The following is a 110,003-nucleotide window of genomic DNA, read 5'->3' as shown; positions in this document are numbered from 1 at the left end:
CTTGACACACTTGGTCACAACTATTTTAAGCACTCCAGGCTTGGGGCAGAGAAGCTGGAAAGCTGCCTGGCAGGAAAGGACCTAGGGAAGCTGGTTGACAGTGGCTGAATAGGAGTCAACATGTGCCCAGGTGAGCAGGAGCATCCTAGTCTGGATCAGCAATAGTGCAGCCAGTTAAACACAGGCAGGATTTCCTCCTAGCCTCAGTCCTTGTTCCAGCCTAGTTGCAAATGATACTTAGGAGTCTGACACCGATTTTTTAACACTCATCTCTAGTTGACGAAACTGAGATCCCCCTGATTTTCACACAGAAAGGGAAGGAATGTTGAATTCATTCTATCTGCCCAGTGCAGACAGTCCATGAGGGAACTGCATACATTTCCCAGAAAGCCACCAGGATCACAACTGATCTGATTTGAGGATAATGGGGAACACCAGCAACTTTTATAGTGGCCAGCATAAATTGCAGCTGCTTGGTGTTCCTGGAAGTGCCATTTAGAGATTATTTTTATTTCAAAACATCACAAGCATGGCACTTAATTCCAGCACCTCTAAAACTCTGCATTAGTGAGGTCAAGGACTGTTAGCAAACTAAGATCAGATACAAAGGAAGTGGTTTGAGTTTTTAAACTATTTTGCTGTTATTTGTAATTATCTGCTACAGTCAGCCCACAGAAAAGCTCCTATTGACTCTGTGCAGGTACCACCAAGGTCTCTTACAGATGACTCACTTGCCCTAGCAGACTCAGAGACAGTACAAGGACCCCTCACTTTCCTTCTTAAGGAGCCCAACCAGGCTCCCCACTGTGCTCCTGCTGACTGCTCCACACGCTGAACATGCAGGCGAGAACAGAACTACAGGCCACTACCAGGTTAAGTGCTTGCATCTAATCCCACAAAATGACCTTTCCTGCTTCTGGTGCATCACACGTTTATGCAATTCATTTAGTGGAATCTCCTCTTTCACATTAAGCTTCGATTAGTCCATGCAATATTAAACACTATGTGCTGGAAAGCATGTTCAGTAGAGGTCAGCAGTCAGTACCAGCAGCCAGTTTCTCACAGCAGTGAGGTTTAAAGCACCTCAGTATCATCCAGCTCACAACATGTAAAACAGCATTATAGTCAGTCCTCCTGTGCTGTCAATTACTTAGTGAGCTAAAAATGAATGTAGGGCCAACAATGCTATTTCAGCTACATTTTTGACTTATGGCCTAAGTAATTTCTTGTGGCAGAGTTGGGTGCTAGCCTGCTACTTTAAATGCAGTTATTGCTTTATTTCCCAGCAGCAATGTATCAGTGTTTATTGACATCTGTTGTGCTTTCACAGAATAGGAGCACATCTCTGATCCAAGATGAGTGACCAGGTCACTGAAGTCTTGTGAGTCCTGAAAACTTCCTTGGTGCTGAAGTGGCCATACAAAAAGTAACAGCAGAAAACCCCTTATACCCTGCATTACCTGCACTGTTTCAAAGGGAATTTAAATCACAAAGATCTGAATGGGGAAGAATGAACTAGATTTTATCAGAAGAACATGAAGCATCTAAACAAAAAGGAAAATAGAGCCAGATATCAGTAGAGCAATGATGAGTCAAGAAGTAAGGCTAGCTTACACAATCAGAGACTGGTTTGACAGGCACCAGCCCATTCTTGTTTCACACTAAACCATATCTTGTAAACATTTCCTAATTTAGTTATCTGGAGTACTACTAAATCTGTTGTTTTCAATGGAAGACTTCCTCTGGTATAAACTGGATTTCCTATTCCAAGAACTTCTTTTAACAGTAAGATGTTGTTAAATATTTCTGTAATACATTATCTGCCCATGTTCCTAAAGCTGAGATTGTTGGCAAGTCATCCAACCCAGACCAAGGCAGATAAAGGGCTAGATTACAAGAGCACCCGCCTACACTCAGCTAATAGTTGCCAGGTCCATTTCCACTTTTGACTTTTCATGATGCTACAGAAAATGCTATAATTTCAACAAGTGCAGGAGATGCAGCCTTCAACAAGAGGTACTGAGCAGGAAACAGTGGCATACTGTAACAAAGCAGTTATTCTATAACCTGCCCATTTTCACTTGGCTTTTGCTCTTGTCTGCTATGTCATCACTGAAAAGGCCATTACCAGCAGCTATATAAGACACACCACCAAACAGAGTTACTTGATTCTCTTTCACAGGACAAGCTGTTGGTTCAACAGCTTCACTGAGTTTTAACGCAGGGGCCAAACAATAAAGCAATTTTAGATTCCCATGAGAGAAGGCAGATGTCATCTTATGGTTTATGTATTTTCACAGGAATTCCCATGCTGAAATACTACAATATTCCACCCTCAATTTAACCTTCATTCCAGGATCAGGCCTCATTTTAGGAGACAAAAAGATTAAGATGGAATATATCAGAGACAGTTACAGGCAAAATGTTAGGAGATTTCTTCCATGCCTGAAGGCTTCGTGCAGAGATTTTGCTCTTGGATCTGGTGCCTTCAGGTTACCCACAGATTGTACACAGGTTTGAGATCAGGATCACTGTGTGTGTGCTATGCAGAGAGGCTACTCTGTGTGACTATTTTCCAGGCAGAAACAGATGACTCAGCTCTTATTTATATCTGTACAAACACACCAACTTCCCCATTTGGACAAAATAGGAAGAGTAACTCCAAACGTGTGAAAACTTAAGTTTCCCTGCACAGCCTGATATTTGCTGAAGGAGCCAGAGATACTTGGGGATAACACACCTAAAGCTTAAACCAAATCATGCATCTCCTCTTAGGTCTTTGCTTCAGAATAGAGGCTGGGACTTAAATACACATGTAACAGAGGATGCTGATACCTGAACTGGTAAAACTCTCACATAAGCATAACTATTATAGATACAGTTTCTGTCTCAGATAATGCAATTTTCCATCTCTTTCCGTTTGTAAAAACAATAGTTTTGGTGGAGCAGTGGTGGGAATATTTGAGACAGCCTATTCAATGTATTATGGTACATTAGTGGTATCTCTGGGACCATATGTGGAAGTCCTCCAATTTCATATGTACAGGGTTGTCATTCTGGGCACCTCTCTCTACTTCCCAGGCTTCAGGGTCCAAAATACTGTCTCTTTCAGTAAGAACTGAACTAGGCTATGACATTTTCAATATTTTGTTCAATCTCACAGTTTGAAATTTAACTTTACTGGGTAAGTAATTAATATTTCCTTGAAGCAGATTTACAGAGGCACATCTATGGAATGGCTGACTGTGAGACAGCATGATATAGTTCAGATTTATTCTGGTAATTTATCAGTGGGATTGATTAACAGTGGGATTAAGGGCACCCTCAGTAAATTTTCACTGATGATACTACTGATATAGCTTTGTAGTGCTGTCACACTCCAGCGGGAAAGGATGCCATCCACAGGGACTTGGACAGGCTGGAGACGTGGGACTATGCAAACATCATGGAGTTCAACAAAGCAAAGAGTGAGGCCCTACTTCTGGATTGTGGCACATCCACAGAGAAGTGGGTAATTGAAAACAGCCTGGTTGAGAAGGCCAAGGCCTGGGGGTGATGGTTGATAAGTAACTCAGTGTGAGCCAGCAGTGAGCAGCCACAGCCAAGAAAGCCAAATGTATCCTGATAAATCCAAAGAAGTGTGGCCAACAGGCTGAGGGCGCTCATTCTCCTCTCTACTCCTGTGACATCCCACTTGGATTACTGCATACAGTTCTGGTGACCCCAGCACAGAAAAGGACATGAAAGTGTTGGAACAAGTCCAGAGGTAGTTACAAAGTTGCTGAGAGAACTGGAGCACCTCCCCTATGAAGACAGACTAGAAAGTTGAGGCTGTTTGGCAAAGAGAAGGCCCGCATATGAACCCTAGATGCAAGAAAGAGTAATGGGCACAAAATGAAAGGGGGGAAAATGAAGTTGGATATTAGGAGCAGATTCTTTACTGTGAGGGTGGTGAGGCACTGGCACTGGTTGCCCAGAGAAGCTGTAGATGTGTTCAAGTGTTCAAGGCCAGGCTGGATAAGGTTTTGAGCAACCTGGTCTACTGGGAGGTGTCCCTGCCCACAGCAGGGGGATTGGGACTGGATGATCTTTAAGGGTGCTTCCCAAACTCTTAAGGTTCTGTGATTTATTTGGGCCAAAACACATCCCAGTTTTCAAAAATGCTGGACAGAGTGTCTGTGAACCCACTTATTCATTCCAACACTTGCATCTTTACCAAAACACAGCAGATTGTTTTGTTGCTCTGTGAAACAAGCCATACCATTTGCACCTGCTGAGTGATGTCCAAGCTAGCTCAGTGTGAGAACATCCTTCCCTTCAGCCTGTTTTTACTATTTTTAGCCAATTCTTTAAAGAAGTACCATTCATGACTCAGTGAATGACTAATTGCCTTGATTCTATTCCTATGCAAGCCAGGCTGGATGCAAGAGGAAAGCTCTCCTCAAGGGACAACCTATCACAGGTTCTGCTAAAGACATGGGGCAGGTCTTGATGCAGTCACCTCTTTCATAAGCAGCAAGGGGAAAGGCATATTTATAGTATTTTAAGTGTAAACCCTAGCACTGTGCTGCAGTGTTACACAACTTTGCCTTTCCCAGCATGGCAGGCAGCAGCTCTCTGACAAGACTTTTTGAGCTGGCATACCAGCAGCCTTTCTTTAAATAAGGGACACAGGCTTCTGGAAGGTGAATGGCAGCACTCAGGAACTCTGAGATTCTAGATAGAATCTTACTTATGCTGGCTGCCATGCAGAAGCCAACAAAGCACTCCTGCAGCCTTATCACTTGTTTTTCAGCCACTGCTTTGGAGCTGGACACAGGCAGCAAATCTAGGCAGACTGAGCAGTAGCAAGCAAGTCTGTTGGACTGTACCACTTCCAAGCAAACAGCTAAATCAGCAGCACCACCTCCTAGTGGTACCCAATAGCAATGAATCACTATAGGGTTATACATCTAGACTAGCACAACTGTATTATGCATGGCCCCCATCCAGTGTACAACCATCTGAAAAGTGCCTCCAATCCCACACACTCCCTGATAAATGTCCACCAGCTGGCCCCTGCCCAGCATCCTCCAGTTCACCGCAGGAGCCAGCATTGTGTCAAAAGGTATTTGTTAGTGAGAAGATTATATCTAAAGACACAGAGGCAAATTTTCACATTATTGCATGGTGCACCTGTCAGCTTCACTATCAAGGGCTGCTCTGACCAGAACAAGTATAGTTTTCACTTGGATAAATGAATTAGCTGACACACAGACATCCTTGCTCCCCAGGCTATTCTTTCTACAGTAAGAGGTTTTGGGTGGGCTTATTTTGCTATTGAGGAGTCAAATTAAAATAGGTATTCAGCATTCTGTCATTCTTCACCTGTTTTCACCCTGCCTCGTGCTTCAGAGGATCTGGAGGTCACGGCATTACAACTAGTATAACTTTAATATGGATATACAAGAGAAAAGTACAACACTGAAGTGAAGACTAGCATTAATATTTCTACCTATGTCCTAACTAGCTGCCATGTCAATTACTAATGCAACATCCAAATAAACCAAGAAACCTCAATTTGCTGAAAAATCTCCTGAAAGAGCCAGCAAAAGGGAGCAAAGCATGTTGAGTCATCTGCAGTGCAGCATAATTTAAGGTATCATTTATACTTCTTATAAAAGCAGAACTACTGCAGTCAAACAAGCTTGGTACAAGTATACACAGCCTTGAAATTAAAGCTTGTATTTAATTAATTGGAGCCATTAAGTTTGAAGGTATAGCAGGTGAGAGTAGCAGTGAGGAAGAACCACTTAAGCCTACCATAAGGTTAAGAGGATTAAGGTCAAGGCAAAAAATGAATAAGACAGGCGTAAGGTGAGAATACCAGAAAATGGATCTTATAATTTGGATGAACAAAGATGGAACTTGTAGGAAAGTCAAAGGAAAGTTGTACAATTGTGTGACTAAAAGCAACCCTTAAAGTAGCTTTCATATTATGCACTATTTCCTGCCCGTACAAAGAAACTGTCTGAAGGGGAATTAGAACTCATTTAATTTTTTTTTCATATATTTAAGCATGTCACAGATAAAGCCCTTGATTCAAAGTGTAATATCTGACTTAACTTTGGAAGAAATTTGTGTGACAGATCATATGTGAGTGGCATAATAGTGATGATGAGATGAGATCTATGGTAGATCTACAGTCTACTCCTAGTAAGAACTGGAGTGCTGCTGAAAAAAAAAGCCCCCAAATCCAACAATGCGAAAAAAGTGGGCCAGTCTAAGGTAAGCAACAAGATGAACTGCAATATCAGGCTGACAGCAAGAGCTCTTGCCTGAGGTGCTGCATTTATAAAGATTTGTAGGGACAGGTGATATCTCAAGGGAAAAAACCCCAGACATAACAAATTTTCTATGGTGAGATATAATTTTCTACTTTGACTCTTCTGGTATCTACTTTCTTATGATTCTTGGATAACTTACTTTTCAGCTCTTCTTGTCAAGGTCTCAACTGTGTAGCTGTATGATAGAGAAACAGATAAAGTATGACCTTCCATAGCATTCGCATGTATATGCCAGTAGCCACATAGCGACTTTGTGTATTGAAGCCTCCTCAGAAACAAGGCATGTTGCCTTCCTGCAAAGACTCATTTAAATGCTCTTCCACATTCTCAACAATAGTATTATCAAATGTGACTACAGAGACCATTTATAAGAATGCACACTGCGTCTGATAGCTCAAGTACAGTGCTCCAACATGCTTCCACACTCAGAAAATGCAGCATCCATATAGTCAGTTTGGAAACTGGGTTCTCTTACTCCATCCAGAGAAAAATGATACCTACACATCTGCAAAAAAACTGAACACTAGACTTGATCATGTATAGAATAAGCCAAGGCAACCAAACCCTAAGACTATCAAGAACAGAAAATTCATCCATATTTGTATGCTGGACAATCCCATAATGATATTCTTTCCTATCTGATCAGATCACTACTTGAAAACTTCAGTCTCCATGTTGCTAGGCCATTAGATAAGACACGGTGGATCTGATACACTCTTATCAAATCACAATGCAGTAATAAGCATTTTGCAGCAAAAGTCAACCGTGTAAGTACAGCCCTGTCATGGGAAATCTACCCCAGTTACACAATGAAGCCTGTGAACCATAAAATAATCTGTGCTGGTAATTAAAGCCTTATCTATGCTAGGATAAAATATGTTCACGTTAAAAGAAAATTATTTATCTTCACTCACTGTTAAATATATCTGTGACTGTTTTTTCCACCTATGAGCAAGTAATCCAAGCTTCTAGGTGCTGATGCTTTAAGGTTCATCAGTAGTTAATAACCAGTAACTATTCCAAACAGATGATTTGGATTCAGCCATGGTACCAAGAGAACAGCTGTATTTTGATGTAAAAAAAAAAATTAATTCACTGCTTGTAAAGGGGCGTTACAGTGACAGATTCAGACATCTGCATGCTACTTAGAGTATAAACTGCTTCCTGCCACAGAAATTAATCCAAAGCATGACTTGGAGGAGCCTCTAGTGGTGATGTGATGTGATTATGAATTAGCAGATGCTTAAGGATAAGCTAAGAGCCTTGCTGGCCTTCACATAGCCTACAGACACACAACTCCTAGTCAAGTTATCAGCAATGCAGCCTGCGAGACACACACACACACACAGACACACAGTTGGGACCAAGTAGGATGTTTTCAATAGTGCTCTACCTACAAATTTTACCTTGCCTTGATTCAATAACCAAACCACTTGCTTCTTAACTTCTTCAGCTTGTAGGCAGCATTTAGTGCAAAAACTGAACAGAGGTATATCCTGACAATATGTTTAATCTCTTTCAGACTAATATTTTTTGCAGGGAGGTACAACGTCCTGTAGCAATGAGTTCTACAATTTTAACTGCACACTGTGTCAAAAATCCACTTTCATTTTGACTCACTTCATAGTTCCATTTAATGCATATTCATTCTTGAATTAGGAAAGACAGCAAATCATCATCCTCTCTTGACTTTTTTTGGTTTAATGCATGGCTTAATAATCCCTAATTGTGCTTCTCCTCAATCATTAACTCAAGAATTCTGAAAGTTTCCTAGAATGGGGGGCAGTGCTGGTAGCAGTTTTCTCCAATAAATTATACTGACACAGGCAGACCACTATTTTTAAATAAACTGTCTATGTACACAGAAGGCAAGGATGTGTAAGCCTTGCACTGCAGAAACACACCCTTTCAGTAATTTTACAGTGATGTTAAAGCAATATCTTCCATAGATAACACTGGAGAATGCTTTGTTGCTGCAAAAGGATTTTTCCAGAGTGTGAACTTTGATAATATCAACTGGAAGAAGTTCTGTTGGAACTCCATTTAGCAAGACCAGAAGGTGACAAACTGTAGTTTCTCCAATCTCGTGACCTGTTGCAGCCACACTGATGTGGCACGTAACTGGAAAGCTACTTTCACTCTTTCAGGAGGCCATGTAACATTACCCTTTTTGGTAAGCACTAATACTGAGGCAACGCTTCCTTTAGCCTAGCACAAAAGAAAATCAAAAAAGCGCATTTGTCAATTTGGCTGCATTGACTCACATACCATTTAGGTTCCAGTACAGACCCTTAAAGAACTGGAGCATCTGGCATCAAGCACTGAATGAAACAGCTAGCTTTTGTTTGTAGTTACAAGGTTCAGATGCTGAAAATGTTAATGCTGTTTCAGCACTTTGCAACAACAATTGCAGGCTAGACACTGTCAAAGTACTTCAGAGGTTTGCTTTTTAGCAGCCGAAAGATTTGTCTGACAACTACAGGTCTCCATCTTTCCTACACGGCTCCTGATATGCACACTAGACTTTCTCCCAAATCAAATAATTAATAGAACTGGTGCTGATTTTTATTTTCCCAAACATTATCGAAAGTTATACAGCTATTTGCAGAGTGACTTAAAAGCCTTCTATACATGATCAGTATGTTTACAGCAATTGCCAATTGTCAGTGTTTTAAAAGGCCTGGATATAATGAAATAAAAAGAGGTATCCTGTGCCTAGAAAATAATGTAATAAAACTATGTAAAATAGCAAGCATTATTTAAATTATAAATATAGGAAACTATGCTGCTATGCTAAACATCTGGATGAAAATTATACCACACAATGACTGGAAGACAAAAATAATTTCTTTACCCTTATGTTGCTTATAAAGCTATACCATACCTTTATGTGGTTAGAATCTTATTCTTGCATAGAATTCATTTCCTGGGAAAAAAACCCCAAGTTCTGCAGATGCTACTGTGGAGCAAGCATACAATGATGAGCATTTAAGAGCTCTGTATGTCTTGGCAGATATGGGGGGAGATCACAGAGTAGGCTGGGATGGGGAATGCCACAAGGTGACCAACAGGAGTCAACTGTTTTCCAGTAGCTACTTTATTCTGTGCTGTTCTCGGCTGCTTTTCTCTATAGGAACAGCTACAGGATGGAGATTTTAGCCTAAGAAAAGCTTTATGCTATGAGTTTTCCATTTTAAAAGTATCTAGCCATACAACAGGCAATACTGACACACAGCAGCTCACAAAAGATCTTGGGTAATGCACCTATGTCATACTACAAAGAGTTCTGAGAAACACATGGGGGGAGTACCTGCACTATAAGGGTGGTGGAGTGGGGGATAACTGCAAGAACTCATTCCAAGCAGCCTGCCAGAAAAATCACCCACAAAGATGCTTTTGTTCCTATTCTTGAACATCTAGTATTATTTACTAGAGCTGCCGTTCAGTCCTTATTACCCCACCTTGGCCCAGTTTTTACTGCCTCTAAGGAAAAGCATTTCCAGATGAGACTGTCTCCCATCAGACACTGCAAGAACAGTGACCTTCAGTGGCACTGACAATAGTCTGAGGAGTAAAGTATCAGATCCAAGGGTCTTCTTTGCTGTGCTAAAAGGGCTATGCATTTCCACACAGTTTGCTTCCACATCCCTCCTGTCCTGAACTGGCCCTATGAAAAAGATTATGCACCTTAGAAACAGCCCAACTGATTCCTATAAAGTACACTGAAGTAGGGTTTTGGGTGATCTGTGTAACATACACTCACAAAATCACTCCCAAGATAGACCTCAGCCATACCATCACGAATTTATGCGTCAGGCACACAAACAGCTCAACCAAGCAAGCACAACTGTCTCTAAAGATCTCTGCACATCTGACCTTTAATGTTATACTTGCCTGCTCAGTTTTGTACTGTTCTATAGCCAATATTGATGGATTTGGTGCAACACATATATCTGCAGAATACATGTAGAATATCCTGCAGACGTCCAGAACTACTTGGATTTTAACTGTTCCACTGGAACCAGAGATTACACTATGCTACAGAAGTTAAGTCCAATGAACCTGATTTGTATAATGGCAAACCCATGAAACACAGTAACTGTCAGACTTCAAAGTACAAAGTGGTTCCATGACATAACAGCATTTCTTCCTGTGTGCCAAACTCACAGACAAGGAACATCACGAGTGCCCATTTTAATGCTCACACAAGTACTATCATAGTGAACTTGTTAATTTTAATTAATCACGCTGCTCTTATGAACATACATATGTCTTGGTGTACAATAACAGAACCAAACCCCCGGGGATTTTTCTTACTAAACATTTCAGTGCAGCTGAACACACCCAGAAGCAATGCTTACATATCAATACAAACATTTTACTACAAAGATGCTTTGCAGTAGCAACAGAGCTCTCTTCTCCTACACAGCAATACTAAGCAATCATACAACGATGAGAGAATCCCTTTTAAATCCCACTTTGCACCCACTTAACAGAACAGTCATGAATACCTACTCTAATAGGACTATCTTCAGAGTTTCTTAGAAACTTAATGATCACCTCTGGCATCAATTAGGTCAGCAGAAGTTGGTGCTTTCTGAAACCTGCTGGAGAAGGAGACTGCACATTTATTATCGTCATATGAATTTAGGAGAGGAAAGCCATTACTATCCCAGGAAGCAGAAGGACTCACATATAGTATTTATGACATCAATTATTTATGCTTCCGTTTCAACTCCAATTTAGAAACAGACAAAGCGAAAAAAATTCTCACTGAAGATCCTAAGCAGGGTACCATTTGCTACATATTTCTTTATGCTGTGTCTCCTACCTCCTCAGCCACAATGCTGCTGAAGGACTTTAAAGTGTATTAACTTCAATCCATTATCAACATCACCAACATTAAATATAGGTGTTCAAACCAAACCACGCTTATCAGTAGGGAAAGGATCTGCCTCTCAAACAGGCTGCAATTCAAGACACCCTACAGGGTTTCAAACGAGCATGCTATGCTTTGAAGTTCAGAGAAGTTATCCTCTCCACCCCAAGGAATTACAACCACAAATGGGAAGAAATTTCCTAAAAATTACTGTTACAGAAACTATGTAAGTTTTTTTCTGAAGGTTACTGTTCAGTATTCACTATGTCAAAAGAAATGCTCTAAAAAAGACTGCGTTTCAAGGAACTTCTTGATATCTGAAGTGCTCAGGTCACAGCTTGCCAACTTTCAGCATCAGTATAAAAAGTAAGAAATCATGTAACTCATATAGGCATTAAAAAGATATATCAGACGGCTTGACAAGTTATCCCTTATCGTATTTTAAGACAGGTATTGACATTAATATGCAGCATGCCCAAGAATCCTTAACCTTCCTAACAAGGTACTTGAGAGCTACACAAGTAGATGCCCTGTACCCACCACAGAAAGCAGAGGGCACAATAAAGAACCTTGCCTCTTTGACTGTATCACCAGCCTTCAGCTTCATGTGCTACAAAATAAATTACTCCATATTGATTTTGCTAATCCATTCCAAATATGGTACCCTTCAAACAAGCCTGCAATGTAAGTTGGTTAGGCAACAATGACAAGCCAGTCAATGAGTCCAAGAGCAAAAAGGGAACAACATTTTATCTGTTCATGGCTTCTGCTCTGGTATCCCAGGAAACCAGCTGCAGCTGCTTGGTACAAGTTGTGCACTAGGGCAAAAATGCCTGCAATCCCACTCTAATAACCAGCATTTTCACAACTGCTAAGCAATGTCTGCATGGCAAAGCAGCAGTTCCTCTCTCTAGAATCTGGAGCATGAACTGCACATGCAGAAGCACGCTATGTCTGGGGACCCAAAGCACTCCCATCTCAGTAATGTTTTTATTAGGTCATCAGACCTTACTTACCACACGAGATTTGCACAGACATCAGTATAAAACCCACCCCAGTTACACACAAAGTACCATAATGAAGTACAGGAGCAAGCAAGATCACAAGCTAAATGATCATTCATTTCACTTCCTTGGAACCACATTGCCACCCCTTGGTGATCTAAAGAAAACTTTCTCAATTTCATTAATACATTTACCCTGTCCCCAAAATGTAAACAAAAAGCATGAGATTAAATGTCTTCTACATGCTAACTTAATTATTTTATACTCAGTAGTATTTTGGGTTTTTTATGTCTTAACAGCTATTAGTCTTCAGCAACTGACCTATTTCATCATTAACTTAGTCTAAATCACTTAGAATAATCTAAAATCCTAAATTATTTTAGGTACTATGTGTGCCATATCAGTCTGTCACTTTACAGCCTTGAAGTACTTAGCTGTCTGTACAGGAGAGATTCAGAGAAGACACCGAACTGACTACCCACATTCCAGAAGTCAGTGTTTAAGACTCCTGGATTCCTCTCAGAGGATGCTTTCAGAGAGACATATTTATCCCAGTATTATTTCTTTATGTGCTACACAGTTCAACTGGTACTTCTCAAACTGTCATAATGCTAAATAAAAAAAGGCTGTGGGGAAATTAACATATATAAGGTTAACTGAGAACTATTTTCCTGCTAACATGAAAAAATCAGGATTACTAAGCTATATGCTGATATTCTTAGTCAAAACACTCTGCAGAGACCCCCAGATGAGCCTCTGGTGTCTCAGGCAGACAAGCTGCCACTTTGCATTCAGCATCCCATCTGCATTTGCTACTAACTCCTTGCACAAATGCCTGTATTAATTTACAGTGGTTGACCAAGTCATATTTAAAGCCTTTCTTCTGTTGTTCTTTTCCTCCCCATCAAAATACATACAGCAAGTTCAGCTGCCTTAAATATTTTATTAAAGCTTACCAGGCAGCACCAAGGACAAAACAGTGGACTGAACAGACAGAAGCAACTGTGATCTAGTACATAAATCAGTATTGGAAAGGACAATAAGTTAAAATATGACAGTTTGATTCAGATATCAACTATTGGAAGTAAACTCAGTGCCAAAGTGAAATCTGGAGATTTTTTTCAAGCTTATTTTCCATGCAGTCAGCTTCACTGTACTGTAGTGTTGTTGTCCCAAAATGGTTTCTTTCACTCACTGTACAAGAGGCTGATCCCCACACAGACATGAGGTATTTGATTTATTTACAGTTCTGCAGAGAAACGGGGGCTGGTTAATCCACAGCACAACTATCAAAATGTATCATTTTTTATACATTTTAACAAACAAAGGCATTAATGTTCACTGGCTACAAGTTAGAGTTCCCTCATTATTTAGTATTTTATCTTCTATTAGTCAAATTATTGCCTCACTTTGTAGAGCACACAGACTAATAAGCTTTTTTTTTTTTTTTTTTTTTTGAGTCAGTGGGTTTTTTGGCCAGTGGTCTGTGAGTTGGTGGTGCTAATCCTCCCTCGCCAGAATTACTTTTTATCCAGCTGGAGCTGATTTCTCAGTTGCTGACTTTATTAGTTTCTTCCTTACCTTGAGAGTTCTGCCAAACATCTTTTTGGCTGGTAAACTCTGTATTCTGTGTGCCCGCTATGAGTGGTACACCCTGTTTCCCAAGCTTTATTAATCTCTCCCTGGGTCTGAGAAAATTGAAGCTTGTCAATCCCTAAATATTAATAAGGCCGTTCTACTGACAAATAATGTACCTTTCTAACTAACACCTGGAGATCAGTGTGAAGAACCTGTTAACAGTGAGAAGGCACTTTGGAACAACAGAAAATGTTACAGTGAGCTCATTAAAGCACTGAGAAAGCTCAAGGAGTACTAGATGTTGAGCACAGGTGAAAATTAGTGGTAAAAAGACATTAATGATGTAGCTTGGACTTCTCAATTGAGCAGGGAGACTCAAACGCCAAGAAAGTATTGCAAAGAGGAAGTGGCATCCTTGTAAACTTTATTGATACAGCTGTCCAACATGGTAGAAAGTATCCACTCTACAAACCTTAAACTTCAATGGAACTAACTTCAAATTATCACTAAAAATCTGAGCTTGTGTTTGGTTTTTTTCTCACTAGTAAAGATGCCCTCCCTCCCCACCTGTGTTTGAACATCATCAGGTATCTTATCAGTATCAAGCTTGCTCATTTACTTCCATGCTTTCCCTGCTCCACTACAGACATTTGGAGCAGCAGTTATGAGGATGCTCATGAGCACAGTTGTGCCTGTGCACAAGCAGCTGCAGCACAGCAGCTGCTGAGGGAAACAGCAATGCACTGCGAGCTCAATGCCAAAACACTCCCACAGGTTGTTTTGATTTACAGCATTTTAAACAACTGAAGTCTAACAGGTACTGTAAGAGCAGGTCACCAGTTCCAGACCCATCAGGACAGCCCAGGGTCTCGAACACGCACCACAGTCAATGCACTGATAAATCGAGACAAAAGCAACAATTGGAATTACTATGTCAAATGGACTATTAATAACCAGACAAATGATGATATTGTGGGTAGCATTGTCACTAGCATTTGATTGCCACAAAATCTGAAGTGTATAAATTGTATACTCAACTATGGGTCTGGTAAATCCTCAGTACTACTGCTTAAAAACAACTTAGTACCCAAACTAGCTTTAAGCAAGAAAACAAACTGGTGCAAGTCACAACAGAAGTTCCTCCTCCTAACCCTCCTGGCACTACTGTGCAGCCAGATAACAAACTAGACAGAACGTCCCTAATTTTTAATCAAAATGGTTTATTTTGGAAGAAGTCATCCTTTAGGCCTTTATTTATAGAATTAAGTATCAACAGTTCAGTCAGTACAATGCTAGAAAAAAAGTTGAATCTTTCAGCAAGTGTGTGATTGCATGGTCAGAAAAAAAATCTCAACCAGGAGCCTTCAGCTACTGCTGAAACCCTCCACAAATGCCTGTGTTGCCTACCCTAGTAGAAGGCTCATGAGGCAGTTCTGTATACTGCCAGCTGTGGCCTTAGGTGTTAATACTCTGCTGACAATCTGAGTACTGCATACGTGCATGCATACATATACTCTATCAATACTTTTCTACTTTGACTATGTTTTGTCTTCCCAGAGTTTTCCTTCCCATTCAAACACTCAATAATATCCTGGCAGGTGTAGGGCAGGGGAATGGCAGCAGTTAAATTAGTGACTTGCTTGCTTGTTTAGTGATAAAGACAGCTAAGCCAGTAATTTTTGGCTGGACTTCAGGATTGCCTGATTTATAACGCACATTTTAGAATTACAGCCTCAGCAGTACACGTACCTCCATGGAGCATGTCATTAACATACCATGTTTGACTTTTTTGCCAGAGTGGAAGAAGCAAGCACTCACCAGAAGCCAACTCTTACAGAGCCAAATTTCAGGGAAATCATATGTCAGCACCCTTTAGAGTATGTTGGGCTTTCAAGAGGGCTCTAATTTACTTATATTTGCATACAAAAAACTACAGTAACCATCATTTCTGCAGCTCATTAGTACTCACAAACTCCCTATTGTATTTGTGGGCTGGATTAACTTTGGAGGTTCAAGGGCCCCCAGCAAGTCACAGTCTCATCATAGTGGATGTGAAACAAGCAGTAACACATCTTACCCTTAAAATATGCCAACAGCTCTAACTGCCTCCTGTAAAAAGAGATGAGTTTCAAAACGTCCTCCTTCACTCTCATTATACAGAAGTTAGCCTCATTTGAGTAGCACACTCTTTGCTGCTCAAGTTACTCTGCAATATTTTCAGTTAGCCCCTTCCCAACCAGGCATCATTCAAACCACACATCAATGTATGAAAGCAGAAAAAGAAGGCTCAGATGCTGAAACTAACACCAGACCACTACTTACAAAGATGATATCATAAAAAACCAAGCCAACAAAAAACCCCACATCACACCAAAGATCAGCAATCAAAAACCTTTGAGTCAATTTAGACTTTGCAGGACAAAGTACTTTCTCCTGCTGGCAAAATGACCCTTGTGCTAAGTGCAGACATACTGCCAGCTTTGCAGATCCAGTATATTTTATGGCTTCACAGTGTTTTAAATTAAGTATCTGGAAGGCATCTACATAATTAACTGTTGTTCAGCGTTGCTCAGTGAAGTCACGTCATCTTTTCAAGATGCAAAGCCTGCAGAGACACAAAAGTTGAACACCGTGGCTGTCTACATAGCCTGTATTAACAGCAAGTGGGAGAGCAGTTCAGGTTCAAGAGCCCTAATCTTTCTCAGAGGAAAAACTGAGGAGTTGAATACTGGGGAAGGGACCTCAGGAATATCCTAGCAATGACATATGCACAAGGTCCTTCATGTTTGCTGCAGTGCTGTCCATCTTTCCAGCGTACTAAGTCTATGGACATCAGATCTCATACTTCTCATACAGACATAGCTACTGCAGGCACCAGGATAAAAATGCTGTGGTTCTCCTGTCAGCATGAAAAAAACCATTCCCAGCAAATCCAGCACAGAGTAACCCACACTGTGCACTAAGCTGTGTGCGCTGCAGAGCCTCCCTGTACCACCACTTCTGCACTAGGCATTGCAGCCTGTATTGTAGGGGGGCTTATGCTTCTGCTCCAATCTCCAAAATAAACATAACAGGCAGGGTATCTAATTATATCTAAGGTAACACATAGCTCTCATTTGCTTTTTACTGTGAGCAGTTAGCTTTAAACACAGCTATTACAATATCAGATTAATGACCATGGAAGTCTGAATCACTAGCTCATTATCCTTACAGTCCAGTAGCTTCACACAAAAAACCACAACAGCAAGATTTTTAATTTGCAAGTTAAACACTGACTGATCTGACATTCTTGTACATGTTATCATAGGACATTGAAGTTGCTTCCAGTGATTGATGTCTTTAAAATCACAGCTTCATCCACGAGACAACTGACTACAGCAAACTAATGAGAAAATTTCAACAGAAAAAGAATTGTAAAAAAGTTAGCCAATGACAAAGTGTTTATAATGATGGACTTTTAAGTCATTTCCCTGGTGCACTGAAAGATTTTTTTGCCACAAATACATTACTAGGCACTGAGCACTGGACAGGAACTGTTTGAGGCTACCTTCTTAACCTCTATTACAGATGTGTCCTCCAAAAATACAAGAACAGAAGTCTAAAGAGGAAAAGAAAATTCTGCACTCTCCAGAACAAACTAACTAATAGATACCTAAAAGTAGCTTATCCTTTGATTTTCTGAACCCTGCTGGAAAAAGGAGTAACACTATAAACATTCCATGGCTAAGCATGACAAGCCTGGTGCTTGTGAAGTGCATCATAGAAGTCAGTGCAGACTAGGGATGCACCCTTGAAAACTCCAGGTTCTAGACCCAGGATTCTCCTTATGTTCCTTCTGAGTAGTTCCTGCTGGCTTGCCCAACAAAAGTGACAAGAAACAAAATGCTCTGAACATGCCCTAAACACTGAGCTCTGGGAATTTAATACTGAACTCAAGGTTACAAGTAAATGTGTACAAGGCTGACTCAGAGCCTGAAGTTCTGTATGTGACCACTTGTACCACACATTTCATTGAGATGATTGTCCTATTTTCCTTAGAAAAAAAAAAAAAAAAAGCTGAACTGGGACACCTCATTCAATCAGCTGGCACTGGGGCATTCGGCCCAAAGGCACTTTGCATCCTCTACCTTCTGGGTGGATGCCCTATCCTAAAGAGCATTAAGCACAGCTCTCATCAGCCTTCCCCTTGGCATCAGGCCACTGCTCAGAAAAGAATGCAAAAGCCCAAGCCAGAAAACAAAAGGAGACTGACAGCTCATAGCAGAGAGCTTGGAAAAAATCTGTCAGGATCAGTAACATTTCACACTGGCATGTGAGCTGATAAACAGGAGCAATCCCTCCTTCCACCTGAGCACCTTAAGCTACAGAGGCAAGTTCCCTCCCTCACTGCTGGCTGGGTTTTGGCTCTACTCCAGCATATAGCCAAGAGCCCAGAACTCAAAAGTTTCAACAAGGGAAAGGAAGGATTCCTCAATATAAACACACAGCCTGATAAATATGTTACCTCAAAAAAACCCAAGAGGACATGTGTTTAGTCCCTTTAAGTTGAAGTGCGAACTAAATACATCTCCAGTACCTCTGGCTGAGAGCCACATATTAAATTTCTTGCAGGAGCCAAAACCTGAGGAGGACACAGTTATCCTCAGACAAGAGATGGCTGAACCTCTCCAAGTTTCACTCCAAAGCTGGGCATGTAAAATAAGTGGGCTGGCCCTTAATGCCACATTTCAGTACTGAAGCTGTTGACACTTCAGGCACCTCTGCACAAGTTTAGTACCTTACCCTACAGATTGCTCTAAAATGGTGATGGTTGCAAGGCAAGAATGTATGGGATAAAAATATTGCTACAAGTGCATAGCAGGGATTACTTCAGAATCCTGTATTATTCCTTAACCGGAACTTCAACCTTGAACAACCAAACTTGCCTAGAACATCTGAAAAAGGAAGAATACAGAGTCAAAATCACAAAATAAAGGGTTTTCCAATATCCTAGCAAAGCTACACAACCTCCAGACATCCATCTAAAACATCTGAATACCAGCTACCACTACTCCTTTATCCCTTATTATAACCTGTGTGCTCCTCGAAGAGTACCATGGTTAAAATGCAAAGAATTTCCATAAAAAGGGAAACAGATGCTTATTTTATTTGGTGAAGGCAAAACTTCCTATAATATACTCCACAGTTTGGGAAGGAGGCTATCCAACATTCTTAAAAGCCTGTCATGTCAAGTGGAAACACAACTCAAGAGCTTTAAAGACAAAATTAAGAAAAGAACCAAGCCAAGGGCTGGCAGTGAGGCTGATTCAAGCACCCATCTGAATGAGCTACCATTCACCATTCAGCAGTGGAAATCTTACCAACATAAAAGCATAACAGGTCAGCACAAACAAATATTTAAAGGTTTGATCTAGAGTTAATACATAAACCACCTGTGTTTTGCTAATTATTGCTAAGCAACATTAAGGCCAACAGTTTAGCAGAGTTCAAAAGGAGTTGAGAGTTGTATGGATAATAAGAACATCCACAAGTACATTAGCTAGGATGAAACAGTTTATAAAAGGATTAAAGGAATACCACACCTCGTGGTGTAAGTCAGCCACTGTATCATGGATATATGTATTCCTTCTAATTGTTTTGCTTAGCACAGAGCAGCAGAAACCATGCCCACTGTTCTAGCAACTGACAAGTAAATTGCACTAAGGATCAGCTCACAAAAATCAAAATCAAACTAGATTTCACTAGCTCAGGTTCAGGGTCGTCTAGATAGCTTATACAACTGTATATTACATTTATCTTGGAATAAAAGCAACTCAAGCCAAACCTTGGCTGATTCATATTCACAAGTGCTTACAACACATTAAACTAGAATTGAGATGTTTAAGGCACAAAGTTGATGTGACACCCTCAGCGTCAGATCATCACAGCAAAACACCCAGACTATCACCATGATCACCTAAGTAAACAATTCTCTGCTGATTTCAGTAAACAGCTACCACCTAAAGCTAAAAAAAAAAAAAAAAAAAAAAAAAAAAAAACAAAGTGTTTTAAGTCTGCCTTGTCCTGCTGTAAAAGGGTTCAGAAAATCAAGATCTCTGCTCACAAGAAGCTTTGCTCCAGTGACAGGACTATTCATTTCAGAAGAGTTTAACCACTTTGACCTCATACCTTGGACTCTAAGATACTGTTCTAGTTCAAGCCCAATAAAATAATTAAGGACATATAAACCCCAAATATTTTTAGCAGCCTGCTTTCCTTGCATTTACAAAAAGCTCAATTTGCCATTTGCCCCATGAAATGGAAGAGGGATTCAGACAAAGGAGCTATAATTACCAAGTCACCCCCACTGAAGTGCCAGGCACTATATGCTCTCTTCAGGAAACTCAGACTACTCCATATAATAGTAGTGCCTAGTTTATGAAACTTCCTATATCAAGCTTCATTTTGACAAAAGGGTGGGTTTGATTATACCAGGCATATTTGGAACTTTTAGCTGTTAAACTAGTGAAAATAGGACAAAAATAGTGGATTTTAACAGCAGAGCAGACCATTATAAACACACAGTTCAAAGTGATTACATAAGGTGATCCAGGTTTCATCTCATACTCCCTTCCTTTTTAATTAAATATTCTTTGCAATGATAGGAAATACTTGGAAAACATATCACACTACTTTCAGAAGTCATTTGTGAACCTTCATTTGATTGGTGTCAGATGAAGTTACAGACACCTTAAGAAGTCCTGTATCAGATTAGCACTTTAAGTGCAAAAAAAACCTTGAAGGGTCAGAGTGAGATGTAATAAAGGTTAAAAACTTATAAGACAGGAAGGGAGAAAAACCTAAAAAGGTATTTTTACCATTGCTCCTTCAGCAAAAGTTATCTACAAATAAAATACCTACCATCAGTATCTGCATTACACCAAGGACTGCAATTTCTAGCATTTCAGTACTGCAGAAACTGGTATCGCTTGCCAAGGAAAACCTCCCTCTAATTAGGCAAAGCTTCCGAAGTAAATCAACTATTAACTGTAGCGCAGGCTCGCATTGCTATTAAAGAAAGTTAGCAAGGATTTTGCCTGTGTTGAAAATCTGACTAAGCAGAAATAGATGGTCAGCTGACTGAAGGAAATAACCAGAGCACCAAGCTGGATCTGTATCACAGAAACATCAAGTCCACCTAGTATCCTGATCACTACCAGTAGAGCCAGGTAGCTTTTAAACATGCAAGTAAAAGAAAAAGAAGGGAGAAAAAAAAATAGGAGAGGAGGAAGAAAGAGGGAGGGCAGGGAAAAGGGAAAAAAAGGGGGAGGGCAGGGGGAAAGGGGGAGGGCAGGGGGAAAGGGGGAGGGCAGGGGGAAAGGGGGAGGGCAGGGGGAAAGGGGGAGGGCAGGGGGAAAGGGGGAGGGCAGGGGGAAAGGGGGAGGGCAGGGGAAAGGGGGAGGGCAGGGGGAAAGGGGGAGGGCAGGGGGAAAAAGAGTGACTCTTCCTGTATCTGCAGGGTACATTTTTTCCTAGAACAAAAAAAGGGGAATAAATGTGATAGGAAATTAATCCTACAAGCAGTTTTCACTACTCTTGCCTTAGTGGCAAGAAGCAGCTTACGAGTTTTTCACTTCCATTTGAATGAAGTCTTCAACTGTGACTTCTCACAAGTTACTACACAAAGAGAAGCTCAGAAACCAAGTATTAGATGAAAGGCAGAAATAGTACACCTAGTCTTCTTTAACTTTTCTGAGCACCTGGCGTTCTGCTTAAGATTCAGTGCCTGTAGAAATACCTGTCATACTTGACAGTTACAAATATGCTTGTGGCAGCAGGAAAAAACTGGCTCAAATTCTGCCTGTTTTACTCAGTTGGGCTTTCTCTGGGCTGTGCTTTTTGTGCTGAAGTGAAGGAAAATTAAGTACTTCATCAGGGATGCAAAAGATTAAAACTTACCAGTTTTTACCTACAGAACCACAAATCAGCACGTGCAATCACAATTAGCAAAACACACAGCAAGATGGCTCAATTTCTTGCTACAGAAAGCACTACAGAGACCTAGGGCAATGCCTGACACAGCTGCAGCTCCAGCAGTTTATCTCTGACGTGGAACACAATTCCCAAACTAGTACTTGCTTGCATGGAGGGTTTATTTTGTACTGGGATTTTGCTGCAATACTTCTATGACTACATTGAACTGTGGGGCTGCAAAATTAAGCACACCAATAGAACCTAAATTCACACCACACAAATCAGTCACCTTTTGGGGACAAATATACCCTAGAAGATGTCTCCCAGAGACTTGCCTCATGCAGCAAATAGGCAGCCAGGCACACTGTCACTACAAGAGAAGAACCATTTGGGTTACAATGCTCAAGAATTCCACCACTGAACTTGCTATGGTAGTCATATCAACTCCTTGCGTAAGCCTCAAGCTGCTCATTGCTCCTAGTTCTTCTGTCAATCCGTTGCCATTTCTCAATCTTAACATTTGCTTGCTATTTTCCTCAGGATATTTAAGTGACTGCAGTTGCCAAGACAACCACTTCATCAACACCAGCACCTCAGCTCATCTATCTTGGGCTTCCCTTCCGTTCACCATAACTTCGAGGAAATCAGCTGCCAGAAACAGTGATTTTTGAAATCTGGCTTTTGAGGTTCTTATTAACTTTTAGTAGCCTTTGGGGTCTTCTGTCCTAAGAATCTTAAGTTTGTGATATAGGATCAGCTTTGTTTTAATTATACCCTCAGCTGTAAAATGTCTGATAGCTTAAATTCCAAGGGACTGAGGCAATCACAGAGGTAAACATCCAAACCAAGTTTATGGGCCTATACTGTCACTTTCAGTAACTCAGCAACTGAAGTGTCCTTCAATTTTGTTACCCAGAGAAACAAAGTGACATAACATTTCTAAAACTCATCTAGGCATTGAAATGCATACCAATACACATCTTTTCTAAAAAGGTCATAAAATCTCCATAAAGCAATTAGTAAGCAGATAATCCCCATAACTATACAGACGTTTTAACTAGGTGAGGCTTGAACTGTTAAACTTTCCAGCCAGGATAACCATGAAACAAAGTGGCAAACTCAGCTGAGCTTGGCAAGCAGACAAGTCTTAGGATGATATAATACAATTTCTAGGAATTTCTTGGTCGTCAAAGTACAGCAGTAAGATCCTGCATAGCATTCCTCTTCTCCCAATCCATCTATCTTAAACACAAACAAGAAGGTTTCCCAACTTCAATCACAACATGAGCTTTTGTTTAGAATTTACATTTTACAAAATATGGGATAAGCCAACAGAAGCAATTACACTAGGTCTGGTTAAGTTTTAACACCAACAAAGGTACCAGCACCTCTGCACATCAGCACCTGAAGCCACATCAGAGCAGCTTCCCAAGTTTCTGTCTACATGGCCCTCACTACTGTGACATAGAGATTCACAGCTGCAACTGTACTGGCTTTGCATCCATTATCACAGATACAGGTGGTGGCGGAAGCATGGCAACGTGGGATTAAGCATGGGCTGCAAAACCAGCTCTAGGCTGGGTCAGTTCACACTGGTGTTAAATATCATGCTGTTGCTAACAGACCCACTGTTGAGACAGGTCAAATGTGCCACTGCTGCATTGCAGACATACCTAAACACTACAAAATTATCTCAATGGTTTATTAGTGTGGACCTTGGTGATTTGCCATGGTTGCCACAGTATTGTTGGAAAATGCCTCAAGTATTCCTTTTGCTGTACATGTTTGCACAAGGTTAACAAAATTAGAGAGGATAAAGGCCTTATATTCTGCCTAAAACTCAAACTGTACATAGCAATCACATTAAGCTGTGACTAAGCATTATTTTAGTGAATAAATATTCTACAAGAGCATTTACCAATGCATTTTTAACTAAAGTAGTTAGAAACACTAGCTTTCCTTATAAAAGGAAAGGTACCTGCAGGTCAGTTGTGCTGTAGTTTTCTATTTAAAGTGCTAGCTAAGTGCACAGTTTGGCTTTCTGCCCATGTGTTTTAAGCTCAGTGTTGTGGCATAGCCTGGGTAATTGCACTTGGGGTGACAAGCACAACAGAACTCAGAGGCATGTCAGTAATAGATTTCAAACCTCATCTTAACAGACTGGAACCAAAATTTGCCCTGCAAATGTGCCAGTTCCAGGATGTGCCACATCAGCCTGTTTCCCTGGTTGTGCTGCAGAGCTGCAAGTCCTTTCACATTTCTACACTTCAGATCAAATCCCACACGCTGGTTTCCGTATGCCGAGAAGCTTTATTTTGAACCTCTCCTTCAAAGCACAGGAGAGAAGACGTGGGGTGGCTGTAATGGAAGTACACAAGAGGTCAGAGCAATTAATATAGTACAAGAAAGAAATCCCACAGGTGGGAAGAAAAAAAGCAGGGTAGCTTCAAACCCAGTGCAGGTCCCTCTGACATTTCAAACAATGAGGCAAGGAAAGGAATAGCTTTGCCTCCTCTAATGAGAAGTTTACCCAAATTCTCCACAATATATTCTGAGATTTATCTGTGAAGCCTGCATAGCATATGTCTCAGAAGCCTACATACTCAGGCCCTGACTTGAAGGCTTTCTCTTCAGCACCAGGAATGTCCCCCTCCTCCTCCAGGTTAAGTTACACAACCCCAGCTTTATTTTTTGCTCTTAGAGAATTGCTGCAGCTGCCTCATGGACAAAGTCTGTGCAGAGGAGTGTGACTTGTCAGTACATCAGGTTCTGTGCTGGGGCGCTTCAAGAAACTGCTCAGCTTTTATTTTTAAAAATCAGGAATAAGCAGAAGTTTTTATTGAAAAAAATCCCCTTGTTTTTGTGCTTAAGCAGCCTAAAACCTATTCACTTAATTTCTTCAGCTATTCCAAAATTAAATACTGTACTCGTAAACACACATGTCCAATTTTTTGGTAAGAAAGCTCTCCCCTGTGTTATTTATAACAAGCAAAACACTTTCTACCTACAGATTTAGTCAATCATGCTATTATAAGATATTTTACATATTTTACATAAAAGTGTTAATTTATCCAGAATAATGAACATGAACCAGATAGAAGGCTTAGTCTCTATTCACAAAATTACTCTTACTCTTGTCAAAGAACAACTTGACAAGACAAAATATTTTGTAAAATGCCTTGTGTATCTACAGGGCTCCTTCAGTGCCAGCCCAGTGTCCTTCACATGAGCACATCTTACAGTCACTATAGATGATGAACAAAGTATTGCAGTGGCTCTCTCAGTCTGTTTGTATAGTATCCATAGACTGTTCTGGACAAGTGCCATGCTTCACCCACACAAAGGGCCTAACAGAAAACAGATTCTGGACTGTGCATCCCTTTTCACCTAGTCTAACATCAGACTGTAGTGATTTGCATTCACAGCAAACGTGACACAGCAATATTTAGTAGTTTCATCACATGTATCAAAGAAGGCTTGTTGGCTACTACCTAGCAGATGATGTTTGGTTGGCCTTAAGAGCATATAGTAATACAGACAAACTTTTCTCAGAAGAAATTGATTTCTCAAAACTCTTATTTCAAGTTGACATCAAGTTGACATCTTAATCTGCAAATTAAGAATCAAACTCAACACACCAACCTAGCATTAAAAGTGGATTTTAGGCTCAGCCCAAATTTTGTTATCCTTAGTTTTTCTGCATTACTACAGTAGTACAAATTATACATCACACAAAAGTAGCCTAACAAAACTGAAGGCTGTTCTCTGAGAAAAGGTAAACTCCTTCCCAGTATCATCATTATGTTCCTCTGCCATAAAACACTTCCTAAAAAAATAGTGTATTTTTTTAATAGAAAGAGATCCAGTATAGAGTTTAGATGATAACTGTACAAAACCTACTAGTTACACAGAGTATGTTCCAGTTTGTTTCCCCTGTACTTGGCACTGGTGAGGCCACACCTTAAGTGCTATGTCCAGTCCTGGAAGACAAAAACTCTAAGATTTAATTATAACCCCAGCTATGAACTAACACAATCTGAACAAAAAGCTATGAACTACACAATCTGAAATAAATTGGAGCCTGGAAGAGTTAAAGATACAACAGAACTAACCTCCAGCCAAAGCTTTCCTAGATTTGCTGTAGTATAACTTAGAGGCTCTCCCTAGCATCATTTTTGTTTTAAAAGCAGACACTAGCCATCTTAGAAGTACAGGTTAGATGTAGATAATACATCCTCAGGTAGATGTAGAAAAGACATCATCATTCTCCTGGAAAAAAGCATGGATTGGCATTTGTGGATGTGGTTTAGTGGTGAACATGTTGGTAGGTGCTGGGTTGGTGGTTGGACTTGATCTTAGAGGGCTTTTCCAATCTTAACAGTTCAGTGTTTCTAAGGAGGTGAAAGTCATCCACATGCTCATCAAAGTTGGCAGCTGCAGGGGAGAAGGTGAAATGGAACAAGGTTGAGACACTAGCAGCACCAATCAAGTCACATGTAGTGACCTCGTGTCAGCCTGCAGTCATGACTCAAGCACAATTATTCTAGTTTAGGAAGAGTTGAAGGAAGTAGGAGATGCCTCAGGTGGACGTGGATGCCAAGAGATTCCAAGACAAATTAAGAAGCCTGGTGGCAAGACGATGACAGGTCTTTTGTGGCCAAGCGTACCAGAACCTTCCTTCGTGCCTCCGCCATTGCACACACATTAGCTGCTTGGACAGCAGGTGAGATCCAAGGTGTGGTGCACATGCTGAAAACATGCCCATGTAACATTTCACTGCATCCCCACGAGGCACAGGAACAATGCTGTGCTTTGGAATGTTTACTCATGATCCTTTACCCCAACCTGACCTGCTCCATCATTCAGCAATACACCCACAACGACCAGCAGAAGCTCCCTGGCTGAGGAAGGTACTACATACCTAGAGCAGCCATCCCACCTTGGCTTCTCATGACTTTTGTTGACCATCAGCAGCTTACTTAGCTGTTTTTTATAAGCAAAATATGGTGCCTGGTAGAAGAGCCCAAAAATAAGTATATCACTTACATTAGAGACGTGAAAAAAAAGTGAACAACTACTTAGTAGATATGGGATAAGCCTGCAAGTCGGGTGAAAATTAATCATTTATCCAAGGTGAATATTAAGCAGGCTGCTGTGAATCTGTGAAATTGGGATACCACCTCTAACAGCACCAGAACCCAGGCCTATTTTGTAACACTGAGAAAAAAAGTGGTCAAGACCAGCAGGCTTCTTACTCCATCCCTCCTTAGTGGCAGCCAGTACAACTCCAATCTTTTTCCAAATGGAGCTTAGTTATGGATGATATGCACACAAGACCATGTACTTAGTTATTAGTGTAACTTAAACCAGATCTCCAGATCTGCTTTTTAGCCCCTGATGAGTCTGTCCATAAACCTCAGAGGGTCAAAACTATCTTCAGTATCAAAAAATATTCATTAATATAGCCAGTTTCAAAATTCAAAGCCTAAATTTCCACAGCCTCAATCAAATCTACCCTACCTACCTAGTTTTACCCAGTAGTGTCACTGCTTTTGTACTTCAGGCCAAAGCCAGCCACGCTTATCCACAAAAATCAAACATTGCAACCAGCATGAAAAACCAAGAAAATCAGTTAAACTTCACAGAAATTATATTAGTCAAATTTTGAAGGACATAAGCTTTCGGGTTTCTGGCAGAGATTGAGAAATGGAAATCATTCCATATGTTGGTCTCAAAATTTTCATTTTTATATGCTTCAGTGGAGATCATACAGCAATATAAAATGCCTAGGTTCATTTGGAAGTACTTAAAATAAAAGTAACAACAGGTCCTCTCCAGTGAATTGTTTAAACATTGCTGTAGTTGACTAAAGAAACAGCCACTTGACACTCAGAACTATACAAGAGAAGAAACATTACCATCATCTACTGAAATTGAACAATAAGTTTTCAATAAGAGTTGTCTCCCAACATCTTTCTTACTTAGCATTTTGAGTAACATGGACACAGCAATAAAAGAATGAAGTTAGGCAGAGATCCCACTGAAGTGGCAATACCATTAAGAACAAACTAGCTTTTTCTTTCCACCTTAAAAAGTACCATGCACTTTCATCTGAAGCATCTGGGTAGGTGCATTTTGTTGCCACACGAATGACAAATTAGAAAGGATTTAGATGACAGCTACAAGATACTTAAAAAGTACAGAAGAGATGTCAGCCTCTCAAGTTATACTGCTTAATGCACTCATGAAAGGTAGTCAGCTACCAAGTGTGGGTCCAGTTACTCTTTTGCAGAGAAGTAGCTGGGAGCACAGAGATGAAATTCAGTTTTCTTCAATACATTATAAGAAGCCCATTCTTTTAATAAAGGTGAGTGCTTTTACAGATAGTTATTCTAGCCAAGATAAGCAAACACTTGCACACCAGTGTGGTTTACATCCATGAATAAGGGGCTTACACAAGCAGACTTCATGCAAGAACAAATGTGTATTCAGAGAATGTATTGTAAGTCAAAGCTGCTCCATTGCATGGCTTTTGTTTTGACAATGCCAAAGAGGGTGCTGCAGAAAAGAATATTATTTCAGCTTTTACCTAGGTCTGACAGCAAAAGGCTTCTAGCTGCAGAGATGTCTGCAGACTAATTTAAAACCAAAGAATTTTCACACAATGGACAAGTGTCTGTCACTGAAAAACTGACCCAAGTGACACAACTGATTAAACACTGCTCTTTGCACTGTTTCAATACTGTGGCAGAGGGTTTTGAATCTTAATATCTTCAAACATTTTGCTACAATAAACACAAAAATATATGTTTTAAATACTTAATTTGGATATGTAACTTGGAAAAGTCAAGAAGGTACTGCAAACATATTCTTACTGCTATCAACTTGGAATTCCCGAACAAAACCTATTTACCTGAATACCTAAATTACTTGTACAATTTTAAGACAACAAAGCAGTCCAAAAGGAACATATGTCATGCTTTTAGTACTGAAACCTTAAGTAGTAAGATACAGTCAGCCTGCCAGGCAGCCCTCTCTTTCTAAACCACAAATACTGTGATGCCTCAAAGTGTCACCCATTTAACATTCAGCCCCTTTATGTTCTTGCTGTTCTCCAGGTAGAAGCTTCAACTTAAAACGAACATCCAGGAAGTCTTGAGGTCACACTTCTTCAAGTCAAGCAAGATTCCAAAATATCCTATACATACTGCAATTTAGTAGCTCTCATTTTTCTTCCCTTTGCAAGCCAGTTTGGGCAAATGCATTCAAAATATTTCAGCAACTGTGACGATAGGCAATTAGTCAACCAATCTAGTTATGCTTGCCTTATTAGTGCTTCAAGGGTGGGTACACAATGCCAAAGTTATTACTATCAAACCAGCCTGGTGAGATGGGATGTTCTCAGCAAGTCAGTACCACAAAAGCTTAACAAGAATAACTGCAATTCCTCTAACTCATAATGTTAGAAAAAAACACTAAGCCTAAAAATGATGCAGCATTCTGGCAATAGCTGACTAGTTTTGTGTACATGCATATATGTATGTATGCATCTGATGACATGCAGCCCAAATCATACGAGCAGCTGTATTTAGGAGTCACATCACCTCTAGTCCATTCACACTGCAGACAATGCATAACTGTGGCATTTCCAACTTTAACTCAGCTACATTTAAGTTCAGCATTAAACCTCCATCATTTAGCCCATACTATTCACTACTCTAAACACCTGATGAATGTGCCATAAACCACACAACAAAACTGCACATCAAAGATCAGAATTAAGGTTCAGCAAGCATTTTTTTCTGGCATTCCCTTCCCTCCAGATGCAAAAAAAGCATTGTGTAGTAGACCTAAAGTGCTAGTAAAGAGAAAGTACCTTGTGCGAATATAATACCATGTAAAATAGCAAGGCAGTGTAAGAGTAACTTCAGAAACAAGGTCAGAAACAACATGTTAGTGTTTTTGAAAAGTTACAGATGTATAAAACCCTCAGACACTGGCATAACATCACTGCAATACTGGATCTAAAGGATTCACACACAAAAATAAAATTTAAAAAGCCCACTCTTCTAACACTATATAGTCAAAACCTACAATTAATTCCTACAATATGAACCACATGTAAGTCTGCATGCTTTTAGCTACTTTCTCTTGAACAGACAGACAAGAAGTTTCAAGAGGGACAGTTCCTTGCATCGTTACCTGAGGAAAAAACTAAAAACTCAAGTTGTTTTTTACCTTATCCAAGGACCACTGTACAAAAATTAGGCAAATGAACAGTGCTCAATTTACTGATACAGAAAGTTTTCTGTTTTATTCTAATGGGTTAGAAGAGTTGGGCTGTGGTACAGCTCTCCTCTTGCCATACAACAGAGCCTGACTTCACGTGATCTCCTACGTTAACGCAGTATCAGAACTGGAAACCACTATCAGTGCCTAGCACACACCACAGTCCTACTTGGAAGACTGGGGGCTAGCTACCACCATGACTTAGCCCATCTCCCCCTGAGGATACACTTATGTCTAGAACAGGCTACAGGATGGGTGAGTAAGTCTGTACAGCTCAGAGGCACAGCCATCCAAGAAACTATGCAACAGCAGAGTAAGGAACAATCAGGTATTCCCTAGGCCTGAGTGTCTGGGATCCTATCTGTGCTTTTGATCCAGGAACCAACATCAGAAGAATTTTGCTTCTCTGCCTTCTGAAAGCTTAGAGGCTCCTTGGCTTTTGAGACTGAACAGGAGCTCCACAGACCTGGAGCAAGCAGGGCTCTACTCACCTGCAATTCCATGTCCCTTTACTGCACCAAACCACTGCTTATTAACATCAATGATACCTAAAGACAACAAAAATAAATCAAGTACACAGAGAGAAACTTTGTAGGACCTTGCAATGCAGAGGCCCATGGAAGGCAGTTTTTGTGTTAAGAGCACCTCACATTTTTATCCTGGCATTTAGGATATTTTTGTGGAATTAAATGTTCTACCAGTTGTATAATTCTAAGCGCTCAGAAAACATTTACTGGCTTAATTTTAAGGTTTATGAGAAATAGAATACAATACCAAACTTTTAAACATGTTTAATTCTTGCCATCAGTTATTGGTAACTGGTTCTCTACTCCCTGCTCTGAAATCTTAACACATTTTGCTAGTTACTTTGAAATCAAATTACCTGGAAGAAGCTGAGATACAATACAGAACTCTATACAGCACAGGGCTAATGAATTACAAAAAGCATGGATAGCAATGCCTTGACAAGTATTTAGCCCCCAAATTACTTGACAAAACTCATCATAATGCTTGGTGTTTTTCTCTCTTTCCAACTGATGTGTCAAGGCTTGTTCCTTCAAGCAGGAAAAGTATCTTATGAAATAAATTGCCTTAAAAACTATTAAATAGTAACTCTAACAATGTAGTTAATTTTTCTTGTTTCCTTACATGCTAAGTATATTCATTTTAATTTACCCAGCCTGAATCACCTCTAAAGGAGTTTTTAATATTGACTTTTGGTCTACATTCAACATGTTTCTTGACACAGTGCCCTTCATCAAATCATGCTTCTGAGCAGTGCTAATGAAGTTCCTATTTGTGTAATTTCTCACTTGTACCTTTCCCAAAACCCTAGCTCTCAGCACAAGAATATCATGCAACTAAAAAAAATAAAATCAGAAGACCTGTCCTTTTCAAAAATAATTAAAAACTCTGTTGCTAAGGTACAATTGCACCAAACATTCAAGACCTCAAGCAGGCTATCAAAAAGCACTTTCTAATAGTCCTGCAAGTATCTACTGTTTAATCAAAGCATTGGGCAGAGGTTCGTCAACCTCCAGGCTCTGAAGGCTCAAGCACTGAAGAAACACACTGGATTTCAAGACAAAGAAGGGTCACCAGAGATAGTAAAGATTTCACCATTCACAGCCCTCAGCCATTGAGATCTATCCCAACTATCAACACCAGATTACAGCATATCAGCCTTTGTTGTGATGGTCCCCATTTATGTATCAGCTGCCAAAATTAAAAGTGAAGAAGTTCCACCATGTAGCAAAGGACCCTCTCAGATGAACAGAAGATGCCTATGGCATAAAGGTGGCACTGATGAACGGCTCACACTTAGTTCTGCAGACTATGGCACATTCTGGTTCTCTGTTGCTCAGGCACTGCCTGCAACACCAGAAAAACACATTTCCATCATTTCCAGAGCAATTCAGAACTAGTACATAGCCCAGTGGAATCTGATCTAAAGAGCCATCTTATCACACCATGTCCTTCACAGCTGAGCTAAGAAAGAGGCAACTGTCATTATCTGTGACCTGGACACGAAGCATTTCATTCTGAGAAAAATCTTCCCTTTGTCACTCAAAAAACTCAGCAAGTAAATCAGATGTAAGTAACATCTCAGACATATAAGGTCTACCCATATTTCACCTTTACACTCTGTGAGTGAGTCTGGGACCAAAAACCAAGTTCACTTACTGCAGTCTAATACCTGTGGGCCAACAAAACTGATTCTGCTAGAACTTTAGTCAAACTCACCACTTCTTACTGCCAGCAGCTGAGGGACAGACATTTGCTCTTATCACAACCTCTTTGAAGGAGTTAACATCACTGCCCCTGAACTATTTTCCCCTTGCCAGCAAAGAAGAGAGATAACCAATATATAGAATAGCTCAACTCCTTCCTTGAGAATGGTGACCAGGAACTCAAACCTCAAAGCATTACAAAGCTCTTCAGCGTGATTGGGAATACAGTCATTAGGTAAGACAAAGGTTGATGTAACTTGCACTTCAGATGTCCACCTTCAGCTGATCACATGAATGGGGTGAGGGGGCTGCTGCATGATCCCTTGCTGACATAAGTTGCCCTTCATATAGTTGTTGCTCCTGGAGGCTGCTGCCCTTTCCATCTAGATGGCAGTCCTAAACCCTGAAACACTGTAGCAGATCTGAGCATGCTATATTAGCTGATAAAATATGCTCAGACACTGCACTTGAATTTTTAAGAAGTCCTTGACTATCACAGTCAGCATGTTGACAACCTGCCATTTAAACAAACATTTGAGGGGACTTGTTCTCTGCTTCAACTTATCAGATGCTAGAGCTACAGGACTTGCAACTGAAACCAGAATCTGTTGAAATGTTGAATCAGCTTTAGACAGTAGCTTCTGTCAAGAAGGTGTAGAGAGAGCACTTTCCTCATTTCAGTTTATTTCACTAGTTCAACAACCTAAGACTGTTGAACTAGTGGAAAGGTCACACTTCTCCAAGAATAAACAAGGTACCAAAAGTTGATGTGATCACCTCTAAGAGCTCCCAAAACACAAATCAAGCAATTGTATTCCCCAATCAACAATCCCTGACACCTTCTTTATTAAAGTCACCTAAACCACAAGTTTTCCTTGAAATATTTATGCTCTAGCTTGACTAGAAGGCTGTGTACTTCCCCCAAGTTCTTGCTCTGAAACTATACTTGAAGTGGAACACAATCCTCAAATTCTCACTGCCACAAAGTTGAAAAAAGTTACATCCTGTAATTGCAACTTTCTAATTCCACTTTTCTGACCCTACTAAACTGAAAATACAAGATGAAGCTAAGTATTTCATCAAGTTAAGATATCTGCAGAACGAAACACATGCAAGGTGAGCACTAGTTCAGAGCAGCATGTACAATTAATATATTGCAGAAATCAATGAAATAAAGTTAGGGTATTATTCTTATCTCCAAATGATTACATAAGCAGAATCTAACACATATGAAGACCTAAGACAAAGAGAGTCAAGTATATCACTTCTCACAGGACTCCTTTTTTCAGTGTCCCAGAAGTCAAGATGCATAACCAAAGATCAGACATTACAAAAATCTGGCATGCAGGGCTCCTCACGAAGGAAAGTTGAGACAGAAATAACACATGAGAGATTTCAGCCACGGCACTTGAAGGGAATCCCACTGCTGGGGAGGGGTGGAAGCATCATGAGACCTCATCTTCCCACTCTCAAAACAACTATCAGAGGATTGGTCAAAAGAATTTAGTAGAAAGGCATGGCAGTTCAACAACATCAAATCCCAAAAAACCCAATCATAGCACTGAGGTAAGGCAACAGGGAACCTTGCCTAAATCTACACTTGTTAACACGCATCCCCAAATTATTTCTCAGGCAGCTTCAGCTTCTTTCCAGGAACAACTGCAAATATGCAGTCCAGAGAGCTCCCCAACCAAACAAAACAATTTCAATCAGTCAGGATTTCTCTGAAAAAAAAAAACGGATGAGTAACATAAGTGCAGGAAGAGGTCACCAGACCATTCGGATGTAAAGATGACACTGTTACCAACCAAAGACTCAAGAGACTTCCTAAATAAATAATAATGGAGGTGAGTCTAAGAATATACCCATCACACCTACATGAGTAAGCCAGCCAACTCATTACAGAAGGCAAATCTTATGCCAAAGCCTTCCTCTCCTTCCAAACAATGAGGCCAAACTGAACATGACTCAAATCCATTCTTCCCCAAGCTACAGGTTATTTTAGTTTTGTAGCACAAAGCTGTTGAACCTTGACCTGTAGAGGCCAAGAGACACCAAAGGTGCACGTTCGTCAAGCAGAGACATCATCCAATTTTTTTTTTCAATTTGAGAGAAGCCAAAGGGCATGAAATGGGAGATATAGGAGCCACAATTAAAACAGTTAACTGCGGGGAGAAGCAAGCTCATGGGGACAATATTTTGCCAGAAATCAAGCAGATATCAAGTGCAGAAGAGCGTGCCTAATGCAACACATCTTCTGCAGGCACAAAGGTTTTCCAATCACTTGTTTTAAGAAAAAAGTGCAACTCCTCCTCCTCCAGCTGTTTTGATAATTTAAGTACACTCCCTTCAGTTCTTTTCTGGGATGGCTGTGCCAGATTTCTTATTTGCTGCACTCACAAGAGTGGAAATACCAACCAAAAAAAGTTTTTTTGTATTAACAGGAAGGCTGAGAAAGTAATTGAATCTACATTCACCTATTATGTGTTGCCGCAGCTCTTTGAAGGCTGCCCTCCTAAAAGTGTAGAGAGGAAGAACACAGGAGTAGAAAAATAATAGTGTCAAACAGCCCTGAAGCCCATGGAGTCCTGAGGAAAACACTGCCTTTACCCTAAATAAGCTATCAGTGAGTGAAGCTATCAAAGGATGGCTCGGAAGCCCCTTACTTTGAAATAAATATCACAGAATCGTAAAATGTTTTGGTTGGAAGGGACCTCGAAGATGATCTAGTTCCACCCCCCTGTCACGGGCAGGGGCATCCTCCAATAGACCAGGTTGCTGCAAGCCCCATCCAACCTAGTCTTGAACACTTCCAGGGATGTGGCATCCACAGCTTCTCTGGACAACCTGTGCCAGTGCCTCAACACCCTTACAATGAACAATTTCGTCCTAATACCTAAGCTAAACCTACTTTCTTTCCGTTTGAACCATTCCCCCTTGTTCTGTCCCTAAATGCTCTTGTAAATAAGACTTGCCCCATCTCTCTTCTAAGTTCCCTTCAGGTACTGAAAGGATATGGAAATATGGGACTAGATGATGTCCAGAGGTCCCGTCCAACCGTAACAATTCCGTGAAATACACACAGAGCAGAGCCCGAGGGCAACTTGGGGCGGAAGGGGAGAACTCTCACCCTGCGCGCCGAGGTTCCTACAGGAAGCTCTTTGGAGCGAGAAGAGCAGATTAACAGCGCAGCCCGGCTGTGGCGCGACTCCCCCTCTACCCAGGCCGTGCCCGTGCCCCCTGCCGCAGGCCCGGCCCCGGCCCAGCCCCACACCGCGGACCGCGGCGCAGGCGAAAGGCCCGTACCTTGAAGTACCCGCCCTCGTAGAGCGTGTTGGGGGGCCCGAAGATCGCCACCTCCCAGTTGTAGAGGTCGGACTCGTCGACCAGGGTGATGCGGAAGCCCTCGACCGGCTCCTCCTGCAGCGACTTCAGCTCCAGCATCAGCGCCTTCTGCGAGCTGCTCATCTGCTGCTGGGCCATGGCGCGGCGCGGCCCCCGCCGCGGCCGCCTCCTCGCTCCCGGTGCCGCTCCCGGTGGTCCCGGTGCCGGTGGTGCCGGTGCCGCCCCCGCCCCTCCCCGCGCTGACGGCCCCGCCGCCGCCACTTCCTTTTGTGACGGCGCCGCTCGCGCTGACCTCAGCGCGCCGCGCCGGCCCCGCCCCCGCCGCTCCGTTAGCCGCGCCCCCCGCGCCCCGGGCCACGCCCCCGCCGCACGCCCGGCCGTGCCCCGGCGCGTAGCTATGCCACGCCCCGCCTCGCTCCGGGCCACGCCCCGCCGCACGCGCTGCTGCGCGCCACGCCTCCCGCCGTGTGCCTTTAAAGGGGCCGCGCTCGCGCGCGCCGCAGCCGCTTCGGGCAGGAGTCACGTGATGAAGCGGGATTGGAAAAGGGACGCGGGGTTGTGGTGTGGCGTGGGGGTCACTGAATCACGGCATCAAGTCGTGATTGGAAAAAAATCTCTGACGGTATTGGGTCCACCCTATGACCCAGCCTATGACCTAACACCGGTGGCCACTGATTGCCACGTCCAGTCTTTCCGTACACACCTCCAGAGATAGTGTCTCCATCACTCGCCTGGGCAACTCATTCCAATGTATTGTGATCCCTTCTCTGAAGAAATTCTTCCTAATGTCCAACATAAACCTTCCCTGGCGCAGCTTGAGACATTAGGCCATTAGCTTAGTGTCCAAAGGAGGGGCCTCAAGGATGGTGAAGGACCTTGAGGGGAAGCCATGGTAGGAGTGTCTGAGTCCAGTTGATCTCTTCAGCCTAGAGAACAGATGACTGAGGGGAGACCTCATTGCAATTACAACTTCCTCATGAGGGAGAGGCAGGCACTAATCTCTTCTTCTATGTGGTGCCCAGTGACAGAACCTGACAATCTAGTGTGTCAGGGGAGGTTTAGTCTGGATATCAGGAAAAAGTTTTTCACCTGAGGGTAGTTGGGCACTGGAACAGGGTCCCCAAGAACACCAAGCCTAACACAATTCATGAAGCATTTGGACAATGTTCTCAGGCACGTGGTGTGAGTCTTGGGGTCCCCTGTGTAGGGCCAGGAGTTGAACTTGATGATCCTGGTGGTCCTGTGTTAACTCAGCTTATTCTGTGATTCTGTGATTCTACATCCCCTCATCCTGTAACCGGTTGCCTGGGGGAAGAGACTGACCCCCAGCTACACCCTCCTGTCAGGGAGTTGCAGACAGTGATAAAGACACTCTGAGTTTCCTCTTTTCTAGGCTAAACACTCTCAGCTCCCTCAGCTGCTCCTCACAGGAGATGGATTCCAGACCCTTCACCAGTTCCATTGCCCTTCTCTGAACTTGCTCCAGCATCTCAATCTCCTTCCTGGATTGGGGGTCCCAGAACTGGACACAGCACTTGAGGTATCTCACTGGTGCCAAGTACAGGGCAAGGATCATTTCCCTAATCTTGCTGCTTTTATTATTATTATTATTGATCCAAGTCAGGATATCATCAGCCTTCTTGCCCACCTGGGCAAACTGCTGTTGTCTCATGTTCAGCTTCTATCAAGCAGTCCCCAGGTCCTTTCCCACTGGGCAGCTTTCCAGCCATTTTATCCGCAACCTGGAGCTGCAAAAGTTGTTGTGACCCAGGGACACAAGCTGGCATTTGGTCTTATTGAACCTCACACAATTGGTCCATCCATCCAGCCTGTCCAGATACTCACAGGTCATGAGTAGATACAACATGTATGCATGGTTGGCCCACTGACAGGCACCCATGGTCACAAAACAGATGGTTTTATACAGAGCATGGTTTTTGAGGACTGAACTTGCATGACTCAACATGCGAGTTCATGCCCCATAAGAATCCTGCAGTGGCTCCCAAGCTGCAGTAGGAGGCCGCTGCCATCCCTACCCCAATGTGTTGTTCTCACATTCTCCACATATGTGCAAGGTAGTCACACCAGAACATGCCATTTCCAACCTTCCTGCCATTCCCTGGCTTGTCTAAGGGTGAAAAATGCTTGCAGAAGTGTAGAGATATATCAACCAGTAAATATGAGCCACCACTCATTCCTTAGTGAGTATTTAATGAATAACATAAATGATATTCATTAAAAAATTTAAAGAACGAAAAATAACAGTAATTGTCCAGGAGGAGGATGACCCATTTCTGCTTGGCATTTCTTTCATCCTTCTGTGCATGGAAGAGCTCAGGCCACCTCACAAAGGCACCTGCTGGTTGGGCAAACAGGTTGGATGATGTGTCCCATCATCCCTATGCCATTAAATGGCTTTAACCTCCTTCTTTACCCCTATCACCTCCCATGCTTTCCCATCCTGATGACACCCTGTAAACATGGGTGACCACTGGATCAATCTCCTGCATTTTCCAGAGCCATGGACTTTACCAAAGGCACAGAACTGACAGCCAGGGCCCCGGGCATAGGTGGGAGATTGAGCTGGAGCAGCTTGTGCTGCATGGGTGTTGGGGTTTGGGTTTTGTTCCTTTTTACTCTAAAGAATTTTTTCCCCATAAGTTACCAAAGAGACTAAGTGTCATACTTAAGACTATTTAACAAAACAAAGGGATGGTCAAAGCTCAGAGGTGGGGGGGGGGGGGGGGGGTGGATAAAATGAGTTTTGGGGCAGGTAAAGGGCAGAGTTTGGGGCAGTTTGACACTCTGGTTTTCCGCATTCGAGGAGAAAGCACGGCTGGGTTGGTGCTCCTGCTAGAAGAGTTCACTGTCTCTGGAGGAGTCCAGTCCTGGAAATCTACCATCATCTGCTTGCCCTGGAATTCTGAGCTTCTCTGCCGCCCTGCGAGAGCTGGGCCAGCCCTGCCCCACTGTCATGGTTCCATCAGCACTGCTCATCTGCTACAGAGTGACCCTGCATCCCCCTGCCCCGCTGGGACACCCTGCCCCTGCCTGCCGGGACATCCTGCCACTCCAGCTACCAGCCCGGGACTTCTCCACTGCTCCAGCTTGGTGCTCTGAGGATCCTACAAAGGCACCGAGACCAAACTGCCCTGGGTTTTTGTGAAGCAAAGCCCTCGAAGTTCTTGGTACTGTTTTTTGTTATCAGTGCTGTAGTTTTTTGGTTTTTTTTTTGTTGTTGTTGTTTGTTTGCTTGCTTTCTTGCTTGTTTTGCTTTGTTATACATACTAGTAAAGAACTGCTATTTCTATTTCCAAAATCTTTTGCCTAAAAGCTTTTAACTGAAAAATTATAATTGGAAAAAAAAGGGGGGGGGGGTGGTTGTTTACATTCTCCATTGCAAGGGAAGCTCAAGCTTTCCCTGGCAGATACCTGTCTTCCCAAACCAAGACAGCGGAGCACCTTGACACTGACAGCCTTGTGTCTGGCTCTGCCAAGACTCCCTGACGCTTGGCAGCCTTGGGTCTGGCTGTGACTCCTTCTCCAGACCTTGGCCCAGGGAGAACAGGAAACAGATGGTTTTCCTCAAGCTTCAGTGCTCCCAGGACAAATTTGCCGTTTCCCAGTGAAAAGCTAGGCATCCTTCCCCTCGTCCCTGAGACTGCTCTGCTTGCCCTTCTCCTGCCTTTTGGGCTTTCCCCAGAGCTTCCCCCATTACCCTTTCCAAAGGTGCTGTCAGTGGTACCCAGTCCAGGGCTTGCGATTGCCTCCAAGCTATAAATTACTCTAGCCATTGCAAAATCCCATCTCACCCTGGACAGCGTCCCTGTGGGGACTGGCATCAATTTTCTCATGAAGCTAGGATGAGTTCTTGCTCAGTGCCACAGTGGTAATATGCAGGAACATGCCTCATCCATCCACAGCTTGGCAGACTGCTGAAATGAAGTATGTGTTACCCTATAGAGGCAGGTCAGCCATTGGCACAGGTCAGCGGCTCTGGCTGTCTCTTTACCACCTTGGAGCAAGCTGAGATTTACTGAAAGCTATTTAATTCAGCTCTCATTTCCTCAGTGGGGGACTGGAGGGCTGGATCATGAAACACTGTTTGTCAGAAAAACTCCTTGGATGCTGGGCAGTGCCATGGTGTATCCATTTTTTGGTGGAAGTTTAATCTTGTGTTCTTTTTATTTATGTCAGTGGAATATAACAGAAAAGAATTTACTATTTCTGTTGGAAAGGACTACAGATATCATCCAGTTCAACTGCCTGACCAGTTCAGGGCTGACCAAAAGTTTAAGAATGTTGTTCAGGGCATTATTCAAATGTCCTTTACACACTGACAGGCTGGGGGCATTAGGAAGCCTATTCCAATATCTATCCACCCGCTTTGCAAAGGAATGCTTCCTGATGCCAAGACTAAACCTCTCTTGGCACATCTTTGAACCATTTCCATGTGTCCTATCATTGGATACCAGGAAGAGCTCAGTACTTCCCTCTCCACTTTCCCTCCTCAGGAACCTATAGAGAGCATTACCTTGAGCTCCCTTTCTCCAAACTAGACAAGCCCAAAGTTCTCAGCTGCTCCTCAAAAGACATTCATCCAGCCTTTTCACCTTTGTTGCGCTCCTCAGGACATATTCACAGATCTTCACATGCTTACTTAATAGTCTTTAGTTGGTGGACATAACTTCTGTGCTGATGTCAGCCAGTAAAGACCTGCTCTGTTAATAGGGCATCTCAGCTTGCTGGTAAAGCATGGATTTGCTCATGCTTGGAGAAAAACGTACAGGAGCCAAGCTTTTCTGGTACTGCACTGCCTTCAAAAAATCTTTTCTTGCAGCAGCCTCCAGCACAAGCTTTGTCTGGAACCACCTAATACTGGAAGAGGTGGAAGAAGCAAAGTTTGGAGTTATTCAGGATCTATTTCCTCCTGCTGCCTGTCTTGAATGTTAGCACACGATGTAATCATGCAAAGCAGAAAGTAAAGCAAGCCCTGGTGTATTCAAGAGAGCGGACTGCAAATTTTCCACCGGCTCTGCTTTTAGAAAGGATATTGGTGTTTTTCCCTCTGTTTTTTTTTTCCCTTTCCTGCAAAAACATTCAGCACTCAAAGAAAATATAAACTGTTAAAGCAACAGAGCATTTTAAAGCCTGTACAGCCTGGAAGCCCCCTCCAAGGCTCCTGCCTGCATTTCTGCCTGGGTTTCCAGGGAAGCTCAGCTGCTATGCCTGATGTCCCCTTCCCTGAATCCAGGCTCCCTCGAGGCTAGCATAACTTTTTTGATACATCATATGGCATTTCTCCCCTCCAATCACCTCTGATATATCATAATGAAAAAATGAAGCCTTCTCCTCCTTCCCCTCCAGATGCTCTCCCATGAATGGTCACTGTTCCCTTGCAAGCAGGGCTTTACATGGGGTGTGCTCTGCCACAAACAGTATTGTTCCCCCTTTTATTTTTTTTTTTCCACCTGAATAAATCAGTTTGTTCTTTGGGCTCAGAAAACAAGAAATAAGAGTCTGATGTTGGAACATGGGGCTCCAGGAAGGGGAAGACTCACTGGGAAAGGAAGAGGCTATACATACCATTAATCCAGTCCTCAGCAGTAGAACTTGTCACTGTAAAGTGGACCTCAAGGTGCCACCAGTGCAATGGGTTAAATCTGAATTGAAAACTTCTAAGTCCTTTTGGCTTTGTTCTTATCAGCTGTTTTTAATATCTCTCTTCCTCATTTATTTCTTTCTTCCTGTAAACTGTGTTCACAAAGGATGACAAACTGAAAGTTAACTCCTCTGCTTAGCAACAGCAGAAGCTTTGAAAATGCAAACCTGTCGTGGTGTCACATTAGAGGGTTACTGCTCCATGAGCTGTCAGAGAGAGGACAAGAGGTGGGGAGATGTGGGAGTGCCTGTGTGACTCCATTCTTAGGACATAATCCGCTCATGTGATACTTTTCACTGCTTTTTCAAATTTCTTTCCTGAGTGGCTCAAAGGATGAGGTATCTGCTCATTCTCCAGGGAAACTGGATTCTCCTGGGATAAAAGACAATACCATCAGCACCATCAACATTATTTCCTCTCCTTCCTCCTCCCTGCTCTTGTGCTTTGGTGAAACATCGACAGGAATCCTGGGGACTCTGGAATGGACTTTAACAGCTTCTTACCCCAAATAAGTCAGATGCTGAAGTGATGAAAATGATCAGGCAAGAGGTATGAGTTCTGCTTAGCTTACAGCTACCCCAACAGAGTCCTTTGTAGCTCAAATAATAGGCAGCTATTCCTTGGGCTGTACTGAAACAGAGCAGAACACCTGGAGGTCCACCTCATCACTGTCCTGCCCAAAGTTGGTTCTAAACAGCCTAAGATGTATTTATCCAACCAGTTCTTTAGTAATTGTCCTCCAAACTGCCCAGAGTGGAAATTCATGTGCTCCTAGGTCAGTGTGGCTCAGCTCTGGACTCAGCTCCTCATCCTGTTAGAGAGCTTATAGGTTTCTCCACCACCCAAATTTTATGCTTTTTTTTCTTGCCAAGACCACTGTACGGGTATGGAAGATGGAGAGAGGGGCCAGGATTATTTCCTTTGTCTCCTTCATAGAGTGCCATTGCCGTGGCTGGTTGCAGATTTTCAGCTGAGGCCACAGAGGCGTTGGCAGCCCATCATTCCCACAGCAGCAGCCCACATTGCCCATGGGATAAGGGAAAACAGCACCTGGGGTTTGCAGGCTGGTTTTGCTGCCCTGGAGGAGCAGTAACAGAGGAGTCTGGGGTTATTTCTTTTATTTACACTGGATACCTCAACCCTAGACCAGATGACAACAAGCACTATCATGATGGATTTCAGCCCTGATGCCAAAGAAAGATTTCCCCATAAAACAACCTGAGCATTTAGTGAGGAAAATCAAAGAGTGATTGTCTGGTCTGCTGCCCAAGTGAACAGTGCAGTATTACTGCATGGGGTGAGTCTCACCTCAAACAAAACAAAACAAAACAAAACAAACACCCCCAAAAAACCGCAAAACAGTTGCACAACTGCCCTCACCTTCACAGTGACACCTGTGTAGGTTCACTTATCTGGGGAGCAGAGCATCAGAGTACTCAAGGGAAGTAATTTTCAATCTTTGAGAATAAAAGATTGTCTGCAATTCTCCTTCTGGCTCTCTTTCACCTAAAAATGGGGCAATCTGATCCTCAGGCAGAACTCATCACAGGGATGAAAAGATGCTTTTGAGCATCAGAAAGCAGCATCTGGATTAACAGGAGCCTCCTACATCGAAGTAGCCACCAGCGGAGTAATGCAAAGTTTGGAAGATTCAGACCAAAGGAGAAGAAAAATGAAGAGAAAAACAGATCTTTAGTGGAGCTTTTTCTTTTTCCCTATTTTGATTTGGCCTTTTTTCTTCTTGAAAATTTGAATAAAGTTGGCTTTACTTTTTGTTTTTTGCTTTGCAACTCCAATTTGCTCTTTTAAAATGGATGAAGTCCATCACAAGGGCTTGATAAAAGAGTGCCGTCACAATGCCTGCTGCTCCCATTCCGCTGATGAATAAATTATAAGGGCATTACAATGCTATTTCAGCTGTGATTCTAGGGCCTGAGGAGTGTGACAACTGTGACCTTATGCCTGCCAGACAGTGGTTTGAGTTTCCAAAGGTTTGCGTACCTGCCTAAGAGTTCAGGTCACCTTACACCTTCCATTCTAGGGTCAGTATACAGATTATCTGAGCCCTTTTAAGCTGCCAGCTATAGGGACAGTCCTCCAGCTGCCCTCATGGGTGGTAGTATGTCTTCAGAGATTCAAGATTTCACAGAATCGTAGAAAATGCTAAGATGAAAGTGACCCATTGGGATTCTATTGAAGCCTGAAGTGATTGTTACTCCATCCAAAGCCACAATCTGTGGAACATAATTCTTTATGATGAGGCTGTGACTGGGATATCCATATTGTTCAGTCCCAGGAATAGTTTCTGTTTTGGGAGTTGGAATTTGGGGTTCTTCTTGCCACACAGCATATCCCTGTCTCCAGAATTTTGGTGTGGCTGAGATGGTGTGGATGCCAGCATCACTGGGATAAGGTAGCATGGGGTGTGCTCTGGGAGAGTCATCAGCCTAAGACAACATCACTAGTGGTTCACCTTCACCTTGCCTGCAGGGTCAGCTCTGTGGGATTGTCCATCCCTTGAGAGTGGGTGACCGTAAAGGAGGAACTATCAGCTATCCCCATTCTTGGGGATGAGCCACCTCTGTAAGGCAGGCATTGGTGGCATAGTGAAGGAGCTGGAGTGCACAGAGCAGCTGCCTGTGCATTAACCAGACCCTGCTTTTACCCTCAGATCAGGCAGCTAGCTCCTTGTATTTCTGCAGAAGCCATGGTGAGGACGGACAGCATTTTTGCAGAAGGTGAGTGAGGGGGAGGAGGAAGCTCTCTGGCCTCACATAATTCTTGGCTTGGGGACACCAACACCGTATTCCATGCTGAATGGCACAATATCAGCTGCTACCAGCTGAGTTTACAATGCTCTCACTCCTTGCCATACCTTGGGTAGTCTCTGTGGGCTGGTCTCCAGCAGCAATGCACTCAACATCTGCCAGTAATTAAAATGCAGGCCCAGCAAGGCATGGATGAAGATGGACAGCTCAGGTCCTGCCCAAGGCCTTGAAAACTGACCACAAGGAGACTTTCCCTTAGGAAACAGGGAGGGCCAAGTTGAATTTGACCTTGCTTTGCCAAGGCTAAATTTGGCCTTTTCATGACCCTTCCCACAATAAATATGAACATATCCAGAGTAAGAAAACCAAACTGCAGTGTAAGCACCAAGTCCAAGGCATAGCCAGCAGGCCTGGATGGCTGAGAGCAGAGAGCATCTCTTGGGTGAAAGGGTCCAGAGCGGGTTAGGGGCAGGGGATCCTCCCTAGCATCTCCACCTCCAACTTCCTAACAAAGAAATGTTCTTCTGAAAAACTGCTTGTAGGGCTTGTGTGGTACATGAGTCTCTCACTCTGCTGTGTGCACCAGGTTTTGAGCTCTGGAAACCACTCTGTGGTGGGTGTGAAGCAGAATTGGGCAGGGGAACATCCTTGGCACTGATCCTGAAAACTTCTCTGTGCACTTACATGTAGAAAGGAAGAGGCAGAACTGAATCACCAGGGATTCAGGGAGCCTGAATCACCAGGAGGGTAATTATTGCAAATTTCCCAGACAGGTGAAGGTATCCAAAGTCTGGAGAAACCTTTATGCCTGGCCTGAGCATGCTGAGAGGTGCTGTCATCTCCACCCTGGGGCTTGCCATTCCATGGAAATTTGGAAAGAACTTCCATGAGGTCTTAAAAAAAAGATAGAAAACCACAGAGCTCACAGGGCTGAAACCCTCCAGCATTGTCCATGTTGGAGAGCAGTGCTTACACACCCTCTTGGAGAAGGGAGGGATGGGAGCCTGCAGGGACTGTTCAGGGGTTTGATCATCTTCCTCTTGGTTTCACCAGCTGCTTTGCATTCCTGTCCCCTTCAACCACCCCTTGCTGGTTACCCCATTTCCATCAGCACCCTACTGCAGATCTTGGGGTAACCACAGTCATATTCCTGCCTCGTGACTAAGGCTGGAGGGCTCAGACCTGCAAAAGGGTCCCTGGGGCACATGGATGAGGTAGAGCCTGGCTGTGCCCTACAGGTGCTGTCCCTCAATGCTTTGTTGTGCTAACATCGCAATGCCCATCTACAGCTGCCTGCAGGGCCAGGTAAGTCTCCTCCACGCTTGTTTACCTGCTGTGAGATTTCCATTAATTAACCTCATGGTTCTTCATCTTGCAGGAAACCTATTGGCCGCACCAACCTGAAGCTCTCAATTCAGAAAATGGGTAAGTTTGGCTCATCCCATTTCCTCGTCCCACCTAGCACATATCAGATCTTCTGCCTGGCCTACAGGATGGGTTCTTACCCTCTTCTTATTGTCAGCTGTCAATTCAAGGGCAGGAAGGGGGAAAAAGAGCCATCAGCCATGCTTGTGTCTGGAGGTACATCAGGGCCAAGTCCAATCTGCAGAATTCCCTTTGTAAAGATGGAGAAGGCTCTGATGCTGTCCCACACAATAAGCTGTGGTTTTTATCTCAGATGGGTTTGTGTTTCTCTGTGTGGATATTTCAGGTATCTAGAAGAGTAGGAGGGAGGGAGTTTAAGAACTAACCTTTGCATCTGGACCCTCATTTGCACAGTGTTTTAAATCAATGTTAATTTCTTCTTGTCTTTGACACATTTACTGGTGCTGCAGGGGAGGTTTTCAGCTGAGTGAGATGGCTGTAGTCTGGTCCTGTGGGTAGTCTGGTCCTGTGGGTCTGCATCTCCTTATCTCCAAGATAATCAAAGGCTCTTTCTTTGCTTTTGCCTTGGGGAAGTTAAAAAAACTGTGAACATACTTGCTGGTAGTCAAGAAGAACCAAAAAGGGCAAGTTTTAGCTATTTCTCTCTTCATGCTGCCCCTTCGGTGTGAGAGTAGGGCAAAGCAGAAAAGCCTGTGGAGCGAAGGCCTGAAAACCTCTCCCTCCTCAGGAAAAATGTACAGAGCAAGGACTACAAGATGGGAACCAGAGGAATCAGTAAGGACTTCCAGAGAAGTGAATTCTTGTCTCTGCAAACAAGCAGCCAACATTTCATGAAGGCCACAAAACTTAGATAAAAGCCTTTCTCCACCTCAAGTATGTTTTCCTCTCAGCATCCATTTTTAATATATTTATTTCTTTTTTTTTTCTTTCTTTAAGTGCAGCACTGGTGAGCATTGCCAGGACATTCAGATTCTTCCCTAAGCATCAGAACACGTGCTCAGCTTTAGAAATTCAGAGCTTTTTTCCCTAGAGACATTTTCACTTACATGAACACTTATGAGCAGAAGAAATTAGAAGGGAGGGTTTGCAAACCGTGTGCCTAGCTTCTTCTATAACAACATGAAGCTGCTTCTTTCAGAGCAATTTGCAATTCCATAGGGCATTTTTCTGTGAGGTTTCTTCATACATCTGAAAATTTTGTCCCACTGCCCTAACCTCCTTTTTGTTTACAGTCACCCACATATTGACTGTCACATATAGATGAAATATATATTCATATGTGCTTCTTTCACATCTACTTGCTGTCTAGAAACCTGCAAAAGCTATCAAAAGTTCTGATAACAGAGCACAGTCAAATTACCCCACTGTTATTCCTCATATTCGGATGATTAATAAATAATAAAAGCCATTTGAGTAATATTTTATCTGTGGCTTTTGGAAAATAGGCGCTCATTAAATTCCTGGCTGTTCCTATCCATGGAGGTATTTCCAAATCCTTGGTAAAGCAGGAGAAAACAAAAGGATTCTTCCTTGTTGGATCATGGAATCAGAATGGCTTGTGTTGGGAGGGACTTTTAAAGGTCATCTGGTTCCACCCCCCAGCAATGAGCAGGGACATCTTCAGCGAGAGCAAGTTGCTCAGAGTCTTGTTCAGCCTGGTCTTGATGTTTCCAGGGATGGGGCATCCACCAGCTCTCTGACAAGTTGCAGTGGTTTAGCCCCAGCCAGTAGCCAAGCCCCAGGCAGCCACTCTCTCTGGTGGGATTGGGCAGAGAATCGGAACAGTAAAGGTGAGAAAACTTGTGGCTTGAGATAAAGACAGTTTAATAGGAAAAGCAAAAGCTGCCCATGCAAACAAAGCAAAACAAGGAATTATTAATCCACTGCCTCCCAGGGGCAGGCAGGTGTTCAGCCATCTTCAGGAGAGCAGGGCTCCATCACACATAGTGGTTATTTGGGAAGACAAATACGGTCACTCCAAACGTCTCCCTACCTCCTTCTTCCCCACCTCTTATATACTGAACATAGTTTCACATGATCTGGAATACTCCTTTGGTCAGTTGGGGTCACCTGTCTTGGCTGTATCCTGTGCACCCCCAGTCTCCTCGCCAGTGTGGTGGTATGAGAAGCAGAAAAGGCTTTAGCTCTTTGCTACTGCTCAGCAATAACAAAAACATGTGTATGTTATCAACATTGTGTTCAGCACAGACTGAAAACACAGCCTCATAACTGTGAGGGAAACCAACTGTGAAGAAAATGAACTCTATTCCAGCCACTGTACTCTAACCACAGGTCTGTGGGTTTTTTTATACCACAGACACCCTAACCATGGACCCCAGCTCTGGATGCAGAGCTCCAGGTGGGTCTCACCAGAGCAGAGCAGAGGGGCAGAATCCCCTCCCTCCCCTGCTGCCCACGGGGCTCTGGATGCAGCCCAGGACACGTTTGGCTCTCTGGGCTGTCAGTGCCATGGCCGGGGCATGTCCAGCCTCTCACCCACCAGCACCCCCAAGTCCTTCTGGGCAGGGCTGCTCTGGCTCTGGTCATGCCCAGCCTGTGCTGATACTGGGGATTACCCCAGCCCAAATACAGATGGTCTTGTTGAACCTTATAAGATTCTCACGGGCCCATTCCTCGAGCTTGTCCAGGTCTCTCTGGGGGGCATCCCATCCCTGCCTGTTTTCTGTTGTCATCAGTTTGGCAGTGGGGCCATTTGAGTCATATTTTATTGACATTGGAGGTGGTTGCCAAGTGAGACCTGAGACTTTGAGGCTCTCTGTCAGCACTGACACTGCTGTACTAGAGATACTTTGCACACAGGGAGAGGGATGACAGTGCTTTGCAGAGCCCTTGGTGTACAGTGTACAGTGTACAGCCATCCAATGGAAAATACTGATATGGGGGTAATGGAAGGCTTGAAGACTTAGAGGCTGTTTTGGGGGCAATGAACTTGCCTTTTTTATAGACAAAGCTGTAAGAATAGCCCAGAAGATTGAAAAGTGCTCTTATCTGTTGGCAAGACATTGAATTCTGTTCCTGCCAGTCCATTTCACTTACAGCTGTAAGGGCACCTTGACCATGAAGATATTGCACAAGCTTTCAGAGCCTGATCTTGCAGCTGGGTCTGGGTCAGCTGGTATGAGCTGTGCCTGCTTGAGGTATGTATTGTTTTGAATATTTTCCCTTTTTATCTTGTTTTCCTATGCACAGGAACGAAAAAGGAACTTTGGAAATTCTCACTGCCAGGTCATGGTTTCCCTCTGCCTTCACTTTATCATACGACCTTTAGGCTTGGTTCCTTGGCTTGAGAGTCAGCAGCTGCTGCTCTATCAAGGCATTGCACTAAGTGATCCTCCAGATACTGCCTTATCTCCAGGGAGCCTGCTTGCACAGGTCTTGATAGGCGCTATCTTCTGTCCCCACCTGCTGGGGGCCACGTGTCCTGTCCCCTCCGTACCTCCAGGAGGTGCTTTGCACAGCACAGCAGTGAGATCTTGGGGCAGATTCACACAGGTAGATAGCAAGCTTGTCATAGCCAAGCTTTCAGTGCTGGGTGCTTATCTATTCTGGAATGTAGAAATAGCCCACAAGGACCTATCTATCCTAGCACTTCTTTTCATGTAAGTCCATTATTAGAAAAGTGTGAGGACAAGTGATACTTCCCCAGAATATTTCCTCAACCTCCAACATTTTTTTGTGACTCAGACTCCCTAAGCCAGAAGTGTCCTTGTACATAATAGCCTTCAGTAATTTTTTCTCCCATTAATTTATTTAGTTATTTTTGAAGGCAGATAATTTTTAAGCATTTGCAACATCCTGTACCCAACAGCTGCCCAATCTAATGACCTGTTTGGGTGCAGAATCATTTCCTTGGGCTTGTTTTGATCTGGTAGCTTTTTTGATGCCCTCATCCTCACAGTAGAGAAAATGATAAATGGTCCTTTTCTATCCAATCACACTGTGCCCTTTGTATCTTTGCAGGCAGTAGTATAACCTTTTCTGTGGTGTCTTTTTGTTGCAGAAGATTCCCAGCCTGCACAGCTGTTCATCCCAAGGACACAGAGACCTTGTAGTGCTATGATTGTCTGAAAATTGTTTCCCTTTTGTCTCTATTCCTTTCATAAAGAGCTCTGTGAGTCTTGGGTACAAGTCCACAGATTGTTTAAAAACTAACCAAAGTGAGATGCCCATCATCTGCCAGGTGACTTAAAATTGTCCCATGCCCATACTTTCTTCCCTGGATATTGCTGCTGTCCTCACACAGACTGCAAGACCTGCTTCCTGTGGGATCTGTCTCTTTGTGTTTCTTCCCACACCAGGTGGAGGGGAGTCAAAAAACTCCAAATGACAGCAGAGTCATTCATCTCCAGCATAAAACTTGGGTACAATAACCAGCCTGTTTTAGGACAGAGGGTCATATCCCAGGGGGCAAGGAAGATTTTTGCCCCTGGCTTGGTAATGCACAGCAAGGCAGAATGAAGTATTGGAGTGAGAACATTCAGCTGGGAGGAATGCCTGTCATCCCTGGGTTTTGGGACTTTTGGATTCACCTGAATGTTAGATAGCAAAAAGCTCTCAGCTCTCTGTGCAGCCTTCAGCACTTCCAGGAGGTATCTGGCCTCACCTTGTGTTCCCCTAACTCATCTTGGGCCATGTATCTCCCTGGTTTCTAAGCCAGGACAGGTAATTCCTACTCTTTGAGGTCAAACAAAGCTAAAGGTCAGCAAAGATTTGCCAGAATTCCCCAAAGCTGATGTCCAGTTTTTATTTTGGTGGAAGAACCCTCATGTAGGCCTCAAAGATGTCTTCCCTGCTGAGGAAGATGTCTCTGACCTAAGCAGATGATAGCTCTAGCTTGCAGAGCATTCTTGCAAGGTCTGTAAGGGCCAGGAAAGACGGTTCATCCCAGCCCAAAGCCAGAGTACTTCTCCCTTCCAGCCCAAAGGCACATAGGGGGTGAGGCCACATGCTGGGGACTCATCTCAGTGCAAAAGGAGGATTCAACACTCACAGGGTAAGTCTTTTGCAAGGTGTTTCTGGAGTGGCAGAGCTTTGAAACTGATTTCTGGTAGCACCATCTTAGGTGGAACCTTGAGTGGCTAGTAATGTAGTTCAGAGTGCCTCATTATCTTCCTTCCTGTGGTGGAAGATATTGGTATTTCTCCTCCACCCAGCTGAGCTGCCAGGTTCCACAAAACCGCTCTGAAATACCTGCATCTGGAGGTGAGGCAGGCCCTGTGGGTTGAAATCACAAACTAGGAGGGATGTGGCAAAGACACAGTCAACACTGTTGCTTAATCTCTGTTCCAATGAGAAGCAAAAGCAAAATGGACAACTATGAGGGAATGTCCTGAATGCTCTTCCTGAATTCCTGAATTTGCATTCCAGCAAAACCGTCCACTGCCTTGCCTCTGTTCCCATCAGGTGAATGAGGATGTAACATACCTGCCTTGAAGAATCATTGGAATGGGGGGGGTGGGGGGTGGGGCACTGGACCAAAGAACAAAAAGGACAGAGCTGTTAAATCTGAGTCAGGTGTGCTTGAAGATTTCAATTAATCAAGTTGTCATCATCATTACCACCATCACCTTCTGACGTTTGCTCAGCAGTATGCAAGTTGGGTTTGCATGAAAGGTTGGGAGGCCACTCACATTGCCAGATGTTTGGCACTCAGAGGTTTAAGCCAAAAATAAATAAAACTCGTATTTGCATGTTCTTGGCTCTCTCCACTCCCTCTTGTCTCAGGAGCTGCCTGAAAACTGATTTTTTTTGTATTGTAGTTGGGAAACAGCACGCTGTTCTACTGCAGGGAGACTGCTGAGGGGTGCTTTGGTGGGACAGGCAAGGCATAGCATCACTGTTACCATCACCATAGTCATCACTGATAAAACAGGACAAGACTGTAAGAGAAAAGGGGGCAGAGCTTTTCCTTCAGCGTCTCCAATGTGATTTTTAGAGACTGTTTTTTACTACCAGAAAACAAAAAGAAAAGGGTTTCTCCTCCCTGTTGCTATATGTAAAGCCAACACAGCAATAGGCAGGAAGTAAGGTAAATTTACTCCCTTGCCTGTTGCATAAACCAAACAAAGTGACCATGATGCTTTGAGAGGCTACCTAGGACAGAGGCTAGACAGTGTTAAAGGAATAAAGTAGGTATTTATTAAAAAGGTCTTCAAAGGATACACCTTGGACAAGAGTCTGGCCAAGCCTACACCAAATCTTATAGGTCACATGTTTTCACACTTTTGTAAGTTTTGGTCTATTTACATATTGGGTTCAATTGTCCAATTGCAGTTTCAGGTTATGAAGTCCCATCCTCCCAGTTTGCTCTCCTCAATTCGTTGTTGTTTATGGTTTTTGTGCCTGAAGCTGCAATGGTATCCTGGGTTCTTGGGCTGGAAAAGGATTGTTTTGTCTAACTGAACTATGAAGAGAACTTCCTAACACTTTATATGAAGTTCAGAGTTATGCTAATGCAGTACAGAATCTGGAAAATATGAAAGCTAAAACTTAAAGCATCAACCATAGAATTAAAACAAGGTGCACAAGACAATATATCCAAAAGGCAAATTTAAGAGGAGGCAAAACTGCTGGTTTCAAAGCATATCAGGTTCCCATTAGTTCTCTTTGTGTAATTCAGATCACCACAGTTTTGAGATAAAGCTGCCAGAGACTGACTTCAGACATTCAAAATCAGTCTCTCCCTCTCTGCCTCTCACATGTATGTAAGGATTGGTTAAGCTTGGATTTTTATTTTTTTTTTTCCATCGGACAGGTTGTCTATGACACCATCCCAGCATTTGACTCACCCAGGAGGGCTGCAGCTGTTGAACCATCCTATGACCCTCAGCCTGTCCCTTGTAAAACTCTGAAACTGCTGCTTCTGCTGGTGTAGGGGGGGATGCAAAGTACTTTCCATGTCCCAATGCAGATGGCTGAGCTTTAATGAACCAAGTAAGACTTAACAAAGAACCATCCATCCAAGTAAAGAGATGATGAGACACATTTTAATCAAAGCAACATTGTTTTGCCTTGGTGGTCCCTGAGCCTCAGGAGGGACCTGGGAATCCCTCCTACCCCATCCCACAGGAGGTGTCTGGGCTCCACTCTCCTTGAACCTTATTTTTTTGGCTACCAGGAATGTGCTGGATGTCTACATGAACCCCGGGGTGAAGTCCATGAGGTTTTGTTTAAAATTTCCATGTTTTGAAGTTAAAACTACAAATATCTACTTTACCCTACCCTTTTGCCCTGATGAAGTCCCCCACCTCTTGGCCATTGTGAAGACTGCTCAGTGGCTATGTGTTTCTGTGATATGGCCATACCTGGGATGGACAGTCAAACATTATGTGAGGGTGTCATTAGCCTGTGTGCCTGGCTATTTTTGGGAGTTAAAAATGACTGTCACATGTTAATACTTGAGAATTTAAAACACAAAAATACTACAGAAACCAAAGGGAGGAATTATTTAATCCTACAATAAAGTACAGATTTATTGAAGTGGGACAGAGACCGCACTCCACAGAAGAAGCAAGAAACTTCATCTAATCTGGGTGAAGCTGCCAGGCAGTAAGAAGTGCCATGTCCAGGTGTTACCGCTGGGATGAGGTTTTGGGGTACTTGGTAAAAAAAGAAACCAGTCACATCCATGGGTGGCCAAAGAGAGTTAGGGGATGGATGCAAAAGTCTTGGAGGGGGAAGCTCTAAACAGGAGCTGGCTTTGCCTACAGACACCTGCAGGTGATACCAAGCTACAGGGTTGTGCCAAGGTTTTTGTCACAAGTTTAGCTCTCCACAGCTGCCAGGGGAGCATTTCCACAGCAGTGGTGTCTTTGGGAAGACCCCAGGACAGGACAAGCTGGTGCGGGGTTTAAGCAGACACAGCACAAGCCGGGATCAATGTGGCCGCTAAACCTGCTTGGCAGGCGCATCTACCGCAGTCCCTTCCTGGCAGCTGCACGTGATGCCGGCAGCATTCCTGAGGCCGGAGCTGAGGTAGCAGGGATGTGTGTACACAGGTGTGCGTGCGGGGCTGCACTCGTTCGCTTTGAGCCGTGTGCTGGAGGGCATCACCGCTGTGGTGGGCTGAGGGCTGGAGGTGCTCGGGTAAAAGGAAAGACAGCACCAAGGATGTGGCTCCACATGCTTCCAGTGGCTCCTCTGCCAGTGTGGCAGAGTGGGATTTTCCCAGTGGGGCATTGATGCCACATTGCTATCTGACTGTATTCTTAGGAAAGCTGGAGGTTCAAAAGGTCATGCTGAGGAGATGCTTGTAAAGAGTTTAGAGATGATCACCATTGTTGAAAACCCACCCTGGAATGGCTTCACCTGGGTCGGGAAGCCCCAGATTTCTAGGGACCCAGTGCAGGGAACATTCCTCCAATGCCCCAGGTGTTTCTGGGTAGCAAGGATTGAAGCATAACAAAAAAACAGGAGCTCAGCAGTAGCTCATTGGGCAAGGCAGGATAGAAGGAGGTGCATGATGCCTGCAAGGGCTGGCACATGGTATGGAATGCAGTAAATTTTTTTATTAATATTACTACCATTAGCATTGTAGGATTGGGTGTAATTAATGACTCACTATGTGCTGAAATGCTTTATTAAAGAACCTGTTCTGGGGCAAGCATCAGTGGTCCTGCTCCCCACTGCAGATCTGGCTGGGCTGTCCTGAGGTGACACATCCAGGAGCTGACCTGTCCTGTTCCCCCCAGTCCCGTAAACTCCTCCCAGTGCCTCCAGAACAGACCCTGAACTTATTCTTCTACACCAGTTGGGCATTACATGCCGGCCCAGCAATGGCTGGGGTGCGTAGGGAATGCTGGGGAACACAACAGACACCCCAGCAGCCCACCCTGGACCTGCCCTTGAGTGAGTCCCCCTCCCCTGCTGCTCTCAGGCAATATGAGGATGTGTCCTTGGGGACAAGGATGACCAAACTGGTTTGCCCAGCCTTACTGAAAATCCTGCACAGGGCTGTAATTACCCTCCTCTTAAAAAAGAAAGGAACCTGACATTGCAGGTATGGCCATAGCACCTGCAGATGTGTGACAGTGAATCACTGGGGGAATGGAGCAGAGCTGAGTGTGCAAGTCCTGGCCCTGGCAGGAATGGAGAGAAACAGTAGCTCCTCCAGCCATGAAACCAGATTTTTTTGGTAAGAGGGAGGATAAGGACTTCCAAAATTAGGAGCTGATTCTTACTTGGTAGAATCACTGAGGCTGCACTCAGGAATTACTTGCAAAACCAGACAGGAAGTAAATATCCACACTAACTGGAACTCAGTTCTGGAGGCAACTTTGGAATGCAGGGGAGTGTGTGCATAGATGCACATGGATGAAGGGGGTTAGTCTACCCAGCTCACGGTTCAGGGTTACGCCTGAGGGATCTGACCTAGGCCACTGAGATGGAGGAAAAAATGATTTGGACGTTATAATCAGCAAAAATCTTTTCCTGGGATCCTCTGGAGAGGCTTGTGGAAGTTGCTGCTGGTGGCCGGGATCCAGAGAGGGTGTGATGCAGCAGACAGACAAGAACTGCCATGAGCAGTAAACAGGGACCAGAAGCCTCATGTCACAATTACAATTACAACCATCACGTGCCTCCCTGCCACAAGTTACTTGTGTGGGGGATGTGCTCCACAAACACAGCAGCTTGCGTCTCCAGACACTCTCCTTGGAAAGCAGGAACCAAATGCCCACCTGCAGGAGTCCTTGTAGCCGAACTGACACAAGGCTGAGTCCTCACTTCCAGCAGATTTCCCTGCATGGAAGTCAATAAATATGAAAGAGGGATGAGAGGCTTGAGGGGGTCTTGGCAACGGTGCTGGTGGCTGTCCCAACCAAGCAACAGGTCAGGTGTCAGTATTCTTTGGGAACAGAGACAATGCCTTGAGCAGGAGCTTGGCACTTTGATGCATACATGCTGCAGTGTGTGGAAATGAGCTCTGTAGCTGGGCAGGACACGACATTACTCTGCTTTCCCTAGCAGAGGGATGGGTGAGAGCCTGCCCTGCTCTGAGACAAGTCAGACATATGAAAGACCTGCAGGGCAGAGACTATCAGCTGCAGCCTGTTTCCCACCCCCTGCCTCCAAGAGACTCCAGCTTTTACCCTAGCCTATGAGAAGTAGGCTGGGGCTTAGGGGTCCTCTGGAGGGACAAAGCTTGGCTTACTTCACTGCGTTCTCTGAACTCCCATGTCTACCTTCAGGATAGACATCTAATCTATTACCCTCTGTCTTAACATGCCTACACATCTGAAGAGATCCTGCTTGTAGTGTTCTCACAGTGCAGGAAAAGTGGTAGTGAGTGTGGCCAGAGTTCAGGGAGAATTTGGACCTGGCATAGGGATGACAGACTCTAGGGGTGCTATCCCAGAGCAGTCTGTCTGGAGGAGGATAGTCTCACTGGAGACACACAATCCCTGTTTCATGGTACGGTAGATGTGAATAAACTGACTACATTATGGAAAAGCCATCCAAAGAGGTGGAAAGATAAATAAAATTACCTGGGTCCAAAATCTGTGTCCTCCTGTTCAGGGACACAAATGGCGTGATCTTTTAAATGCCCTGACAACCCAAATCTGATCGGACCCGGTGTTCAGAGCTGCTTTAGTGAAGGCATATATATCTAATTTATATGAAGGGGATATTCCTCCCACTCAAATAATCTACAGGTAGGATGCCGCCGGCACCTGGCGGAAGCTGGCCAGGAGCATGATGGCTCCCGGTGCCCGCTCCTCCAGGCCAGAAGGATTTTCCTGGCTCCCGGTGTCCGTTCCTGCTGGCTAGGCCGGCTCAGGCTGTCGGCAGGCCACATCCAGATTACCTGCCCCGATTAAGCATCAAGTATCACAACCGGAATCTGCGGCGCGCAGCTGGGCCCACGCTCGTCCGCCTGAAGGCACAAGTCCGTCACACGGCCCCGAGACCCGCAGTTGTGGGAAGAAAGGCGGTGATTTCAGCAAGCCCGCGGCCCACGCCGCCCGCCAAGGGCGCCGCCATTGCAGCGGAAGCAGAGCAGCGCTGCGGTCACGCCCCCCGTGGGCGGGCACGGGCGGTAAGGCCAATGGGAAGCGCCGCGCTGTCGCATGCGGCCAATAGGAAAAGGCGCTCGGCGGCCGGCGGGGCTCGCGGCGCCGCATGTGGTGATGGGACGCACGTGGGCGGCGGCCATGGCGGTGAGATGCGGCGGGTCGGGGCCAGGGGGATCGCGGGGCTGATTGGAGCCGAGCCGAACCGAAGCGAACCATGCTGTGCTGCGTTCTCCCCGCAGGACTCTCAGGAGACGGCGGAGGAGGCGGAGCAGGGCCCAGAGCTCCCCGCCGGGGGCGCGGTGCGGCGCGGGAAGAGGGCTGTCCCGACAGCCTCAGCCCCGCAGCCAGCCAAGCTGAGCCGCGCCGAACTCTACAAACCGCCGACCAGCGAGGAGCTGACCCAGCTGAAGGAGACGGAGGATCTGTTCCACTCCAGCCTGCTCCGCCTTCAGGTCAGGCGGCGGGGCCGCGCAGTGACCCACGGGGGGCGCGCGGGGGGGCTGCCGGACCCCGGACTCGGAGATGACTTGGGTTATCAAGCTGTGTTAGGTGAAGGTCAACCGGCAGCTAGATCACAGAATCATAGAGCAGTTTGGACTGAAGGGGCCTTTAAAGATTATCTAGTTTAAACACACCCCCTCCCCGCCAGGGTCATCTTCCTTTAGACCAGATTGCTCAGAGCCCCATCCAGCTTGGCCTTTAAGAAATGCGGCATCCACAGCTTCTCTGGACAACCTGTGCCAGTACCTCAGCACCCTCAGAGGGAAGAATTTCATCCCAATTTTTAATCTAAACCTGCTCTCTTTCAGTTCAAAGCCACTGCCCCTTTTCCTATCACTATATGCTCTCTTAAAAAGTCCCTCTCCAATCCTCTTGTAGCACTTTAAGGTACTGGAAAGCCACAATAAATCTCCTCAGAGCCTTCCTTTCTCCAGGCTGAACTATCGCAGTACTTTCAGCCTTTCTTCATAGGAGAGATCCTTCACCTCTCTTATCATCTTGGTGGCTTAGCTCAAACAGGTTCCTGTCCTTCTTGTGCTGGGACCCCAGCTCCAGATGCAGAGCTCCAGGTGGGTCTCACCAGAGCAGAGCAGAGGGGCAGAATCCCCTCCCTCCCCTGCTGCCCACGGGGCTCTGGATGCAGCCCAGGACACGTTTGGCTCTCTGGGCTGTCAGTGCCATGGCCGGGGCATGTCCAGCCTCTCACCCACCAGCACCCCCAAGTCCTTGTGGGCAGGGCTGCTCCATCTGTTCTTTCCCCAAGCCAGATCCCAACACCTTTCACCTAGTCTTGTTGAACCTTATGAGATTCTCACAGGCCCATTCTTAAAGCTTGTCCAGGTCCCTCCGGATGGCATCTCACCCCTCAGGTGGTTCTAACATCAGTGATTTTTGTGAGGAACAGCTTTGATCTACTTCCTGGTGCCAGTGGCAGGATCTCTAAGGCCTGGTTTGTGTATGTGGTTTCTTGCAGTTGATTCTCTGTCATACAAACAGCCTTCCTGAGAGCTATGCTTGTGCGAATTACATCAGGGTTTTTTGCCGGGACCTGGGTTGGGATGGAGATGATTGCAATCTAGCAGTCACAGAAAATGACGTGGACTGATGAAACTGCTGGCTCCAGGCAGGGTTTATGGAGAATTGGCTGTGTTCCTCAGCTCACTGGTTGTCTTTTGCACCATTTTCATCGTTGAGGCTGGAGGACAAGGTAAGTCAGGTGCAATTTCAATGTTATTGCTGCCTTTTATGATTCCCTTTCCCCTTACAGATTGAAGAGCTTTTGAAGGAGGTGACATTGAAAGAGACGAAGAAGAAGAAGATTGATGCCTTCCTCCATGAAATTAACAGCCTGCTGAGTGCCATCCCAGAGACTCCAGAAACTGAAGTATGTTCCGGGTTATGGAAGAGGTGGAAAGACCCCTGCCCTGGACTGAGCAGCTACTTGTGGACTGTCTCCCTTTTTAGAGGCTGAAAAAATAATTCTTTTCTTTTTCTTTGAGGAGAAAGGGGAGGACATGGTCTTTAAGCTCTGGGTGCAGCTGTGTGGGAGCGGGGTCTTGGTCTCTGCACCTCTGCTGCTGTTGATGCTCAGAGCATTTTGTGTGTCATGTCTGTTTCCAGCTCACTGACCAGGCCTGGCTTTCCAAGGATGTGAAGGTCCCGTTCCTGCAAGTGCCGTTCAACGTCAAGGGAAGGTTCCACTTCGTGCCCCCAGCTGAGCTGAAGGTGGTGGGCAGTTACCTGCTGGGCACCTGCATTAGGCCAGAGATCAATGTGGACATTGCAGTGACCATGCCACGGGTGAGTCTGGCCATGCCACCTCCTAAATGGCGTGGGGCCTGCCAGAGCCCTGTCCTCCATGACACCTGCCCTGCCCACTCCATTCCTCAGTTACAGCATATGGATATGCAGGGTGACTCCCACAAGGAGCTGGGAAGTGCAGTCTGGCCTCTTGGTCTGTCAGCTTGCAGCTGTTTGATCTTAGTTCCTCATCAGGATCTTCCCTCTCTCTGCCTGGGCTGACCATTGCCAGGGAGATGCATGCTGTCTGTTTTTGTACCCAATTGCACATCCGCCCGAGCTCTCAAGACTGTGTTACAGGGAGGGGGATGTTTGGAGGCTGGTAATCTCCTCCCCTTACTGTCCAGACTTGCTTGTAAGAAAAGCTTGAGACGAAGGACACCCTGTTTGGCTGCATAACTGCTCTTGTCTCCTGCAGTCCTGGAGCCTGGTGAGCCAGCAGCAAGCTCCTGACCTGGAGCTCCTTGTGATTGAGATAGGGTTGCCTGTGGGGCCAGGGAGAGCTGTGGGTGGTGGGGTGCCTTGGACTGAACTGAACTTGGCGGCAGGTGAGGTGGAATTGTCCTGTACATCTCTTCCCAGGAAATCTTTCAGGACAAAGATAACCTGAATCAACGCTACCACCGGAAGAGAGCCCTCTACCTGTCCCACATCGCGCATCATTTGTCCAAGGAGAAGCTCTTTGGCAGTGTGAAGTTTGCCTACATGAACAGCAACCATCTGAAGCCCATCCTGCTCCTGAGACCTCAAGGTGGCACTTGAGCCTTGCTCTGGTGTGGGGTTGTGATGGATTACTGGTGTTGGGTGGAAGCTGTTGATGGTGGTCTCATGCCATTTAATGGCCCTTTGGAGAGGGATCAGTCTGGGACTGCCATCACAACTGGTAATAAATTTTGGGTGATTCTCAGCTGTTTTCTCTCTTCACCCAGAGTCTGGTCCTCAGGGTCTCTCCCCTTCCCAATCCTCCTTTACAGCTTGGCTGGGCTCTCCAGCCTTGGCCTCACTGTGGCCTCACCCACATCCTGTGGGTACTTCAAGGAGCAAAAAAGTAAACCCTATGAAAGACACCTGTACCCAGCACTGCCCTTCCTGATCTCCCCAGCCCTGTTCCCCACTGTTCTTCTGCCTTCCCCAGGAACATGCATGGGCTGCTAAGTGCTTCTTGTTCCCACAGTACTCATGAGATAGTGGGTTGGGGTCTGGGACAGACATGGCACAGTAAGGCCAGGGCAGGCAGGGGTGCCAGGCTGGGCAGTGGGGAGGAAGATGGGAATGGGGCATGGGCCGTGTGACCTTAAGGTCATCATTGGCTCTGGGATGTGGTCACTCTCTGCTCTGAGATGATTTCCACTGCTGCGGAACTTTACTGGGAAGGAGGTTTTGCCTTTGCCCAGGCTGGGGATACTTCATATTTTCCCAATTTAATCTTTGGCATAACTTGCTCCTATACATCTACCCTTGGGTGCTTGCAGGCAAGGATGAGAAGATGGTCACTGTCCGACTCCATGCTTGTCCTGACTCGGGTGTCTTCAAACCCAGCCGCTTCTATCCCAGCAAGAACAATGTGCGAACCGCCTGGTTCATGGAGCAGAGCACCCCAAAAGAAGGTATGGCCTGGGGCTAAGGGATCATGAGGCTGTTTGTTTCAGGCAGGGACTGCCCCCGGTGCCTGTGGGTGGGTTCACAGCAGCCCTTTTCTGTGTGCAGGCTGTTGGTGGTTGGGTCCAACATGCTCTCATCTCCCCACACAGGAACCACCGAGCCCCCGACCCCACACTACAACAACTCCGTCCTCTGTGACACAGTGATGCTCTCCCACCTGCATTTCTTGTCTAATGCAGCCACAGACTTCCCAGGCATGAAAGATGGCCTGGCCCTCCTCAAAGTTTGGCTGAACCAGCGGCAGCTCAGCAAGGTATGTCCTGCGCCAAGGTGGGCTCTGCTTACCTGGATAACCTGCCTTTGGCCTGCTCTGCTTCCTGGGGCAGAAAGGCAGTCCTTTGGTCCCGGTAGGTGGGGTGGTGGCTTGTGTCTTGACTTTGAGCTGTGTTAGGGTTTCAGAGAGGCCCCATACTAAGCTGTGGGTTCCCATGGAGTTGTGGTATCTGTTTTCACAGGGCTTGGGGTGCTTCAGTGGCTTCTTGGTCTCCATGCTTGTTGCCTACCTGCTGATGAAACGCAAGATTGTCAAAATGATGAGTGGGTACCAGGTGTTGAGGAGCACTCTGCAATTCCTGGGTGAGTTTCCAAGGGCCTTTCTGGACAGGGAAAGGTCTGTGTCTCTGCACAAAGCCTGAATATAATGGAGGAAGAAGCAGAGAGGCCATTGTGGCTTTTCTTTTGTGCTGAGCCCCTGTGGGTGGGATGGACAGGAGGGGATGAGTCAACAGAGCAGGGCTGGATGGTGCAGCTTGCAGAGAAGTGGGTAAGTCCCATCATAAGGTGGAGGCCAGCACTGTATTGTTGCACTGTTGATGTGAGACCTTGGTGGTATTGACACATAGCTGTGCCACTGTCACCAGGGGGAGAGATGTGGATGGTGGTGTGACTTGTTCCTTTCTGTCTATCCACAGCCACCACTGACTTGAGTGTCACAGGAATCAGTCTAGCCAAAGATGCTGATCCCTCCCTGGTAAGCAGCCTTCTGAGGGGTCTTGTGCCTGTGTCTGTCTGTACTGCCACAGCTACTGGGAGCAGGGATGTGACTGACTGTTGCAATGATGGCAGATGGCAGCAGTTTCGGGGTATCTTGGTGTGTTTGATGTGCTGTAGCTCTAAGGACCATGTTTGCTTTTCCAGCCTGTCCTGGATGATTTCCACCAGGCATTTGAAGTGGTTTTTGTGGATCCCTCTGGACTGGTGAACCTCTGTGCTGATATGACTGCCAGCAAATACCACCAGGTACTGAGCAGGCTGTGGTGGCTTCTTCAGGTGCTGTCTTACGAGTGAGCTCAGACAGGCAGAGAATGGTTAGATGTGGTTTGGGGAGGATGTAGGACCAAGGGAAGGCATTCGTTGTGGCTTTCTAAGCTTTTAACATCTTCAGCTTTGAATCTTGGAAGTGAATTCGGACACTTAGATGTAGTGCTGCCTTACCAGTCTTGCTTGAGTCTTTGTGTGCACCTTTGGGTGAAGCCAGGCAACTGTTTAGCAGATGTAACTGTTCTGAAGGAGAAAAAAAAATCACCTTGATGTCAGGGGTATCAAAAAGGGACTGTCTGGCCAGCAATGAGAGCAGTTTGTTACTTGGATAATAAGTAACAATGCATACTTGGGTAACAAGTGAAAAGTAACAATGTCGCTTGTGCAAAGGAGAGAGACTGGAATCGGGGTATACTGCTGACCACAGAACTGGGCTGACCCAGGTTGATGTGACCACTGCCGGAGGGATTTGCTTTCCTTCTCTCTTCACATTCATCCTCCTGCACTGCCTTCCTTCCTTGCTCAGGTCCAGTTCGAAGCCAAGCGCTCTATGGAGATTTTGGATGACCGGATGGTAGATGGCTTTCAGGTGCTGCTCATGACCCAGAAGCCCATGCTCAGGACCTTTGACCATGTCTTCCAGTGAGTCGCACTGTGCTGGTGGGGTAGTGCTGAGGGAGCTTGCTCAAAGAGGAGTGAGATGCTTCTGGTTTTGGTCTGGGTTAGATTTGAATTTACATGGTGGGAAGTGGCTCTGCTAAGCTCTGAGATAGACACTGGTGGCTCCTTGCACTGGCTGTTCCACTTTTACCATCTAGGCAGCCTCCCAGAGGAGGGGAGCATTGTTTGACCTTGGGAACAGTGACCAGAATCTCCTGAGATGCCAGAGGGCATTCTTGTAGCACCCGTCCTGGGCTAGGACCCTCAGTTCCCCATTTTATCCATTCTCTAGCATATTCCTCTCTCAGAAAAGGTTCTGTGGCAGAGGTGGGTGACCAGCTTCTCTTCTCTGTAGCCTGAAGCATGTCTCCAAGCTGCAGGGTACCTGCAAGAAGATGCAGCTGCTGAATGAGCTTATGGATCGGGGTGGGAACTATGTGGCTGCAGCCTTGCCCTTCGTTGTCTCGCTGCTGGCACGTGGTCTGTCCCGGAGAGCACAGCTGGTGGCTCACTCCCTGCCCCAGATCCCCGAGGTAATGCAGCTTGGCAGTGACACTGCATCCTTTGCAGCTTGTGGGGCTCTTCTATCTCTTGTGGTGCTACAGAGTGCAGGGTGGGCATGCCTGCTCACTGGGGAGTGAGACAGGCTTGTCTCCTTGGTTGGGAATATGGAACCTGAGGCCCTGCCCTGGGCTGTGGGATGAAACTGTGTTGCTTGGTCTGGGCACCAGTCCTGGTCCATTAATGGGCCAGGGTGAAGACAACTTTTCTTCTTGTTGGAGAGACGTATTACTTGAGACTTTCCCTGTCTGTGCTTGTCTGAGCACCTGGGACAACACAGCGGAAGGTTGATCTAGCATCCCAGTATCCCAGCAGCAGCTGCTCCAGAAACCTCATCTCTCCTTGTGCTTTATGTTGCTCATTTTCCCACAGTGGCCAATTGATGCTGAGCCCCCAAAACACAAGGATGTTGGGCCTGTGACATTTGGACTCCTGTTTGTCCCTGAGTTTGCTGCCAGCACGCTGGAGAAGGGTCCTCAGGCTGATCACCCCGAGGTGAGTGAAGTCTTGGTTGTGCTGAGTGAGAGCAAAGCTGATGCTGTGCTGTGGTTGAAGAGAGGTAGGAGGCTAGCCGGTGATCCTGGGAAGGTCTTGTCTAGCCCAGAAGGGACCTGTGTCTCTGCTCTGGCTTGATCAATGTCCCCCCCACAGGCCTTGGAGTTCCGCACGTTCTGGGGAGACAAGTCAGAGCTGCGTCGGTTCCAGGATGGCAGCATCTGTGAGGCTGTGGTGTGGGAGGCCAGCACTGTCTGCCAGAAGCGCCTCATTCCTGAGCAGATCATTAGGCACCTCCTGAAGCTGTAAGTAGCATGGAGCAGCAGCTGTAGGTTGCTTCATATGTCACTCCTTCCATGTGTCCTGTTCCTGGTGACCCCTTTGTCAGCTTCATGCTTTGTGGGGTGTTGTGAGCTGCTTCAGATTTGTGAGATCTGGAAGTCGCTTCAGTTGTCCTTACATTGTGAGCTGCTTCCCAAGTGTGGGTGGGAAGGACAAAGACCTGGTGCTGTAGTCTCTGCTGGCATAATTCAAAGGGGCAAGGAGGCAGCATGATCCTGCCCTTACATGTGGATGTGTTACCAGGACACTCCTCAGAGCTGAAATAGAAGCTGTCTGAACCTTTGAGGACATTTTTGTGAAATTCGCTGAGACCTTATGGTGGTTCACAAGACTCTGTCTTCTCTAGGGCATTGAAAAGCCTCTGTAGCAGTATATACAATCTGCCGAAAATGAGGACCTCTTGCACAGAAAGGAGGGTTTGCCTATGCCTCTTTGTCCTGGCTTGAGGATGGGTCCTGTGAGGAGAGACTGCACGTTGATGGCTTTGGCCTTGAATCCTGTGAAGCTGCACAAGTTACTGGTCCACTTCGGGTTTTTACCCAACGGGAGTTTTTACTTGGGCAGGGAGGAATGCACAGGGATTTGTCTTTTCACCAGGACCTCCTTTAGAGAGGGATTGCTCATCCTTGGGCTGACCCGTGCACTGTCAATAGGATCAGTAGGCTGGCATGCTGTAGCTGTAATGCTCTGTTGTCTTCTTCCACATAGCCATGCGGACATTCCTGAATCCTCTATCTGCTACACAGGAGCCATGCTGGAATCTGTGATCAGGACTGGGAAAGAGGTATGATTTCTTCCCCAGTGGCTGGGGCTCTCTGCAGGAAGACCAGCGAGGGAAGGGCTGTAGTGAGGTTGTTTGAGTTGCACTGAGGCAGGTGGGTGATTCCCAAGAGAATGTAGTTAGGGTAAGAATCTACCAAGTCTTTCATGGTAGTCAATGCATAACTGCTGAAATCCTCTTGCTTTAGCATCCCAAAGACCTCATTTTCCCCTGCAAGCACCCCACTGTTCTATTCTCTCTGCTTTTGCCCCTCTGTCCATGTGCCTGAGGATATATTACTGTCCCACAGTGCTCCTCTGGCTGCACCTCTGAGGTACTGCATCCTGCAGGACATGGGCCAGACAATACGGTGCTGCTATCCTTTAGGTCCAGCTGGCAAACCCAGGAATAAGGTTTTTCCTGGCAAATTGCAAAACGCTGGACTGTGCTCTGTCTGAATGTACAGCTAAAACAAAGCTGTTTTAGCTTTACAGTCCATTTTCTGGCAGAAAAGGTGCATCTTGGAGGTTGGGAAATGTCCCTCTTTATAACTTCTGCTTTCCCGCTTGTGAAATTGAAGTCTAGAGATGAGCCGTGAGCACTTTGGCACACTCTCGGTCTTTTTGTACTGATGCCTTAGGAATTTGGCATTTATGATTTCATATATTCGTAATCCTGCAATTCTTTAGCATATAACTCTAAACTCTATATAGAGTGCTAGCTACTGTCTCCACATATTGGTCAGACAAAACAATTTCTTTCTAGGGCTGGGAATCAAGGACATCTTAGTGTCTCAGGCCCTGAAAAGTATAAACAAAAGTGAGTTGCAGAGGAGCAAACTTGGAGTAAATGGCTTCATTACCTGAAGCTGTAATTGGAAGATTAACCCCCAAAATACAAATGAACCAAACTTATAAAAGTATGAAAACCCTTGACCCATTGTCGCTTTTTGAGTGTAGCCCCTGAGGGGGACTTGATCTGTCAAAAAATGTACCTGAAGGCCCTCAATGAATATAACCACTTTTTATTCCCTTAATGTTGTCTGACCTCTGTTTTTAGGTAGTCCAAAAAAGGCATCAGTACAACCAGCTTTTTATTTGGTTGCTGGATGGAGGAAGAAATTGTTTCTTTTCTGCTTTTTCAGATTGAGGGGGTGCACATTTGATGAAAAGGATCTCCTGTGCCAGAACCAATTGTAGTCTGGGTGTTTGGTGTCAGATTTGGGATGACGTGCTGTTTTTCATAGCCTGTTGTGTGGTAGTCAGGAAGATCTGTGTGTTCTGTCCCTTCAGGCTGGTCTGGAGTTATCAGGGCTGATGCACCCCATCTGACAGGGAATGCATTTTCCTGGAGCCTGAGAGGTGCTTAGGAGTTCTATTTTTGCTTGTCCTTTAGGAACAAAAGAAAAAGTTGCTATTGAGTGCGAGATGAAGGCAGAGGAAGGGTGCAGCCACAAGCAGGATGGGGTTTGCCATTCGTGGCACACCCCACAGAGGGTGCTGCTGCTCTGCCAGAGAGCCCAGCTCAGAAAACTCCAGGGAGGTTGGCTCCTTGTGTGACTCTCAGCTGCCTCTGAGCTGGGTGGTTTTGTGTCACCAGTATGTTCTACCTGCTCAGGCCGTTATTTGGGGAGGTGGAAGCAGTGAGGGCAACACCAATTCTCCTGGTGCTTCTCTGCTGCCCTCCGCAGGGTTCCTGTGATGTTTTCTCTCTTTGCTTTTGCCACATGCCAGAGTTCTGCCTTGCTAAGGATGTAGTCGGTGGAGTTTTCTGTTAACTGCTGCCTCTGTTGGTGTCATAGTAACTACTGGGGAGACAGTAGAAGACCCCTTGCCAGTGGGTGATCCCCTTATTCCCAGATCATTCTTGGCTGCTTCTTTACTATAGTGATTGCTGGTAGTACAGCTCTTGGTGCTGTCTTAGTGTATTGCAAAAGAAATATTATTTGCCTCTGGGTTACCTGTGGTTGCTGGGGAGTCACAGACAGCCTTTCCTTTGTCTTTGCTGTCTTTCTTACCTCCCCATTTTGCTGAGTGCTCTTGCCTGAAGCTGCTCCATGGGGTGGCAGTGCTGGCTCCTCAGAGCTCAGTTGTGATGCCAGCCTGTGAGGGAGGTGAGATGAGTGCAGGAGCAGGAGAGGTACATGGAGAGGCTCCCTGTATGTCCACAGGAACAGGGAACAGGCGAGGAGGCCATGGTCAGTGTCGTCTGCTCCTATGATGACCTGAGCCGCAAGCTTTGGACCCTGAAGGAGCTGCCGCTGACGGTGACGGCTGTGCAGGGTATCCATCCAGCCCTCCGATACACAGATGTGAGTGTCCTGGGCCACGGCCATGCATGGGGGTCTGCAGGGCGCTGGGGTGAGGGAGGACTGAGAGAATGAGTCACTCTGGTTTTGTGGCTCCTGAGAGCCCTTGGAGCAATATGGTGGCTCTTCCTTGCTCTTCCATCCTTTAGGCTGGCTGTGCACAAGGTGACCAAACTGTCTGTTCTGCAGGGCTTTGCTGGTTTGGGAGATTTGGGTGAGGGGATACACATTTCCAAGAGGTTTCTGCTCCCTGTTCTCAGTTGCTGGGTGGCTGTTCTCTTTCAGGTCTTTCCTCCCATTCCTATGAAGCCAATTTATTCCTTCCATACCAGAAGCAAGCACTTGCTGCTTCCCTCAGAGGAGAAACCCTGCCCGGCCTATATAACCCCTTTGAAGAGTAAGTGGGGTGAGATGTGAGTGGGAGATGATCTGGTGGAGGGAAGTGGAGGCAAGCAGCAATGCTGACTCTGTTACTGCTGGTGTGGTGTGCTGCAAGCAGGAACAGAATCCTGACTCCTCCTGCTTCCTGCTGTAACATGTAATTCCAGACATCCCTATCCTACACCTTGTTTCTGTGTGGGGTTCACTGATCTCCTGCTATCCCTTTGCCCCCAGTCATCTGCCACATGGAAGGCAGTGGCCAGTGGCCACAGGACAAAGGAGCCATCAAGCGCATCAAGGCTGCTTTCCACCTCCAGCTGGCTGAACTCCTCCAGCGGCAACACCAGCTGGTTTGCAGACCTTCAGTCACCTACACTGATGTGTACAAGGTAGGGGGGGTCCCCAGAAGCTTCTCCAGGCCTGACCTTACCAAGGTGGGGGGGGCTGTGGCTGTGGTCCCACTGGACAAAAAGAGTATTTGGAAACAGTATTAGGCCTATGAAAGAGTGTGGTGAGACTGCACTGATGTCAGGATGCTGCTGTTATATCCCTGAGGGGCACATAACACGCATCATGCTGCTTGTGTCACCATCAAGCCTGACTTTGCCTTGTGCTCCCATCTCAGGACGGCTACGTTTTCCGTCTCCAAGTAGCCTACCACCGGGAGCCCCTGATCTTGAAAGAAGTGGTCACTCCAGAAGGGATGCTGAAGTACCAGGACACAGAAGAATCTCTGCAGCTGGAGCTGGAAACGTTGCATCTGCCCTATCTAACCAGCTCACTGCATGGGTAGGTGAAGGAGAAGGTGCCTGAGGGGTCAGAATGTGGGATGTGGTTGAAAACCAGCTTGGAGGTGCTCTTGGATCCTGGAGGGTGATGGTGGATAGAGGAGCTTGCTGTGGGAAGTGGCCCTTTAGACAGCTTTATGAGAGGGTCCTCAGAAGGCTTAAGTGAGGGATGTGGGTGTGAGTGGCACCAATTGTCACCCTGAGGTCACAGATGTGGGGAGACAAATACTAAAATGCAGCATGATTAGAGAGGAGCATGAGGCAGCATTTTCCCTTCTTTGCCCCAAAATCTCAGCACCTGCTGAAAGTCTCTGTCCTTGTGATGCTGTGTAAGTGTTCCTTGCAGATTTTTGTCCCTCTTTTCTTTCTTGCCAAATGCCAGGAGGCTGTTGTGGGTGCTGGGGTATGTGGGCTGAACAGTGGCATGTCTCCCTCCTCACAGGCTCCAGCAGCAGCACCCAGTTTTCAGCAGCACTTCCCGGCTGGCCAAGCGCTGGATCAGCGCCCAGCTCCTGAGCGACAGCATCTCTGAGGAGTGTGTGGACCTCCTTGTGGCATTTCTCTTCCTCCACCCAGCCCCGTTCACACCACCCAGGTGAGAATCAGGAGCCCAGGCTGGCCCGATGGAGGTTTAGTGCCTTTCATTACCTGGCATGGAGGAAGGGTGGGATGTTGCTCAGGCAGGAGGTGTTGGGAGGTTCACAGCAGGAAGCATGAAGGCCCTGTGCTGCCAAAATAGTGTCCCAAGTCCTGTTGGGAGTTACTAGAGAAGGTGGAGATGCTTAGCACTGCAGGGCTATGGCTTTCCCTAGACTGTGCACTGCAGAGAAAGGGGGAAAGCAGGTAAGGCTGGGAGTGAATGTCCTTGTGGCCTCTAGGTGCTGGTGGCACAACTGCAGGATGTCTTGTGCCTTCTGGAGGACTGGTGAGGCCCCTTGTTCTGGGGATGGTGGCCAGGGGAAGAGGATGAGGGCTGTGTTGTGGCTACCAACATGCTGGGGCTCCTGGATTCCCTAGGAAGGATTTTGTGGTGGTGATAGCAGCTCCAGCATTCCCTTCCTTCTGGAGAAGACTTCCAAGGGAAGGACGAGAGGTCGGGTTCTGAAAACTGAATGAAGCAGTGCGTTGGTAAATAACCCCAGAGAACCAATTGCTTGCTGGCTCCTGGCAGACAGATGTTATGGGGCCCAAAGGAAGTGAAATGAAGTTAAAGGAAATGTTTTTGTTCTGAGTGGGGTCAGAAGGTTACTCTGGCCTGCACTTGGAGTGCAGTTTCCTTTCCCAAAGCAGCAGGAGCAACAGTCTCATGTCTAGAATGCTTTCCTGTCTCCTAAAACAGCAGGATCCCCATCTTCCAGCGCTCTGGTTTTGTGCACATGTTGTGTTGCAGGGGAAGAGGCACACTGGGAACTGGGCTGGTGTTCAGACCTGCACCAGTGATGAGAGCAGCCCTCATTCCATCTTCTTGCTCCAGACCCAGGAGTCTGGGTGGGAAGAGCATCAGGAGATTGGGCAACTGGTGGGGGGCTATGATTTACATTTTGCTGATTTCTTTTTCCTGAGGAATGAGGGAAAAGGGGAGAGGACTTACCCTGGAGATTTGGAGAAGGGGATGGGGGCTGAAATTCGCTCTGAACTTCCCTTTCCCATCACAGATATCCCTTGTTGGGCTGCATATGGATTGGGCCTTCACTAAGTCACCCCTAAGTGCAGCCATTCTTGCTACCAGGAGAGCAAATGCTGATGGTGAACTGTTTTGTCCTGCCTGCAGCTCTCCACAGGTGGGGTTCCTCCGCTTCCTCAACTTACTGGCAACCTTTGACTGGAAAAACAACCCTCTGATTGTCAACCTAAACACTGGCCTCACAGGTGAGCAGGCAGCAGCTAGGAGAGCTGCAACATGAGATTCTTGAGCCCTCTTTGGTCAGTGCCTGGCTCCAGATCCCTTGGATACAGGAAGACATCATAGCTTGTGCTGGGGGCAAGGAGATTTTCCACTCCCTCACTCCTGTCCTGTCATGTTTAACTTGCCTGCAGGATGGGTTTGGTTGTGCCATGTGTGGTTTTCTTTTTTCCCCTGCCTGCCTCTGAAGAGGTGGATCTCAGTGATGATGCTCTGTTGCTTCTGGTTTTGTTGAAATCTGTGACAGACGTGGGTGGTGTTGGATGTGGTGGTGTCTTTGAAGCCCTCTGTTCCTGCCCTCTAGTGTTTTTCATGTTGATTGTCTTTTGGATACATGCTGGAGCCGCAAGAGACCATGGGATTGTCTTGACTCTGCAAAGTCATGGGGAGGGGAAGATAGTTACACCCAGCTTTTAAAGCTGATTTATTAAAAAATGGTAAAGGTGTTTGGGAGAGAATCGGGTTTTGAAAACTGATATTTTCCAAAGAGCCCTCCAACTTATTTTAATGAACTAAAGAGCTATTTTCTTCCTCCACTTGAGGGGAAGTAAAAGAGAAAAGAGAGAACAGTCTTTGGATAATATGAACAGTCACTAGCTTATAATGTGAGTTTCCAGCTTGTGTCAGTACCTACGATGCCTGAGCCCACCTGAGTGTGTTGAGAGGAAAGGTCCCTCTGATGGGAGTGGGGTGCAGGCCTGAGGTGAAGGAGCTCTGGTTTCACATGGGCTGTGGGATCAGAGGCTGGGAGAGTATAAATCCTGTTGTGCTGCCCTTTTTCTGGCTGTGATTGCAGTGAGGAAGTCAGAGGGCTGTGGATGGGGCAGAGCGTCTCATCTCTCTGCCTGCCTTCTCCAGATTCTGACTGCACAGAGATCAAGAACAAGTTTGTAGCGGCTCGCTCTTGCCTCCCTGTCATGTTCCTGGCCACCCCCAAGGACCAGTGCAGCTCCATGTGGACCCGGGAGCGCCCCTCAGCACAGGTGAGCTGGGCCCTTTGTCCCCTTGCCTCTGGCGGCTGCTGGCTTGGGGCAGTTTCCTGCTCCTAGTGCTGGAGCCAGCTCTTACAGCCCTGTAAGGGGGGGGTTACATCCAAGACTGCCAGGTTTTGCTCTCTTACTTCCTTCCCTCCGCAGATCCTGCAGCGCCTTGTCCTGCTCGCCTCAGAGTCTCTTCGTGCCCTGGAGGAGCAGCTCATGGACCCACTCAGTGACCAGGATGTGAAGGTAACCTCCTGGGGCAGCAGCACAAGGATGTTCAGGCTGTGGCTGAGCAGACTGGGCTTTGGTGATGGTTGCTGGGATGTGTTAGGAGGTTTCAAGCTGTGGCCATGTGGTTGCCCTGGGATGTAGAGCTGCAAGGATGGGAGGAGGATGGCTCGTGTACCTGTGTGTCACCCTGCTTGTGGGGGACCCAGCTCTTCATTGCAGCTTGGGGTGACTAGGACAAGTTAATTCTGTATTCTCTGGTTCTCTTGGGACATGAGCAAACCCACACTCTTCCTGTGCCAAACCAGTAGTATGTCCATGACTGGATCAATTGGTTCCTCAGGGAGACTGTTTTGGAGTAGCTGTGGAAACCTGGCTTGTGTGCTCAGGTCGAACCAAGCTTGGAGTGTTGGAGATTTTGGCAGGACAGTACCAGGCACTTTAGGACAATGTTATTTTGATTTTAGTGGAGAAGTAAAGCCCTATGTAGTTTAACCCTCTTCATTTTCTCAGTCATTTCATTCTTTCAGTAAACTAAAACATCAGTTACTGCAATGGACCTGAGGGATGTATATTTATTTGCCCTTTGATAGGAGCTACACATGTGTTTTGAGGGGTAGTTTGTTGGTGTGCCAGCTAGTGAACCAGGAGATTGAAGCTCAATGGATGAAAGAAGCCAAGCAGTGATTAGATATATCAGATTCACATTACAGATGAAAAACCCCAAACTAAAACTGAAACCAGAAAGCAGCACATCCAGTGGATTTTTTTTCTGCCTAGGCAATATAGAAAGGACTTACTGACACTGCTTTCTGTTCTGCGTTATTTTTCACTGGAAGTATTATGAGGTGAGGATGTACTTGAGGCAGTAGCAGTGTGTGTTACAGGGCTGTTAAGGAATGAAGCATGTCCAGCGTGTTGCAGTCGCAGTGGACCAACTGAAATTCAGGAGGCACTTTGTGAGCTGGAGATGGTTAGCGTCTAAAACGAGCTGTCACCTGGCCAGAGCAGTCTCCCAACACTTTGACTCAGCCTTCTTGGGCCTCCTTCTTCCTCCGTTTGATTGCAGTGGGAACATTTTACATTGTCATGGAATCTCTCTGGTCCATACCAGTGTCCTCCAAGGTCTATGATGTTCTCAGGGATAAACATGGCATGTTGTTTTCAGGGCAGAGTTTGGGGCAGGGAGGAGGAAAAAACCTTTCCAGTTTAGTTTGGAGTTGCCTCCTCTACAGTTGCCTCCTGTATCTAAGAGAGTGCTGCAAGCTGTGTGTTTTTGTCTTTGCATTTGGGACATGCCTGCTGTCATGAAGATGCAGACATGTGTTTGCTCGCAGGGCACACAAAGGAAGCCATGGACATGGTCGCTGGATGGGACAGAGGCACTGTGTGGAACAGAGCTAGGACTGATTCAGTGCCGGTCACTGATGTGTTCTTCATGTGTGTTCTCTCCAGCCTGGCTATAAACCAGTTTCAGGCAGTGGATTTTCTTCCAGTGCCAAGTTGAGCAGTGTCTCGTGCCTCTCTTCATGTCTCTGCATAGTTTGCTCCATTTGAAAATGTACACAGTTTTAAGTTTTTTCCATTTTAATGCAGCTGTATCCATAGCTAGATCCTGCCTGTCCAAATATTTACGTGTCTGGGATTGCTCCCCTCCATTAAGAGGGTTTTGCTCTCACCCTCTGTCTGCTTGATGGAAGATGCTGTTGCCCTCTGGGGAAAATGCTGGTGGACACACGGGGCCATCCCATTATTAAACAGCTGCTTGTGTCTCCTGGGTGTTGTTCAGCTCCTGTTGGCTTCTTGGTTCCCCTCTTCATCCTGAGACCCTGCCATGTGCAGTGCAGTTACCTCTCTCAGCTCACCTCTTTGTCTCTCTCAGTTGCCCACCCCACTAGTGTTTACTCAGATAGGCTTCCTGGGGTCTGTGGCATATTTCTAACACTAATCTCACAAAAATTTTGTCTTTGGTTTACTGCTTTCTAAGGAGAAGGAGGCAAAATGGAAACAAAGACTTGGGAAACCTCTTGTACCTCTCCTGTTTGCTTGTGTCCTGTATTGAGTAGCACTCTTTGTTTCTTGCTGTAGATGGTCTTCCGCCCTCCCCTGGACTTCTACGATGTCCTGATCCACCTGAATCCGAACCAGATTCCTCATCACCTGGAGAGTGTGGACCGGCCAGTGAAAGCAGTTTCTCGTGGTGTGGTGAAGAACAGCTCTGCCATGAACATCCTCTTTCCCGTGGTGGATTATGACCCTGTACAGTTGTACCTCCAGGAGCTGAGAGTAAGCATGGCCTGTTGGGGAGGCAGATGGGGTGCCTAAGGTGGAGCTCCCTGATGGCATTTGGATTGCCTGCCACTGCAGGACGTGGCTGGTGACATCTTTAGGTATTTGCATAGGATGGGCATTGTTGCTCCAGCAGAAGTCCTGGTGAATGCACCACCTCCTCTATGGGAATGGGAGCGCTGCTGTGATGTGAGAATGAGCTCAGATACAAACCACCAGGAGCTTTTGCTGAAGAACTTTGTATTCAGCACAGAAGTGTCTTTAAGCCATTTATCTCCAGTTGCTTAATTCACTTTTCATGGCTTCTTTCACCAGTTGATATGCATGATGGGCAGTAAGCACACACAATTTTTGAGGGGATGTACAGGTATCCAAGAGATCGTCCCAGTAAGCTTTCTGTTGGTAGGGGTGGGGCAATGGTTGTGTGAGCCAGAGGAGATCAGTATTGGCCACAGAGTGATTTCTTGTGTCTTGCTGCATGCATAACAACAGAGGAAGTTGGTAATGTGGAAATATGGAGAAGATCAGTACCCAAAGTCATCGATGGTGTTCTTTTCCACCATGAGGGCAAGCCACAGCCTTGGCAAGCTGGGGGATATGCAAGGTGCTGGATGACAGCAGTAATCCTCCCTGGATCTAGAGGGATCTGGCCTATGCTTTTTAATTGTGCAGCACCTGGCCCTCCCCTGCTTCAGATGTGGTAGCTGGGTTAAATGTTTGTGTTGGGTGTGCAGAGATGTGGGGTTGTGGTGCCGTCTTGTCAAAGTCTGCCTTGACTTTGAAGTGCTATCATCCGTTTCTGATAGGAGTGCTGTGAACAGTGTCAGAACTGTAAGCAGGGCAATCTAGGATGGCTTTGGCAGGAAGGGGGCTGTGGGGATCTCTGGCCCTGTTCCCCACTCAGTGGTGCCTGAATTGAAAGTCCAGTTTAGGCTGGAAGATTCTAAGCCCTTTGAATTCAAGCTCCTCTTTCACCTTAACCAGGTACCTTAGGAGCTGGGCAAAGAAAACAAAGAAAACTTGCAAGGGTTTCTTTGAAGGTTTCCTCATCCTGGGCACAGCCCTGTTACCCCCGAGTTGCATGCCAGCCACAGTGCATGATAACCTGTGCCCATGGGAATCTGCTGTGGCTTCAGCAGAGCTACCAAGTCTGTCAAAGTGCAAGCTTAGTCCTCCTGTCACCCACAGCAGCTTGGACAGTCTTGGGTGGTGAGGAAATGAGAGACAGGGATGTGTGAAAGGCCTCTTGAAACTGAGGAAGACCTCAAAGTTGTCACACAATTTCTGTGCGAAAAGTACTACCTCCTTAGCTGGAAGGACATGTGAGAGAGGAGGTGCCCAGTGCTCTCCTCCCTTTGATAAGGGAGGTGGACCGGGAAGTCCTGCAGATACATTGTAGAGAGCACTGGGGGATTTCTTGGGGCAAGAAGGAAGGGGAGAAGCATCCTTCACAAGTGTTTTGAAAGGGAGGAAAGAAGCTGGTTTGGAGCTGTTTGCTCTTTCACTTTTTTTCCTGATGTCTGAGGAGTCATATGAGGACCAGCCCCTCGCTTTTCAATGATGAATGGCCTGCTGCCATGAAGCCTCAGCCAAGTGGTGTAGATGTGGGTAGGAAATGGAGTTTTTTAAGTCTGAGATCCTTCTTCACCCGATGCTGGAAGTGGGTTCTAGAGCTGAACAGAGCTTTTCAGCAGCTGCCAAGGTGCTGGAGATGCATGGGGACAGAGCCTCTGTATCTCTGAAGGGGTCAGGGCTAAGCAACCCTTGTGGAAGGAAACCTGATAGAATGAAGACTACTTGCTTGAAGAGAAACTGGAGGATACTAGCTGAGCTGATTGAGAGAGCTGTCTCTTTGGGGAGGCCATTTAATGCTTGCAGCAGGTCTGGCTATAGATTGAGGCAGTCAATCAGGGAACTCCTTGGCGTTTATGGGACATTTTTATGCATCTAGACAAGCTGATATCAGTAGGTGGCTCTGGAAGTGAAAGGCAAAAAAGAGATTTTCCTGGAAAACAGCTTTCATTAATCTTCAGGCAATTATGATTTACTTGGTCCAGTCAATAGTGAAGTCCAAGTTGCCTGAAATTTTACTGCTTTTCACTGCCTCTTTTTATCAATACAGGTTATAATAGATTTGAAATTGCTTTTGGTTGGGTTGCAAATTACAGCTACTCCTAAATCAGGTATGCTAACATCCCAGTGAAGAAAGACGGATATGAGCAAAGGTCACTTTGCTTGTTGGAAGCAGTGTTGATTCTCTCGGTGTTCCTTATTCTTTGACCTGAGGGTTGTTAGGAGGGAACAGACAAGGAACTTGGTTGCAGCTTTTTCTGAAGAATGAGCTGCGGGGCAGAGAGCCCAAAATCTGCGTCAGCAGCCCTGTCTGGGAGGCTTTTCTTTGTCTTTAAGGCTCTTAAATATGGTTTTTCTCTTGTGGCTATCATATTGGAGGTATCTTGCAGTAACAGTTTACTGCCATTCATAGCATCCAGATCAATTGCGGGCAGTTCTGAAGGAGTGATGAATACCCGTTTTTGTAGGCAAATAGGTGTTTCTTTTCCTGGAAAAGTCACAGACATGATGCTGCACATGGTCTCAGAAAACTCAGGCGTATCCAGTTAAGTTGGAAGGCCTCAAAAGCTGATTTTGCTCTGCAGGACCCCACTGCAAGCTGGTGATGCTGAGCTGTTAGCAGAAGCTACTGCATCCATTAGAAATTATCTGTTTTCACGTTGCAGTGTATTGATGTTGTTGCTTTGGCTTTGCTTGATAGCCTCTCCAGCACCTTTTTATTTCTTCTTCCCTGGCTCTTGCTGCTCTAAGCAGTGTTCAGCTCCTCCTTGTCCTGTGGGCTGGGAGCCCTGGGGATGATCCAGTCCCTGCAAGAAGTTGGTGCCAGAAAGGAGCGTGGTGACAGCAGTGAATCCTTATGAGAGATCTTGGCTGAGAAGGCAGTTTGGATGCAGAACTGACTGGCTTTGATCCAGAGTTATTTGCTCTTTCTTAACAGCACAAACTACAGAACTGAGCAACGGGGCTGTAGCTATGGCTGTCAGTGCAGCCATGGTGAGTTTATAGCAACAAAGGGAGACATCTGCCACACAGATGCTATGGGATTTTGTGTTCTTCTATGGGCAGAAAAAGTACATCTGCCCATTACTGAGATTTCCGCATGAACACAGGATTTAAATGCCTTGGTGTTTTGATTGAATTGAGAGGTTCCCCTAGTTTGGACAAGTTCCGTCCAGCCTGTTTGCCCCTGTTCTTCTAAAGTCAAAAGGTTCAGCAAGGCAGTAGTGCTCTGGAGCTGAAGGATTGCTCTGTGCCTTTTCCAGGGATTTAATCAGAGTAGATGAAAGGAGAGGAGGTGTTGAGTCCTTACTGCGTCAATTTTTCCTGCTTCAAGAAGATGTGCTGCAGTAATTGGCCTGAATTGCTCTGGTGTCTGGGAGGCTCTGGGTAGAAATGAAAGTCTGGCTGGCTGGATTCAGGCAGCAAATTCTTCAATTCCAGAACAGAGCAGATCTGATAGAGAAGGCCTGTTCTGTGATCCTGTACAGATCAGAAGGCTTTGCAGACACTTCTGAGGAAGAGCAGGTGCCAGACATCCCACAGAGAGGGCTTCTCTGGGATACAGCCCATCAACAGCCTCTCTGTGACTTACAGTTCAGAGCACCTTGTTGAGCAAATCTTGGGTTGGCCCCTGGTGGGGATTCTCCAGCAAGGGTAAATTAAATTTAGGTGTCTCAGATGAAGCTTCTGTTGAGTCTCCATTGTGACTGCTGATCTGTACTGTAGTGGCTGTTCAGCTGCAGAGTGGCCCTGTGTTTCCTGGGAACGTGGTGTGAGAAGGCTTAGTCCATGCACCTTTTGCTCCAGGGTGACTTGGTTGTCCTCAGGACTCGAGAGGACACAGGGCTTGTGGATATGTTTGTCATGCTCCTCTGCCTGCATTCTGAAGCTCACAAACGCCAAAGGCTCTGGTCACTTCCCTGAGCTGTTCACTCATTGTGGTGTAAATTTGGTGAAGCAGCCTGTGCCATGTCCATCTGCCTGTCTGTTATGGCTTTTAACAGACCTCACCTTTCTTACTGGGTCTTTAGTCTCACCAGATCGCTGATGGGATGTGCTGTCATTCACTGAGATTTAGCTTTCTTGGGCTGCACGTGCCAGAGGAAGAGCTTGTGGCAGAGGAGCTTGTCCGTCTTGTGAGGTCTTTTCTGTGTGGATGAGCAGGAAAATGTTTCCTCCTTTACTATAAGCATCCCAATAAAGTAATATTTTGCATTTCTTGCACCTTAAGGCAAGACCTATCAGGAAGATTTGGAGCCCTTTTCTTTCTTCCTCACATGGTGTAAAAATGTGTTTCTTGCTACTGCATATTAGAAAGGAATTAATGATAAAAATTCTCCGTCTCCTAGAACATGTAAGCTGTGATTATGTGATGTAGCTGGAATTGGTGAAATCTTTCCAGGTCAGTCTGCTCCCTTCCTGTTTTAACTGACAGGGTTGACTCCTCTTTTGGTGACACCAGGTAGACAGGGAAGAGCTGAAAAAACTGTGTGGACTCTCATGTCAGACAGGAGACTTCTTGTTTGGATCTGAGCCCTTGAAAGGGCAGAGGTGTCAGGAAATCAATCTGCTTTCAGGTTTGCAGAGCTGCCACAAGACCCTCAGCACAGTGCTCTGGGCTGGATACATGTGTGTGTGCCCACTTGCTCAGTGGGGCATCAGCCTCATGTGCTCCTGGGGTGAGCTGACAGGGGACTTGTGGCTGCATTTCTTCCGTGTTGGTAATGCACTCCCAGAGACTGTGTAGGGTTTGTCTTGTTGGAAGTGACAGAAGACTTTTGTCTCAATGGTTTGGTGGATTGACGTTTGCTGATGTGGCCAGGAGGACATGGGTGGCTTCTTTCCTTCCCACTTTTCTTTCCTGCTGCCCCAAACAAGGACAAGGATGTGTGTGTGGCTCTCAGGCGGAAGAGTTTGCTTAGTTTGAAACCAGTTTGAAACCTTTTATCAGCTGAATCCAATACCTAAAGGCTTCCTTTGTCTTTTAAAAGAAAGTCACAGAGGTAGCCCCAGCCTGGGGTTCCTTGGACAGTGTTCTTTGCTCTGTTGGGTCATGGGGGAGGCTCTCTCTGTGTCACGTAACTGGGAGTACTGGGGCAGGTCACAATACGGTGACAGAGATCTCAAAATGTTAGCCCCAAACATTATTTGTTAGGAGTAAGTATCTTTAATAATAGAGTTTAACACTGGTTTCTTGCTAAGAGCACTTAAAATGCTCTGAACACTGAGCAAGTATTTATTGAGCCATTCGCTTTCTGAGCTGCTGTTGAACCAGGGCATTCTACTGTAGGACACATTTTTGTGTGCAGAGACCTCCCTTAAAGGCTCTTCCAGCAGCTGAGATGCTGGAGTGAAAAAAATGGGTGGTTAAAGGCTCAGATGGAAAAAACCCTATATGTAAACAGCAGTACCTACACTGATAGACAATCATAGACGCTTAACTAGCAACAAGTAGATACTTAACAATGTGGATGCCTAACAACTAGTAGATACTTAACTAAATTACACTTAGCTTATTGCAAAATCCACGCTTCAGATGGAGCTGCTTAATCTGGTAATCCCATTTTAGATCCAGGTGTTATTTTACTCACTACATTTCTCCACCCTTTTCAATCTTGTAACCCAGATGGTTTCTTACAGAGCTCATTCTAATCTTCTTCCAGGTGCCATATACATCATCTCCGTAGACAATGAGGCCTCTCCAAATTGAAGGCCTGAGATTGTAGGTCTCCCATGTTTCTGTGAGATGGGAACCAGCTGCAGGTCTTGTTGATGGTAGGGATTTCCCTGGGCCTTGAAAGCTGAATTGCAACCAAAGAGCAGCTTGAGAAGGGAACAAATGTATCCCTGCCTTTTCTTCCTTTTCTCTGAAACTTTTCCTGGAAGAAGGTGTTTGCAGGCTCAGACAAGTCCAGTGACATTGGGCAGAGAATGTGGGATGTGGAAAGGAAGGTGAACTGTTTGCTTTTACTCTCCAAGCCTCTGAACAAACAGGAGTGCAGTGACTAATACATCTGACCCTTTTAATGCTGCAATTTCCCAAGAACTCCACAGGTTGGTAGGCCACTTTGAAGCACTGTCATATGGATGATGCTGGGAGCAGACCAAGTGCTGGGATTTTGAATTGGATGCCATCCTTTTAACATCTGCCCTCTGCTTCCTGCTCTCTGGGAAAAAAAAAACAGAGGGTTTGGCACTGGATATCAAGCCAAACAGTGGTTTTATTGGGACATTAGCTGAGCCTGGGAGGTTTTTTTTACTGCAAATGCTCCTGGCTTATGGCCAGCAAGATGCATCTGTAAAAAATACTGCTCTCATAAGGAGCATCACGTGGCACTAAAGACCTCGCCCTGCAGAGTAGCTGGGCTTTTTCAGGTTCTCACATGCTCTGCTCCCCTTTGGTTCATAAAGCTGCACATTGGTGGTCAGCATGCCCTGAGCTTTGTTGCTGTTCCTTGAGCTTTTCCTCCCTCCTGCTCTTTGCTGTTTGGCTAAAAGAGCAATCTTCCCTGTTGACTGGGCTCTGAGCATAACCTGTTGCTCTCAGCTTAGAAATGCCAGGGTGGGTTGCCTCTTTCTCAATGTATTTTTAGACAGAATCTTTTCTAGCCGATTTGGTGAAATAATGCCTTGACTAGACTTGCCCTTGTGAAAGTGGGATGGAGTGGGGTGAGTTCGCAGTTGTTGGGATCTTTCCATCTTGATGACCTAATTTTGTTGCCCTCTGTGAGAGCATCAACAGGCCTAACTCAAATCTGTCTCTGAAAATTGTAGACAATACCACCCCTCTTTCCTTATCAGGTCTGTATTCTAAAAATGCCACCTTGCCCTTTAGAATCACTGGTAACACCAGTCAGTCCACCTTTTTTTTCATACTGCAGTCTTGCTATGTCTGTACAAGATCCCATCCAAGGTTGTCTTTCTCCATCAAAATGTTGATTTTCCTTTCATTCGCGTCCTCATGAAAGCCTCACAATATGATGATGTCAACAGAGACCTCTCTTGGTTAAAGCTGGGAAACTAAGGTGATGGAGAAGAAGGCTGAAGAGGGAGCAGAGGGGTTGTACTCTGGGCAATAGTTTGTTCTAAGGCTGGTGGAACCTTGTGCAAAAGCTTCTCCTGTACTAATTCTGGGGACCGTTTGCTCAGCCTGGTAAATATGTCTTGTTTTCTGATGTTGATCTCCACTAAGACAAACATGTATCAGGGAGCAGCTGCTTGGCTGTCTTGGTCAGCTTCTTTCAGGGTACACATCTCCTGGTATCAGCATGTTGGGTGATGAGCTGTAGGGCCAGATTTTTGGATTCAAGAAGTTGCTTGCACACAGCATTGTTTCCTTCTGCTGTGATGCTCATCTGCTTCCTTGCAGTCCTGGGAATCCAGCTGGCGTGGGCTAGGGGGAAGCCAGACTGGGCTTTAGTCATCCCTTTGTGCAACATCTCTCTTTGATTTCTGCTGCCCACCACCACCAAAGGAGATGATCACTGACACCACTGCTGAAACACAAGAGGCAAGGAGGATAGATTGCTGCCCTGCAGTGCCTTCTTTGAGCTTTCCATCTGTTTACACCCCACAGAACATTGTGTTACTTAAAACCTCTGCTCTTACGTGTCCTTTATGGATAAAGTGCTAACAGTTCACATGGGGTTTATCTTGGTAGAAGAAGGAGCTTTGATACCTTGGTTGCAGAAATTACAGAGCTTGAGATGCTGGCCACTGTTTTCGGGTTTGTCTTTGGTGCCATGAAATGTACTGTGGCAGGACTGCCTGTGGGGTAGAGCGTACCTCCTTCCATCTCATGCATTGTGAAATCTGGGATATGGATGCTGGACACTGGGAAAATACAATTTGGTAGTGCCAGGTCAGCTGATGGACCACCATAGGGAGGGACACTCAGTGGGTTGTCACTGAGGGGTCAGTGTCCTTAACTTGCATTTGTTTCCTACCCAGGATGCCTTCGATGATCTTGCCTTGTTCTTTTATGACAAGCATGGTGGGGAAGTGATTGCAGTTTTGTGGAAACCTTCAAGCTTTCAGCCTCAACCTTTTAAGGTGAGTTTTTGTCTCTGCTTTAAGCTTCATGTTTATACCCTGAAAGCTTGAAGGGCTTTTTAATTTTTTCTGCATGGTAATTGCTTTGTCCAACTCTCATCAGCCCCAAAGCCCTTTGAAAAATGGAGATCATAGTTCTGTTGCTTCTTAGAAGGGATGAAACCAAGACAGGGCTGTGGCCACAGTGCGTTCAGTCATCAGCAGATCTGAGAAGGTAAAATGGACTATCCCATTCTTGTGGCTTTGGGATCCTACCGGAAATACCCAACCCACTTGAAGCCCCGGTCCAAAGTGCTTGTGTCCTCGTTAATGCATGGGGCTGTTTTCCAGCTCCACTGCGTGGGCTGGCAAACCCTAGAGGGTGGTTAAGCCAGGTGTGAGGCATGCTGGAGTGATTCATGCTGCTTTCTATGAAGGAAAGATGCAAAGAAACCGGTTACTCATGGCTCAGAGCTGGCAGCCCAGGCTCTTTTGCTGTCAGTCTCTGGGTGGTTTATCTGCCCTCTCTTCACGGCCAGAGGGCATTGGCCATTTTGCCTGTCTGCTGTTGTGAAACCCAGTTATTCACAGTGGTGAAACAGAGGAGGAGATGCTTGCATCGGTGCAGGGTCTGGATGGATTAAACACAAGGGTTTTGTTTTTGTCAGTGTAGGAGCCAAAGATATCTTCCCACCCGAGGTCTTTACACCTACCAAAGAGCAGAGCAGAAGCAGCTCTTACTCAGCCTTGTGCTGTGATCCCTTTTGCATACTCCTGTGCCCTGCTTACCCAGGTTCTGCCATGCATCTGCACATTTGTCATTCCACCATGCCCCTGGCCGTTACTTTGCTTCCTGACTTCCTCACAGTCTTTGGACTGTAGCTCCAGGGTAAATCCTAAAAGTGGCTAGAAGGGTCACTTTTGCTCTCAAAATGATCACTGATTGTACTGAGAAGTGAAACTTGTGGAACTGGGTGCAGTGGTGTAGCAGGGTTTGGGTGTGACAAGGCAGGAGAGGAACCTACTTTTCTTACTTGGGGCCGGCAGAGGTTGCAATGCAATTCTGAGCAGGTACGCCCATTCATGCAGTATTTTCTGTGTCCTGCAGGTCTCCAGCATGAAAGGAAGGAAGGTGACAACTCTGAACAATGAGCTGGTCTGTGTTCCTAATGTGGAGGCAATTCTGGAGGACTTTGAGATTTTGGGAGAAGGCCTGGTCAAAAATGTGGAAGCTCATACAGAGAAGTGGACTATCTGAAACAACTGAGAGGTGTCAGAGTGGCCTGTCCTGAAGCAGTTTGTTCTCTCTGGGTCTGTTCCTTTCTATAAATCAGTCCTAGAAAAGCCTTTTAGCTTTCTAAATCCCAGAACTGTATGTTTTATCTATTTATCTTTATATATGTGGCTCAGAATAGCAGTGGGACCTGTTATTGCTTTCAAGAATACAAATGCCTTTTTATTTTGAAGAAAATATAAAGATGAGATAAAGTTTTCGGAAATGTTCCTGTTTCTTGTTCACTGTAGGAATTGGAGCTGTGTTCACATGAAAATGTAAAGGTCTGAAAGATATGGCTTAGGTGTGCAATGGAAAGGCAGTTTCGTGGTTTGGTAGGGAGTTAATGTGAGATGTTGCTGTTGTAGGGGTTAGCAAAACCAGAAAAACAGAAAAGAATGACCAGGTTATTCCCTTCTGCTCAGCCCCAGTGAAGCATATTCGGCATGCTGTGTTCAGTGCTGGTTTTCCCAATGAAAAGGAGACATGGATACTGGAGCAGGTTCAGTGAAAAGCAAAAAAGACAATAAAGGAATTGAAGTCTCTCATGAGAGAGAGAGGGTGCAAGAGCCAGACTTTTTCAGCCTGGAGAAGAGACGGCTCAGGGAGTTACTGCCAGTGTGTTTTAAAACCTAGTGAGGGAGTAAAGAAGATGGATTGATGCCAAATGCTGGGTGAGATAGATAAACTGAAATGCAGAAAATTCTGCTTAAAATGCATTTTCTTTAACATAAAGGTGGTTAAACATTGGCGCAGGTTGCCCAGGGAGGTGGTGGAGTCTCTGTGCTTTATACTTAAAGCCCAACTGGACATAATCCTGGACAACCTGCTTGAAGTGACCCTACTCAGAGCAGGGATGTTGGATTATTTCTCTCACATGGGATGATTGTGAAGACTCCCGATAAAGGAAGAGAGGAAAATAAGCTGGAGCAAATGCACCTGTCCCATCCCCTCTTCTGGTGGAGGCAGAGCACATACTCCAGCACCAAAGCATGGATGAGTCAGATGCAGAGCAAAGAAAACAGACTTCATGACAGCAGATTTTGCAGAAAACAAAAAATACATCAAGCCTGGAGAAGCAAGTGGAAATTTAGGCAACCCAATAACTAGACAGTTGTTGCTTGGTTAGAAGCATTTCAGATGAGATGTTAAATGTGTGCCTCAAGACCTGCTGGCCTTTCCAGCTGTTGGCAGTGAGCCCAGGGCTTTGTGTCGGAAATTCACAACTTGTTCTTCAGATGTTTTCTCTGAATAATTTTTAAGTGGACTGTGGCAGAGGTGGGGCTCTGGGCTGGTGCTGTTTGCTTAGTGCCCACTGATTGGTGTTGGAGGCACTGTGTGTCCTATGGGGTAGGAACACGTATGCAGCACCCTTGGTTTTGGGATAAATCTGGTATATTTAAATTAAAAGGATCATTTTTCTCTCTTCCCTATGCTAGTGGCTGAGGGAGGCTGCATGTGGGATCCATTGCCCATTGTTGCTGGAAAGAGCTTTCTCAGTACACCTAAAATGGAAACATCAAAAGCTCTTAATGGGCAAAAAAGACCTCTCCCCTGAGAGCAAAGCAGCATGTTCTGTTGCTGCTGTGACCCCTGCAGCCTTAGAACTTGCTGACAAGTCCATCAGCAAACGATGCAGTCAGTGATTTCAACAGCTTTCAGAAGCAGCTAATTAGAGATTAAAAATTAATCTTCTCTTTGTTGTGCTTTATCATCCTCTAGATGTTGGAATTGCCCAACTTGCCTTCAGCGGTGGCTGTAATTCTTTTTGGTAGTTGGATCGTTCCTGCTTTTTGTGTCTGTTTGCCTTCACTCTGAACATGCAGTTTGACATTTGAATCATGTAAATTTGCCAGCAAAGCAGTCAGACACCACTGGAGTTGGTGCACTGGTTGCTTGTGCTAGAGCTCTGCCTGTTCCATCCATGCCTCATCTTGCCTCTGCTTTTCCCCTGCTGTATGTTGCAGATGCTGGAACATTGTCCCCACTGCATGCATCTGCTTTTCCCAAGGGCACAGGTGTGTGCAAGAGGCTGCATAAGCTTCCAGGGCAGCAGAGCTCCTCTAGCCACCTTCTTCACCAGGCAGGCTTGGAAGTCCTGCTCCCCCTTCTCTGGGGCTCTCATAATAAGCCCCTTAATGGCTTATTCCCTTCTTGGGAATATCTATGGGGTGATGGCCTCTGCATTTTCAGCTGAACAATGCCGTAATCCCCTCTGCCCTGTCCTCCCCACCCCAGTTCTGCTTTTATCTGCTTCTTTTACACTCCTAGGTATTGTATTTCTGCTTTTCCCTTCTTGCCTTTAAAAAGGCAAAAAAGTGCTCTTCCACCCTCCTTTTGCAGCATGCAGCAAAGGGACAGGAAACGTCCAGGCAGTCTTCTGCTGGTCCCAATAAAATGATAAATGAAACTTGTAGGCAAACCCTTGTACAAGTCCTAACCTGCTGGTGCTTCACAAGGTGGTGCCACTGTGCTCAGCAGCCAGATGTGATCCCAGGATTGATGACAACCATGAGTACCTCAGCAAAGACCTTGTCACAATTACCATATTGACCACTGCTAGGCCAGGTTACATCACCTGGAAATTATCCACTTCTGTCAGCAAAAGTTACCCAGATAACAAACTATCACAGGTTTGCTTGCAATACTCTAGTTGCCAAAGCTGTAGCTGATCCATAGCTCCTGCCTCCACTTTCAGGGGAAGGATAACTCCATTGCCTCAAATCTCCCAGTATCCAAATATTTAGAAGCACCTTTAAGCCGTTCTGAAGGCTTTGTTCATATGATCAAGGACTGCAAAATTTTTGGTCATTTTTTATCATCTGCTGAACTCAGGCCCTTCTGGGCAATGCACATGGACAAAGTCACCTTGCCATTTCTCAGCAGTGTCTGGGTATCATAAAGCTGTAGAATCTAAGTAGAATATCTGAGTTGGAAGATACCATAAAGATCATCTAGTTCCAGCCCCTCTGCTTTGAGCACAGACATTTTTCAGTAGACCAGGTTGCTCAGAGCTCCATTCACAACCTGGCCTTGGGCATGTCCAGGGAGGGAGCATCTACCGCTTCTCTGGACAACCTATCACAGTGCCTCACCACCCTCACTCAGAAGAATTTCTCCCTAATACTTAACCTAAACCTAGTATCTTTCAGTTTGAAGCCATTCCCCCTTGTCCTGTCACTATGTCTTGTAAAAATTCCTCTCCATCTTTCTTGTAGGCTTCCTTCAGGTACTGGCAGGCCACAGTTAGGTCACCCTGGAGCCTTCTTTTTTCTAGGCTGAACAAATCCAATTCTCTTAGCCCTTCCTTGTAGGAGACATGCTTCATTCCTTTAATCAATTTGGTGGCCTCCTCTGGACATCCACTGATTGCTCTTAGGACCTAGATATTGCTGTACTCTGACTTCTTGAGTGACAGTTTACCTAAAGCAAGATCCAAAACACCTTCCTCAGAAGCAGAGTGTCCCTGCACCTCTAAGGGGTCTGGAAAGGCAGAAACCAAAGGAAAGAGGCGTCTCAGAAACACAAGAGAGGACAAGTGAGGTCTCAGCTGTAACTTTATCTCCTGTTGCCGGATTTGCTGCTCCTGTTGGAGCACTGTGACTAATTCCTATTGTGAAAGCTGGGGTAGGGCCTGGGTTGTTCAGAGCACACTTGTTTGACAACCATGCTGAGCTGCTACTTCCAGAGCAGTGAGTGGGCACTCACTTGTTTGATTAGCTGTGGTCCCAGCCATAAACAAGAGCTGTGCAAACACAGAGCTGCCCTGGGGAGCCCACACCGTGTCATGTTGCAAGAGCTGGGATGACGGCAAAGGGAGAGCTGAGGCAACAGCAATGGGCTTTAATGCGTTGGCTTTACAAAACTACCTCGGAAGCTCCTTACAGGGGGTCTCCTTGTGTGGGGGGTGAGTGCAAACAGGAAGGTGCTTCCAAATGCAAAACCGGGCTGGAGTGATGATGCTGGGATACTTAGTATATGGATGGAGCCAGCGAAGACAGGGCTCAAGTAGTGCATGCTTTATATAGGCTTTCTGCTTTCTAGTAGGGCTTTCCAAAAGCTGGTGGGTCTCCCTGGGCCTTTACCTGAGCCACCCTTCGGGTAGTTTCTCCTAAAAGGATCAGCTCATGCTTTGCAGGGATGCAAGGATTTCTCAGCCGTTGTTGAGATGCTCAGGAAAAAGAGTGGGGAGATGGAGCCTTTCTTCTGCCACCAGAATCGTGCTTGCTAGGTGCCCTTGACAGCTTTGAGTGACCATGACAAGATTTACCAAAGGGAGCAGGAGAAACAGGTTGATGAAACACAGCTGGGATGACCCCAGCAGGTGGAGTGCTGTGAGGTTTTTGTGCTTACTGAATTGTTCAGAATTTGATCTTCATTCTTTGGGGCTGCTGAGGTCTTTTCAGAGGCCGTTTGGGGTCTCTGTGGGGCTGTCTGATGTGAGGCTGACCCTTTGAAAACAAGAAGCACATATGTCCTGGAAATAAAGGCCTTTTAAAGAGGAATCTTGCTCTCAGGCACCCACAATTACTAGCCATTTTTGAAAACCCTGTGGTTAAATTTCCATGGCTGGGTAGTGAAAGAGTGATTGTCTGAAGGGTTTTTTGGCACAGAAAGAGAATGATCTCCTCTAGTTTGCTGTTCCCACAAAGGCCATTCTGCTAAGCTGGGGAATGACTTGTTTGCTAGGATTTCTATTATCAGGAAAACGCTCTGGACTTGAAGTGATTTTTCCCAGCCAAGGCAGCAGCTTTTGGGAAGTACTGGTCCCCATGCAAAGCAGCTCTGGCAAGCAGCAGCTTTTAGTGCTTGTGGTCTCTTCAGAAAGGCAGAGTGATGCAGCTGAAGAGTGGCATTTAGTAAGGTGCAGGGTGCACCACAGTGAAGGGGAAATCAAGATACTGGGTAGGGGAATTGCAAAATGGGGAAAATACAGTCTGGAAAGAGGCTGGGGTTGGGACACAGGGGGTAGTGGGAGAAGCAATGCTGGTTGCTGGCATCTCAAGGCTCTGTGGGTGGGAGCAGAACAAAACTGCAAGTTACTCAGACCATAAGAGCTGTCACGAAGATGTATTCTCTGGTGCTGTGAAGCCTTTTCACTAGACTCAAGTGCTATAGGCTCAGCAGCCACCAGGAGAAAAATAAACATTGGCCAAAAGTACAGGGGGGAGGTGCTGCATAGGTGGTGATGCCATGGTGGGCTCTGGCAGAGGAATGAGCTGGGGTTGTATCAAGCATCTCCCCGTTATTCCACTTTCTTACTGAGCATCATGACCAGGCTTTACAAACTCTGCCTCTTACCACCAGAGAGCAAGAAAGAGGGAATCTGTTCCCCAGGGTTTCATTTGCTGTCACAAACGAAGATGTTGAGAGCTTGTGTTGGCAGTGAGCCTGCAGAGAAACACTTGTGCCTTGTGCTGGTGACTCCTGCACTGCTGAAGGTGTCAGACAGACTGCTCCTGTTAATGTTGCTCCTGGATATGCATTGGAAGCCTAAGGGAGGTGCCAGAAAAGTGCATGGCAGGAATCTCGTACTGTATTGATTTATTAGCTTTGAGTCTCCTTTTTGGCTACATCACATTGTTTCATGTATATTAAAACACTGAAGATCAGAGTGTCAGGGAGGCAAACTACAGTGGTGGCCCCTCTAGGCTTTAAGTTTGTCATTTTCTGTCTCTCCCCTGCCTAGTTATCAAGGGAAGGCAGTTGACATCATCTTCCTGGATTTCAGGAAATCTTTCTATACTGTCACTGTATCCTTCTGGACAAAATGTCCATCTCACAGCTGGATAGAGACATTATGGGATAGGAGAGCAGCTGGCTTACAGATCAGGTACAAAGGGTTATAGTGACTGGGGTGACATGAGACTAGGGACTTGTCACTAGTGGGGTTCCTTAGGGCTCCGTCCATGGCACTCTGCTCTTGAACATCTTCATTAATTACCTGGATGCCAAACAGGAGCAAGTTCAAAGATGCTACATAACTGAGAGGAGCTGCTGACTCCCTCTAAGGCAGGGAGGCCCTGAGAGAGACCTCTGCAAATTAGAGGGCTGGACAATCACCAGCCACATGGAGTTCAGCACGGGGAAGTGCTGGATTCTGCACCTGGGGTGGGACAACTCTGGCTGTACAGAGATGGGAGAATGAGATGAGGAAAGCAGTGCCAGGGAAAGGGGACCTGGGGGTCCTGGTTGATGAGAAGTTGGACATGAGTCAGCAGTGCCATGGCTGTGATGGACATCCCTGGACAGGAGGGACATCCCTGTCCTGGGGGGCATCAGGCCCAGCCTTGCCAGCTGGGCAAGAGAGGGATTGTCCTGCTTTGCTCTGTACTGGAGCAGCCTCACCTCGAGTGCTGGGGGCACTTTTGGGTGCCACAACAGAAGGACATAAAGCTATTAGAGAGTGTCCAAAGGAGGGCAACAAGGATGATGAAGGGCCTCTGGATGATAAAGAGAGGAGGGGCAAACACTGATCTCTGCTGTGCAGTGACAGTGACAGGACCTGAGGGAGCAACCTAAAGTTGTGTCAAGGGTGTTTTAGGTTGGATATCAGCAAAAGGTTCTTCACCCAGAGGGTGGCTGGGCACTGGAAGAGGCTCCTCAGGGATGTGGTCCCATAACTAAGTCTGGCAGAGTTCAAGAGGTATTTGGGCAATGCTCTTGGGCACGTGGTGTGGCTCTTGGGCTGGTTTTGTGCAGGGTCAGGAGCTGGGTTCAATGATCCTTTTGGGCCCCTTCCAGCTCAGCTTATGCTATGAACACACATGATAGCCAGGCTTGGCTTGGTGGAATGCTGACCTGCTTTGTGTTACTGCAGGGCAAGACCATGGCTGTGGGCTGGAGATGCTGCCATGGGGTAACCATGGCATGGTCCTTCTGCATGATGGGAGACACTAGCAGTGTTACAGGGAAGGGATGAGGGGCTATGTACTGCAGGTGGGCAGCTAGCTCTGTAAGGATACCAAGATCAGCAGACCCTGTCCCAAAACAAGGCTGTTCCCCAAACCAAAGGGAGCTCAAAAGGGGTGGGTGGTGCCTCTCCTCCATCCAGTGGGATCAGGGCTCACAGGGCAGGACTGCACCATGCAAGTGGTGTCCTACAGTGCAGGGCTGAGCCAGCCCTTGCTGTTAGATCTTGTCAGTGGGAATTATCTTTGCTAAAGACTCAGCCAGGTGGAATAATTGGTAACCAAATCCCTCTCAGTACAGCCTAGGGCTGTAGATGGTTAACATTCTTCCTGCTGCCACACCAGGACCTCTTCCCCATGTGTTCCCATCCCAAGGACATTTCCTTTCCCTTATGCACTTGAAAGTACAACTCGTGTCCCTCCCTTGCATGGTTACAGGACAAGGTGTTGACCCTGCCTTATGCCTGCCCCTTACCTTGTATTTTTATAGGTATGCCTTTCCTTCACTTTTTTGGGTACTTGTTGAGGGGTGGTGAGGACTTGGGGAATGGCATGCCTTTCCCTGGAATATGTAGCTGGGGGCCTGGTGGCCTGTGCCATGTCACCACTGTCCTGTAGCAGAGAGTGGATGAGGCAGCTGCTGCCCCCAGCCCTTTTTGACACAGGCAAATACAATTCCCTGGGTGACTAATGCTCCCAGTTCCTGCCCCATGACAGTGATGATTTTTGGCAGGAACTGCAATTTGTTTAGCACCAGCAGTTTGCCACAAGCCATTGAAAGGAGGCAATGAGATACTTTCCCTTCCTTGAAGCACTGACAGTTGGAGGCAGGTAGGATGAGACATGGAGGGCGTGAGCAGCACATGGGGATGGAGTTTCAGGAGAAGCACAGGGTCTGAGCAGGGAATGAGTGAGACATCACAGCCATGGGTCTGGGAATGACCCTGAAAGGAGGGGAAGCCTATTCCTGTTGTGCAAGGCAGGAGGATGGCTGGGAGGATTTCTTCCCCTGTTCTTTTCCGTGCCATGGACATGGATCTCAGCCATCAACCAAAGCAGCATCCAAAATTGCATTTGGCACCCCCCTACTCACCTCAGTGATGTGCTGTCCATCCCAAGGTGGGGCTATGTCACTGATGCAGCCACCATGGGAAAAAGCATTAGCCTTTTCCAGACCTGTGCTCCAGGCTGGGCTTACACCATTTCCCCAGTGCAGCAGCTGTTTCCTTGCCTACCCAGAGCCAGGTTAGGGGGGCAAACATCTTAGTTCTCTCTTAAGGCTGCAATCTTTACCATCTGTATGTGTAAAGTGCTATAAAAATGCCTGATAGCCATGGTCTAGCAGTGTGGGGACATGGCTGCCTTTATCTTCCTATCTCAGCTGGACATGGTGTGCTTTGTGGAGCAGTGAGACCCAAGTCACAGGACAAGTCACCTGCAGTGCTGGAAGCAGGGACATGATGCTCTTTCCCCCTCTTCCAACAAGACACGTTCCTGAGCATGAAAATATTTCCATTTGCCTGCTGCTGTGCTTGAACAATAATGTTCAAAGCAGCTGAGATGGTTTTCTTCCAAGGGCTGAGGGATTGCCAGTGCTCAGGAGTGGTCCAAGATACACTATCAGCCTGAATCACACTTCTTCAAGGCCTCTCCTGCACCACTCCTGCTGTGAGGCAGCTCCATGGAAATGGGATGCTGCAAAGCTGCCATCCCTCCTGTGATGAGGACAGAAGAGCCCTGCCTGACTGGAAGGATTTCCCCCACAAACCTGTTGCCCCTGGAAATAGGGAGTGGTTTGTCTGCAGTTTTGTGTGGGGAAAAATCTATTGGTTGTGGCAGTTGGAGAAAACTGCCTGCTTAGCAGCAAGCAGCTCTGAATCCACAAGCTGCAGTTCTTGAGAGGCAGGATCAGAGATGGAGAGGCCAGAGGAGGCTTTGGATTTGTAGCTCCCAGTGGTGGGCTGTTGACAGGTATGGAGAGGTCACTCAGCATGGAGGCTGCCTGAGGTCCAATAATCACTGCAGCAAGCCAAGCTGGTGATGGAGGTGCGTGTGTTGCCTACCCAGGTCCCAGCTGTATTGTGTGGCTTGTGAGCCAGGTAGCACCTACATGTGCCTCTGCTGTATCCCTGCTGTGAGCTTGAGAGGGCTAGGTTGCCTCCCTACCACATTTTGGGGAGTGAGATGAAATCCAGCGCCTGCAGGCTGCCAGGGAGCCCTGTCATTGTGGGAACAGGGGAGAGCAGATCCCCTCTGCCTCCTGAATCAGCCCACTGCTCCAGCCTTGGATGTGCTGGGGATCTGGCTGCACTTGCAGCCCAATATCCCAGTGTCCTGTAGTGGTGGCTGACTCCTGCTGAGGGTGACACTGAAACTCAGTGGCAAAACTTGGCCAGAGAACTCACACGTCTTGAGTTTCATCTGAAACCACAACGCTGTTGGTAGGTTTCTGTGCAAAGCTCAGCAACATCCTGCTGGCGCATGCCAACAGCAAACCTTCATTTATTAGTATTAGCTTTTCTACAGGAATTTTGGCTGAGCCGACTGTAATGGCAGGCCTTGCACAGGCTGGGATTTATGGCTGTAACTGATACCCCTGAGGCAAATGGGTCTCAGTGTGAGTCAGGGCAGACCTCGGCTGTGCCAGCACATGTGCTGCTGCACTCCAGAAGGTGTTGATCTCCTAGGAAAAAGATCAACACAGCCTCCATTGGGAGTTGCTATAGACAACACAGGTGAGTTAACTACCAGAGCAGCTCTCTGGGGATCCTGAGAGCAGAAATCTGTTTTCCTTGTTCCTGAACTGCTGAGATTTTGAGCATTGCTGAAGCAGAGCTCAGTGTGCACAGCAGGAATGTTGCAACTGGTGCCAGAGAATATGAGGTCTGTTTGGGGATGTTGGGAGTTTTCCCCATAAGTTACCAAAGAGACTAAGTGTCATAGTTAAGACTATTTAACAAAACAAAGGGATGGTCAAAGCTCGGAGGTGGGGGGGGGGGGGGGATAACATGAGTTTTGGGGCAGGTAAAGGGCAGAGCTTGGGGCAGCTTGGCACTTTTTTGGGAAGAAAGCACGGCTGGGTTGGTGCTCCTGCTAGAAGAGTTCACTGTCTCTGGAGGAGTCCAGTCCTGGAAATCTACCATCATCTGCTTGCCCTGGAATTCTGAGCTTCTCTGCCGCCCTGTGAGAGCTGGGCCAGCCCTGCCCCACTGTCATGGTCCCATCAGCACTGCTCATCTGCTACAGAGTGACCCTGCATCCCCCTGCCCTGCTGGGACACCCTGCCCCTGCCTGCTGGGACATCCTGCCACTCCAGCTACCAGCCCAGGACTTCTCCACTGCTCCAGCTTGGTGCTCTGAGGATCCTACAAAGGCACCGAGACCAAACTGCCCTGGGTTTTTGTGAAGCAAAGCCCTCGAAGTTCTTGGTATTGTTTTTTGTTATCAATGCTGCAATTGTTTGTTTGTTTTGTTATACATACTAGTAAAGAACTGCTATTTCTATTTCCAAAATCTTTTGCCTAAAAGCTTTTAACTGAAAAATTGTAATTAGAAAAAAGGAGGTGGTAGTGGTGGTAGTTTACGTTCTCCATTCCAAGGGAAGCTCCGGCTTTCCCTGGCAGATATCTGTCTTCCCAAACCAAGACAGATTTTGGCACCCAACATGAGGCTTGAGGGCACTGAGAAAAGAAAGAGAAAAGAAATAGCCATTCTTTATTAACCTAGTATTTTCTTTTGTGTGTGTTGGATATAGAAATCTCATCAGGTAGCATCATGTGGTCTAGCTTGCCCTGGTTTGGATGGCACGTGATTGTGGCTGTCATTTGCAGGCCTTATTTAAACATGGGCCCTATAACTAAGGCTACTGTGGCTGTCATCCAGTTTGTTTTATGGGTGGATAAGGTGGGGCATTCATGGATTTTTAACTTCCTCTGGAAGGCAGGCACATGGATACATGGCTATCACACATGACAGCAGGGGAAATTTTCTCCCAGCCCTTCAAACAGTTCTTTGTGCCTACCCTATCAGCTTTTGAAGGGCTTAAATTCCCTCTAGATACTACCCAAGTGTTACAAATAGTCATAATCTATCTATTAGTTTCCAGAGATAAGGTGAGGCCAACTTGGATCACTGCACAGACACCTGCCCCAGAGACTGGGGATACTGCCATAGGGCTTGACACTGCCTCACAGAATAGGGATGCTGTCCCACTGCCTGACCCTGCCCCACAGCCCACCTCAGAAATGAACCACCTGGGTTGGGTGGGGGTTCTAGTGAAGAAGATGGGCCAGATGATGAAGGAGCACATTTCCCCAGTGGTGGCCTCATTAGCCTCCTTAGCCCCTGTTGATGGGAAACCTTCCCCCTGCCCTGTAAAGGCAGAGTCTGATGGTGCAGCAGTGGAGCCCACAGATTTTACAACCACCCAGGTTCCAGCTGAATCACAGGGGCAGCCACAGCCAGCAGCAGTCGCCCCTTTAGAATCAGGGAAGTACAAGATAAAATCAGAACAGCCAGGTAATAAGGATAAGAAAGGAGGACCCTCACAACCTGCAGGGGAAACAGAGGTAGAGATCATCACCGAGTCCCTGTCATTTGAAACTCTCTGTAACGTGCAAAGAAATATTGCACGACGGGGACGTGAGCCTTATTCAACCTGGCTACTTTGTGTCTGGGACCTTATAGGTACAGGTGTACAACTGGATGGTAGTGAGGCAAGGAATTTGGGACCCTTGACCCAGGACTCGGGTATAAATCAGGTTTTTGTAAGAGAGCCAGGCCCCCTCTCCCTCTGGGAGCGGCTTTTAATGAGCACGAGGGAGAGCTTTGTCAACAGAGAAAAATGCAGCAGCACCATCATGCAACGAACTGGAAGACCCTTGAGGAGGAGATCCAAAGGCTGAGGGAAGTGGCAGGATTGGAGGTATTCTTTAAGAGAAGTGGACAGCATGATAATGACCCCGACAAGGTTAAATGCACAGGGCACATGCTGTGGACGCTGGCAACTCACAGATCACGTGATTACACTGTATTCATTGCCACAATTAATTCTGATAACAACCGAGAGACAGTGGGTTCTGTAGCCAGCAAGCTCAGAAGTTATAAAAGTATGATCAATGGCCCAGGGCAGGCTCAGGTCTCTGCCATGGTAAAGGAACTCAAAGAGGAGATGAGAGAGATGAGGGAGGAGATGAGAAGGAACAATTCCCAGGTGGCACCGGTACAAGTCACAGGCCCCAGAGTCAGAGCCCAACGTCTCCCAGCTAGAGAGGGAGGGTACACCCCACGAGCTGAACTGTGGTCCTTCCTGCGCAACCATGGGGAAGACATGGGAAGGTGGGATGGGAAACCCAATTCTGTCCTGGCAGCACGGGTGCATGAGCTTAAGGAGAGGAACACTCATAGAGAGGGTTCCACTAAAATGAAGGTAGCCTCAGCCTCCCATGACTGAGTCACCAAGTATTATAGAAGTGAGGATGATATGTCAGATCCCCTTGAAGGAATCTCTACCATGTATGCCCAGGAAGGTAATAATAACCAGTGCTAGAGGGGCCCTGCCTCTAGCCAGGAAGAGGCTCGCGAAAACCGGGTCTTTTGGACTGTGTGGATTCGATGGCCTGGCACATCAGATCCACAAAAACATGAAGCTTTGGTTGATACTGGGTCACAGGGTACTCTAATGCCATCAGAACATGTGGGGGCAGAACCGATTTCTATTGCTGGGGTGACAGGGGGATCACAGGAATTGACTCTGTTGGAAGCTGAGGTGAGCCTCACTGGGAAGGAGTGGCAGAAACATCCGACTGTGACTGGCCCAGAGGCCCTGTGTATTCTGGGCATAGACTTCCTCAGGAATGGCTACTACAAAGACCCTAAGGGACTCAGATGGGCATTTGGGATAGCTGCTGTAGAAGTAGAGGGCATTAAGCAATTGAACACCTTGCCTGGACTTTCAGAGAACCCATCTGCAGTAGGACTTCTGAAGGTAGAAGAACAACGAGTACCTGTTGCCACCTTGACAGTGCACCACCGGCAGTATCGGACAAATCGAGATGCCGTGATCCCCATCCGCAAGATGATCCGTGAGCTGGAGAGCCAAGGGGTGGTCAGCAAAACCCACTCACCCTTCAACAGCTCCATCTGGCCTGTGCGCAAGTCTGACGGAGAATGGAGACTGACTGTGGACTATCGTGGCTTGAATGAAGTGACTCCACTGCTGAGCGCTGCCGTGCTGGACGTGCTGGAACTCCAGTAGGAACTGGAGTCCAAGGCAGCAAGGTGGTATGCCACTATTGACATTGCTAATGCATTTTTCTCCATTCCTTTGGCTGCAGAATGCAGGCCTCAGTTTGCTTTCACCTGGAGGGTCGTGCAGTACACCTGGAACCGACTGCCCCAGGGGTGGAAACATGGCCACACCATCTGCCATGGACAGATCCAGGCTGCACTGGAGAAGGGTGAGGCCTCAGAACATTTACAGTAGTACATCGATGACATCATTGTGTGGGGGAAGACTGCAGCTGAAGTGTTTGAGAAAGGAAAGAAGATCATTCAGATTCTCCTTTAAGTTGGCTTTGCCATCAAGAAGAGCAAAGTCAAGGGACCTGCCCGAGAGATCCAGCTCCTAGGAGTAAAGTGGCAGGATGGACGGCATCAGATTCCCACCGAGGTCATCAACAAGATCACAGTGATGTCTCCACCAACCAGCAAGAAGAAGACACAAGCTTTACTAGGTGCCATAGGCTTTGAAAAATGCACATTTCAAAGTACAGCCAGATTGTGAGCCCTCTCCACCTGGTAACCTGCAAGAAGAATGATTTCCACTGGGGCCCTGAACAGCAACACGCCTTTACCCAGATCGAACAGAAGATCGCTCATGCAGTGGCCCTTGGCCCAGTCAGGATGGGACCAGATGTGAAGAACGTGCTCTACTCTGCAGCCGGGAGCCATAGTCTGTCCTGAAACCTTTGGCAGAAGGTGCCTGGGGAGACTTGAGGCCGACCACTGGGATTCTGGAGTCGCAGCTACAAAGGGTCTGAAGCCAACTACACCCCCACAGAGAAGGAGATCTTAGTTGCCTATGAAAGAGTTCAAGCCGCCTCAGAGGTGATTAGCACAGAAGCACAGCTCCTCCTGGCACCCTGACTTCCGGTGCTGGGATGGATGTTTAAAGGAAAGGCTCCCTCTACCCACCACGCCACTGATGCCACATGGAGCAAATGGACTGCCCTCATCACACAGCACACCCGTATTGGAAACCCAAATCACCCTGGGATTTTAGAAATAATTACAAACTGGCCAGAAAGTGAAAACTTCAGTCTCATGGATGAAGAGGAGCAGGAACAAGTGACACATGCTGAAGAAGCTCCACCATACAACCAACTGCCAGCAGAGCACTACGCTCTTTTCACTGACGGTTCCTGTCGCATCATAGGGATGAACCGCAAGTGGAAAGCAGCTGCGTGGAGCCCCACACAACAGGTTGCACAAACCGCTGAAGGAGAAGGTGGGTCAAGCCAACTTGTTGAACTCAAAGCTGTTCAATTGGCCCTGGACATTGCTGAAAGAAAGAAGTGGACAAAGCTCTACCTCTACACTGATTCATGAATGGTAGCCAATGCTTTGTGGGGCTGGCTGGAAGATAGAAAAAGGCCAACTGGCAGCATAGGGGGAAACCAATCTGGGCTGCAAATGATTGAAAAAGCATTGCCATTCTGGTAAAAAAGATACCTGTAAAAGTCCACCATGTAGATGCCCATGTCCCCAAGAGTCGGGCTAATGAGGAGCACCGAAACAATGAGCAGGCAGATCAGGCTGCAAAGATAAAGGTGTCAAAGGTAGACTTAGATTGGGAACACAAGTGGGAGTTGTTCCTAGCTCGATGGGCCCATGATGCCTCAGGTCATCAGGGCAGAAATGCCACCTACAAGTGGGCACAAGACTGAGGGGTGGATTTAACCATGGACAGTATTTCTCAGGTTATCCATGACTGTGAGATGTGTGCTGCCATCAAACAGACCAAGAGGGTGAAGCCCCTATGGCATGGTGGGCGGTGGTCCAAATATAAGTATGGGGGAGGTCTGGCAGATTGACTACATCACCCTTCCCCAAACCCGCCAAGGCAAGTACTGTGTGCTGACCATGGTAGAAGGCACCACTGGGTGGTTGGAAACCTACCCTGTGCCCCATGCCACTGCCCAGAACACCATCCTGGGCTTGGAAAAGCAAGTCCTGTGGAGGCATGGTACCCCTGAGAGAATCGAGTCAGATAATGGGACCCATTTCAAAAATAGCCTTATCAACAGCTGGGCTACAGAAGATGGCATTGAGTGGGTGTACCATATTCCTTATCACGCACCAGCAGCCAGGAAAGTTGAACAATGCAATGGCCTGCTTAAAACCACCTTAAAGGCACTGGGTGGGGGGGACTTTGAAAAACTGGAAGGTTAATTTAGCAAAGGCCACATGGTTGGTGAACATTCGAGGTTCCACCAACCAAGCAGGTCCTGCCCAATCTGAGCCCTTGCAAACAACAGATGGAGATAAGGTTCCAGTAGTACACGAGAGGTATGCTGGGAAAAACTGTTTTAATTAATTCTGCCTCCAGCAAAGACAATCCCATCTGTGGGGTTGTCTTCACCCAGAGACCAGGTTGCACCTGGTGGGTTATGCAAAAGGATGGCGAGACCCGATACATACCTCAAGGGGACCTTGTTTTGGGATGAACTACCCATGAACTACCCATGACACTGTGCCTGTATCTATATCTGCATGTATATACATGTATATATTTTAAAAGTTTAAACTCAATGTAATATGTTAGTATGAGAAAAAAAATTCAGGGTGGATAATGTTGGGGGTTGGGTTTTGTTCCTTTTTACTCTAAGGAATTTTTTTTCCCCATAAGTTACCAAAGAGACTAAGTGTCATAGTTAAGACTATTTAACAAAACAAAGGGATGGTCAAAGCTCGGAGGTGGGGGGGGGGGGGGATAACGTGAGTTTTGGGGCAGGTAAAGGGCAGAGCTTGGGGCAGCTTGGCACTTTTTCGGGAAGAAAGCACGGCTGGGTTGGTGCTCCTGCTAGAAGAGTTCACTGTCTCTGGAGGAGTCCAGTCCTGGAAATCTACCATCATCTGCTTGCCCTGGAATTCTGAGCTTCTCTGCCGCCCTGTGAGAGCTGGGCCAGCCCTGCCCCACTGTCATGGTCCCATCAGCACTGCTCATCTGCTACAGAGTGACCCTGCATCCCCCTGCCCTGCTGGGACACCCTGCCCCTGCCTGCCGGGACATCCTGCCACTCCAGCTACCAGCCCGGGACTTCTCCACTGCTCCAGCTTGGTGCTCTGAGGATCCTACAAAGGCACCGAGACCAAACTGCCCTGGGTTTTTGTGAAGCAAAGCCCTCGAAGTTCTTGGTATTGTTTTTTGTTATCAATGCTGCAATTGTTTGTTTGTTTTGTTATACATACTAGTAAAGAACTGCTATTTCTATTTCCAAAATCTTTTGCCTAAAAGCTTTTAACTGAAAAATTGTAATTAGAAAAAAGGAGGTGGTAGTGGTGGTAGTTTACGTTCTCCATTCCAAAGAAGGTCCAGCTTTTCTTGGCAGATACCTGTCTTCCCAAACCAAGAGATTCTCCCCTGACATGGAGTGCCAATGCCAGGCTGTCCTCCATGTTTCAGTGATGGGAAACTTCAGCCCTCCTGACCTGTCTCAAACCAGAGATGACTTATGGTGGAGCTGCACTCATTATTGCACATTCTATAGCTCAAGGGACTCTTTTTTTTAATTTTTATTTTTATCCATGTGAGGTGTAACAGCTCAAGCAAAAGGCGTGGGGAACCAATTCCTCCTACCCCTTCTCTCCACCCTTACCCCATTTCTCTGTAACCACATCTCTGGGTAATCCCCTGCTCCCAGGCCTGAGCTCCCTGAGTCCGAAATCCCAGTTGTGGCCCTGCCATACCCTGCCCACATGCTGTGAGAAATTGCCACACTGGGAAAAGTAAGACTGCAGACAGAGGTGGGATGGTTGACATGACAGCAGCAAGGAAAAGTATTGAATCCTAAAGGAACAAAAGAAGGGAGTCAGGGCTATTTAGGTTGTCCCTCAGAGCCCTGAATACCCACAGGCAGACCCTGGCCAGCAAAAGCTCTTTGGGTGCCCTTCTGAGGTGGTGAGCATGCTACTGCCTTGCCAAATGAGCCCATCAAATCCTAGCCATGAGGATCGCCAGGCTTAGGCTGGGTACGGCAGGGGCTGACAAGTTGACCCTGGCTGCATGCCAGACACCCACCAAAGCTGCTCTGTCACTGCTCTACTGCACAAAAGAAAATATAACAAAAGTTCATGAGCTGAGATAAGGACACAGAGAGATCATTCATGAAATACTGTCACAAGAAAAACCCACTTCAACTGAAAATGTTAATTGGATTTATTACCAATCAAAATCAGAGCAGGATAATAAGAAATAAAACAGATCTTAAAATCACTTTTCCCCCACTCCTCCCCGCTTCCCAGCTCTACCTCCTCCCATAATGCAGCAGAGAGATGGGAATGGGATCGGATGGCCAGTTCATGACACGTTGTGTGAGCCACTGCTGTGGCTCCTGAAAGGAGTCCTTCCACTGCTTCAGCATGGGGATCTTTCCACAGGATAAAGTTCTCCATGAACATCTCCACAGTCCATCCCATGGCTGTGGCTCAGTCTTTCATGGCTGCAACTCTTCAGCAACAGGCTGCTCCGGTGGGTACCCTGCAGGGGAGTTCTACTATCAAACCTGCTTCAGCCTGGGCTTCCCTCTCCACGGGTCTTCAGGTCTTACCAGCAGCCTGCTCCAGCACAGGTTTCCCAAATCTTCTTCCAGGCATCCACCTTCTCATGGGTTCACAGGCCTCTGTCAGGCATCCCCCTGCTCCAGCCTGGGCTCCTCCAGGGGCTGCAGGGGGATCTCTGCTCCCCCGTGCCCTCCCTGGGCTGCAGGGACACAGCTGCCTCAGCATGGACTGCTCCAGGGGCTGCAGGGGAATCTGAGCTCCAGAGCCTGGAGCAGCTCCTGCCCCTCCTTCTGCACTGCCCTGGCTGTCTGCAGGGCTGATCCTCCCACATGTTCTCACCCTGCTCTTCTCTGGATGCAATTACATCTGCACAATAAGTTTTTTTTTACTTCTTAAATATGTTCTCACAAAGGCATAACTGCCTTTTCTGACTGGCCCAGCTTTGGCCAGTGCTTGATCCACCCTGGAACTGCCTGGCATTGGCTCTGGCAGACAGGGAGGAAGCTTCCAGAAGCTTCCCATAGAAGCTGCTCCTGTAGCCCCTCTGCTACCACAGGCGAGATGTGCAAACAGGGCACACAGGGTGTGGGGCTTTTCAGCCTGAGTGATGCCAGTAGTCAGCTTTGATGGTTACTGTCTATCTGCCTTGCAGATCTCTGGATGTCAGAGTTCACTCTGAAAGGTCAGCAGCAGTAATGACAGGAATGGGATAGAGAGGGGTAATCTGGTCTGGACTAAAGAATCTGACTCAAGAGCAGGTTTTCCTGCTCGTGTCTTTTGCTCCTCAAGTTGTTGCTTCATCCTCCTGCTGTCTTGCCTCATTACCCCTTCTTGAGGGTCCCTAAGATGTCCTTTTTTCCAACAATGCCCTGTGCAGTGCAGGTGAAGTGAGGTACCACCTGATTTTGCTGAGCACCCTCCCCATCATAGCCCTTTCTATGAGAGGATTCAGGTGGCTTCCCATAGCACAGCTTCCCCAGAGTAAGGAAATGAGCTGGTGAGACTAATTGTGTTACAGTGCTTTGAGGCCCAGGCTCCATAGTGAGGGATTTTTTCCACTGTTATAGTTGTTGACAGGCACAGAGCCCTTTTGTGCTGTGACTCCCAAGAGATCTTCCCAAGATGATGTTTATTTGGGCTGCAGCGTGAGGTTCTGCAGCTGGGCTTGCTCTGCTAGGCAGAACTTGCCACAGGGATTCAGTTATTCCCTTCTATATGCAAGAATGTGACATGATAAAAAGGCATGTGTCTTCCCTCACTTTCATCCTGAAATGCTCCCTGACAGGATGGGCTAATGAGGACAACAGATCTACCCCTGTTGATGCTTCCATTCTCTCCGATTTGAGAATTGCCCTTGGCCCAGGAGAGATCTGGGCTGTGCATGATGCAGCAGCAGATAGCAGTGCTCACACCCAGATATGCAGGAGGTGGTTTTGGCCAAGAGAATCCATCAGTTATGAACAAGCTCTGCCCTTGGAAGAGGATCTCTATTAGTTCTGGTTTGCATGTTACAGGATGGTTTCTGGATGACTATGTAGCATTTACACTTGGCCTGATGAGCTGATCTTTCTCAATTTACTGTATTTATTTATTCCCTGTTTTTATCACTGATCTTGATGTGAGATGGAGCCAACCCCCTCAAGCAGATAGAGGAGAGTACACAGCAACAGCTGAAGGTGCAAGATATGCTTGGGTGACCCAAGGACAGGAAGGTGAGTGTTCCCATGTTACCTCCATGGTCTGTACTCTGTCCATTCCTCTAGGTCTGGCTCCTTTCCCACCTACAGAGGGACACAAGCCTTTCATTTATGGTTAAGTGAGAGGGTGCCAGCTCTCCTGCTGAAAGCCTTCTGCCCTGCCTATGAGAGAAGTGGTTTGTGTGCTCTCTTTCAGATTGTTTTGTGCAAAGTGAGAGAGCTTGCCAAAGGAAAGATATGGATATCTCACCTGTGTCTGACACGCACAGAGGCTGTTAGCTTGGGGGTTGATCACTTCAGTTTCGTGTCTCATTTCTTAGGGGAGAGAAGGGATTTGAGTATGGAATCCCCTGCTCCTTGGGTGAAGATCATAGGCTGAAGAAGGTCAGTGCTGACTCCCCTGCATTGTGTCTAAGGTCTGACAAAACTTTGAGGGTTTGCCTGATGGGCCAGTGAGCTGACAAGAACCTTAACTGTACAGTGCCTACCTTGTACCAACACAGCTGTTTCTTGGACAGGAACGTGCCATTAGTGTTTTATTGTGACTTGGCTTTGGCACATGGTTTGACTCTGAGATTAGGCAGAGTTGTCCTCTGAGCCTCATTCTTCAGTGCAAAGTGTATTCATCCCCATCCATTCCCTGACTTGGGAATTCCCTGTGGCCCATGGAGGGCTCCTTCTGCACCCAGAGGGTCTTACCTCCCTTTTGTATCTGAGCAATCCTGTGCTGCAATCCTCTGCTACAACCCACAGTGACAAAAAGCCTTGTGAGCTGTCAGCCTATGCATCAAACATGATTCTGAATTGCTTGACTGTAACTAAAGCTTGCCAGGACCAACTAGGAGACCTTTTGGTCAAGTTCTGTTTTTTTTTTCACTTGGCTTTGATGGGACGTTTGTGTAAATACAAGCTGCAAAGCCTGATCTTATTGAGAATTCTGTGAGTGATTATATCCCCAGGTCACAGTGCAAAGTCTATTTGTGCTGGGGATTATTTGGGATCCCCTGAACACACAGTTTGTGTGGGATAGAGGTGTGGGTGGCAGAGACTCTTTGGAAAAAGCCTGAGTGGAGGCATTTGTTCAATGCCATTACACACAAAGAGAGGATTTGGTGTGGGCATTGCCGGGGCCAGGTTTCCCTGGTCATGTTGCAGAACCAGTTTCCCAACTGGACAAACAGGAGGCTTAGCCAGCCCAAGTGTCTCATGGTTGGCATCTTGTATCTACCCAGGAAATTTTATGTGGAGTACTAAAGCCCACAGCTTTTAAGCAGGCGTGGGACAGTGATCACCGGGAATCCAGCGCCTTGTGCAAGAGCCTTCTCACTCTTGCATTACAGGCTTTATTTCCCCAGTGGCATAGGTTTGCTTTTCATCTAGTGACTCAGAAATCTGGCCTTGGCACAGAGAGCCTTTGTGTACTGAATAACCCCTAAATAACACCATTTTTGGAAGAAAAGGAGGATGGGTGCAAGGAGTACCTAGGAGCAACTCCCTATCCTCTTTCTCCAGCCCAAACTCATTGCTATTGCAATGCCTTTTGGGCACAGGCAGGCTCTAAGTGCTTGAACTTCTCCTAATGCCACATGCAGGCTTCAGCGTGTTGATCCGTCTGCAGAATCCTTGACTCCTGAGGACCTATTTGACCTCACACATATGGAGATCTTGGCTGCAAGAAAGGTCTCCTGAGTTATGCTCCCCATTCCCATCACCCACTGAGGAAAGCTGTCTCCCTGTGCACACCTGCATGCCCTGTCGTGTGTGTGGTAACTTCTCCTTGACTCATTCCTTTCTGCAGAAGACATGGTGGGAACTCCCTCCCTGGGAATGGCTGGTCACAGGGAATGTGCTCTGGCTCCCTTCTCGCCTCTCGTGATTTCTCTTTGGATTTTATTACACAGGGCAAGGTGTGATAAAGATGTTAGTTTTGTAATTTTTTCCCCCTAAATGTGCTGACAGCAGTGTTAGAAAGTGCCGGGGAGGTGTAACACCCCTCCATCTGTGCGTTATCCAATCCGCCTGCCTCTAGTGTACCTCTAGTGATTGCTGGTGCTCCTGTGACCAAAGGGAAAGGTGACAGAACACAAAATCCTATCTCCTCTTAGGTTCCTTTACAGCCATTCTCATGGGAAGAGTTGTTAGAAACATCTGCCTCCAAGGGTCAGAAGTACCCCATGAGGATTTATCTGCTCTGCTCTTGCTATTTCCTGCATCCTTATCTCTCCTTTCAGAATTTCACCTTCCATGAAACAGCCCAGCTACAAAATCAATCATCAAAGGAGGCCTTTCTCCTCTTCTTGCAACTTTCTGCCTCTCCACTGGTACACAAAAGTTCTCTGTCTGTCTGGCACAATGGACCAAGGAGTTCCCAGCACTTCTTTGCCTCTGGGCCATTCCATGCTACTTCAAAGCATGGCTGAAACCTCACTGTTTATTTTCAGCATACGCTCCCTATAGATTTATTGCTTTTCCTATGTGATGTATGCTATTATCAGTGAAAACTACAGTAGTTAAAACGATTTTCACTGACACCCTGCTGATTCAATCTGATTCTGCAAGACATGGTGAGGACTTCTGCAGATGTTTCTTGCTCTGAAGTGCTTGCATGCTCAAAATCTTATTCAAGACCTGTTGAAACTGATTGAAAGAGTTGTATTAAAACTACAGGTAGCCTCAGGGATCTCTGAGAGTGAAGTTTTCCAAGAGAAGGAGCAGGTCCCACTTGCCAGCCCTGTGCTGGATTGATTGGAAATCCTGTGACTAATTTAACATCGTTCTTGGGCTTTAAAAACTATGAAACTCAGATTTTATTTTATGGAAAAACCTGTATATTAGGGTGGAGAATTGGCTTCTGTTATCTCTCTTAGGGGCACCTCTGGCACCAGATTCAGCATAGAATTCCCAGTTTGTTTTGGTTTCCATCTGCTGGTGTGAAACTTCCTCTATCACTGCCAGCATTGAAACATTCCCCTTGGGTATTTCCTGCTGGTTTGAAATCAAAAACTGTCAGGAAAGAAAACCAGGCTTTTTTGAGCAATGCATTCATGAGGAGTTTCTCCCTTCCAAGGTGCATTATAGCAATTGATGGACACTCTTTGCCTCTGGGCAATCTCATTAGAGCCAGACAAGGTTATTGGTGAGGTGGTTATGATTATGGATCTGTTTGCTGTGAGATGCATAAATCTCCCACCCTGTTCAGGTACCCTGCAGGTGGCTTTTGAGCCAAATGCTTGAGTTTGGCTGGAAGCTGCTCCTTTTGGGCTGGCTTGGGGATGGAGGTGTGCTCAGTGGGCACGTGTACCATGTGCCATGACATATGCTTCCGTAAGAGAGGGAGAGAATCCTTCTCTTCTCCCTTCCTTGCTGCTCCTCAGATTAATTTTTCTTGATGTAAGAGAGCTGAGTGCTGGTTGATTAAGCCATGACCTGAGCTTTATATAACGCATTGTGCAATTCACTTTATGTAATCAGAGATTTCTTATGTAATTTATTTGCAGGACACTTCACGAAATCAAGGACTAGACCTGGTTCCTGTTTTGTGGATGGGTTTGCTGTTTCTGGGACGGTGTGTTTTTAGGGGGTCAGGAGGGCAAATGCATGCAGCTGTAGTTTGGTTCTTTGTCCATGTCCGTCTCCAGAAAGACCTCTCCAAACTCCTTAAAAAGAAAGAAAGCAGGGTTTAAGACTTTCCTTTTGAGGGCCAGGTTTAAAGGGAGCTTAGCTGCACCCCTGTTCCACCAGTTTTAAGGGGACTGCTTGGCACAGCTCCCCTTTTGCTGTATCTGATGTGCTTGAAACAACCCTCATCACTTCCTTGCCAATGTGGCTGAATTGAGCTAGAAGGTGGGTCAGGAATGTGAGATGAGGATGTGATTCAGGCTGTAAGCTGAGGATATGACCCATATTGGCATAAGATTAAAATCCAATTCCTCCTGGCAGCTGAGTGCACAAATCATGCCTGCCATTCATGTTGCCTATCGAGGTGGTTAATCCATCAATGGGGCCTCATCTGTGCCCCAGAAGTGGAATCATCCACACCTAGGCAGTGACAGAACAGCTAATGGGCTGGAAACATCCACTGCAGATGCCAAAAGAAAGAAAAGTATCTGTGGGGCCCTCTTCCTCTGGCTCAGTGTCACTACTGGCTCATTGTGTGGCCTGTGCATGAGTTCTCTCAGGGGATGGTTAAACGGGGGTGATGCAGCATCCCAGGACCTCACAGATACTCTCATCAACCCTCTCCAGCGTTCTTCCTCTTCTCTTATGGGGGAGATTTGGTTGTTCTTGCTGAGATTGCTGGGATGTTGTGCAAGCATGGCTGTGGCCTGGCATCATTTGCACAGCCTGGTGAGGTGGGGCTGCCTCACGCACCTCACTGAGCCCTGGGGCCCTTGCAATGCTCTTTCATGCTACAGAAGCTCTGCCTGTGGAAAAACTTAGGATTTTACATTCTTTTGTCTACCTTTAAACTACAAGTATTTTGCAATACCAAGAGAACCTGATACCTGGCTGTGTGTGAGCTGGGAGGCTGACTGCACTGCTGGGTGTGTGAAGAGTGTCCTGGATGATAAACTACAGTAGAGAAGCCTGGAGGGTTCTTGGGTGCTAAAGCATTCACTCCTCAGTCATAGAATCATAGGATCATTTGGGTTGGAAGAGACCTTAAAGTGATACCTTCCACTAGACCATGTTGCTCAAAGGTTCACCTGATATCAAAATTCAAGCGATTAGTATCAACACTGCTGCAATCAGTGAACCAATTCATGGCATCCCATCTAGCCTGGCCTTGAGCAATTCTAGGGATGGAGAATTCACAGCTTATCTGTGTCACATCCCGACCTCTCTCACAGACAAGAATTCTGAATATCTAAGCTAAAACTGCCATCCGTCACTTTATACCTATTACTCCTTATCTTGTTCCTCCATGTCCTTGTAGAAAATCGTTCTCCAGCTCTCTTGAAACCTCTAGCTACTGGGAGGTGCTGTAAGGTCTCCCCAGAGCCTTCTCTCCCACACTGAACAGCCCCAACTCTCTCAGCCTCTCAGTTGAAGTCTAATTAGTAACAGAGGTTGTAGTGATTAGGAGATCTTGATATGAGGGGAAGAAGGTATGCAGAAAACCTGATGGACCCTTCCTTTGTCTTTATCTGTGATCTGAACTACCTGAGGTGCTTGATGCCTGTTGAAATTTTCTTTAGCATGAAGAGAAATTAAAGAAGACAATTTAAATCAAAAGGGCATTACCAGACCCTTCATGGATCTGTTTGGCTTGTCCTCACCACCTGTAGAGGTGGGGTGTCCTGGCCTCCCTGGGGAGCAGGGTCTGTAAGGCCACCCTACATGAGATACCTTACACACCCCATGGGACATTTCAAACTAAAGTTATGAAGTTAAAATCCTCCAGACTTTATCCTTTTGATGAAAAAAGAAAAGGATACATACTATAGAAAATTTCTGACTTTCCTTTCATCCATCCTCCTGTTTCTTGCTGCTATTTTGCTTTGAGTTTCAGCTTTGGCAAAGGTGCATATGGGTTTCCTGGTCACTGTTGCTGAGAGAGGCCACAACCTGCCAGGCAGCTGAGGCGTAAAGACCCAGGTAGATGTTAAAGCTCTGCCTTGTTGGGAGTTTACAGGCTTACTTCCCTCCACAGACAAAATGCAATGTGCAAGTGGGTATTTCATCAGGAGGAGGCTTTTGTGGGGAGGCAGCTTGTGCTGAGTACGGCTTCAAACTGGGGAAGCTGCACTTTTCACTTTTGCTTCTGGGAATTCCTGCCTGAACTTCCTTGTTCACCCATGATAACCAGAGCTGTGTGGTGCTAGCATTGCAATCCCACCCTCATTTGTCCAGACTGTCAGGAGAGCGGTGCTGTTTGGGCTGTGTCTTGCAGAACATCAACAATAGGAACCAGGAGCCACTGGGAGAAGTTCCCACTTGGAAGCAGAGATTTAATTAAAAAAAATAAACAGTGTGGCTGATCACTGGTGGAACAGATGTTGCCAGTGAGCTGACTACTGTGGTGGTCAGGTCTCTCAGCACAGTGGCTGAACTAAGCCTGGTTTAAATAATTCAAGTATTTTCTTTTTCAGTTGGCAATATGGAATTTTATCTTCCAGTGTTGCAGACCACACGCTGTCCCTCCTTGCTCACTGTGATGTGCCCAGCCCTGGCAGCTCTTTGCTCACTGTATTTGTTAGCTCTGACAAGAAAGATGGGTTATATTTCAAGGAGGATGGCACAGGTTTTGGTGTGGATGCAGAGACAGTCCTTTGTACAAACAAGGTAGAGGCAGATGTGGGGAGGCAGCAGCTGTAGGGCTTTGCAGGAGGCTGGAGCAGTTATCAGCTGACCATAAGTCAACAGAGTAATGGTGTTGCAAAAAAGAAAGGAAGATTTAATCATCCTTGGAATGTATAAACAGTGGCATTGTTGGCAGGACACATGAAATTGCTCCAACGATTTTTTAGTGTGGATCATGCCTACATGGCAGTAATATGACCAGCTCTGGGCACTGCCCTTCAGGAAGGTTATGTAGCATTGGGAGAGGGTTCAGAGGAATGTAACAGAAGTGACTGAAGGGTTAGGGAACATGATCCATGAATGGGACCAGAGTCTAGAGCAGGGGCTTCTCAGACTGTGGCCTGTTGTCTTCTGGTCTATTTGTACATGGTAGATGGTCTGGAAAAGGTGAGTAAGAAAAGCTAGTTTCTATATGCTTTGGGGCTGTCTACAGATATAATTTCTCTAAAAATGTCTACCCTTGCAAAGGAACTTAGAGTCCAACACTGAAGTGAGAGACAATGAACCATTCCTGTTTCACAGAGAAGAGTGAAAGGTGCCCAATGCCAACTTTTAAATGCATAAAATAGGAGGAAGAGCCTGTTCTCTTGGTTGGGGAGGTAGTAAGTTAGGAGAGTGCATTGTAGAAATGACAATAGAGGAAATCTTAGTGATAGTGAGATCTCTAGGTGCTGGAATATGTGATCTGGGCAGGCTTGCAATTACCAGCATGGGAATCTTAAAGAACAAGCTAGATGAACACCTGTCTGTAATCACAAGGTTAGGGCTGACCCCTTCTTGGCTCTCTCCAGGTCACTTTGCATCCCAGTTCTCTACGACTGAGTAATTAACTAGTGTTAATTTATGGTCATTGCTATTTAATATATTCATAAACACAGTTGAGAAGGATGTAAGCAATGAACAGGTTGTCACCTAACTGCTCACTTCCTTTTCTGGATTAGTAAAATTATATTGAGCAATACTAATCCACTAATCCTGTCCCAGGTATCTATGAATTGCTAGGCAGACATCCCCAGCTCCATTTTTCTATGATTCTGCATCACAAGCCTTGCACGTTGATTCTGGGTGGTAAATAGAGTGGCCTCAGATTTGATCCAAACTTTTCACAATGCTGACAAACATCCTGAATGTCATCCATCTTTCTGCTAATCTGCACTGCCTTGAATATTACCTGGTAGCAGTGAGACAAAAGGTAATTCCAGGAAGCTTGGCTGTGTTGCTCCTGTTGTTGTTTGACAAGGATCTGATTCTCCTAAAAATGCTTGCAGTGGCTTGAAGGAAGCAAAAGCCTCATTTACTCACTATTATACCCCTATTTGCTAGCAAGGAGATATTACTGAATCACAAAAATCACAGAATATGTTTGGGAACCGGATAAAGTCTTGCAGTATATGTAGCTTTTTTAGAGAGACTATGTTTCTGGGAGGTCTCACTGACAGGTAGGAGAAAGAGTGGAAGAGGTGATGGAGTTGGAAAGTGTTTTGAGGACAGGGATTTAATGAGGATGATCCAGGTGAGGTGAGACACTTGCACTTCACCTGGGCGGATCCAGATTCTCTGTA

The 110,003-nt window shown here is 46.2% G+C and overlaps 2 protein-coding genes and 2 long non-coding RNA genes across 5 annotated transcripts; 2 read left to right on the top strand and 2 right to left on the bottom strand.

Annotated features, from left to right (window-relative positions):
• Positions 1-29,790: 29,790 nt before the first annotated feature.
• On the bottom strand, positions 29,791-35,946 carry UBE2R2 (ubiquitin conjugating enzyme E2 R2). 2 transcript variants are annotated; one of them, XR_010745754.1, is made up of 2 exons: positions 35,567-35,946; positions 29,791-30,577 (listed from the first exon to the last, which is right to left on the bottom strand). XR_010745754.1 is itself a non-coding variant. In XM_066338922.1 (2 exons), the coding sequence occupies exons 1-2, from the start codon at positions 35,741-35,743 to the stop codon at positions 31,851-31,853; spliced, it is 228 nt and encodes a 75-aa protein (XP_066195019.1). In that variant the 5' UTR covers positions 35,744-35,908; the 3' UTR covers positions 31,057-31,850. The 2 variants fall into 2 exon arrangements, 1 of the variants encoding a protein (XP_066195019.1); XM_066338922.1 differs by lacking the exon at positions 29,791-30,577 and adding an exon at positions 31,057-31,901 and having other exon boundaries at positions 35,567-35,908.
• Positions 35,947-37,797: 1,851 nt separating this feature from the next.
• LOC136373888 (uncharacterized) lies at positions 37,798-45,911 on the bottom strand. Its single transcript, XR_010745755.1, has 6 exons — positions 45,366-45,911; positions 42,648-42,872; positions 41,771-42,345; positions 41,192-41,639; positions 39,418-39,540; positions 37,798-37,964 (listed from the first exon to the last, which is right to left on the bottom strand). It is a non-coding gene; the product is annotated as an uncharacterized lncRNA (long non-coding RNA).
• Positions 45,912-48,495: 2,584 nt separating this feature from the next.
• On the top strand, positions 48,496-51,136 carry LOC136373889 (uncharacterized). The gene is made up of 3 exons (XR_010745756.1): positions 48,496-48,579; positions 49,443-49,740; positions 50,810-51,136. It is a non-coding gene; the product is annotated as an uncharacterized lncRNA (long non-coding RNA).
• Positions 51,137-55,935: 4,799 nt separating this feature from the next.
• NOL6 (nucleolar protein 6) lies at positions 55,936-82,974 on the top strand. Its single transcript, XM_066339662.1, has 26 exons — positions 55,936-56,598; positions 56,694-56,906; positions 58,223-58,339; positions 58,576-58,755; positions 59,338-59,506; positions 60,228-60,362; positions 60,507-60,670; positions 60,873-60,993; positions 61,329-61,387; positions 61,555-61,656; positions 62,204-62,319; positions 62,693-62,870; positions 63,271-63,393; positions 63,550-63,698; positions 64,444-64,519; positions 66,666-66,806; positions 67,089-67,200; positions 67,419-67,573; positions 67,810-67,973; positions 68,415-68,567; positions 69,744-69,841; positions 70,734-70,858; positions 71,012-71,101; positions 73,172-73,369; positions 81,395-81,496; positions 82,584-82,974. The coding sequence occupies exons 1-26, from the start codon at positions 56,509-56,511 to the stop codon at positions 82,731-82,733; spliced, it is 3,480 nt and encodes a 1,159-aa protein (XP_066195759.1). The 5' UTR covers positions 55,936-56,508; the 3' UTR covers positions 82,734-82,974.
• The last annotated feature ends 27,029 nt before the right edge of the window (positions 82,975-110,003 follow it).

The sequence above is a fragment of the Sylvia atricapilla genome, chromosome Z, assembly GCF_009819655.1.
Source record: "Sylvia atricapilla isolate bSylAtr1 chromosome Z, bSylAtr1.pri, whole genome shotgun sequence".
Classification (NCBI taxonomy): Eukaryota; Metazoa; Chordata; class Aves; order Passeriformes; family Sylviidae; genus Sylvia; species Sylvia atricapilla.
Note: the sequence above shows the minus strand (reverse complement) of the source record. Positions and strands in the feature narration are given on the sequence as shown.

Coding starts and splice junctions, on each gene's coding strand:
- UBE2R2 (XM_066338922.1), bottom strand. CDS start 35,743: ATGGCCCAGCAGCAGATGAGCAGCTCGCAGAAGGCGCTGATGCTGGAG. Junction 31,902..35,566: donor ACGAGGGCGGGTACTTCAAG/GTACGGGCCTTT, acceptor CTGGTGTTGCAG/GCAGTGCCTGAGCAACAGAG.
- NOL6 (XM_066339662.1), top strand. CDS start 56,509: ATGCGGCCAATAGGAAAAGGCGCTCGGCGGCCGGCGGGGCTCGCGGCG. Junction 56,907..58,222: donor CCAGCCTGCTCCGCCTTCAG/GTCAGGCGGCGG, acceptor TTCCCCTTACAG/ATTGAAGAGCTTTTGAAGGA. Junction 58,340..58,575: donor CAGAGACTCCAGAAACTGAA/GTATGTTCCGGG, acceptor GTCTGTTTCCAG/CTCACTGACCAGGCCTGGCT.